This window comes from Panicum virgatum, chromosome 9K (genome assembly GCF_016808335.1).
Source record: "Panicum virgatum strain AP13 chromosome 9K, P.virgatum_v5, whole genome shotgun sequence".
NCBI classification, from domain to species: domain Eukaryota; kingdom Viridiplantae; phylum Streptophyta; class Magnoliopsida; order Poales; family Poaceae; genus Panicum; species Panicum virgatum.
In genome coordinates, this window is record NC_053144.1 from 29,014,014 (window position 1) to 29,155,741 (window position 141,728).

At 45.1% G+C, this 141,728-nt stretch overlaps 8 protein-coding genes, 1 long non-coding RNA gene and 2 pseudogenes across 39 annotated transcripts; 5 read left to right on the forward strand and 6 right to left on the reverse strand.

Moving 5' to 3' along the window:
* Positions 1 to 23,949: 23,949 nt before the first annotated feature.
* On the forward strand, positions 23,950 to 27,992 carry LOC120651138 (serine/threonine-protein kinase RIPK-like). The gene is made up of 5 exons (XM_039928527.1): positions 23,950 to 24,414; positions 25,680 to 25,815; positions 26,843 to 26,979; positions 27,079 to 27,202; positions 27,537 to 27,992. The coding sequence occupies exons 1-5, from the start codon at positions 24,010 to 24,012 to the stop codon at positions 27,881 to 27,883; spliced, it is 1,149 nt and encodes a 382-aa protein (XP_039784461.1). The 5' UTR covers positions 23,950 to 24,009; the 3' UTR covers positions 27,884 to 27,992.
* Positions 27,993 to 30,873: 2,881 nt separating this feature from the next.
* Positions 30,874 to 34,994, reverse strand: LOC120651139 (subtilisin-like protease SBT1.8). The gene is made up of 2 exons (XM_039928528.1): positions 33,091 to 34,994; positions 30,874 to 31,874 (listed from the first exon to the last, which is right to left on the reverse strand). The coding sequence occupies exons 1-2, from the start codon at positions 34,715 to 34,717 to the stop codon at positions 31,213 to 31,215; spliced, it is 2,289 nt and encodes a 762-aa protein (XP_039784462.1). The 5' UTR covers positions 34,718 to 34,994; the 3' UTR covers positions 30,874 to 31,212.
* A 3,978-nt stretch (positions 34,995 to 38,972) lies between these two features.
* On the forward strand, positions 38,973 to 44,836 carry LOC120651140 (shewanella-like protein phosphatase 1). 26 transcript variants are annotated; one of them, XR_005665960.1, is made up of 11 exons: positions 38,973 to 39,380; positions 39,471 to 39,574; positions 40,033 to 40,146; positions 40,241 to 40,444; positions 40,634 to 40,769; positions 40,950 to 41,125; positions 41,262 to 41,353; positions 41,443 to 41,545; positions 41,964 to 42,066; positions 42,239 to 42,357; positions 43,842 to 44,836. XR_005665960.1 is itself a non-coding variant. In XM_039928534.1 (10 exons), the coding sequence occupies exons 1-9, from the start codon at positions 39,032 to 39,034 to the stop codon at positions 42,048 to 42,050; spliced, it is 1,332 nt and encodes a 443-aa protein (XP_039784468.1). In that variant the 5' UTR covers positions 38,974 to 39,031; the 3' UTR covers positions 42,051 to 42,066; positions 43,842 to 44,722. The 26 variants fall into 26 exon arrangements, 5 of the variants coding, with proteins under 5 accessions (XP_039784468.1, XP_039784464.1, XP_039784466.1 ...); XR_005665950.1 differs by having other exon boundaries at positions 38,974 to 39,380; positions 41,476 to 41,545; XR_005665956.1 differs by having other exon boundaries at positions 38,974 to 39,380; positions 41,476 to 41,545; positions 42,250 to 42,357; positions 43,842 to 44,722.
* Positions 44,837 to 49,158: 4,322 nt separating this feature from the next.
* LOC120651142 (GDSL esterase/lipase At2g27360-like) lies at positions 49,159 to 50,845 on the reverse strand. 2 transcript variants are annotated; one of them, XM_039928536.1, is made up of 5 exons: positions 50,716 to 50,845; positions 50,399 to 50,606; positions 50,178 to 50,326; positions 49,827 to 50,091; positions 49,159 to 49,696 (listed from the first exon to the last, which is right to left on the reverse strand). In XM_039928536.1, exons 3-5 carry the CDS (start codon positions 50,280 to 50,282, stop codon positions 49,524 to 49,526), a joined length of 543 nt encoding a protein of 180 aa, XP_039784470.1. In that variant the 5' UTR covers positions 50,283 to 50,326; positions 50,399 to 50,606; positions 50,716 to 50,845; the 3' UTR covers positions 49,159 to 49,523. The 2 variants fall into 2 exon arrangements, with proteins under 2 accessions (XP_039784470.1, XP_039784469.1); XM_039928535.1 differs by lacking the exons at positions 50,399 to 50,606; positions 50,716 to 50,845 and having other exon boundaries at positions 50,178 to 50,388.
* On the reverse strand, positions 50,540 to 51,015 carry LOC120651143 (GDSL esterase/lipase At5g45910-like). The gene has a single exon (XM_039928537.1). The coding sequence runs from the start codon at positions 50,996 to 50,998 to the stop codon at positions 50,663 to 50,665; it is 336 nt and encodes a 111-aa protein (XP_039784471.1). The 5' UTR covers positions 50,999 to 51,015; the 3' UTR covers positions 50,540 to 50,662.
* Positions 51,016 to 68,176: 17,161 nt separating this feature from the next.
* Positions 68,177 to 70,326, reverse strand: LOC120647926 (annotated as a pseudogene).
* Positions 70,327 to 78,364: 8,038 nt separating this feature from the next.
* On the forward strand, positions 78,365 to 80,623 carry LOC120651144. 2 transcript variants are annotated; one of them, XR_005665961.1, is made up of 2 exons: positions 78,365 to 78,810; positions 79,535 to 80,623. It is a non-coding gene; the product is annotated as an uncharacterized LOC120651144 (long non-coding RNA). The 2 variants fall into 2 exon arrangements; XR_005665962.1 differs by having other exon boundaries at positions 78,682 to 78,810; positions 79,314 to 80,623.
* A 3,451-nt stretch (positions 80,624 to 84,074) lies between these two features.
* LOC120647927 lies at positions 84,075 to 94,354 on the reverse strand. The gene is made up of 4 exons (XM_039924730.1): positions 94,219 to 94,354; positions 84,899 to 85,930; positions 84,172 to 84,757; positions 84,075 to 84,079 (listed from the first exon to the last, which is right to left on the reverse strand). The coding sequence occupies exons 1-4, from the start codon at positions 94,249 to 94,251 to the stop codon at positions 84,075 to 84,077; spliced, it is 1,656 nt and encodes a 551-aa protein (XP_039780664.1). The 5' UTR covers positions 94,252 to 94,354.
* A 239-nt stretch (positions 94,355 to 94,593) lies between these two features.
* Positions 94,594 to 96,374, forward strand: LOC120648664. Its single transcript, XM_039925373.1, has 3 exons — positions 94,594 to 95,331; positions 95,473 to 95,871; positions 95,973 to 96,374. Exons 1-3 carry the CDS (start codon positions 95,215 to 95,217, stop codon positions 95,982 to 95,984), a joined length of 528 nt encoding a protein of 175 aa, XP_039781307.1. The 5' UTR covers positions 94,594 to 95,214; the 3' UTR covers positions 95,985 to 96,374.
* Positions 96,375 to 99,057: 2,683 nt separating this feature from the next.
* On the forward strand, positions 99,058 to 106,439 carry LOC120651146 (translation initiation factor eIF-2B subunit beta-like). Of its 4 annotated transcripts, none has more exons than XM_039928538.1 (9): positions 99,058 to 99,258; positions 99,352 to 99,509; positions 102,011 to 102,298; positions 102,515 to 102,644; positions 103,314 to 103,421; positions 103,519 to 103,621; positions 103,698 to 103,823; positions 104,703 to 104,896; positions 105,869 to 106,439. In XM_039928538.1, the coding sequence occupies exons 1-9, from the start codon at positions 99,206 to 99,208 to the stop codon at positions 105,957 to 105,959; spliced, it is 1,251 nt and encodes a 416-aa protein (XP_039784472.1). In that variant the 5' UTR covers positions 99,058 to 99,205; the 3' UTR covers positions 105,960 to 106,439. The 4 variants fall into 4 exon arrangements, with proteins under 4 accessions (XP_039784472.1, XP_039784473.1, XP_039784474.1 ...); XM_039928539.1 differs by having other exon boundaries at positions 102,518 to 102,644; XM_039928540.1 differs by having other exon boundaries at positions 102,011 to 102,292.
* Positions 106,440 to 108,441: 2,002 nt separating this feature from the next.
* Positions 108,442 to 110,128, reverse strand: LOC120651147 (annotated as a pseudogene).
* Between the last annotated feature and the right edge of the window lie 31,600 nt (positions 110,129 to 141,728).

Here is a 141,728-nt window from a genome sequence, read left to right on the forward strand (position 1 = left end):
TCTACCCAAAGCTCTCCTACTTCTCGTTCTCCTGGGTTATTCTAGCTAGAAGATCAGTGCACCTCCATTCCCTGTGAAATTACGATACCTTGAATACTCTCCGGGTGAAGTGCTACAACGGTATCTTCCGTGCGCTTGTGGATCCTATCTGTGAATGTTAAGAAATACCAACAACCACCTCCCAACCTGAATCTTTATGTTAAGAACATAAAAGAGTGTAACAAGATGCTTACAATTAAAATCAGCTTTTTTAATGACGGAATATATATGAAAAAAAACATCGAGTGATGTTTACTACATGGGCTGGTGCCTTGATGAGCTCTAAGCTTGAGCATCTCGGGACCCTTTTGTTCTTGCACACTACTACAGAACCGGCCTTTCATCCAGGTCATTTGTCCTGGCTGCCTTTGGGCCCGGGACCAATGAGTGCTTTAGTCCCGGGTCCAACGGCTAGCTTTGCAGCGTGGGGGGTACAGGGGCCTTTTGTCCCGATTGGAGCCACCAACCGGGACCAAAGCCCCTACATTTGTCCCGGTTGGTGACTCCATCCGGGACCATTGGTCCGAGGGGCCTAGCCTCTACATTTGTCCCGGTTGTTGGCTCCATCCGAGACCATTGGTCCGAGGGGCCTTTGGTCTCGGTTGGAGACACCAACCGGGACCAAAGATTCTCTCTTTTGTCCTGGTTGGTATCTCCAACCGGGACCAAAGGCCCTTCGGACCAATGGTCCCAGATGGAGCCACCAATCGGGACAAATGTAGGGGCTTTGGTCCCGGTTGGTGGCTCCAACCGGGACAAAAGAGCCCCGGCCTATATCCCCATTTCTTCCTCCCCCCGCCCGAGCCATTTAGCTCAGTGTTCTTGCTGTTCTTGGCTCGGGTGGGGGGAGTTCTGTGGCAGAACTGCCTAAATTAATCCGGCTCAAATGCGTTAACCATCACCATTACCGATAAAATGGTTAATACACACTTCAAAAGGAGTAATATGACAGTCTGTTGGGTAAAATCCCGATGCAACCACTATATTTCCGATCGAAACAACATACCTCACGCGAAGATGAGTCCAGAGATTATAACAGCCTTAAATTTTACAATACAAACTTTAATAGTAAATGTTATTACAAACTAGGTTTGAGAATTCAAATAGGTACCTCAGAAATTTGAAGTAGATAAGTTCTTCAGAGTTTATAAACAGCGGAAAAGAAAACGACATCTAGCGACAATATATGACATCATGATGAAGCCCGTACATGACAGTAATCTCACCAAGCATCCCAAAAATTTACCTGAAAACAAAGTCACAAGCAAGACTGAGTATACTAATACTCATTAAGACTGACCCGACTAAGGGTATATATATCCCTTTAACTAGACATGCAAGGCTTGTGAAGGCTCTGGGGTTTCTTTTGCTGAAAAGCAACAAAGAGTAGGTCCTTAATTTCAAGTTTTAGCTTTCAGATTCCAATTGGATTAATCAGTCTAGGTAAGCACCTATCTATACAAACATGGTAAATGAATTAATTTCATCCAAACAAATTGAGTATCATCTTTGTTCCACTTCTTACTCTATGTGGCAAAGGGATCAAGCAGTCTCAATTTCCGTGAGAAACGGACGATTCTAAATTGAATTTCCAACCATGCAAGGGTAAACCTAACACACACGCTTGGAGTACTATCAAGTCACTCGCAAGCAACTGTTGGCTTCTCATTCTGGTTCATGGATCAGGGCCACTCTCCCCGACTACAGGGAACCACCACATCCCTGCACCTGTGGTGTTGCGCAACAAAAATAAAATCCTATCTCTAAGAGAGAGTGGGAGGTATGTCCACTTGCCAGGCCGATCAGTTACTAGGCTTACCGCATACCATATTTACGGCATGTGGCTAGTACTTTCAAACGCTTAACCACCGCTACCACACACTGCGGCCTTATCAATTTCATCAACATTGATAGATTTCAACCATGAATCTCGTAACCAAATCCGTCCATAGTCCTTATAGTGATTGCGAGAAAGTAAACAGTCAACTCCTATAAAGCTCGCGAGTGATAGAAAATCACTCGACTTTTACCGGTCCTATTAGCATAGCATCTAGTCGGACTCAGCTTCTAGTATTCAATCAATAGGTACCTAGAATTATGCATCTAAGGTTTTCATTCAACTCCAATAACTTAAATGCACAAGTAAATAGCAATTTACATAATTTAAAATAATAGGATTATGCACCGAGGCTTGCCTGCAGTGGTGTCTATAGAGTCAGTAGGCTTTGGCTCTTCCGAATCGAAGTTCGGGACTTCAGTTAATTCCGCAACGTTGGCCTGGGCTTCAGAAATATCCCCGTCTGGTTCCTGAATAATTTCGTATGTTCCGTCTGCTAGCTGGGTGACTTCTATATGAGATGCAATAATTTGAGTTAGTGAAGTGCTAGAGTATAGCTTTCCTTCACTATAAAGTTGTAATCTATCAATCAAACAAAGAACCTAAATTGGCCAAAAACCAGCTATGTTCCAGCTCTAAACTAATCTCCAAAACAGCACTACTAGGAAGATGGATAAATTCTACAGGTCAAAGTACTGAAGTAAAGGAGCCGAAAATTTATTTAAACACTCTTAGAATAGATATAAAGCTTCAGTAAAATTTTCAAGATTTAAGACTCAACAGAGCAGTAGTACAAAAATAGACAAAATTAAAACTACCAAAACAATATGTATTTATAACTTGAGTTCCAAAACGGCGGCGAGGGGCGGCGCCCCTGTTTCAGCAGAGAAGGGAGGAAGAAGACTGTGGGAGGACCTAGTTGTAAAATGTGAGAAGTACAGGGGTCGGATGGTAAAGTAAAATTTACCACAGTTCTAGGGCTCAAATGAAAAGGTGTTCAACATGAAAGTTGTGTAACTTTGCAAGATATACAACTTTTACGTTGGGCAAAAACTCACTAGGTCAAAGGATTTGAAACTATTTTTAAATCCATCAATTCTTTTAAATGTAAAAGAACACAACCTAAGTTTCAAATTTCATGGGTAGCCCTAAGCATAAAATATACCTTTTATGATGGTAAAAGTGAAAACAACAAGGTATGCATTTTAACCCCTCACAAAATTTGAAATTTTGCCTTATGCAAGACTATTTTGTAAAAAGGACCCTGCACTTTTTCCAAAATTACAAAAATACCTTTGCTATGGCAATCATGGTTTAAATTTTTAAATAAACATAAATACAAAAGCTATATTTTAATTGGGTGGTTCTAGCCCATAAAACCTGGATTGTCACAAGTTCTTGCCTATTTCGTCCACGATTTATGAAGACTCTTTGATTCCCTGTCCATTCAACAGCTGTAAAGGTTAGGATCTTGTTCCTCTCATCATACATTTCTTGTGTACCTCATTTTTTATGGTTTAGAAATAGAGAAATGGGAGGTGTTTTTAGATTGGGAAAGTTTCTTCATTTTTATACCATTTGAACTCAAATGTGTGTGGTACTTTTAGTTGTGCATATATAGGCCCCGTTTGGTTGCGCGTTGTAAAATTTTTGAAAAGACATATTTCTACATTTGAAGTAGTAAACATAGACTAATCACAAAAATAATTACAGAACTCGTCTGTAAATCGCGAGACGAATCTAATGAGCCTAATTAATCCGTTATTAGAGGTTATTTACTGTATCATTACTGTAGCAATTTAGCATCTAATTACAGCCTAATTAGGTTCATTAGATTCGGCTCGCCATTTACAGACAGCAGTCGCAATGCGTTTTTTATTTCGTGTAGATTTAAGTCTCCATGCAGGTGCCGGAAAAAATTTTTGGAATTTGGAATTTTGCATCCAAACACGGGCATAGATAGATTTACTTGTTTTAGTTTATCTAGATGAGTATAGAGAGTTGATGTGTGATTTTCTTGTATATAGAGTTGATGTGTGATTTTCGATGTATAGAGAGTTCATATTATTATTACAAATTAAAACTAGATTTTTGTTTACAATGAGAGTATATATTTTACAATGTGAGTATGTATATATTACAATGTGACTATTTAGTATTTTATTAATTTTTTATTGTATTATGAACAATTAGTTGTATTTTGTATGTGTTTTCATTATATTGTTGTTAAGATAAGTGTAGGGAGTATGAGTTTGCCACCTGTGAGTACATTGGAGCGTCGTGCGTCCGCTCGGGCAGCGGTACACAATCAACTGGAGGCCACCGGACATTCCCTTGAGTTCCGACCTGAGGAGCGTGTTGGACTTCTGAGATGTCGTATTCGTCGTTGGGTTAAGAGAGCATTTCAATGCTTTGAACTTAGTCGAGAAAATCGCAAATTTCAGCGTGAATTTAATGTCGAACTACATGGTACGGATGACGATCGTGAGTTGATGGCTCGATATAATGAAAGGAGTGAAGCGTCAGGGCTAGCAGAATTTGACCGTAATGAGGAGAGACTTTGCGAGGCGGTTCACGAGGCCTCGGTCAATAGGTCTCGTGAGTAGTTTGTATTAGCATGCATGTATTGTATTTGCTATTATTTTAGCTTGGACCATTTAAATTATTATGTTTGTGTGATGGATTTTGTAGACCTTATAATTAATCGTGGTGTATGAAGAATGGTATTAATTTTGACCTTTATTTTTCTATTCATATTATTCAAACAATGCAGATGTACCGGCAATGGATGTACAAAGCTGACCGACGTACCAAAGAGTTCATTGATGGCTTGCATTATTTTTCGAATGTCGCCGAGGCAAACAAGCAGAATGGTTTCATGTGCTGCCCATGCTTATACTGCCAGAATAATAAAGATTATTCCTCTAGAACAACCTTTCACAGTCACATTTTCCGTCATGGTTTCATGCCCAAATACTTATGTTGGACCAAACATGGAGAAAAGGGTGTTACGATGGAAGACAATGAAGAAGTAGATTGTGATGACGTCAATTTTCCTATCCATGCTGGATTCGGTGCCTTTGACGATGATACTGCCATGAAAGAGCCTGAAGCAGATGCTGCAGAAAATGAGCCCACCGACGAGCTTGGGCAGGCATTGTGTGGTGAACGGGAAGATTGTGAGAGTGAAAAAGAGTGGCTAAAGTTCCAGCAGATGATAGAGGACAATCGCAAGTTGTTGTACCCAAGATGTGAGGATGGATTGAAGAAGCTTGGCACCACACTGGAGTTGCTGCAATGGAAGGAAACGTATGGTGTATCAGACAAGAGATTTAGTGAATTATTAAAACTTTTGAAAAAAAATGCTTCCTAAAGACAATGAATTGCCTAGCACAACGTACGAAGCGAAACAGCTTGTTTGCCCTCTAGGATTGGAGGTGCAGAAGATACATGCATGTTCCAATGACTGCATCCTCTACCGAGGTGACTATGAGAATTTGGATGCTTGCCCCGTATGCAGTGCATTGCGTTACAAGATCCCAAAAGATGATCCTGGGGACGTCGAGGGGGAGCATCCCCGGAAAAGAGTTCCCGCCAAAGTCATGTGGTACTCGCCTATAATACCACGTTTGAAGCGTCTATTTAGAAATAAAGAGAATGCTAAGTTGATGCGATGGCACAAAGAGGAACGCAAGCAAGACACAATGTTGAGACACCCAGCGTATGGGTCATAGTGGAGAAAAATAGATAGAACATACACTGACTTTGCCTTGGATGCGAAAAACATAAGGTTCGGTTTGAGTACGGATGACATGAATCCTTTCGGTGAGATGAGCAGTGGGCACAGCACTTGGCCTGTCACTCTATGCGTATACAATCTTCCACCATGGCTATGCATGAAGCGGAAATTCATCATGATGCATATACTTATCCTGGGCCCAAAGCAACCCGAAAATGACATCGATGTGTACTTAAGACCATTGGTCGAGGAACTGTTATTGCTATGACGTGAAGAAGGTGTACGGATGTGGGACGAATATAAACATGAGGACTTCAACCTACGAGCATTGTTGTTCGTAACCATCAATGACTAGCCTGCTCTTAGTAACATGTCGGGACAATCGAACAAGGGATATAGAGCCTGCACACACTGTTTAGAGGATACCGATAGTATATGGTTGACTCACTGCAGAAAAGTGTGTATACATGGGTCATCGTCGGTTTCTTCCCGTCAAACATCAGGTACGAAGGAAAGGTAGGCATTTCAAAGGGCAGGCGGACCACTGAACAAAACTGATGCACCGTACTAGCAACGACGTCTTTGAAATGGTCAAAGCTCTAGAAGTAGTATTCGGAAAAGGACCAAGTAACCAACCTGTTCTGAGCAACAACGGATTGGCGCCCATGTGGAAGAAGAAGTCTATTTTTTGGGAGCTACCATATTGGGAGGTCTTAGATGTTCGCCATGCAATTGATGTGATGCACCTCACAAAGAATCTTTGCGTCAACCTGATAGAATTCTTGGGAGTGTACGGAAAGAATAAAAATACACTAGAAGCACGTCAAGAATTGCAACGAATGAAAGACAGAGATGCCCTACATTCTGAAAAGCGAGACAATGGATGACACTATTTAAGTCCCGCCAGCTATACTCTTAGCAAAGAAGAAAAGAAAAGCATGTTTGAATGCTTGAGCAGTGTCAAGTTCCCATCTGGATACTCATCGAATATAAAAGGAATCCTAAATTTGCAAGAGAAGAAATTGACAAACCTAAAGTCTCAGGACTGCCACGTGCTTATGACTGAACTTCTTCCCATTGTGCTACGGGGGATTCTGCCTGAGAATGTGCGATTAACCATCGTGAAGCTATGTGCCTTCCTCAACTCAATTTCTCAAAAGATAATTGACCCAGTCAATCTGACAAAGCTAAAGAACGATGTGGTACAATGTCTTATTGGATTTGAGCTAATATTTCCACCATCGTTCTTCAACATTATGACACATCTTCTAGTGCACCTTGTGAAAGAGATTGGTATCCTCGAACCTGTATTTCTACACAACATGTTGCTCTTCGAGAGGTTTATAGGTGTACTAAAGAAATGTGTTCGTAACCGTGCTCGTCCAGAAGGAAGCATCGACAGTGCGTACGGAACATAGGAGGTTATTGACTTTTGTGTTGATTTTATTGATGATCTTAAACCGATTGGGGTCCCTGAATTGCAGTATGAGGGGAGACTAAATGCAAAGGGCACACTAGGGAAAAAATCTTATGTCTGCACAGATGATGACTCGTTCAAGAAAGTGCATTATGCGGTTCTTCAACAATCATCCTTGGTGGATCCGTATATCGAGGAACATAAGAAGATTCTAACCTCAGAATTCCCAGAAAAGTCTAAGACCTGGATTACACATCAACACATCGACACTTTCGGCAGCAGGTTGCGGAGACATCTAATGCATAACATGGATATAGGTGAACAACTATTCTTGTTGTCTAGGGGACCGTCTTGGAATATCTTAACGTACCAAGGGTACGAGATAAATGGGAACACATTTTACACGGCAGCCCAAGATAAAAAAAGCACAAATCAAAATAGTGGTGTCCGTATGGACGCCACAGACAACAATGGAAAAAAGGAGACATTTTACGATTACATTTAAGAGATATGGGAACTGGATTACGGTCCCAATTTCAAGATGCCTCTGTTTCGGTGCCAGTGGGTGAAGCTGACTGGAGTAACAAAAAATCAGTACGGTATGACAACAGTTGATCTTAACAATCTTGGGTATAAAGACGAGCCATTCGTCCTAGCTTAGGATGTTTCTCAGGTTTTCTACGTTAAGGACAAGTCTAGCAAGCCAAAGAAGGGGATCAACAAGCAAACCGATAAGCCAAAGCAACACATAGTCCTTTTAGGTAAAAGAAATATCATTGGAGTCGAGGATAGGACAGACTTGTCAGAGGACTATAATAACTTTGTTGACATTCTACCTTTCACAGTCAATGCTGATCCATGCATCCTGCTGGCCAATGAGGATGCTCCATACTTGCGCCATGATCATAATCAAGGGACATTTGTGAAGAGAAAGTCTATTATCGTACCAATACTTGCTGATCCATGATGTATTAGAATCATTATGTAATATTTCATAAACATGTGATGGAGAATTTGAATATTTTGATTATATATGTGATGCATCAATTTCTCCTCGCAGATTCACACTCACAAACTCCTCGCAAAACAACACATTGACTAATAACATGAATTGATTAAGTTATATGTGAAAATCATTTTTTTAACGTTAATGTGTTGAGGAAACACATTTTATTTCCAAAGCCAATAGTTTGAAATATTTCTATTATCTAATACATATTTGCATGGTCAAAATAAAAATTGTAATACGTATAAAGTTATATAAATTATGGGTCCTATCACTTCAATAAAAATGTAATATTTTTGCTGGACATATAGAATCTAAATAAATTTAGAAACTTTGTTTGATAATTTTTGGACTCATAATTTTTTCCTACACAATTGAAAGCTGATAGCCCATTTTAAAAAGACAAATAAAAAAAGAAACAAAAAAAAAGTTGATAGCCCAAAGTTTTGACGCCAGAATAAAAAACAGGCCTCATTTGTCCCGGTTGGTAGATCCACCCGAGACTAAAGGTGGGCCGCAGGCGCATTTTCGCCGCGGCCCGCCAAAACACCCTTTGGCCCTGAGTCGTGGCTTCACCCGAGACCAAACACCCTTTGGTCCCGGTTTGTGGCTCCACCTGGGACCAAAGGGGGGACCTTTGGTCCCAGTTCCAGGCACCACCCGGGACCAAAGGGTCTTTGGTCCCGGGTGGTGGCTAGAACCGGGACCAAAGGCCCCCTCCTATATATACCGGCGCCCCTCTCCCCCTCCTCCAACACTTGGGTTTTTCTCGATCTCGCGTCGATCTCCACCACAGCCTCCACCACAGCCTCCTTGCCGTCACCGTGCCCACTCACCCCAAGCCATCGTCCCCATTCGCTGGCGTCATCTTCCTTGGGTGCCGTCATCCCCAAGCGCCGGTGCTGCCGCCTCGTCGAGATACCGTCCCCCGCGGCCCCGGAGCACCACCCCGCTGTCCCCCCGCCCCGACAGCACACGCCCCCCTGCCCCCCGAGCCACGCCGTCGTCAAGCATGCTGCCACCCTCGCCCGTGCGCCAGCGCGCCTGCGGCGTACGTCATCCACGACCGCCGCCCGCGTTGTCGTCCCGGCCCCGGCCCTAAGTGCCGCTGCCGCGTCCGTCCCCGCCCCAAGCGCCGCCGCGCGCGGTTCACCATCGTCGTTGTTGGCATTTCTTAAGTCGATACCGAGTTTGCGATGACCTCGGTAACAACCTCAGAATTGCCTGTTGGCGGTGCTTAGCGCAATCACTAGAAATGAGGGTGCCAAACCCATCCTAGCAACTGCACCCAAGGGGTGCCACTTCCATGGTATAATCAATACAATTACAGAAGGATCCTCAAGCGCACGGATATACCATTGTAGTATTTCACCCGGAGAGTAAGGGTATCGTCATTTATTTGTGTTCCAAAGGACGGCAGCGGCAAAGGTATTGTACTTAACATTAACCATGACATTGTGCCTCAAGCAATAGGCAAAACTCTAACAGGGATAAGTCCAGGTAAATAATAAGTAAGGGTAATGCGACACAGCACACAACCACACTCCAAGAGGAAGGAATAAAAGAGAGAAACGACAAAAGAAAGAGACTACTCTATCCTACGTTAAGTCAGCTGGAGCATAGGCTTGGTTAGGTGTCCTAGTGCTTCTATCCAAAGCTGGGGTTATGTTAGGACATGGTTAGGACTACAGGTGCCAGGAAAATGGGATAGCGGGGAGAAGGTCCCGCACTGGAGAACGTCCAGATCCGTTACCTCTTTGCATGAACTCCTACACCGAACCCGAATGTCGGGGAATACACTAAACACAACACAGCTGTTACGCCGGACGGACAGGGCTGTCACCACCCGCCGTCTACCCCAGTCACACCATAGAGCACGGTCGTATCCAAAGGATCCCGCATACCCGAGCACCACGCTCATGTATGAAGTCACTACTCTAGCGTCCTCGGGTCTCCCACCTTTCGGATGGACAAGTAAAACACTAGGGCAAGCCCGAAAGCACAACGAACCTCTATCCGTACCCGGATCATCTGGCCTAACCAAGACCTTTGCATAACTCATGAACGAACTAAGCATGGATCGATAAACTATCAAGATAGTAAAGCAACCATGGCACATCTCTATATTATGAATAGAAGTCTGACAATATGAATACAAAGCCATACCGGGAGCCGAGGATTGCTCAACGACCCCGAGGACGACTTGCTTCGCTAAAGAGAACTAGCCTAGCTCCACTATCTAGCTAAGAGAGCAAGAGAGAGAGCCTTCTAGAGAGAGTGGAATGAGAGGTGTGTGTGTGTGTGTGTGTGTGTGTGTGTGTGTGTGTGTGTGTGTGTGTGTGTGTGTGTGTGTGTGTGTGTGTGTGTGTGTGTGTGTGTGTGTGTGTGTGTGTGTGTGTGTGTGTGTCTGTGTGTGTTGAGGGGGGTGGAGAGAGACCCTATTTATAGCTCTAGAGGTCGGTTCTCGCCAAATGCACATATGGAAGGTGATCAGGTGCCTTGGCCGTGACTCCTCCCTGAGATACATCTGGACGCGTTGCAGGCCAGGTTCGGCCGACCCTAGGGGTCGGCCGACCCCACCGGTCAGCCGTTTGTGCTGATCCTTTGCTGAGTGGTTGATTCGTTGGATCTTATCCTTATCCACTAGTGCATCTTGCGTGGAGGCCCCGTTTCCTCTGACATGTGGGCCCTCTTTGTAAGTGTGTGACGCCAGATGTGATATTCTGCGTAGTTGTACGGCGTCTGCTGTGTGTTTTCATCTTATTCCGCTCTTGCTCATCTGAAATGTACAAAACTCGAAAACAACTGTGGAGCAAGGTTAGTGATACAAATATGTGAGTAAGGCATATAGTTTTCCTTTATTATTGAGTGTAGTTGACGGTCGGATTTGGCTCTTAAGCACCGTCAACAACTCTCCCAAGCTAGCCCTTTGCTCGTCCCGAGCAAAGTTTTAGACTTAGGTTGTTGATCAGGAGTTGCTACAATGTCGCATTCCTGACTTATGCACAAGGCACAACCGAGTGTTCTTACCTTTATTCTAAATAAGTTGGCTTTGTTCGCACCTTTTACCTTACTCATGTGGGGCTTATAGCATCATCCTCATCTTTGGCGGTTGAGGGTCAGAACAGCTTGTAGAGTACCACTTACCACTCCTTTGTTCAACCGTCAATCCGGAGGTTTTATAAAGTTTTTGAAAAGAAAATTTTGTAGTGGATGGATGGATGTACTTACTATCTTCCAAGTGTATAAGTATAGCATGTGAGTGGACGTGTATGTGATCTTGATCATGGGTGTATGAAGTGATTCTCTCAAAGGGTCACAACAATTTGACAAAGCTCAATGAGAAGACAAGTTGCATATGTGGAAAGGCTTTTCAAACTTGTAACTCATTTGCCTCTGGATAGGAATTGCATATCATGGAGGAACTTTATTTTATTTTTGTGTTTTCGAAAAGAATAGCTCAGGATATCAAGAATCACGTGGAGAAGATCATAGCAACTCTTTTCAGCCGTATCATAACCCACAACAACCTAGATTCGGATTTTACTTTTTGCTACCCACAAGTTTCAAGCTTAAGGTTTGAACAACTAGCCACCAAACTCAAAACTTAGGAAGAGCACAAGGTTGTGACTGGGCATATGAAAGGAACTAACAGAACAACTATTCATCATCTCAACAAGGAAAAACTACACACGCTTACTACACATACTGGAAAGCAAGTAAATATTTTTGGGTTTTTATAGGTTTTGCCAATTTTTATTTGATTTTAGTTATGCAAATTTTTATGGGTTTTCAGAATTTTGCAAATTTTTGTTTGGTTTCATGCAAGGTTTTGAAAGCGGTAAAGATAGAGTTTGATACAAGGTACCTCTGGTGGGGGTCCTCCCCTAAGGTAGCTTTAGGCTCACTGCTGTTGGTTGGGGTCAAACCCAGCCCAACGGTAGTAGGCCCTCTACTCCTCCTAGGTTTGCTGATGTTGCTGCTCCAGGTTGCGGATCCTCTAGCCTGTGTATCACTGCCAGTTCTGAGTTGACTCGATGTGCTGGCCCAGCGACTCGTTGATGTTGGTGGTGCGCATGTTCAGCTCGCCCATCTGCCGAGTCAGAGTGGCGAAGCCTCTAGACGAAGCTCCAGCCTCATATTGCTGTGGTTGAGGCTGAGGTTGCTGCTGCATAAATTCCTCCCTTCTGGCCCTACTTCTTGTAACCCTGCCAGGAAGACCAGAAATACTATGCCTGCGGCTCTCCTCTTGTGGAACAAGAGGGGTGGTTAGCGAACAGCAGTTATACAAGTGATATCCCGCGTTTGGCAACGGGATTTCATTTGCATAACCGAGAGAAAAGAAAATCAAGGAGTCATCCGGGCCTTTCTTGAGTACGTGGCCTTGAACCAAATATGCCTCATCGATCATAACACGGGGCTCCTCAATGAAAGGAATAGGGTTCCCGTCTAAGATTCCCATGTTTGATGCGATGCGGGTAACCAAAGAAGTGCATTCAATAGGACCCGTCATCCGAAAATTTGTGAACCATTGCTTTTGTGGGGGAGATTCGGATCTTGTTGACCATGGCGTATAATATGATCAACTCATCATTTCGCACTGGTCATGGATCATCTCTTGGAAAGAGAGTGATAGCCACCCACTTGTGCATCAAACGAAGAGTCGGATTTTGCATGTCATTGCACCTAGGTGCAAACTTTCCATGAACAACTTGACCCAAAATCAAACCCCAAAACTCATGTCGATCAAAACCGCGGCAAGCTTTTGCAAGAGAAACCGGCAAGCACGCGCTAAAACCAAGGAGGTGGCTGAAATTTCTCCAATTAAAATAGCGTTCAACTCCAAAAAGTCGGAAAGAAACACCATCGTCGACCTCCCGAAAAGTGCAAAGAAACTGGATGATGAGGAGACGAGAACCATTCTGCTCAACGGGCACAAAGCCATCCCATCCAACTGCATGTCAAACATGAGCGAAGTCAACATCCATACCTGTTTTCTCGAGAAGGTCCGGATCGAAGGCTCTGGTATGACCAAAGCTTAGATTCTTGATCATGGCATAGGCTTGATGCTCGCGGTCATCTCGCAAGTCGAGGTACGGTGCATCATCTTCATCTATTTCCATGTCCTCAGCTTGTGGTTCTGCAGCTTGCTCCTCAAATTGTTCTTCTTGTTCGTCTTGCTCATAGTCCATCGTGGTTGGTGTTGGTGTAGGTTCGGAGGAATGACGAGAGCTTGACTCACCCCGTGAACGGGACGATCCTAACCCCATCATCTTCTTGAAAGCTCCGGAAATCTTCCGCCCTGCACCCCTCATGCTTGCAACAAGAACGAACAAGAACGCACGAGAACAACTCAATTCGGGTTACGTTAGCGAAATGAAATAAAACTCTTACCCGAAAGTTGTTCCTTCCAGTATGTGGACAATCTTGCAGCAAAGAACTGAGAGAGAGAGTTTTCTTGCAATCAAACTTGAGCCAAAATCCAATGGAAACCCGAGCAAGAATGTGTGAGAGGAAGTGTGAGTGAGTGTGTGAGCATGAGAGAGCTCAACGCCCCTCTCGGCCTCTATTTAAAGAGAACTCGTCGTGTGCACCCGAGGAGAAACCAGGCACAACGGCCATAGAGCAGGTGGGGCCCAGGAGCCGTTGCCCCTAGTTCGGCCGACCTGTGGGGTCGGCCGACCCTAAGGTGGGCCCCCTGGTGGCCTCCTTTGGCCTGTTGCTTCCCCAACGGTGAAGAACTTTGAAAATATGGTGCACGGCCAAACCTTGCTCAAACATGATGTCCAAATTATTTCCCCAAAGGATTTTAAAACTCAAAAAATATTTTTGGTATTTTTGTGAAAAGGAAATTTTGCTAGAAAAATTCCAGCATGCAGAAAACAATTTTGAAAACTTCAAACATGCAGTGGGGGGGGGATGAGGTGCAAAGAAAATTTGAAAAGGCGGAGAAAGCAAATATGAGATAAATACCAATTTACCTTTGGCAAGGGCGCGTCGTTTATAGTCCGACGTGCACGACTTTTCTCCATCGTTCTTACCATTGGTCGGCTCGTCCTGGAGAACTGGACGAGGCCGAACTCTCTACCTTCCGCCACACTTTCTTTGCCTTTTTCTTTCTTTTAGGTGTGGGAGGTCGGTGTTTTGGCTGGGGTTCTGGTGCACCCCAGAGTGCTTGCCCTTTACTGTATTGTTGAATCATGAAGTGTTGCTCCTCCCTTTTCTTGAACCTGAAAAACATATCCTTCCTTCCGACTCGGAAGAGAATTTCTCCATTTCCAACATCGATCCTTGCCTTGGCGGACCTTGGGAAAGGACGCCCAAGCATGAGGTCGACTCCAAGGTCGCCCTCCGTATCCATTACCACATAGTCAGCAAGGACGAAGGAGTCCCATACTCGTACGAAGACGTGTTCGGCTATCCCTTCGGGATACCGAATGGTCGAATCTGCAACCTGTACGAGCATGGTTGTTGGGGAAAGAGCAGGATAGTCAAGTTCTTCATATATTACCTTGGGCATTATGTTTACGCTTGCCCCCAGATCACATAGGCATCGCTCGAAGTGTTTGATGTAGATTGAGCAGCTAATCATGGGGACCCCAGGATCCTCTTGCACTGCTGCCACCATGCCATCCCAAACATCGTTCCTTGAGGGATTGTACCTACCTGCATGGTTATTGCGTGGAGGCCTCCGGGACGAGTTACCCCGTCTAGTAGACACCATGCTAACATTTTCAACGGGAGTCTCGAGTTGCCCCGGGATCTTCCCGCACTCAACAGCAGGTAACGAAGTAGCAATTTGCGCAAGCTGGGTTTCGATCATTTTATCGAAACTTAACTGATTTTTAAGCGTGGAGGACAAAGTTTCAAGCTTTACTTTTAAACTTTCCAGAGATTTGTCATTGGCAAAAAGCTTTTTATTTATATTTTCATTAATTTTAACTTGGCCAAGAACAAGATCCCTCAAGGAAGGTTGGTTCGAATTGAAATTCGAATTGTAAGAAGGATTATAGTTGTTACCTCCCTGAAAAGAAGGACAAAGTTTCAAGCTTTACTTTTAAACTTTCCAGAGATTTGTCATTGGCAAAAAGCTTTTTATTTATATTTTCATTAATTTTAACTTGGCCAAGAACAAGATCCCTCAAGGAAGGTTAGTTCGAATTGAAATTCGAATTGTAAGAAGGATTATAGTTGTTACCTCCCTGAAATAGTGGACGTGGCTGGTTCCACCCCTGGCCTCCTTGTGGTGGACGGTACCCGTTGTTGTTGTTGTTGTTTTGGTAGGCGCAGTGTTTACGGGTTTCGGGGCAGTCGTTCCCCGAATGTCCATCATTGCCACAGACTTCGCATGTGAAGTGCGAACCCATGGCGTAGACGGCAGCATGGATTTGTTGCTTGGTCCCTTCCTCCATCTTCTTGATGAGGAGGTCCGGTTTCGCGGCAATCATATCCGTCTCCTTGACGGTATGCATGCCCTTCATACGGGGTTGGAGTCATTCATCGCTCCACCGCTGATTGGAGACCATCTTCTTGACCAATTCTTTAGCTTTGGTTATGGTCAGCTCGAGGAAGGCTCCTCCAACAGCAACGTCGATATTGGCTCGAGATGTCGTTGTGAGCCCATTGTAGAAGCTTTGAAGATGAGCCACTAGTCCATGCGGTGGTGAGGACAGGCCAGGATGTATTCCTGCAGCCTCTCCAAAGCTTCTGGGGATGGATTCCATCCCTGTCTGCTGGAAACTTGATATTCTCCCACGCAGGGCATTTGTTTTGCCCAGCGGGAAAAATTTTGCGAGGAACGCCATGGAGCATTTGGCCCAGGTGTCGATGTCCTTTTCCTTGTAAAACCACTGTTTCGCCTTCCCCGAGAGGGAAAAGGGAAACAGAAGAAGCTTGATTGCATCGGCAACGACACCCCGTACGACAACGGTGTCGTAGAGCTCCAGAAAATTCTGCAAATGAGCATTTGCGTCCTCGTTTGGCTTGCCACCAAATGGGCTAGCCTGCACCATGTTAATGAGGCTTAATTTCAGTTCGAAGTTCACATCCCTGACGTTGATGTTGGGGCCAGTGGCCACATTGTCGGTGGAGGGGACGGAGAACTCGCGGAGAGTCTTTTCAGCCATAGCCTCAGGAACAAGTGGTGCTTCCTGAATGGGTTCCTGTGCCGGGAGAAGAGCGAGAGGAGGAACGACGTGAGGTCATGCCCTTCTCACGAGCCTCTCTAGATTGTCTATGTAGTTTTCCGACAGGGAGAAACTAGTCATACACTACCCCTGTCTTCTTTCAAATCAAAAATAAAAGAAGACATAAAGTGACATTAGCCTGAAAGAGTAAAGACTATATCCTGAGTACAAAGCCTAGATTAATATCAGCAGAATTACTTTGTTCACATGCCATCCCCGGCAATGGCGCCAGAAATGCTTGTTGACATTTCTTAAGTCGATACCGGGTTTGCGATGACCTCGGTAACAATCTCAGAATTGCCTGTTGGCGTTCCTTAGTGCAATCAGTAGAAATGAGGACGCCGAACCCATCCTAGCAACTGCACCCAAGGGGTTCCACTCTCGTGGTATAATCAATATGATTACAGATGGATCCGCAAGCACACAGATATACCGTTGTAGCATTTCACTCGGAGAGTAAGGGTATCGTCATTTATTTGTGTCCCAAAGGACGGCAGCGGCAAAGGTATTGTACTTAACATTAACCATGACATTGTGCCTCAAGCAATAGGCAAAACTCTAACAGGGGTAAGTTCAGGTAAATAATAAGAAAGGGTAATGTGACACAGTACACAACCACACTCCAAGAGGAAGGAATAAAAGAGAGAAATAACAAAAGAAAGAGACTACTCTATCCCATGTTAAGTCAGCTGGAGCTTAGGCTAGGTTAGGTGTCCTAGTGCTTCTATCCAAAGCTGGGGTTATGTTAGGACATAGTTAGGACTGCAGGTGCCAGGAAAATGGGATAGCAGGGAGAAGGTCCCGCACTGGAGAACATCCAGCTCCGTTACCTCTTTGCATGAACTCCTACACCGAACCTGAATGTCAGGGAATACGCTAAACGCAACACAGCTGTTACGCCAGACGGACAGGGCTGTCACCACCAGCCGTCTACCCCAGTCACACCGTGGAGCACGATCATATCCGAAGGATCCCGCATACCCGAGCACCACGCTCGTGTATGAAGTCCACGCTCGTGTATGAAGTCACTATTGTAGCGTCCCCGGATCTCCCACCCTTCGGATGGACAAGTAAAACATTAGAGCAAGCCCGAAAGCACAATGAACCTCTATTCGTACCCGGATCATCTGGCCTAACCAAGACCTTTGCATAACTCATGAACGAACTAAGCATGGATTGATAAACTATCAAGATAGTAAAGCAACCATGGCACATCTCTATATTATGAATAGAAGGCTGACAATATGAATACAAAGCCATACCGGGAGCCGAGGATTGCTCAACGATCCCGAGGACAACTTGCTTCGCTAAAGAGAACTAGCCTAGCTCCACTATCTAGCTAAGAGAGCAAGAGAGAGAGCCTTCTTGGAGAGAGTGGAATGAGAGGTGTGTGTGTGTTGAGGGGCGTGGAGAGAGACCCTATTTATAGCTCTAGAGGTCTATTCCCGCCAAATGCACATATGGAAGGTGATCAGGTGCCTTGCCCGTGACCCACCTGTCAGCCGTTTGTGCTGATCCTTTGCTGAGTGGTTGATTCATTGGATCTTATCCTTATCCTCTAGTGCATCTTGCATGGAGGCCCCGTTTACTCTGACATGTGGGCCCTCTTTGTAAGGGTGTGACGCCGGATGTGATATTCTGCGTAGTTGTACGGTGTCTGCTGCGTGTTTTTGTCTTATTCCGCTCTTGCTCATCTGAAATGTACAAAACTCGAAAACAACTGTGGAGCAAGGTTAGTGATACAAATATGTGAGTAAAGCGTATAGTTTTCCTTTATTATTGAGTATAGTTGACGGTCGGATTTGTCTCTTAAGCACCGTCAACAGTCGTCCTCTGTCCTTGCTCCACCGCGCCGTCGTCCCTCCCTACTGTGAGCACACCGAGCCCCTGACCCCCCTGCCCTAGGCACGCCGGCAAGCAGGCCGGCGGACGCCGCCGGCCCTGTAGGGTAGGGTTTAATTTATTAGCTGCAAATTCTTGTTTAGTTTACTGAGGTTCAAATTTCGCTGCAAATTTAGCTGAATTTTGTTTAGTTAAGTTTAGTGTGGTTCAAATTTAGCAGCAAATTCTTGTTTAGTTCAGTGCGGTTCAAATTTATATTAAATTGAGGTTGAAAGTTAGTATTTTTTGGATAAATTAGTTTATTTGTTGATGAATTTAGGTTTTGTTTACGTTCAAATTTGTTTCAAATTCATTCAAGTTCATTGTGATTCACGTTAATTTGTTTGTGTGCGATTCAAGTTAATTTCTTTAGTGAATTATAGTTTATTTGTAGATGTTTGTTAGCTATAGATCAATGGAAATTTAGTGAATTAGTTTAGTTTGGAAATTTTGATCCTTGAAAATTTAGTTTGGAAATTTTGATCCTTGGAAATTTAGTTTGGAAATTTAGATGAAAATTTAGTTAGAAATTTTGATCCTTGGAAATTTAGTTTGGAAATTTAGATAGAAATTTAGTTGTAAATTTTGATCCTTGGATATTTAGTTTGGAAATTTAGATGGAAATTTAGTTAGAAATTTAGTTGGAAATTTCGACTCTTGGAAATTTAGCTGGAAATTTTGATCCTTGCAATTTATATATTTTTTGGATAAATTGGTGTATAATTTGATTAGAACAAATCGATTAGAACAATTCGTACAAAATTACATTCTTACTTTAATTTGATCAAAACAATTTGTATATTCAATAGTTAGTCAAGATGGACACGCGACATGAGGAGATGGATGATTACCAATTCTTAATGGATATGATTGCATCCGGTAGCGCCTCGGCGGCTGCTCATGCCGAGGACACCGGTGATGCCGTCAATACCGACATATACCTCAATATGTCCGGTGGCTAGGAAATTGATCAAACTACAGATGCTGCTGATGACCAGGAAGCAAATATATATATCTGAACATCGATGCTTCTATTTTAAGTCGTACTTATAATGAGTAATAACTATGAATATATATTTATTTTTTTTGAAGCCATCTGGATCATCAAGTCAGCAGGCCAAAAAAACGAAGCGAGACCCGACCAAGAAATTGGAAGGGCGATTTATTATAACAGAAGTGGCTCCAGATGGCGAACCAATCGCTCCAGAAGCAACCGCAAAGAAATATGTTAGGCAATGTGGATGTCTTGTCCAGGACCACATCCCTATAAGCTAACAATCCGAGTGAACAAAGGGATGCGGTGCCTGAAAGAGAAAAGGAATGGCTTTGGCGGGAGCTGAAGAAGAACTTCACGGTTCCGGCTGAATCAGAAGAAGCAGCTAAGCATGGACCCTGAGCAAGATGGCCGAACAACTTCAGACATTTAAGAAGAATCTGACGAAGAATTGTATCAAGAAAGGGAAAATGCCAGAGACCTTGCAAAGCAGAAGGACCACTAGAATGCCTTTGTGGCATATAAGTCTTTAGAGCTTCGGATTCGGAACGTGGAAAAGGCCAAGGAAAATGCTTCCAAGAAAGTATATCATCACACTCTATGGCAAGGTGGGTACAAGCTGGCAAAACCAAAATGAGAGAAGATGGAGCAGGATTTGATTGACAAAGGTATCACACCTGCGACCATCAACTGGCATGAACGTTCAAAGAACTAGTACTATGCTCATGCGGAATATTGAACCCAGAGACGGGTAAGTGCATCTTTGGCAAGAAAATTCAGCAAGTGGCCCGGAGACTACAGGAGACCATACAAGCAGTTGGCCAAGGGACATTCCAGCCCGATAGAGAAAAGGACGAGCTGACTTATGCCCTTCAGAACCCAGAACATCCGGGGCGTACAAGGGGCAAGGGAGTGCTTCTGTGGAAATATGGCTTTAGAGATTACATCGATACATATAGAAGCTGGGATAGAAGGAAGAACGAGGAGCGACTGCACTTGCGAAGGCTAGAGGAACAGCTCCTCTCACAAGATGAAAGAATGACAGATGAGGTTAGACGCCAGGTGGCCTTAGCAATGAGCCAGCAGCAGCAACAGCAAGCGGCGCCTGCAGAGTCTAATGTTGACGCGGCCGGCCTATCTCAATGTAAAAGCAGCTGCGCCTCCACGGGCCTCCCTGCCGATACAGGAATCGCCGCTATTGATACGACGGCCGAACAGCACTATCCAGTAGATGAGATCACCCAGCGGACACCTTGTGCGCTTCAAACTTGCAGTAAGAACTTAAGGTTCATGGTAGCGTACGGTTCCGCCATGCCAAGCACACCAGGCGAGGTGTACCATGGGTAGGAGATCCCGGCTAGATACGCTAAAGTTGGGGTCGAGGAGGTGTGCAATGATTGGAAGAATCTTGAGCTCGATATTCCTGGAGGTGACGGGGAGACAACACTAGCAGACGTCATTCATGGTTATATCCTATGGAACAAGCGGTACATCTTCCTCAAGCCTACCAATCAGGGATCAAGGCCGGCATCGCCGCAACCCGCTTGTCGTTCACCTCCTCCGCCACCGTCTCCGGGAACTACCCCAGAACACTCTCATGCATGTTCATCTCCTAGGCATCCGTCGACTACACCTGCCGAGCCGCCATCTCCTGGCTCACCTCCTCCGCCACCGCCAAAGAAGCGAAAAAAGACAGAGCCAGAGAATCAGGATAAACCATTTGACCCTTGAAAATTAAAATTTTTTATTGGAATGAAGGAATCGAATAGGAGAAAGTTCATTGAAAAACCGCCGCTTTCGGACTATGACCGCTCAATTAAGAAATCATACGACAAGAGGAAATTAGGATCATCATCGTCCGGTGTTCCACAGCTCGGGGCCTAACGGAAACATTCAATAGAATCGCTAGTTGTTCTAAACCAGGAGCAACAAGACTTTGTGGGTTTCTTGCAATCATCAAAGCTCACTACTGATCAGATAACATGGGCTTCGAATCAAGATCCGGATCCACTGAAAGATTATCCGATAGCTCTAGTGGTGAGATGGCCATATAAGGAGGCACCAGCCTTGTCCCCCCAGAGATTGTGCAGTTGCTTCCAACGCAAATGCGAAGGCTACATGACTTGTACATGAAGGCGATGAGAGATTGCAACTTCATGCAGGGCGCAAAGATTGGAGATGAAGATTTCTTTCGTGGAGAGGCCATCATATGGATTGATTGGGAAGAAGTGTAACAACTATACCATCAGGACTCCCTCGATATCTCTATCGTCACTTTATGGCTTCTGTAAGTGTGTTCTTTAAATCTTGTTCATTACCATATATAACTAAGGATGGAGATTCCTTACTTCATTTTGTATCCCGTGGGATGGAGATTCAAACATGCCAGAAAAAAGGGTATTTTCATATCGGCTTCGTGGACCCATCGGTTGTGAATTGCAAGACTCTCCAGAGCAATCCTGCAGAAACATTCAAAAACTTGTACAAGTACTTTAGCATTCAGCATTACAAGGGTCTCATTCTATTTTCGTACAACTTTGCGTAAGTCTTTTCTGCCATGTAACTATTTTAGTTCTGCATAACTGAATTTTATTAATCATACATGAAATCTTGCGGAGATCACTGGAAACTAGTTGTCATATTTCCGGACTTGAGCTTAGTAATTGTTATGGACTCTTTGCGGAGAGATCCAGACCAATACAAAGACATGCGCAACATGTTAAACAAGTAATTAATTTTTGTCATACCACCTCAATCACCATTGCTTTTGAAATCAACTATCTTTAATTATTCGTCTGGGTTCATGTTCAGGGTTTGGAAGAAATTCGTTCGAAAGCATAGTGGCAATTTCAGCGCCGAACTAAAATGGAAGACAAACTTTCCGGTATGGATAGAATTCTACTTTATTTGCATGTTCCATATCCTTTAATATATATGTATACATTGATAGCTAATTACTTTATTTATTTCTCTTAAAGTGTCGGAGGCAGGCGCAAGGAACTAATTTATGCGCATACTATGTCATAGAGAATGTCCATGGCCTAATAGGTCCTCTAAAGACCGAAACCGCATGGGAGAAGGAAGTAAGTAAAATATTTTACCATAGTTGCATGCAACTCATTTTGTAATGTTCTAATCAATATTCTCATTTTTCCACAGCTTGATGCAAATGCATGATACACTCATACCAGAGGAAAGGATCCTGGCGATTCAAGAAGCCATGAGCGGATTTATTGTTCACGAGGTCCTGGACACAGCAGGAGAATTCTACTATGATGGCGTGTCAAACATAAATAATAGGAGTAACTATGACAAAATTAAGTAAAACTTTTGTTGCACTTTGTATGTAATTGACTTTTGTGTTGCACTTTATAGGAGTAAATGAATATATATTTATATTTATATTTATATTAGTGCACTTCATACTCCACTTAAATTTCAATATAAAATTGAATCTGAAATGGAATAGAAATAATCCAAAAGAAACTAGAAAAAAAAGAGGGCCCTGTGGTCCCAGTTGGTAACACCAACCGAGACCAAAGGGGGTGCCTGCCACATCGGCGCTGGCAGACCCAACCAGGACCAAAGGTTTTCTTTTGTCCCGGTTGCTTAACCTGGGACAAAAGGGTCCCCTTTTGTCCTGCCTTGGTGGTTTCGGTCGAGAAACTAGGACAAAAGGGATTTCCCAACCGTGACAAGCCTGTTCTGTAGTAGTGGCAGTACATTAAAAAAAAAAGTCGCAACTAGGAAGCGATGGCACACAGAATCGCCCGTCGGAAATCGCTATCGGGACAATAGCAAGACGTAGGGACTCTTGACCAAGTGGATCAGATGCAACTAACATCAGTTATTAGTATAATTAAACAGTTAGTGGAATGCTACTGGCGTAGCTTAAAACTTTTTTATCATATCGGCACCGGGATTAGAATTATGAGGAGATCGTGCCTAAGCTACATCACGCAATTTAATTTGATGACGGGCAAAAATACTGCAACTACAATATAAAATTGTCTGCAAGTTTGTAGGGTTCTTATGTGACCATTTGGGCGCCAGTTAGAATGTGGATGTCATCGTTCCGCAAGGCAGTTGTAGAAGGCGATGGCGTAGGTTCATACAAAACCTCTATTCCGCAAGGAAGGGAAGGAAAAAAACACAATATAAGTACGTTTGAGTTGTAAAAACGGAATTTTTCTTTATAAAAATTTCAGATACCGATAGTCAATGGTTAAAACAGGTTTGACTTTAGATGAATCCATAGGTATAGACTTATATTCACTATCAGAGGGTGCAAATTTGATTAGCCCCAACTATCCCATTACGTAACGTAATATCTATTATTCTGAAGTTTCGCAAAAAAGAAAAAGGTTATTTTTAATACAATCCGGAATTCGGAAAATTGAAAGTACCATACAATTAGGCCATGTTTGTTTCATGGAACCTTTGCATAAAGAACCAAACTGGAGGGGGTTTTGGGGGCTAAAAGAAGGTTAGAGGCAAAAGAATAAAAAGTCTCTTGAGGAGTTTTTTTTTGAGACTTTTAGTCTATTCTTCTCTAATATTCCAGCCTAGCCCCCCGCGGTCTCCTGTCTTTAGTCTCCACCCGTGCCTTCCATGCATGCAGAATAGGGTAGTAGGGTAATTTATTAACTTCATTTAATGACCTTTAGTCCCTCTAGTCTATAGAACAAAATAGGTAGAGACTAAAATTTTTAGTCTAGAGATTTTTTTTAAACCAAACAGGGACTTAGCTCTAATTAACTATATCTCCCAACCAAACCAAACCTTTGATTGGTTGACTGATGATGGCAGCAACTACTCTACAAATCAGCTCACTCGATATAACGACTCCTGTTGCACACAAACGACTCCACAAACAAAATCGCTTCCACTTCTGATCAGCACGCGCGCGCATGGGGAAGCCCAAGTCGTCGTCGACGTCGTGGAGCTCACTGTTCGGCCTCGGCTGCTTCAGCTCCTCCCACGCCGGCCTCTCCGGCGACTCCGGCTCCGGCCCGAGGAACGCCGCGAAGGTGGCCTCCAGCTCCAGGCCGCCCGCGCCGCCGCCGCTGCCGCTGCCGTCGCCGGAGGACCTGTCGCTGTCGCTGGTGGGTTCCGACGTGCTGGCGTTCACGGTGGACGAGCTCCGGGCGGCGACGCGGGACTTCTCGATGAGCAACTTCGTCGGCGAGGGCGGGTTCGGGCCCGTGTACAAGGGCCGCGTCGACGAGAGGATCAGGCCCGGCCTCCGGCAGCCGCAGGCCGTCGCCGTCAAGCTGCTCGACCTCGAGGGCTCGCAGGGACACAAAGAATGGCTGGTAATAAGCTACAGTTCGAGGCTAATTATTTGATTAAGACTGATAACCTAGTAAATTTTTGGAGATGGAGATGCTAGAATATAGTGATTAATGCACTGTTGTTCGTCTGAAGTGAATCGATATTAATCCTTTTTCAGACATAGGTTCTGGTTTAAGTTCATCGCCAATGTGGAATTATGTGGTTGGAAGTCTATTTTTCAGACATACTTCACTTTTCACACATTGAATAGTCTCTTTTACATGTGAATGGTTTGGGCAGATGTGGTTGAATTTAGGGTGTTGGTACAGGGGCTCATTTGTTTATGTGGTGCTATTGCTTTGAGGAATGGGATATCACCATCACTTTCTCGCTCATACTTTTATTTGGTTCGCGAAATGAAATAGGTTGGTCCATCACCATCTCATTCCTCAATATGCACATAATTATATTAGTGTAACCATGATGGCTCGAGTTATCCTAGCAAATTTCTTGGAATCAACTTACCTATCTAGGATTGGTTCATTATTCATCATCAAACAGCACCATGCATGTTAGTGTTTTATTCAATATTTGAGAGGTGATGTATATTTGAACAATTAGCCAGCCAAGACCTGGGACCTATTTACCATGGTTATTTGTTTCATGAATGAGCCGATCGATTTTCCGGGGCGTGATTTTGAATTGTTGACCACCTTGTGATGAGTATTGTCTTAATTTTAAGCATTTTCTTGACTTTGCACTGAAACTGCATGCACTGAAGAATTAAACTGCAAAATTCCAAAGTTGTCAGTCTCATGGTCATTGATACTGTTGTGCGTTTTGCAGTTTGCGGGTAGCATGTTCAGGAAGTAGGATTAACTAAACAAAACTCCAAGCACTATTCTGCACTACCTATGTACAGTGATGAAGGATCGCCGTTCAGACTAATAAACAAACATGAAAGTTATTGTTATGCCCATTTTAATACCTTATTTAGCAATCAAGAACCTAGATATGATTATCCTAACCCTACTCTGAAGAAAAGTGTAGTGTTGCTATCTGGCTTAGCTGTGATCACGTTGGACGAAAGTCGCCAAGTCTTCTCCCCTCTTCAGACGTGATTTCCTTTCAGAACTCTTCAGTCAACTTGTCAACCACCTAACCAGTACTGCATTGTTTGGTCAAATAATTCGACAAAAATAAGTGTTAGCCGTCAGAATATTCCTTAAAATACTTAGAAGATGATGTATACGTTGACCTGTATCAATTTGTGATATGGATTATTTGTTTGTTTCGGCATGGGCAGGCCGAAGTCATTTTCCTTGGGCAAATGCGGCATCCACACCTCGTCAAACTGATCGGCTACTGCTACCAGGATCAGCACAGGCTTCTTGTCTACGAATTCATGGCGAGGGGCAGCTTGGAGAAGCATCTCTTCAAAAGTACGGCAGATTCTATAATTTACTTTATATTTTTTATTAACAACAAAATTTGACAAACTATTTTCTGTATTTATCTTGGAAATCCACCTGGCGCCCTTAAAAAAAGGATCGGCAAGTTTAGGGTGTGTTTAGTTGGCGAAAAAGTTTGGTTTTGGTATTGTAGCACATTTCGTTGTTACTCGACAAATATTGTCAAATCATGAACTAATTAGGCTTAAAAGATTCATCTCGTGCTAATCAGTTAGACTATGTAATTAGATATTTTTTTAACTGCATTTAATGCTCCATGCATGTGTGAAAAGATTCGATTTGACGGATACTGTAGGAAATTTTTTGGGAACTAAACAGGGCCTTATCTTTTAGAACCAGAGGCACTCGATCAGTAGTAGTCACTATCATGATCTCCGTGTAATTTTCCCTTTAGTTTTCATCTTTGAGCATGTCCAAATATAAAATACATAGACTATTCATACTGCTTTTTAGATTTTTTTTAAAAAAACTTGCTGTTGTCACATATACATTGACATGTTTACATCATCCTTTGTCTTCATGCATCTGATGACCTAGTCTTGACAACCTGATGTGATTCATGCGTAGAACATTTTTATTCTTCATGGTTCATACCTCATATTACTCCTTTTGCAACTATATACACAAAGAAATCAGGTCACATTAATAGGTTAGTTAAACGCTGTTGATGGAATCCAAGTGTGATAAAAAAAAAGGCCATTGAACTCCCCAGTTGTTTATGTTAGAGTATAACTGAATTGTCCTCTTTTTCCGACCAGCTTAAGTTTTTAAATTAAATTGACTGGTGCATGCAATTCGATAGTTTCATTTTATTAAACAAACCCACGCAGGACATCATATTGAGATGGGCAAGCATTGTATTGTGCGTCAGCTCATAAGTCAAAAGAGGTCAAAGTTATGTCATACTAAATGCTTTCGTTTAGAAAAAACACTAAAATGATATAATTTGCATTTTGTTGTTGGTTAAGTGGCCTATTTGCTTTCGTGGATACTACAGAATACTCTGCTTCCCTGCCATGGTCAGCACGAATGAAGATCTCCATTGGAGCTGCCAAAGGTTTGGCCTTCCTCCACGAAGCTGCAAAACCTGTCATCTACCGCGATTTCAAGACGTCCAACATCCTACTGGACTCGGTATGTGTACATGCTTATATATCGTTAATCAATTGCATAATTCAGTGTTGTATATCATCACATAACATTAAGTTCATGTGGTTCTTTCCCTTCCTTTAGGACTACACAGCAAAGCTGTCGGATTTTGGACTAGCAAAGGATGGGCCTGGCGAAGACGAAACCCATGTCTCGACCCAAGTCATGGGCACGCAGGGCTACGCCGCACCCGAGTACATTATGACCGGTACATTCTTTCGGTTATCTCTTTGTTGTTCTCATTTGCAAGCAAAAGTTTGAATATATATATATATATATATATATATATATATATATATATATATATATATATATATATATATATATATATATATATATATATATATATGTATATATATATATATATGTATGTATATATATATGTATGTATGTATATATATATATGTATGTATATATATGTATGTATATATATATGTATATGTATATATATATATGTATATGTATATATATATGTATATATATGTATATATATATAACTCATTTGACAAATCTATCATTTCTTCTTTATTCTTTGTTATTAGGACATTTAACAACAAAGAGCGACGTGTATAGCTTCGGCGTTGTACTATTGGAGCTGCTAACAGGACGGAAGGCGGTGGACAAGAACAGACCGCTACGAGAGCAAAACCTTGTGGAGTGGGCGCGGCCCTGCCTGAACGATCCTCGCCGGCTCGCCCGCATGATGGACCGGAGGCTGGATGGGCAGTACCCTACTCGAGCTGCCCAAAAGGCCGCAGCGATCGCTCACAAGTGCTTGAATGTAAGCCCTAAATCCCGGCCCCAGATGTCAGCCGTTGTAGAGGCCCTAGAGTCATTGCTTGCTCTGGATGATGGCAATGTAGAACCATTTGTGTACACGGCGCCGTGAGAGAACAAATGAACGCTCGGTAATGTGTAAGAGAACAGAATGATCCACAAATTGTTTGCATCATTATGGAAATTAACGGGGGAAATGAAAGCAAAGGTTTTCTTGCAAAGTTGTAAGTAGAGTAAATGGAGTCTCCTCCCCTCATACTGATGACTTTTTGAAGTGCATCATGTTTCACTGATTTGAAGAAAGGCACACAAGGTTAAGTTGTTGTTTCATAAATCACTTGGATTTACCATAAAAAGCTTCTTTGACCCCAAAACTATAACATAGTTCGATTTACCATCCTAGGGCTGACATGGCATCATTATATGGAAGTTAAAATCAAGTCAAGCAGTATGAAGTCGTGAGGGCTATATATTACTCGTGCGAAAATGTAACCTCAGTAAATTAGCCCAACAAGCCAGTGCAACAATTAATATTTTTAGTATAGGTGTTTGGTTCAGAGTGCGGCGTGCCTAGCAACATTGTTAGACATGCTTTCTTATTTTGTTTCTTCCTTCCTTTTATGTTAGCTTCTCTTCTTTTATATTTCTTCATTCCTTATTTCCTTCCTTTTGTCTTCTTCTCTCATTGATGTGTTTTTTTTCTTCCTTAGCTTTATCGTAGCTTTTCTTTTTCTTTTTTTCTATTTCTTTTCTTTCCTAGGAGGTTACTTTGTACTTTGACTTCTCAGATTTTATACAGATTGTTCTAGGTACGAATTTATTTTTCTATCTTTTTCAGTTTATTTATATAGATTTCTAATATAAAATTATATATTATGTGACTATAACACTTGATACTTCTATCGCTCGTTCACTATCTTAGGATTCTTTTTCCTTTTTCATTTATTTCTTATTTTATTCCTTTTATGCATAATTATATATATCCTATTACTTTATTTTTTAATTTTGTTTTCATTCTTCTCGTACTTTCTATGCCAAATTTATTTTTTCCCATGTACCATAGTATTAATTTTATGTCCCATTTTTGTTTGTTATAGGTGTACAAATATTTATTTTTGAGTTTGAATAGTTTACTTCAGATGAATAGTATTTGTTGTGTAAGTTCATATAATTCATTCACTTCATAAACTAAAGTGTACTTCATATAAGGCTGCGCTTTCTTATTCAGCTTTCTTATTCTTTATTTTTTCTTTTTCTATTCTCTTCTTTTTATCATTTATTTTAGTTAATTTCCTTTTATTCACTGTATATTATATTTTCTCTTTTCTTCCTTTATTTCTTGTAACATTTATTTAGTTTAGGTGTACAATCTATAAGTTCATATAATTTATTTTCAAACAAACAGATTTTTCCCCTTAAGTTTTAGGTATATAGGTAATATTATATAATTTACTTTCAATGTAAATATTAATACCATGCAAGTTTATATAATTAATTATTTATGTATACAGCTTCATTCCGCGAGTACATATTATTTGTTCAATATGTACATGTATTTGTTCCATGAGTTCATATAATTTGTTCTGACTATATCGTATAATTTGTTCATGGTATGCAATTATTTTTTCATGAATTTATGTAACTTTTTTAAGTGTATATATAGTTAAATGTGATTTTGTTTTCAAGTTCTTATCATATAAAATACACTACTGCAATCCAAAATTAACTTGGATGCTTAGTTCGTGACTTATTGTATTTTAGCTTCAAGCTTCCTTTGCACCTAGGGGCTAGGGGTGATGGTATTATTTTATCTTTTATTGCAAACATGCATCCCATTTTATTTATATAGTACAAACAACAGATACATTCAAAAATAAAAAATAAAATGATGTATCCCCAACCATATTAACAACAAACGCATTGCACAAATTTGTTACTTGTTCTTTTGATCAATCTTTTTGTTTGCGGTGTACTATTATCTGTTCGTTATATTTAATCTTTTATTCGAAGAAACTAATTATTTATTCCTCTTGCTTAAGTATTTGTTCACAGTTGTCAAATATTTTAAATTTATTAAAAAATATTTTTAAATATTATTCGAAAATATTATCAAGTGTGGTCTTATTTTGAAAATCTTGTCACCAGAAGCACAATGATGTAATCAAAATTTAATTAGGATACATATCTAAGACTTGTAGATTTTTTTTTAGTTTTGAAACCCCTTCGTATATGGGTGATGTCATCAATTTTGGTCTTGACCTGTATGCATGCATATCTTATTCTCTTTCCTCTCCTTTGTGCAGTTGGTGAATTAGGTTGACGGTCCATTTAATTGCAGCATCAAAAAACACACTTCGGATAATGATTATTGATTTTATCGCGGTGGGTGATATATAACCGCACCCGTAGCAACTCGCGACTTCGATTTGGGATGAATGAAAGGTAATTTGGGGTTAGCATGGGCCAAGACACAATGGTTTAGTGATGGGGAATTGGTCTGCACAATGTGGCCTACTCCCAGATATGACTGACTTTGCATCCATTGGGCCATTCTTGATACGAAACAATCAGTCAAGCAGGCCAAATCGTTCCGTTAACTGACTTACCTTTCATATATGCTGGAAGGATTCCTTCGGGCGAAAAATAATGCTGGAAGGGAAAAAAAATAACAATAGCAATAGCAATACAGACCATCTCTAACGGAGATACAAGTGGGCAGTGCGGGAGGAGGATGGTAGGAGATCAGAGAGCACGCGTGCTTTGCAGGCGTACACACCCATGCCAGGCAAAAGGCGGCGTGGTATGGGACAAAGCACGCAGCCTTTTCTTTTCCTTGTCCCAGAAAGCAGATCGTAATGTCCATCGAGCCAGTCTAGTACCTGCAAACGGCACAGTATGCTGGGATCTAAATTCTCATGTTTGTGTGCCTACGCTGGGAGGATTTGAAGCAAGACTCCTGTCACCAGCGTCTAGAGCGGCAGCTCATGAGTCATGTCATGTGGAGGGCAAAAGTAGCAGTAACATGTTCAGCATTGTACCAGTTCAAATCTGAAAAATCTGACGAGCATGTCCAAAACAAGGCTTGACAGCCAACAAGGTAGCAGAGAAACCCAATCATTTCATTCTGCACAGCTTCAGGTAACGGAGTCAATGTAGAGCATTAAGCTAGATTGATTTCATGTCTGCAGGCATTAAGCTAGAAAGAAAGGAAACCTCAGATGTTAATTTCACAAGTTACATGCCGGACTTCTGAAAACTAGAGGCGAAACTAAGGCCCGGTGAGTTACCGACCGACCGAGGGAAGAGACAAATATAGGGGTTTGCAGTCGAGGGCTCCACGCCGATTCTCTTTGTGGAGTGATCAGCAAACTACATCAAGCTATCTATCTTTCATCTGCTCCGGAGCATGATTAGGCACCAGGAAGACTGAACTTACCGTCCTCACATCTTCCATGTATAGGCAACCGGGCTGCGAACAACGTGCTCATCGTTCACCCAGGATATCCACCCGAAATCCGGTTTTGCTTGGCCTTGACCAGCCTTCGACGTGAATGTGACATAGTATCTCTGCTTCTGCCCGACCTTCTTGAACGTCAGTTTAGTCGGTGTCACCGTGACACTAACAGATTCAGGGCTGATGATCTTCACATTGTAGACGGACGTTACTGGGCCAACGTTGGTTAGCTCCCTTCTGAACCTCAGGATCCGCTTTGATTTCTGCTTGAACACCACCAAGAATGACGGGTAGTTGAGATCACCAGGGCGGAATTTCTTCGGACAGGAGAAGTTGGACATCTTGGTGATCACTTGGATGTGTGGGGCGCTGTAGTCCATGGAGCAGAGGAAGGCAACATAGTCATTGGTGGAGATATCATACACAAGGCCTGGAGAAAGTGCCTTCCGTGGGTCAACATGGCCAGCGCCATAAGCAAATGCGTTTGCAAGTGACCCGTCTGCTGCATCCCGCAGAGAGGAGTTTGTGTTGTCAACGGTGTATGCAGTGGTCATGAGTGCGGACTTGATGGCAGCAGGGCTCCAGTTAGGGTGGGCGGCCTTCAGTAGCGCAGCAACTCCACTGATGTGAGGGCAGGACATCGATGTTCCTGCAGGAATCAAAGTAATCAATCAATTAATCAGATAAATGTAGTGTTCAGGTTAGCTCATAATAGCATGCAAACTGATACAGTCAAGATTAAATAATATCAACCATGGGAGAAAAGCACTATCTATGCATCAACATATGCGAAAACGATAGCTGAGGATACAAGAGTATGTGCCTGGATGGAACATAAAGCAACTGAAAAAAAATCACTTGACTTCAAGATTTGAATCATGGTACCATCAACTCGGTTATCCCTTCCGTTCCATCTACTTATAATTTTTTTTCGACAAAGGGAAAATCTCCTGTGTATTTCTCTTCAAATCACAAATGGCCCACAACGTGGCTAAAATTGTACTTAAGATTATCAGTTCATCCACCATGGCAACACAGAGCAGCAGTGCACATGATCCAGGGGTACACTAGAAATAGCTTTATCTACTAGTATCAATGAAACTATGCTTCTAAGAACATATTAATATCCCAGCATCAACTCAGTAAGCAAACATTGTTAGAATTTGATCTACACCTGGTCCTGGAGTCATAGCGCAGAATAGAATCAAAGACTATTCTGACATTAATCAAAGACTATTCTGACATTAATCAGACAACTAGTAAGAACTAATGAGATATAGATCTCACAGAATTATTCAATTGTGTAGCAAATTTGGGTACTCACGACAATCGACACCTTTCTTTTCAGTTTGTAGGGAAAACGTCACCACAATATTCAGCCTATAAAGTTGGAGAGTACTCAGACACTAGTGTGACAGTAGTGTTTGCTTGCCTCATGCCTTTTGAATTGGCAATCAAAAGAAACAAAAGTAAAAAAGGTAACTTGTCCTAGCTGCTGTTGCCTTTTATGAGTTCATATCTTGCAATGCATCACATGTGCATCCCTGACAAAAGGCAGTGAATGAAAGCAAATGCCATTTCCTACGACAGAAAATGAACGTTGGGATGAAACGGCCTTTCTGCAACAGCATGAGCATGACTGAATCCTGTTTCCTAGTACATCTCCCCTTTTTTACTGACTGAATTGTATGTGTGTAGGAGCAGTAAATCAGTAACTCCAAACATGCTAGCAACATGACAAGATGTGAAATTTTGAATCTGAGAATTGCAAGAGCGTGATACGGACGATAGCTACATGACAAGACGAGAAATTTTGAATTTTACGAATGCAAACAGCCTGATGATAGTGACAGTGGGAGGCTCACCGGAGATGATATTGAAGTTGGTCCGGCGGCCGTCCTTGGCGAGCCCGGTCGGCCCCGCTACGCCGGACCACGCGGCCAGGATGTTCACCCCGGGGCCAATCATGTCCGGCTTGAGGATCTCCGGCACGACGGTGTTGGGGCCGCGAGAGCTGAACGCCGCCACGACGGGCGACGGCCGGACGCCAAGAACCGTGCCGCCGAAGCTCAGCATTGCCATCGGCCTGCCGCCGCCGCCGCGCGCCGCGTACTCCCGTATCTTGTCGCCGACCGACCGCCCAACCGCCACGGCCGGGAGCAGGTGGCTGTCCGCCACGAGCTCCTCGCCGCTGGCCGCCGTGTTGGCCAGCACCATCCCGGCCCCGCCGGCGGCCTTGACGACGGCACCCTTCTCCACGCGCGCGTTGACGCCACGGTCGCAGAGCACGATCTTGCCGCGCACCGCGGCCGGGTCGAGCGTCCCCGAGAGGCAGAGCTTGCTCGCGTTGTCGCGCCCGCTGCCGTAGACGAGGGGGAGCATGGCGGGGTGGGCAGAGGGGGAGGACCCCGCGTAGAGGGACACGCCGGCGAGGCGTGCGCCGGTGGGGAGCGTGACGTAGGCCGGGAAATCGCGGTCCAGCGTGCCGGCGCCGACGGTGGCGACCCACGGCGCGGAGTTGGAGACGGTGGCGCCAGATGGGCCGGAGTTCCCGGCGGAGCAGGACACGAAAACGCCGGCCGCCGCCGCACCGAAGGCGCCGACCGCCACGGTGTCCCGGAAGTACGGCGCCGCGCCGCCGCCGAGGGACAGCGACAGCACGCCCACCCCGTCGGTAACGGCGGCGTCAATGCCAGCGAGGATGTCGGAGCCGAGGCACCCCTCCGGCCAGCACACCTTGTACGCGGCGACGCGCGCCCCGGGCGCCATCCCACGCGCCGTCCCCGTGGCGTACCCGAGCAGGCTCGCGTTCGCCACCACCGCGCCCGCCGCTGTGCTCGCCGTGTGCGTCCCGTGCCCGTCCCTGTCGCGCGCCGACCTGAACGTCGTCTTCCCCACGCCTATGGCGCCGCCGTTCGCCGCGCGGAGCCCGCGGGAGAAGCTGCGCGCGCCCACCAGCTTCCTCCCGCAGGCGCTCGGCGGGAAATCGACGCCGGCCTCGCACACCCCCTTCCACCGCGCGGGCGGTGGCGGCAGGCTGCCGCCCGCGAAGCTCGACGACTCCGGCCAGACGCCGGTGTCCAGGACGCCTATGACGACGTCGTGCGTGGCCGCCTCCAGATTGCCGATGGCCGGCTGGTACGCCGGCGTTAACAGGCCCAAGAACTCCGGGGAGCGCGTGGTGTGGAGCTGGAACACCTCGTCGGGGACGACCTGGAGCACCTCGGGGGTGCCGCGGAGCATGGTAAGGTGGTCCGGGAGCAGCTCCGCCGCGAATCCGTGGGCCGCGGCGGAGTAGGAGTAGAGCAGGTGGCGCGCCGGGTCGATGGACAGTGACTCGAGGTGCGCCGCGTGCCAGCGCGCCGGGGACGCGTGCACGGCCGGCATCCGCGCCGGGTCCATGAACACGATGTAGGTCGTCGTGTTGCCGCCGCCGGCATTGGCAAGCGAGAGGCTTGCAAGGACGAGGAGGAGGGGGAGAGCGAGCTCCATTGTGAGGGAGCGTGACTGTTGGGGAGAGAGTGATGAGAGTGAGGATGATAATGGCGGCTGCGTGGGAAGCACTTGTGCAGGGCTTTAGAGAGGTTTCTGGGGCTTTTCGGTGGATGCGCATGAGTGCTGTACTGCTGTGGGAGGATGAAGATGGAGAATGTCTCTAGTTTTTTTTGTAAGGAAAAACACAATGGGACATCATGTAGTTTAGCTATTAGTATTTGGCTAAAGATTGGGAGGTCAAGTTTATGTTGTGTTTGTGAGAGAGTCTGATTTTTGTAGTCGTTGTGCAATATTGCGAACCTATAAATTATGGGATGATTCTTCAACTTTTTATCCGTAGGAAGAATATGATGCGTGGCCGATCAAGTTAGAGAAACGTTAGATTCTTTTCTAAAAAGAAGTTGGTGCTATGAGTAGTGTGTAATGCAGTACCGTTTCATGATTAGAGAAACGTTAGATTTTTGTAAGTAGTAATAAATTGGTTGGAGTAAGTGGTTTATGAGTAGTTTACCCCAACTTGTTTGGGAAAAAGACTATGTTGTTGTAAGTGGTTTATGAGGTTTGCAAGAGTTAGTACTTTTTTACGGTAAAAATGAGATTTTGCCAAGAGCTTTAGGAGTAGTAGTGTAGGTAGGGGTGGTAATGGGCCATGGCCCTAGTGGTCTCTTCACAGCCCAATAAGGTCCTTAAAATTTTTAGTTCAAAAATACATATGTTTAGAGCCCGGCCCTTTTAAGGTCCGATCCTTAGATTTTCTAGTTCAAAATGTTGGGCCCTTTACCACCCTTAAGTGTAGGTTCCCAACGGTAACTTTGTGCGGGCCCCGTGCGTGCTCACGGGGGTGAACGCTGATCTGCCTTCACTGACAAGATTGCCTTTTACTACGGCAACATGGGAGGTGCCTGCCGTGGCAGCAATACAGGAAGCGGCTGAGGTAGGAGGAGCGGAGGAAGCGGAGATTTGAATTTGGCCTCGGCGCCCGCGCACGCAGACAGCAGAGTAGCAGAGGGAGGGAGGGTTCCCAACGGCGGATGCGGGACGCGGAAGGGAGTGGGAGTGGAGGCCCGAGGTCGAGGAGGATGCCTGCCCTTGCGTCGCCGCGCGCCTCTCGTCTCCCCACGACGACAGAGTAGGGTAGGCATCTCGACATCGGTCGTGTTTAGCCCGTGTTTAGTTGGGTGTTTTAAAGTTTTTGAAAAATCATTTTTGTATATTTGAAGTACTAAATATAAACTAATCACAAAAATAATTATAGAACTCGTCCGAGACGAATCTAATGAGCCTAAGTAATCCGTCATTAGAGATTATTTACTGTAGCATTACTGTAGTAATTTAGCATCTAATTACAGCCTAATTAGATTCATTAGATTCGTCTCGCCATTTACAGACAGCGGTCGCAATGCGTTTTTTATTTCATCTAGATTTAAGTCTCCATGCAGGTACCGGAAAAAAATTTGGAATTTTGATTTTTTAACTAAACACGGCCTTAGTTCCGTTGAAAATTTTTTTTCAAAGGAATCTTATTAATTTGAAGTACTAAATGAAATTTATTTACAAAATTTTTTACACAAATGGATTGTAAATCGCGAGACGAATCTAATGATGCTAATTAATCCATGATTAATCAATAATTAGTAGATAGTTTCTGCAGCATCACTGTTGCAAATTATGGATTAAGTAGGCTCATTAGATTCGTCTCGTGATTTACAGCTCATCCATGCAAAAAAATTGTAGATAGACTTCATTTAGTACTCCATGCATGTGTCGAAATATTTGATGTGATATTTTTTTGTGTTTACAGGATTTACGGGTCGGATCTAAACAGGGTCATTATTCTAAGCACTGTGATAAAACAAAGAGTATACCCAAGTCAAGTAGCACGCTCGCTCTCCCGTGTCCCGTCCACATCCACCAAAGAGAGAGAGAGGAGGGATCGTATCGGATTCGGGTCCGTCGTGGGCTGGCTCCTGTTATCCTGTTCCTCTTTCGGAACCAGCTCGGTGCGTGTGCGTGGTGGCGAGCAGGAGGTGCTTTCATTAGCTGTTGAGCACCTAGATGCATCGGCAATTCTAAAAAAAAAGGAAAAAAACAAATAATAACCTTGTTGAAACTTGAAAGAGAGAACGAAAGAGACGCTGTGCTTAGTTCCTTTCAACTCCTCCAAACTTTTCAAATTTTCTATTACATCGAAATCACATCGAAACATTAAATATAACAAATGACTCATGCATAGAGTACTAAATATAGGTAAATAAAAAACTAATTGCATAGTTTTGATGTACATTGCGAGACGAATTTTTTGAGCCTAATTAGTCTATGGTAAAACAATATTTACCACATATAAATGAAAAGTGCTACAGTCCTTTTCGCAAACACTTTTCGTATTTTTTTAACTAAACACTAAACACAGCCGAAGAAAGATAGATAGAAAGAAAGAAATGATTCCCGGATATGATTGATTGATTGATTGATTCCCCCGGCCCTGATCCCCGCTTGGGGACGCGCGGTGATCCCGGCCATGGGAACTCTCGATTGATTGCCGGCCGGCGCCACTCACAACCCATCGATTTTTCAAGCAAAAAGAAAACAACCACTAAATATTTAAGCTCCGCGTCTCGTGGGATCGAAGTGGCACAACAGCTAGCTTTTACTAGGTCGTGGCGTACCAAGCTAAGAGATTCATTCACCTTGTGGCCGGCACGTACTCCTACCTGCATCTATCGTGCTTTATGCATGGTGGCACCGCGTTTTCCACGCACGTAGATTATGTGCCACTAGATTTATCACCCTAGCTGATGACAGAGAGGATTAGCAACACGTAAACTAAAGTTACATCTCTAAAGGCTAACGGCCTAGATACGGATTAGTTAAGGGATGAGAACTGGAATATTATACACACACACCCCTCAATTTGTATATAACACTTATATATTACACTGATAATATAAAGTATCCTTGACTCGATATGGATGGTCGCATCTTTCTGAATTCTTCTGTGGATGATTTAACCAGCACTATTCTTTTAGTGGCAGATGCACATCGATAGAAGTGACTTTATCAATCTCGAGATATGCTAGCTTAATGTTTGAAGGTATTTATAAGGATAGGGTTTGTACATATATTTATATGGGTGAGTGTGCGTGCGTGTATGTAAGCCATATTTAGGAAGAAAAGAAAAATCCACATGAATCACCCTAGGACCATTTGGATCCATATAACTGGCTATATATTCCAAATTGTAATTGGTTTCAGTTTTTTAACTTAATTCAAGTTTGAGCACTCTTCTTATTCTAATTTTTTTGCAAACATAATCAAACTTAAATCATTTTTGAATAACTTTTATTAATAAAGCAAGCCACAACAAAATAAGTGATATTTAACTGTTAAGTAGATGGTTGGCATCACTAATAGCTAGCATATTAGCTTGGGATCCAAAGAGAAACGTCTCAGCTAAATTTTGGTAACTAACAATTGCTCCCTACGTTTGCAATTGTAGCTCGTTTTGGCATATGTAGATACATAGTATTTGCTAAAACGACCTAGAATTTAGAATGGAGGGAGTGGCTCTCGGAGATTCAAACAGCCTATTAGCCATTTAGTGAGTTACTGCTCTTCCGGCTAATCCTTTTAAGAGTATATAGTTGCTGCGAATACTACTTTGTAAACAACTACGGCTTCAACGGGATATAATTTGACTAATTATCGGTTGAAGACACAAAGTTTTGCTTTCTAACGGACTAGCGGAGCATAATCAGGTATAGAAAGGACCCCAACACTTAGATTTTGGACATAATGCATGCTATAATATTATTCAGAAACTTTTCAAAGGATCTAATTATGGTCGTGAATAATCGAATTCGAATCCTTTCAAAAAAAGATAATCGAATTAGAGAACTTTATATCGTGCCATATATTCTCCCTGGACTAGTGCTAGCGGGTGACATAGAATCTCCCTTACAAACTTTATCCGTTGCCATGAGGGAGGACTGATTCTCCGGGAGAGATGATGATGATGAGATGGGTGCTGCTGGCGTAACGGTGATCCACGCAATACGCCACGGCAGTAGGGACACGTCTCAGAGCGTTTACGTTGGTAGTTGTATGTGCTGGACTTGCAGTTTTTTTTTTTTAGAAAGGGCTTGCAGTTTTGAGCCTGCTAACCCCCATCGCAACGGCGATATGGGCCGGCCCGACGCACTACACTACGGGCCTCCCTCTTCTACTGCGTGCTTGCAGCGAGCAGGAACTCAATCCGCAAACGATTGGCTCAGAGGTCACCTCGCCTTCCTCACCAAGAACTCGGCCAGTTACATGGACATGGACTCCCTCGCCGCTCAATTTTACAGCGGCAGCTCGCCGCAGCTGCCCGCCTCTAGCCTCGCTTGCTACCCTCCCTCCCTACTCCCCTTCGTAGCTCGTAGCTCCTCTCTACAAACGGCCGGCCTAGTACGACCTTCTTCAGCTAGCTCGGGTGCCATGGCCGCTCTTTCGCTCAGGCTGGGGTTCGTGGCCCCGCCGTATCCTAGGACCAGCAGCGGCAGGTTCGCCCCGTCCTGCCGCGCCGTCGCCAGCGGCGGCGGCGGAGGACCCCCGCGCCCCATCACCGTCGCCGGCGACCCGCCCACGGTCGTGTCGGCGCCCGGCCGCCGCATTGTCGCCAGTACGTACGTCAGCATCTCTGCCGATTCAATCATTCCCAGTATTGGTCATTCGTACCGTGTGAATTAAACGTGACGAAGCTCCCGTGCAGTTGGCGACGCCCACGGCGATCTCTCCCAGACGCGAGCCGCGCTGGTGTTGGCCGGCGTCCTCAGCGCGGAATCAGATGGCCATGTGTGGACAGGCGGGCGCACGGTAAGCGCCCTCGATCTCTCTAGTTCAGACGTTTAGTGCTTTAGCATCGATCGCGCGTTTCAGAGCATAAACAGTGCTCCACATTACTGACATTTGTCGAGTTTACTGCTGCAGCAATAATGTCTCCCCACGGAAATCTCTATCTGTATCTCTATCTCTTCTTTTTGTTACTAAAGCAAGCAATGATTCCTTGGTCTGTCAATCGGAGTTTTAATAGGAATCCAAGTGACAGTATGTTGAGTTAACGATCCGGAACCATTTACAATTAGCGTTTGTTGAGTAAAATAGAAAAAGCTGAAGTCCTCAACTAACGCGTACTATGTTACTATAAAATACATAAGTTATATAATATATGCAATCTTTACATGCTAATCGATATATTTATATAGATTTCCATAGCAATGCACGGGCATATTTGCTAGTAAAACAGATGTACATATGATGTGCTTGTGTGATAGGTACTTGTTCAAGTTGGGGACATCCTTGATCGTGGTGAAGATGAAATTGCCATACTCTCCCTATTGAGCTCACTGAGCGTGCAAGCCAAATCTCAAGGTGGCGCTGTGTTTCAGGTTTGATTGATTGCCACTCTACCTACCGTTCTTTATCTCCACTAGTTAGCCAATAATTATATTCTGATATGCATGGAGTTCGATTTTCCAATAGGTTAATGGGAACCATGAAACCATGAACGTGGAAGGTGATTTCCGATACGTCTATCCCGGAGGCTTTGATGAATGCATACGCTTCCTTGAGTACCTGGATGAGTGTGATGAGAACTGGGATGACGCCTTTCTCAACTGGGTTAACGTCACTGAAAGGAGGAAGAAAGAATACAGAGCTTCGCGGCGTTCTTGGAACTTTGTCAAGGTGAGCATAAACACTTTTGCTACCAATATATATAATTCAATCTAACAAGTTAGCAGAAAGAGAAATCTACCATCTTAATCAGCACTGAAATAAATAATTTACTGCTAGTAACTCATTTGCAGAGCTGTTTAAGTGAATATGCACTGTTGGGCTTATATATTTTGCTTCTGCTTCTGAATGTTGTGACAGAACCAGAAAGGGTTTGCTGCAAGATCATCACTTTTCAAGCGAGGTGGCCCGCTAGCTTGTGAATTGGCACGGCATCCTGTTGTCCTTAAGATCAATGACTGGATATTTTGTCACGGTGGCCTTCTTCCTCATCATGGTGAACCCCCCTGCCTGATAGGAGCACTATATAAACTAAATGCACAAAGAAGCTTTTGTTTCAGACTAGTGAATCCTGCGTTCCAACAAAATTCAGCTAGAATTATAAAAATTCTTTTCAATAACATGGATTGCACCAAGGGAACCATGTTATCTCAATTTGTTATCTTCCTGTCTGCAGTTGAATACGGGATTGAGCGTATGAACATAGAAGTGTCAACGTGGATGAAAAGTTCAGGTGAAGACAGCGATCATGAGACCGACATCCCCTTCATAGCTACTAGAGGTTATGACAGTGTGGTATGGAGCAGAATGTATTCGCAAGACTCTGCCGAAAGGACACGCCGTGCTTTGCTGGTTAGAAAAATAATCCAATCCAGTAACCATTTCTACTTCCGATGCTTCCTCTTGCACTACAGGAAATATGTATCTCAATGGAGAAAAACATTACACATTTCACGAATGATCACACAGATGCCCATGTTGGTTTCAGCTATCTTCCATCATTGCTGAGGAAACACTGAAATCTGTGGGAGCAAAGGGGATGGTGGTTGGGCATACTCCTCAGATCCGTGGGGTGAATTGGTATCTATCATTCTCAAATCTCAACTGGACATCGTTCTATACAAAATATTCTCAATAGGAGATTTATAAGATACCAGATTTCATGACAGATAAATTAATCGATGACTTTCATATGCTGTCAGCAAATGCGACGGCAAAGTTTGGTGCATTGATGTGGGCATGTCGTATGGTGTTCTCTACTCAAGACCAGAGGTAAAGTATTAATTTGAGAGAGAAATATTTTTTTGAAAGTAGACATTTGAATTTTGAAATGTGATGATAGTTTTTACTAAATATTGTTATGATCAAAATTTATGTTTATTTTTGTGTTGCACTTGGACATGTTGCTACATAATTCATGAGCTGTATTTGGTGATCATCTGCATGCCATGTGTACTAGTGACTTCTTTTTTCTGTGTAACTTGTGTATTTTATAGGGAGCATCACACACTTTCTTGAAATATTTAATTAAGGTTTTTTAGCAAATGACTTTCTCTTTTCTCATCTAAAACTCTGTCCTCCTTGACTTGTAGGACACAGTAGTTAAGCCAATATTCTCTTCATTTATCCTTAGTTAATGAAGACCTACATTTGAAATTCAATTTTATGTTTGATGTTCGACTTGTATTAGGTCCTAGAAATAGTCAATGATAGACCAAGGGTTTTGAAGAAGCGGAGGGACTCATATGACGAGATGGAAGTGCTGGACTATTTATAAACCTTGAGAAACATGTGTAAGAACTCTTTCATCTCAACACCTTCGTCATTTCTCTAAATACATCTTCATCATTTCTCTAAATAACTGAAGGATACCACGCTGGTTTTGGATGGCATCAAACATTCATGCAAAGCTATTGCTTGCGATACACAGAAAAGTCTGGGAAGAAAATAATCATGTTGCTGCAGGTATATAATAGCAAACATTCTTTTTCCGGAGAGCTACTGTACCAGACCATTTGGGTGGAAGTACATGAATGAAAGTTACAGAGATATATGTAAATTCAACTGAAGGTTTTCTCAATGTGGTTAGTACGTTTCCTTCAGTCAGAACTCTATTTCTCGTTTCAACAAAATTGCACTTCACTATGAATTTTATAGATCTGGATCTCCTAAACTACGGCTTGGAATTGAAGTATCCTATCATAAGTAAAATTTGTTAGCTTATAATTAGCCAGCACAGTTCTGTTGTTGCCTGCAGGGCAACAGGTCTGGAAGGTGACAACTTCCTCAAGAATCCGTACATTTTCCATCAGGAAACAATATTCTGGCACATGATTGAATTATATAACAAGGAACTAGGATTTTCTTGAGACATTTTAAGTGCTGATTCTCCCAAAATCTGAATATATCCATAAACGAGATCAGCTGTAGACTTGTAGTCACCATTCTGAACCATTTTTTTTAAATGTCATCCATATTAATTATTGTAGAAAACTGCAGCCGAATGCTGCCCCATGTGTAGGTTTGCGGCATATTTTGCCAAGCCGGAGCCAAAAAATTTTGGTAGTGCTCTCACTTTCGTCACCATCCAAGGATCTCTCCCTGGTAGCCTTCTTCAGAGATGTAGGCCATCAGGTATCAATGTATCACGCGACTACGCTAGTAGTAGAACGACCTGGAGGAGACCTGATAATGCCGAGGCTTCTCATGTAAATGCTCCGTCATCTTAAAGAAAACGTAGTCCTCTTTTTTTCATGTGTTGCCACTCAATAGCTAGAATCCGGAAGCATTGTAAACATTATTACACCAAAATACAGAAGAAAGGCCTACGGAACCAGCTGACTCTGTTTCGATTATTGGTAGTAAGCAAAGTACCTCTGATACTTTTCATGCAAATATGGCTTCGATTTTAGTATGTGTTTTCGTGGATTTTTTTAGCAGAGTTATATCTTCGGAAGTAGTAAGTAACAGCTGGAACCATGGAAGAGATTCTAGTCACCAAGTTTCCGGATCAATAAGATCGAGAAATGTTATACCGATGATCAAAATTGGTACGGCTGTGTAAATCAGTTTGACCGATGTGTATAAACCGGGCCGAACGATTTAGATGAATTTTAAAATATAAATTGACTTCACTATTGTGCAGCTTTCATCGAGACAATCGAAACCCATATATAGAACATTAGAATAGTAGTTGAGATGAGAGAGTTATAATTTCAGGAAGATTTGATCTAGGAAAACTATCGAACCGGTTTGCGAAAGCGGTCAGACCGGTTTTAGTTGTACAATCCGAGTTAGAAGTCATAACTTGACATGGAATTTGTATAAGTTGCTATCCTAATGGGGTAAGATCCCCTCGTTGTAAATATAAAGAGCTATGATTGATTGAGAGTATTTAGTCGATCAAACCCATATCAATCTATTACTTTTATGAGTAAAGTCCTTTTTTCAGCCATCAACTACTATCGCCTCGGTTTGGTTTTAGCCATCAAACCGCAAAACTAGGAATATTTTGCCATCCAACTCTCAATACTATTTATATTTGACCATTTGGTTATTTTGGTGGCAGGTTTTGCTGACGTAGATGACACGGTGAGCGCCTCTCTCCTTCGCCATCGCTGCTCCGCCTCTCTCCTTCGCCATCCCTGCTCCGCCCGCTGACCATCACCGCCTACATGACCCCATCCTCCACCGTCGCTTGCCCATGGCCACCACGCACACAGCTACCCCTCCCCCGGCGCACCGCTCCTTCATGTCCATTTTGGAGGAGACCAAGGTCCCCGTGGCCACTCTGGTGCCAAACTTGGCTGGAGGGGGCTAGGGGAGGCGGCAGGTCCTGCAGCCACTCCGGGACCAGGCGCGTGAGGCTGGTGGGAGGCAGCTGCGGAAGCAAGGGCGGCGATGCCCCCACTGCTACTCCAGTGGCCGGGCATCGCAGCTGGCGGGAGGCAGCTATAGAGGTGGAGGCAACGACGTCGAGGCCCCCCGGCCACTCTAGCGGCAGGGCTAGTAGCCCCTCCAGTGCCGGGCGCTGCGACTGGTGATAGGCAGCTGGGGAGGCGGAGGCAAAGGCGGTTGCCCGATGGCCACTCTAGTGGCGGGCGTAGTTGGCGGCTAGAGATGTCTAGGAGAGCGGTGGAGGTTGGGGCGTCAACGGTGAGGCCCCATAACCACTGTAGCGGCGGGCGTGGCATGCCGGTGTCCAATGGAGGGGCAGAGGCAGTGGAATGGAGAGAGAAGAGAGGGAAGAGAGAAGAGGGATAGAGAGAAGTTTGAGGTTCTGATTAGGTGGGCTTCACTGTCACATGTCATCCATGGCAGCGAAACAACTCACTAAAGTTGCCGGATGGACAAATATGAAGAATTTCAGAGAGTTGGATGGTTAAAGATTCCTGATTTTACGGTTCAATGGCCAAAACCAAACCGAGACGATAGTTCGATAGCCAAAAATGGACTTTACTCTTTTTTAATCACTTTTTGTCTTTTTCAAATTCTAGCTGTTTGTAACTCTCTACGAGCTCTAGAACAGTTCTTCATCTCTACTATGTTTGAGGATGTTTTAGATGGACTGCCAGCTCTAGAACAATTCATGGTGTGCTTGCCCTGTCAGATCCTCCCTCCCGAGAGTTTATTGGATCTTGGTTGGTCTCCCTAATAAAACCGGTCTGAGCAACGCTGATCAGTGTGCGCAGCAACGCTGCGAGACATGCCCCTGCATGTTGCACGTTTAGTGCTTGCTTGACACCGTTACATACCTGGGAAATAAGGATGTACCGAAAAATGTTCCCGCGTTTCCAGGAATGGGAATGGGGACCCGACCGGCCAATCCAGTTCCACACGCCTGGGCAATCGGCACGCCCGACCCGCGCATGCGCGCAGCCAGCAACATCAAACGCTGCAGGGGCCGAACCTGACCTTCAACTTTTTTCAGCCGCCGCGCGATAAAGATAGACCAGTCACCCCACACGGACGAATAACCTTTTCGGCCGACTCCACACCAACTAACCCTTTCGGCTTTCGACCCTATCGCATTTTTCGCCTGCAACTTTATCTTTTTTTTTTCAAAACACATTACAGACGCAAACGCTTACAAACACACATACATTCACTCTTATAAATACACGCACATAACTTTAATCCTATAAGCGCCTTCGAAAGACTAAACCGGCAGATTCTCGAAATTGACAAAGTCACCACTGACGCCTCGCTATCGACGGGCACGTCGTCTACTACAGCTGAGCTACGCTCAATTCGTGCAACTTCATGTTTCTTGTTTGTATCTCTCACATGGGTTTTATTTTTTTAATTACACAGTACAATTCAGACACTCAAAGGAATCACTTCTATAAACACATGTACACCATAGGTGCCTCGCTATCGATGAAAACATCGTTCACCATAGAAAACACAATGCCGTTAGATCCTTGTAAAAAAAACGTGGCCGGGGGGGGTGGGGTTTGAACGGACCCCACCATTTTTCATTAAGAGGAAGTAACACGGCTTTACCTAGCCGCGGAACCCCCCCCCCCCCCCCCCGAACCCTGGCCTATGCTCGAGAGGGCCAAGTCTTGCGGCGAGCACAACAAGGGGAATTTTTTTACCCACAAGTGGAAAATTCATCCCAGCTGGGATTCTAACTCGCGACCTTGTGAGGGCGACTATACCTCAGCTCCTGTAAGGGAATCGGGCCCTCAGGCAGCATCTAATTTGAGTTGTGGGGTTATGAGTCGGGCCTATTATTCATTTTAGAATTCTAGAAAGCGGGATGTAGTTTTCCTTTTGGATTATGGGGTAAAGTTACACAAATATTCGAGTTGTGGTTTTCTTCTGAATTTAAGCATAGCCAAAACACACAGATTCATGATGTATCTATTTTGATTCCATGTTCTCATGATTAAATACTATGGAAAGCTGCTAGTCACCTGGATCCCTCTTATGGATATAATTTTGAACTAGTCAATTATATTATTTCAATCAGGTGATTCTACTATTTTTACTGCTAAGGTTGCTGCTGCATAAGTTCCAGACTGAATGGCAAGAGGGTGCTTCGAAGGATCAGGTGAGGGGTGAGGTCCTGCACTCATGCTGCTTTTCAGTTTATTTTGCTTCATCAGGTGATTTTTCGCAACCCTTGCACAAATTCATTGGCAGACTGTGCCTTGATTGTTTTTTTGATGTCTTTGATGCAGTGGTGAGTGAAAATCAGAGGGCTCTAGGGAGGCAGTGCACATAAAGGTTGGGTTTGCTTCGATCCCAAATCTTGAGGTGTTCCTGGAGGCTGTCGCTACACATTTGTCATGGTGGTCGGTTTCTTGGTGAGATGCCTAATGCACATCTGCATTTGTTGACACCAAGCTAATCGTAGCATTTTTATATTTTCCTATTCATCATTTTTTGGATTTTCGTGTAGGCAATTTATGGTAAACAAACAGGCAAATTATTCATTTTAGTTTAGCATTTTTTGTTTTCTGATTTAACAATTTCATGTAGGCAACTTATGGTAAACAAACAGACAAATTATTCATTTTAGTTTAGCATTTTTGTTTTCTGATTTAGCAATAAGTGAAATTAATATCTCACCCTAATTCTTGGACTCATTTTGCAGATTGATATCATTAAGTTGCTTTATTCTTGTCCATCGTATGTTACTATCGGTATGCATGTATTGATCGATTGGGTTCCAGTTAATGTATGGATCGGTATCCTAATTCTTTTTGTGTCATTAAGTTTTTTCATTGGTCAGTAGCAGCTTGTGCAGCGCGATAACTCTCTGGTTATGTGATGTTCGGTTTCTTCAGGGGACACAACGGCTTATCTTGATCTCTTTGATTCGCAGCCCGTGTAGGTAATCAGCAATAGGCCCATGAATTTTCATTTTTTATGATATAGTAGAAATCAAGTGTTTGTGAGATTCGATCTGTGGTTTGGTTTACTTGGTTCCACAGTGAAGTAATTTGGAGTTTAATGACTGAAGTAGATTGTTTTTTACTGAGATAGCTAGGCAAGTTTGCATGCTTCATGTAGCATGACGTAAGTAATTCAATGGCTCTTCTTTTTTCTTCAATAGTTTAATTTAGTTTTTTACTTAATGTCTATATTGCTTGGAAGGATACTGCAATTTCTTCAGTATGCAGTATCATAAGCAGTTCAAGTAAATCAGTTGGATTATCATTCATCTACTGGACGTATGCAATGCACTAAATTGCTAGAATGCAGTTTATGTGTCATGGAGTTTGTTATGTGTATGATTGCTTCTTATTGTTGTGCAACTAAATGAATTTCCTCTAAGCAGATTAGTGTAATACAAGATGCAATTAATTGAATTTCCTCTAGGCAGATTAGTCCAATATAGCAAGCAATTAAATGTTGTTTCATAGGCAAATTGGTGCAATAGAGCAAGCAAAACAATGGATCCGTTGCCTATTGTATATTCTTTATTAATTTATGATACAGAATGTTTACTGTTTCTATTTTTGTCATGATGCAGGAGATAGTAGGGATCAATAAATGTCGTACAGCAAAAAATGACATGCAAGTAAGCACTAAGCAGTAGATAGTATGGGCATTTCTCCAATTAAGTTGTTTTTGGCCCCTGAATTCGTACAGTGCAGTCAGCTTGAAGCTTCATATTTTGTTCTCTTGGCTAGATAATACCGTCCAACCTCCCTCCTAGTACGCAGTTCTAGTAAATCAAAATCAATTTCTACACAGTTGTTTTCAGGCATGTTTGTAAAGTGGATCCTGAACAGAAACAAGGACATTTTATATGGTTTTGTGGTGATTTTATGGAACATGTGAAACTTTTCCCTGCTATGGAAAATCTACTGGAACAATCTGCTGATTTAGAGCTATATTTGCGCAATATAATACTAGATCTGGGCAATTTACATGTAATATTGTCTTTGATGTTGTCAGTTTTTGCCTACTGCTTTTGATTTGCCTTAGTATTTCGCCTAGTCAATATCACCTTGACAGGCTATTTCACTCAGGCTGGGGACCATAGGGTTTGGTGTTGTTTATTTTTGCGTGCGGGGAACCAGAGTTGCTAGAAAAGGAAGCTGTTAAAGTGCCCACATGCAAAGGTTTCTTAAAATAGTAAGGCCGTGATGTTGGAGTATATTACGGCCGGCCGTAATATAGTCAAGTCCTTTATTTATTAGTAAGTTGGAAAATTGAAGGGAAGGGAAAGCATGAGGCACCTAAAGGAGAAATTTTCAAAGAAAAAAAAATAGAATGAAAAAATAGGGAAGAAAATTGGTCGAAAAAAAGGAAATAAATCTGCCAGGGAATTGATATCTCCTACAGCTGCTGGCGCGCCAAATAGCAGCCGCCTCAGCCTCGAAGGTGTCTTGATCTCTTGGGCTAGAGCTGCGAGACCGTGTGTCGTTCTCAGTTCTCACTGCCCACTTAGTATGGCGCTGGCTATGAGCCTGTTGGGGGTATTGATAGTTTACGGTCAACCGTACGGGAGGCTTCCGTACGGTCGATTTTCCGACAGTTGTTTTTTTTTCATTTATAAAATTTTTTTGTTGTTTTCTGAGAAAAATAAATTCAAACATTTTTTATGAGTCAAAATAATTTTTCAAGTGAAAAATTGGTGGTAGAAAAAATTTCAAGAAACAAATTGGTGAGATAAAAAAAAATTACGAGAAAAATTTTGACAGAGACAAATTTATCAAATGGAAAGAAACAAAAAAAAATACATCCAAAAAAATTTTGTATGAAAAAAAACTGGATCTCAGGGGCGGCGCTAGTGGCGAGCGCCGCCGCCCCTGCCGGCGAGCCGCGCCCCGCCGCCGCCGGACCCGCCGCTCGCGCCGCCCGCCCCGCAGCGCACGGCGCATGCTGGATCCGCGCCGGGAGGACAACCGCGCGCACCGCGTCTCTCGTGGTCCACGCCGGGATGCCTTCCCTTGCCGCGAGGTCGTCGAGCGTGACGGAGACCGAGGGGACGGGCGCGGGGGAGGGGGCGCGACCGGCCGGCAGCTCGACGGGGAGAGCGAGGGCGGTGTGACGCCTTCTGGTCCTCCTCGTTCCCGGTGAGCGGGATTGGCGGAAGCATGGAGCAGAAAGAAAAAAGGGGAAGGAAGGGGCGCCATGGAGCAGACGAGATCTAGATGGAGGGACGGGGAAGAACGTGTGCAGTGGAAAGGAGAGGAGAAGCGCGGAGGATAAAGCCCCGTGGGCCCCACGCACATGGATGGAAAAAAAATCGACCGCCGGAGGGGATATGTTACGGTCGACTTTAAACTCAGCATTGCGGCCTGTTGGCCGCCTCGGTGAAGTGGATCCCGTCCCACGAGATGGACTTGGACGGGTCGGCGCACGCCGTCGACCCCGGCGCGCCACAGAACGTCGTGAACTTGAAGTTGTACGGGCCGCCGCCGCCACGGCAGCACGCGGCCAACGGCGCGTCGCCAAAACCTGCGACAGGCGGCCGACATCCATGTGTCTTAAACGTGTTATTGACTTACTGCTGACGTGCAGGTGTGCAAAAAAATGAGACTGGGTCGATCGGATCAACTGAAGAGGGGTTTGTGTAGTCTGTGTGTACCGAATTTGGCAGGCGAGGTGACGGCGGCCCTGATGGTGCAGTAGACGTCGCCGTAGAGGAGGGACCTGCCCGGGTGGGCGCGCCGGAGCTCGTCGAGCGTCCGCTTCAGCTCGCCGTTGTGCAGCTCGGCGAGCGCGTTGAGCCGCGTGTCGCAGCCGGTGACGCGGTCGTAGTCGCCCGGGAACAGAGCGAGCATGTACGGCGCGCAGCCGAGCGGCGGCATCCCCGTGGCCACCACCGTCCTCGCGCCGGCGGCGAGCGTGGCCTGTGCCCGGATTGTTAATTAGCTAGACAAAATTAAATAAGAGGAATGAGAAGGCGTGTGCTAGGCTGCTAGCTAGCTTAGCTTACGAGGAGGGCTGAGCGGATGGCGCCGACGACGTGCGGCACCAAGCTTGCCGTCTCGTCGACGGTGTGGTTGCTGAAGAGGGAGAGGAAGTAGTCGTTGATCCCCATCTCCCCGACGAAGAAGACCGAGCTCGCTGTGATACTGAGTTGCGCTGTAGCTTCGCTTAAACGGGTTAGGATCATCTGGTCAAAAAATTTTGCATGATTATTTCGGTTCGTATTACCATGGTGTGACGCCGAGCCAACCAGCAGCTGCAGTACATTCTCGAACCACCTCGTCTCGTAACTGAGAGCAACCAGCACGAACGACGTCACCCCCCTGGCCTCCAGGAACGCCGGCTCAAGCGCCGTCGCGCCGCCGATGGCCAAGTTTGATCCGTTGATGAAGTCAGCGGCCGTTCTGCCGGCGAGGTACGGCGTCGGCTGTGGCACCTTCAGCCCGTCCACAGCGTGCGTGGTGGATCCACAAGAACGCCACAAGACTCATATCACAACAATTTATTTGTCTGATCAACGCTGAGGTCAGATTGCGGTTGATTACCGAGGAAGTCGGTGATGATCCGGCCGTCGGAGGCCCGGCCGCTGGGACGGCCGAAGTAGGTCTGCCCGTACGGCAGCTCGGTGAAGGTCCCCCCGGCGGTGGGCGGGTAGATGGCGGCGTTGCCGGTGTCCGTCAGGGAGTTGCCGAATGCAAAGATGCGGGAGTAGCGGCCGCGGGTCAGGCCGCGGCAGCCGCTGGCGTCCGGATCACCAGCGGCCTCCGCGACGAGGAGGAGCACGGCGGCGAGGATGAGACCCACGAGGAGGCGTTGAAACTGCGCCATCGAGAAGTCAAGGAGGCCCCTTGGGGTTTGCAAGAGGCCACCACTTGGTAGCGATTTCTTCTCTAGGTGTCGTAGTTTTTCAATTTCCTTCTGTTTACCTTTTGAATTATGAATGACAGAATGAGAGCTTGCGGAGACTGAAAATCTTAATTAAAAAAAAGGAATCTCCCCAGTTCACATGGGGGATACAGTCTTGTAGATTGCTCCTGCTGCATCTTTTCCACAGGGGCCGTTTACTTTTGTTTTATATATGGTGAAAACCCGTGCAAACCACAGCAAAAAATTATCTAAATTCATAAAAAAAATCACATATATAAATGATATGATGATATACAATCTTGTAAAATATCTTATTCAAACTCAACTTCGTTTGTGAGATATAAAAATAACAAATTTCAAGCCAGAAAGATGTCCAGGTGATTTGTTAGAAATTTGTTATTTTTATATCTCACAAACGAAGACGAGTTTGGACAAAATATTTTACAAGGTTGTGTATCATCATATCATATATATGTGTGATTTTTTGGTGAATTTAGACGATTTTTTGTCGTAGTTTGCACGAGTTTTCACGATGGCTGTGGTTTGCACTAGATACATTCCCTTTATATATAGCGTCAGGAATTAAGTTTTTTGTGTTAGCATCCACAGGGGATACGTTCAATAGTTTTAGTTAGTTTCCTAGTTTATTAATATTTTATGTCTGTAACTTTTTTATTATAGGAATTAAGCATCCCACATGTTTTGAGTAGTTTTTAAATTAAATTTGGGATGCATCTTCCTTCTTATAAAAAAAACGACCTAGTTCTTTTAAAACCGAAAAAATCTATGTTCTATATCTAATTATAAAGAGCGGACCGTTTCTTTGACTTTTGGTCCGGCGCTAAACACCGAATGGTGGGTCCTGTACAGTCGCCCTTGCCTAGCTACCACCGTCTTCCATCTGGACTCGGCCACGCACACAGCTCCTCTGCCCATGCCGTCTTCAACCGGGGACTTGCGTCCGTCCGTCGCCTGCTCCCGCTTGGTGTCCAAGTCAGGCATCCTGCGAAGTTTCAGGCTCTGGCATGATCCGTAGAGCGAGAAAGAAAAACGAATCTTCCGCCGGGGTGGACGGTAACACGCACCTGCACAAGCAGCACGACCCATCAACAGGTTCGCGGTGCACGCTGATCTCTTCGCGCGCCCGCAGCGCAGGTGCCGAGAAGAGAACGTTGTGCCCGCTCGCAAGCCGCGGGCTTAGCATGTCTCTCCCGGCGAAGAACACTCCATGGATGCCGACGTCTGTTGGGATTAGTTTCATATTAGTTGTGGGGGAGATTTGAACCAACATAAAAGTGGGGGAGTCTCTCACTTCTTAGACTAGCTTTTGGGGTGTAACAAAACTTCCTCCGAGTGTGCGCCTGTTGGGCCGACTCTCCTGGTTTTTTGGCCGACAATTGGTATCAGAGCTGGATCCGGGTGGTGAGGCCCATATGTGCTCGTGTGTGGAGCTGGTCTCAATGTGTGACGTGGGAGATTATTAGGATTAGTCCCACATTAATTATGGGGGAGAGTTGAACCAACATAAAAATTTCCGGGTGGTGAGGCCCATATGTGCTCGTGTGTGGAGCCGGTCTCAATGTGTGACGTGGGAGATTGTTAGGTATCAGAGCTGGATCCGGGTGGTGAGGCCCATATGTGCTCGTGTGTGGAGCCGGACTCAATGTGTGACGTGGGAGATTGTTAGGATTAGTCCCACATTAATTATGCGGGAGAGTTGAACCAACATAAAAATTTCCGGGTGGTGAGGCCCATATGTGCTCGTGTGTGGAGCCGGTCTCAATGTGTGACGTGGGAGATTGTTAGGATTAGTCCCACATTAATTATGGGGAAGAGTTAAACCAACATAAAAATTGGGAAGAGTTGAACCAACATAAAAATTGAGGAACTAGTCCCGCATTAATTATGGGGGAGAGTTGAACCACCATGAAAATTGGGGGACAACACCGACCGAGAAGTTTTGACGGAGACATGCAGGAGGACGCACACAGAGTGCTCGACCGAATGCCCGAGCGGAATATCCGTAAATGTGAGGCTGACACCAGGGCCCGTGACTCACGGTGGCTGACGGCCATTCATCCTCTCCCGGTCTCCCCTATCTCATGCCTTGCAGCAAACCAAAAATCGCAATCATCCCATGATCTCCTACTAAACAAGAATTATGATTGCCCTATCCTGAAAAAAGGGACATGAGCATCCTATCCTAATAATTATCTCGAAATCAAACACATGCTAAGAGTATGCTGGTGCCAGTAGCATGCGGAGCTAGATATTCTACTTATTAGCTACCTGTAGATATTCAACTTAGCTACCTGCACCTATCGGACCATTAGCTACCACAAGGTGGGCGACAATGTAGAGCTATACTGAATTTTTGTTAATAAATTTCAATTCTCGTGTTTTGAAAACCAATTAAATTCTTACCCCAAAATACAAAATAAAATGGAAACTGATAATTATGGTTATTATTATTCAAAAAGCTTTAGAAAAAAAATAATGACAATGGATTTTCTAAATACTAATTAATGATTACAAATTGGAAGGTTGCCCAAGACTAGAGAACTTGAACGGCAGCTGGATATTTAGAAAAAAGGATACCAGAGATAAAAAGATGTAGATTGAATGATGGACTTCTGTCCGAAGTTAATAAACAGTCAAGGTCTCGACACCGTGAGTGAACCCGATGTAAGAGATGTTGGACTATCACTAATATACAATGGAAAGTTGCAAGACAATACTTTGTATCCTAAGAGAAACTCTAGCAGACTATCTATCAAAACCACATATCTCAAATTTGAATGGTGGAATTAAGAAGAAAAATTCCAGCAGACCCTCTACTTGAATTTACAAACTAGGGATGTCTCCAAATCTCCTCTTCCACCCTCTAAGTATGAGTCTCTAGGGAGCTTTCCATATGTGGGCCTACTCCACAGCCTCTTGCTTCTCACTCCTACACCTGTTGTGCTCCCCTCTTATTGCACCGACCCCTCGTTGCCCTGCCTCGAATGGAGAATCATATGTATAACTCGTTGGATTATGCAATCAACTTACAACATTCTGATTTTGTACTCAAATTCCTAAATATTGAAATATGCATTTTCATTGAAAAATCTCCTAATATAAAGTTCAACTTATTTTCTAATCATAAGTATAAAATTTTCAAAAATATGTCATTGTCCGTAGCAATGCATGGGCATATTTGCTAGTAAAAATTAATGGCGCCTGACTACATGCCAGTTTGGATGGACTAAAATTAAAGTCTAGCCAAATCAAAAGTTTAGACATGTAAACTTTTTTTCTGAATAATAGACACGTAAACTTTAGCTGTTTAAAATTAGTTGTGTGTACTGAGAAAAGTCGCTTATACTGCTGTGCCATCTGGGTGTTGCGAGAGGAAAACGTTTGCGGAGTTGTATTTGTTTTCCGCTGCCAGAAAAATTAAGCTCGCATTAGTAAGGTTTGGAGGGCTAATTGGATAAACTAAAGATGAGACTTTACTAGTCTCTCTACTCTTATGGTTTACATGGATCTTTTTTTCATGGTTCGCACCTCTCCAACTCAGGACTTTCGAGAGCGAACCATTGCAATTGCAGTTTGAATCTATCCGGTCTTTGTTTTTTTTTCTGAAATAACAAATAAAGCCCTTGTTTAAGGCCTTTATGATAAGGTTTGCTATAGCTGGGAAGTTTCTCTCTTATGGTATAGGGGTCATTGATCAATTTCCTTGATGGCTGCTTATGGGCGTGCGCTCCACGGATACAAATAGGTATTCGCAAACAAAAGGAAAATTCGTAGTCACTTTCCCCGTGGCATAAAAGAACGGCTTTACGTGAGAGCAATATAGGCTGCAATAAATCTATCTTTTTTAATTAACCTTTTTGGATTCATACAACCACCTTGCAGTAGGATACCATCTGACATGAGTTCTTTATTATCTCCTTTGCGGGGGGTTTTAGGATCGTTCACCTTATATTTAGGGTGTGTTTGGTTAAGTTGTGGTTGTGAAAAAAGCTGTTGTGAGCTGTGAACTATAGATAAGTTGTTGTGAGCTAGAAGCCAGGAGAAAGTTGAAAATTGTTTAGTTCAAACAACTATGAAACTGTAGGTTCTGCCAGTGGCGGAACCAGCAAAAGTTCTAAGGCTTTCTCCAACCATTCCCCCCATCCAACTCCCCCCAAACGTATTATTTACTATATTTTACTATCTCCCTCCAAAAGATACCTCCCCCTATAACTCCTTCTCTCCAACCATTCCCCTCATATCCATTCCCCCTATACACTATACCTCACTCTTTAACTATTTATTTATCATTTTTAAATTCTGAAAAAATAGTATTGTATTTGTACTACTATAATACATATTGTTATCAAGTTACGAAATTCAAATAAATTTTTTATCATAAACAAATGACGTGATTAGAGTATAGAGGGAATTATAATCTCCCCCTATATGTGGGGGGGAGATTCAACTCCACCCCTACGTAGGGGGAGCTTTAGGGGGTGCCGTTGGAGGCACCCTCCCCTCTAAAGCTCCCCCCACACAGGGGGGAGGGGGGTTTGGGGGGAGGCGTTGGAGAACGCCTAAGGGTGGCGGAAGACCAAGGGAAGGCAAAAAGATAGCCATGGCCGCGACGGCGACGACGCGGGCACGTGGTGGCGTCCTTACCTCCGCACGCAGCTGTTGGCGCAAATCTAGGGCCAACACACGATCGCGCACAGTCGCGCGGCGCGAGGAGGGGCTCGATGCAGCGCCTCCTACGTAGGGCGGTCAGACCGGTCAGAGGGACCGGTCAGACCGATTGCCGGGGTGAAGCGGCGAAGTCCGACGAACGCTCGCCCGGGAGGGACCCTGTCAGGGCAGGCGCATGTAGTGTTGTTCTAGGATCGGCAGGCCACCTAGAACGCCTTCAGATGTCGCGGAGACAAGGGAAGAATAGGAGATAGAAGGTTGGAAAAGCTAGGGTTGTGAGATAAAAGTAAAGACAATGAAATAGTAGATTTGTTTTGTATTTTGATCGATTGGAAGCCTCAAACGGCCGTGGCCCTTTATATTTATTTAGGGAAAATTCAATTCATGCCACCACAACTTCGTGAAATTGGGTTTCACGTTGAAAATCATGCCACTCAATGGCATGGATTTCAACATGAAATCCAACTTCGTGAAATTGTAGTGGCATGGATCCAACTGACCCTTATATTTATAGGGTGGGTGGACTTGCCCAGCAAAAAATCCTATTATGAGATCTAAATCTATGAAAATCTTTAGTTGTACTCGAACTCTGCTTGGACCGGTCAGACCCACCGGTCAGACCGGTCGGCTCCTGCCGTATCGGCTACAGCATCATAGACCGGTCAAACCGCCTGGGGCAACCGGTCAGACCGGTTGGTCTAGTCTGCTGCCAATTTTGATCGTCAACATATGCCCCCCTGTTCTTTGGCAAAGCTTGTGTGCGAAAGAACATTTTTCTAGACCAAAATTTTCTAAAGGTGGTGATCAATAATACATCGGCCATCACTCAAAATTGGCACGATTCAGGTTTTTTGGACGATCTGGACAGACCGATCAGACCTCTCGTACAAACTGGTCAGACCGGTCAGAAAAAAGTTTATCAAATTGTTAATTGGACCGCACCATTGCGTAGATCTCGTCAAGACAATCGAAATGCATATATGGAACGTCCAATTTGGAGTCCGGATGAGTAAGTTATGCCCCCGGAAGACCTGCACCCCGGTCAGACCGGTCCGAAACGCCCAATCCGATTTAGGAGTTGTATTTTGACACGGGATTTGGTAGGGTTTCGACTCCAAGGGTACAGACCTCCGCACCCTATATATATGAAGGGCCATAGCCGATTGAGGGTAATCCAAATCGATTCACACAATTACCTTTACCATTTATCCTTCAAACCCTAACTTTTCCAACCTCATCTTTTGTTCTTCGCTCGTCTCCATGGCATTAGATGACGTTCTGAGTGGCCTGTCGACCTCAGAGCAACCCTAGCTCCATGGTTCTAGGTTTTCGTCGTCTCCCTAGAGCACCGGTCTGACCGGTCCGCATAACCCGTCTGACCGGTCTGCGCAGAGAGGCTGCTGGTGTTGATCGTTTTGATGATCTTGCTGCACGTTCTAGCGCGTTCGAGTGTGTGACCAGATTTTGTGTCAACACACTTTTTGGCGACTCCACTGGGGAACAATTAATCTGGTTATCAAAACCGATCTAATCTACCCTAGAAAAGATGGGCGTCATCACCGACCTCGACGACGGCAACATCTCCGCATCTATCGAGGAACTTAGCGAGGAGGAGCGTCAAGATTACTTGGTGGCCAGGGAGCACCTCATGTCACAATTCTTGAAGGGATTCAAGAAAGATGAAAAAGGCCAAGTCACGAAGGTTAAAGACTTCGTGATACCCTCCTTCGCGCTTAGAAATAAGCAAGTTGAGGTAATAAGCAATGTAAGCACTTCATCTTCCGACTTGTTTAGCCAGTTATTATCTATTATAGATCAAAAAATTGCCGATATGTATAAACCCACGAATGATTTGCTTGGTAATTTAAAGGGTCAAGTCAAAATTATGAAAAAAGGCAAATCTGTAGATGATAATTGTGCTTTCCAAACTCCTTAGTTATCGGCTATACTAGCATATTCCCAACAACCACAATACGGTATGCCGATAGACTATTTTGCAGGGCAAACACCATCTCCTTCATCGGTCCACGCAGGACCGGTCAAACCGGTCCATGTGACTGGTCAGACCGGTCAGATGGGTCAGCTGACCAATCCAACCGATGCTTTGGTGGTTAGCCTGCCGATTGCATCAACTCCTTGTTCGACAGCTCCTAGCCGAATAAATGAGTTGACAAATTTTGTGCCGCCTTTGCTTTCAAAAGAATCTGGTTCTCCACGTGAACCGATTTCTGATAATGTACATGAAAATCCTTTCTGGTGTGCACCAACAAGTTCAGTTCAGACGATGGTACAAGATGATCCCATAGCACATCATCTTAATTCTGCAGCACAAGCATCCACAAGTGGTAGATGCGAAGCTGATCTTGCTGAGTTAAAAGAAGATCTGGTTGGGCACAATGAAGATAAATTGTCAGATTTAACATCGGTTAGACAAGGCCGAGATGAGTCTGTCTTGGATTATTTCCAAAGAGTTAAAGCTATAAAAAACCGATGCTTTAATTTGATAATTTGTGAAAAAGATTTGGCGAACTTGGCTTACAATGGTTTGTGTTCTTACTTGAAAGAAAAACTCGATGGCTCCTTCTCATAGGCCGGGCAAAGCTCCTTTCCCGAGACAAGAGTACCGTGTCAAGGGAAGGAAAGTAGAAGTGCAGCCTACTATTGATCCTGAGAAGATTAAAACCAATGTTGTTGTTCAGATCGGTGATATTAAAGTAGCTGTTGATAATGTGGGTAAAAAACCGATGTTGTTTGGTAAATAGGTTAATTCTTCTGTTCAAAGGCCGATCAGGGCTAATGATCATCAGGCCGGCAGCAGTAGTCCAGCATCGAAGTACTTTCAACCAAGGTGGTGTCCTCCGGTGTTGACTCGTACTCAAAAGAGGAAGCTGCAACGCCTACGCTTTCAAGAGAAGAAGGAGCAGGATATCAAGAAGCTGAGGGACAAACAATTCAATCAGCGCAGACCCATGGTCCCTCAAGGCAAGGTATGGAGGGTCAAAGCAGCTAACTAGCCAGCACGACCGGTCAAGCCGCTTCAGGCGACCGGTCTGACCGCCCTGAACAACCGGTCAGACCGGTTGACCCATCAATTCAGCAGAAAGCCGAATCAGCAATACCTGTTTCGGTTCCTTGCAATGGAGAAACACCACTATCATTCTCGGTACGGTAATGAGGAGGTAGTGGATCATGATGTCATACCAAAAATGCATCAATATGGAGCTCAACGACATTTAAGTGCTCGGGGGTCAAAATATTGGTAGGTGATAATTTACCACATGAAGTTTTTATTCAGTAGATCAGTTTGCAAAGGGCTCTCAAGATCTTGGCTATGCTTTATTTCAAAATCTTGAGCTGTTTGAAAGGTTTAACATCAGTAAATAAAGTCGAATTAGAAGTTTATTCAATTCGAGCTAGAAAATTGGCAAACTGTCAGTAATAAGGCATATTGATGCTCTTACTCCTATTCTTCAGTTAAAGAATGAAGCCCAATTCACTTGGGGGGCAAAACAACAAGAAGTATTTGAAAAGATTAAGCAATATTTGTCTTCACCACCGGTTCTCAAGGCGCCTAGGAGAGGGGTTCCTTTTAGGCTTTTCGTGGCAGCGGAAGACAAAGTTATGGGGCTGTTTTGACTCAAGAAACCGAAGGCAAGGAGTATGTTATCACTTATATAAGCTGACGACTTATTTATGCAGAGACAAGGTATATTTTTATTGAGAAATTATGTTTGTCTCTCTATTATATGCTTGTACCAAATTGAGGCATTATCTATTATCTAATACTTGCATAGTAGTGTGTTAAACCGATGTGAACAAACGTATGCCGCAAAAGCCGATTTTGAGTCGTAGAATCGGCGAATGAGCATATGCTTTAGTTGAATACAATTTGGCTTGTGAATCTTTAAAATCCATGAGAGGCCAAATTGTAGCGGATTTTATTGTTGAGCATCGGATTAATGATGAGCATGATTTGGAAGTCGGCTATATTACTTGCACACCCTAAAAGTTATATTTCAATGAAATAGTTTGTGATAATGGTCAAGGATATAGTGCTGTCTTGATTTCTCCAAGTGGTGTTGTTTTTGTATTCTCAAACTGATTCAAAGATGATTGCACAAATAATCAAAGTTGAGCATGAAGCCCTTTCATTTGGCTTTGAATTTTTGCAATCTATGGGCGTGAAACATGTTGAAGCCTTTGGTGATTTACTTCTGGTGGTGCATTAAGTATTAAGGTATGCTAATGTTACAATGGATCTTTGAATGCATATCTTGACAAGTGCCTCGATATTATTTCTTCCTTTCATGAATTTGTTATAAGACATATACCAAGGAAGGAGAATGGACATACTAAGACTCTGGCTCAACAAGCATCTGTCTAAGAAAGTGTGAAGAAATATTTTCACATTAGAAAGCCGATGCAAGCAAAAGCCGAGTTGATGGTTCTGGACGAACCGGTCTGACTGGTCAATGCAACCGGTCTGACCGCCCAGACTACTAGAGACGCCAATTCGGCTATGAAAATCATTCAATCACTAAAGCCGAAGGTCAGGATTTGAAGGGATCCTATAATCTCTTATCTAAAAGATCCTGGTCATGGTGCAGAGAGGAATATTCGGCATATGGAATGCAAATATGTTTTGATCGATGATAACCTCTATCTTTACCATCGAATATTTATTTCTTAGGTGTTTAGATTCAGGTCAGGCCAGAGTTGTCATGGGCAAAGTTCATGAAGGCATGGGCTCCCAAGATGATTTAGAAGAGCCGGTTTTTACATTACCCTGATGTCTTATTATTTCCAGTGTTAATGAATCCTATTATCAAACCATGGCCTTTCCGAGGTTGAGGGTTGAAGTTCATTGATCAAATTAATCGTCCATCTTCAAAAGGGGTTGCTTTGTGTTTATTAATATAGATTATATTACTAAATGGACCGAAACAATTTCTTAGAAGAACATGACTCACAGCCGAGGTAATGTGTACTCAGGCTTGTCTTATTTATACAAGATGACATGGCTGATATACAATATCGCCCTTGCAAAAGACATGATTGGTGCGTAGGTGCTTTGCATTGTTTCAGTGCAGGTTAGTTCTTGACAATAATCTAATCTTGGCCATTTGCATCGTGATTGTGGCATATTCATTTTTGAGGCCGATTGGAATATTTTGCACTAACAAGCAAGTTGAATATGGTTCTTTTATTTCGGCTAGAGGTTTATGATTCATGGATATAAGGCTGGTGGACGCTATATGTATTCATTATATGCTCTCAGTTGTGATTATAGGAGACAAAAGACCAATTGCTATTTATTGTAATTGGGTCAGTTTGTGCATCCATGGTTATTTGAAGTGTGAGATTGACTTTGAACTGTATTCGAAACAATCATAACCGAAAGTGGTGTGTACTCAGGTTCATATCTCACGGGAGATGCAGGAATATGAGCAGCAAAGTGAAACCATCGTCTTGAGCCATATCAAGATATGTGGTTAATCGGATTCCTTCATCATTAGAGACAAGATGTGATTGGTGCACAAGTGCTTCTAATTCTTTCAGTGCAATTTTGATTTGAAGAAATGTTTCTTGGTACGCAAACTCTACCAAGAAATAGGGGGTCATATGTTGACACCCAAAATTGGCACGATTCAGGTTTTCTGAACGATCTGGACAGACCGATCAGACCTCTCGTACAAACCGGTCTGACCGGTCAAGAATAGTTTGTCAAATAATTAATTGGAATATACTATTGCGTAGATCTCGTCGATACAATCGAAATGCATATATGGAACGTCCAATTTGGAGTCTGGATGAGGAAGTTATGCCCCCGGAAGACCTGCACCCCGGTCTGACCGGTCCAGGGGCGGTCAGACCGGTCCGGAGACCGGTCAGAACGGTCCAGAACGCCAATCCAAGTTAGGAGTTGTATTTTGACATGTGATTTGTTAAGGTTTCGACTCCTAATGGGTATAGACCTCCCCACCGTATATATATGAAGGGCCACGGCAGATTGAGAGTAATCCCAATCGATTCACACAATTACCTTTACCATTTATCCTCCAAACCCTAACTTTTCCAACCCCATCTTTTGTTATTCGCTCGTCTCCACGGCGTTCGATGGCGTTCTGAGTGGCCTGTCGACCTCAGAGCAACCCTAGATCTATTAGCTCTGATGGGGTCCCTCCTGATCTCTTGGTTCTAGGTTTTCGCCGTCTTCCTGGAGCACCGGTCTGACCGGTCTGCATAACCGGTCTGCGCAGAGAGGTTGCTGATGTTGATCGTTTTGACAATCTTGCTGCGCGTTCTAGAGCATTCGAGTGTGTGACCAGATTTTGCGTCAACAGGGCGATAAAAATTATTGGTCATGTCTTGCTTTTCTTCAAGTTGATGATGAAACAATTTGCTTTGGCCTCCAAACCTTCTTCATGGATACTGGCTTTGTTGGCTCCACCTCCACTTGTTGCCCCATCTTTTCTTGATTACGCAAACATTGCAACCTTCTCTTTTGAGTGTAAGATAAGCCTGAGGGACACCGCCTCGGTTGTAAGTACTTTGAATCTTTCTTCACGTTCTTCTCACCCTTCTTGCTACAATTAAGGTCTTTTCCGACCAGATTATTACTAATCAGCCTTTGTGGAATACAATTTGGATACATAGAAGGATATTGAATATAATATGATTGCATATTGTAAGGATCACCGGGGTGTCCGACCCTAGAGGGGGAGGGGGTGAATAGGGTCGCTAATCGCTTTCTATCCTAGGGCTCAATCTATTTGCATGAGATAAACCTAACACGTCCTACACATACTAGTTATGACTAAGGTTTATCTATGCTACTCTCTACTTACCCCTAAAAGACTTGCAACCTATAGCCAATCCTAATCAAACTAACTAGGAAAGTAAAGGCACGCAAGATAGAGTAAATGCGCAAACATAATACGGTAAGTAAAGAGGTAAGGAATAGAATATGCAAACTCCCGTGAAGACACCAAGACACACGATTTAACGTGGTTCGGTTAGGACAAGTCCCTCGCTACGTCCACGGCCACTTGTCCAACACGAACAAGTGTGATGCCGAGTCTCTCCGCTTGATCACCGTCTTGCGTTTGCCACCAAGGCTCCCAGCAAGCAAAGGCTAAGTGACCCCAAGTCACCAAGACAAGGCCACCGCCACCGTCTCTCTCGAAGCATCACCCATGGCACCGTCTTCACTATCGGAGCTTCTCACCAAGAGGGGTCTCCTTCCCTGCACAAAGTGCCGTTGCCTCTCCACACCAAGTCGGAGGGTCACACGATGAGTACACAAGATGCTTGCTACAACAAGACTTTCACTCAAGCTAGTTCTCTCAAGAACTAAGCCTAATCAAGCACTAAGCACTCTCACAAGTGTGCTTAAGCCTATATGATGTACAATGAAGCTCTAAGGTGGTTGGAGGTGTTCTTCAAGTGTAGCAGGCTTCAGCAACTCCAGCACACACAAATGACCCGGCCTTGGGGGTATATATAGGCAGCACAAGCAAATATAGCCGTTGGAGAAAAGCTGCCAGAAAAATACTTAGTGCTGGTTAATCCGACGCACCTCCAATAGCCATCGTCGGTTCAACCGGTGATACTAAACTGCCCGCCTCAAAAACTAGCCGTTACGTGTATGGGCAATCAACCGATGCTGCGTCGGTTTAACCGGTGAGTGTAGTTGTCCTGTGAACTCTGAAAAACCAACTCTCTGGACAACTGCACCGACGTTCACCAAGACCCAATCGTCGGTTCATCCGGTGTATAGACCTTGCCTCAGCTTCTGGGTCCATTGCACCGACGTATTCAACTTCCCTAACAGCGGAACCACCGTAGGGGCGGCCCTTCGGGCCTAGCTACGCCTATCTTCTCTTTGTCATCACTTGAACCTAAAAGCCTGAGAATGGTCATCTTAACAATCATATTAGTCCAAGTGTTGTGTGTGTCATCAATCGCCAAAACATTATATTGAAATATGGCATGAGAGGCCATTTTCGCTACACATATACATCCTACTATAATCCACAGGTGTATAATAATAAGGATATGACCAGAACCATGGAGCAATCAGCTCAGAATTTGGCATAACAACACAATTACCTTGACGTAGGCGATAATCCGATTGCTCACTAGATGTTGACGTTGATTTGGTATCTTTGGCTTCATCTGGATGTTCCTTCTGCTTCTGGACAGTTCCCTCCTTCTCATACTTGGCCAGGAGCTCATTGAAGCTCGGCCTTATTCTATTTCCAACTATGGAGGAATTTCCAGATTTACTGGACACACCAGTCAGACCGGTCTGGGAACCGGTCAGACCGCCCTGAGGACCGGTCAGACCGCCCGATGAACCGGTCTGACTGGTCAGATTGTTGTCGGTCCTTTTTCCTTTGTCTACGAAGAACATTGCAATCATTGGTAGCATGAGAAAAAGTATTATGTAATTTACAATAAGCATGCCTTTTCAACTCATCTACCGGCGGAATTGTGTGAGAGAACTTAATCTTTCCAAGTCTTGCTAACTCATCAAAAATTCTATCACACTTTGACACATCAAAAGTTTATTTAACCTCATCATGCCGATTTTTAGGAATCGGCTTTAAAGAAGACAAGTACTTGGTTTATCATTGGGCGACCACACAAATTCAGCAGCGTAAACATCTTTAGACACATCATCCGAAGAATCTGAATGATACTCAAGAGCATGAGTATTTGGACGATGATGTCTATGACTTTCTTGCAACTCTTTACTTCGGCTTTCTGCAGCCAAAGCTCTTTGATGCACTTGATTAACCGCAAAAAAGTCATTGCCCTCTAGTTTTTCTTTAATGTGAGATCTCAGGCCATTAAAAGCTAAATCCGCTAGATCTTTTTCAGCAAGATTCACATTAAACATCGGTTTTTTTTGTATCGCGGAATCTTCTAATATAATCCCTAACAGATTCATCATGCATTTGCTTAACCGATGTCAAATGGGACAACTTAAGCTCGTAACTTCCAGAAAAGAAGTAATCGTGAAACTTTTGCTCTAATTGTTCCCATGAAGTAATGGAGTTAGGAGCCAAAGAACTAAACCAAGAGAAAGCTGTTCCGGTTAAAGATAAAGAAAACAAACGAACTTTCAATTCGTTTATAGAACTAGCTTCCCCTAATTGTGCAAGATATTAGTTAACATGCTCGAAAGTGCTTTTACTATCATCTCCATTAAACTTCACAAATTCTGGCAATCTAAAACCAGCAGGATATGTAACCGCATCGAAAGACATAGGATATGGCTTTTGGTAGGATAATTTTTGCCTTTAACATCTACCCCCAAGACTTTCTTTGATCATCTTAGCCAAATCATTTTTACATTTAGCAAGAAATTTCTCAAGATTAATTGATGAATTTGGCTGTGTGGAGGTAGACATGTTCTGCTAGTTTGATGTCACATAACCGGGGGAACCGGTCTGACCGGTCGATATGACCAGTCTGACCGGTTGAGGTGAACCGATCTAACCGGTTGATGGGGTCGGTCTGACCGGTTGCTGCCTGTGTTGCCATCACTGTACATATCGGCCAAACATCTCATCCGTGATAGGACTGATATGTGGTATGGTGTTTCTTGGGGGTACCGATAGCATGTTATAAGTATGAGTAGAATATGGTGGCGTAGAATTTTCCAACTCATACGTTCGGCGAAAGTTAGCCGAACCATGGATGCTTGTAAGCAGATCCGAATATGTTTGCTGAGCTGCCAACGTGTTTGTTGGCGTTACCGTTTGACCACTGAAATAATGCATCGGCATTCCATACGGCGGTTGACTCGCCGGTAAAGTTACCGATGGTTGAGAGACAGGGATTTCAGTAGATTCAACAATAGAAATAGGATGTGTCATCAACTACTGGTTGTTTACCGGTTAATATCATAAACTTCTCAGTAAACAGATCAACTAAACGCACATCTCGCTCAGCGAACAAATTTTCAACTTGCTCCATGGTAACACCAGTAGATGTTGATCTTACAGGGGGCGTTACCTCAGATGCATCCATTGAAGTAGAGGTGAAATCGATCTCTTTGATCTTTGTGACCTTGCCATGTCGATCAACTTTGATGCTTGCAAGCGCTGCTTTCAGATCTTCTTCATCGCGTTTCTTCTTGCGCTCCTCCAGCAGCCGGCGAACATCTTCAGGAAGATGTTCCTCAGTTGACGGGATGATGTTGTCTTTGTCGACATCGGCAGTTGATCCCATCTTCTTGAGGTAGATTAGATCGGTTTTTGTTAACCAAGATCTTTCTTCCCCAGCGGAGTCGTCAAAATATGTTGGAGCAAATCTAGAGCCAACACACGATCGCGCACAGTCACGCGGTGCGAGGAGGGGCTCGATGCAGTGCCTCCTGCGTAGGGCAGTCAGACCGGTCAGAGGGACCGGTCAGACCGGTCGTCGGGGTGAAGCGGCGAAGTCCAACGAACGCTCGCCCGAGAGGGACCCCGTCAGGGCAGGCGCACGTAAGGTTGTTCTAGGATCCGCAGACAACCTAGAACGCCTTCAGACGTCACGGAGATGAGGGAAGAATAGCAGATAGAAGGTTGGAAAAGCTAGGGTTGAGAGATAAAAGTAAAGACAATGAAATAGTAGATTTGTTTTGTATTTTGATCGATTGGATGCCTCAATCGGCCGTGGCCCTTTATATTTATAGGGTGGGTGGACTTGCCTCGCAAGAAATCCTATTACGAGATCTAAATCTATGAAAATCTCTAGTTATACTCGGACAATGCTTGGACCGGTCAGACCGGTCAGACGCACCAGCCAGACCGGTCGGCTCCTGCCGGATCGGCTACAGTGTCACAGACCGGTCAGACCGCCTGGGGCAATCGGTCAGACCGATTGGTCTAGTCTGCTGCAAAATTTGGTCGTCAACGGCAGCATGCCTAGAATTGCCCTTCGCGACCCTCAGCTCCCCGTCCCCGAGGCCTCCTTCGATCTATGGCTCCTACTGAAATAGCTCCGCCTAAGTTTTTTGATGAAGTTAAGCTGAAGCTATTAAAAAATATTTGATAAAATAGCTTCAATCGCTTAAGATCACGATAGTCATAGAAGCTACAGTTTTTTTTTTTTGCTTATGTCACGTTCGCAAAGCCATTTTGCGGCTTATTCATGGCCCCCATAATAAAATCATTTTGAAAATGGCACTTTGACAGTGGTGAAGCCGGCGAGCAAGCTGTGTCAAACAAGCTCTTGGAATGTTACTTCTTGCTTGCTTGTAGTTGTTGCCTCTTGAGCAATCTGGTGGACTTTAATTAAAGCATCTCCATCAGTTGGCCCTCCACGCCTCCAAGTCCCTCTCCAAGCATCTCCTTCTGCTCTCCATGGTTCCTAATAACAATATAATTATTAGATAGCATCATATTTACATAATCATACATAGGAGTGCTTAGGAACGAGCTCACCTCTAAATTTAATTGTCGTGTGCGAGCTCTTGTGATTGGATCTTGAATATCCAGTGGAGGATCAATGTGTGTATCTGAAAGGAGTGATGTCATCATCAGCCACAAGGTGAGAGTCGTCGAGTAGTTCAGCGGGCTCAAAGCCCTTCCAATACACAAACCGACCTTGTGGCATGGAGATGATGGTTAAAACCCAGATGACTTCCCATGGCCAAAGCGGAGTCATCATCCGAGTCCGAGTAGCTGTGGAAGATGGGAGCCTCCCGGCAAGCGGCGGCTTCCCCTTCTCCGATCCTCAGTAGGCCATCCAGATCCTTTTCCAATGAGAGGGACATGGAGCGTATGGCTGCCTGGTACCTGGGTCATTGGCGACTTTTCCAATGAGGAGAGGGACATGGAGCATATGGCTGCCTGGTACGTGGCAGCTGAATTGTGAGTCATTGGCGATGCACGCCCAGGAGCCCAAGATGAACGTTGTGCCCTTGTCGGGTACAATGCAGGTGAACGGTAAACGATGCCATCGGATTCGCCGATGGATCGTTGGTGATTTCCCTTAGCTGGCACGCCAGCTGTCGGTGTTTAGCCGTCAAGTCCACCGAGGGATACCTCAAGGTGGTAAGTTTCAAGGTGGTAAGTTTCAGGTAAGGGATTGCCGAGATCTGGAACACAATGGTGAAAGGAACATGAAAGCTTTAGACAGGTTCAGGTCGCCGAGAGCGAATACCCTATGTTCTGTGTATTGGTTTGTATTGCCTTAGAGATTGTATATTTTGAGGGGATCCCTGCCCGCCCTTACATAGTCCAGGGGACAGAGTTACATCGAAATCCTAGCCGAATACCAGCTGAGGAGTCCTACTCAAACACGACCGAGTAGTTTACTTCTATTCCGGCTAGTCCTAATGTTAAAATACGGAGAATGTATGGTCCACGTGCCACCTCTTATTCTGGAACATTCTACGCCTGTGAGCAGTGTAGCTGTCTCGGGTCCCAAAGTCACATGGAGTGCCAGCGTGTCCTGGCCACGTCACTTAACCACGTGAATCCAGGCATCTTGTGATGTTTTAATGACGCATCACAGAACCAAAAACGGTTCCATGATGAAAGTTTGTTGGCCATAGAAAAAACAGTACGATGACATTTGAGGCTGTTTCGTCATGGAAAAACAAACTTGATACTCCATTTTTAACTAAATGTAATTCATCACAAATTCGTCACCAACCATTATTTGTGACGAATTTGGATCTACAGTGACGAATCTCGTTCGTTTCTGAAACTGGTGTATTGACTCCTGCTCCTATTTTCCTTTGTAAATTATCATTGCATGTCGTGACTAGCTAGTGCATATTAGCGTGGTCAATAAAAAAAATAGTTCAGACTCCCAAAATCTTATATACCTACTAATATTATTAGTGTTTGTTCGGCTCTCCCTTCAAATTTCTTTTCAGTTTCGCCGTTGCGTGAGTACGAACGTGCCTTACAAGATGTCGTATATCATTTCTTTAATTTAATTTGTTGCTTGATATTATTTAGCATATTAAATTATTTATCATTTGGTATGTTGTTCGTGACCATAATACGTGGATGATTCCGTGACACAATGGATGCACGCACCAAGCTAGGCGTGCCTCACAGTAGTAACTTCAGCATGGCGCGCGTGAGGAGCTTGTTGGCCGCCTCGGTGAAGTGGACCCCGTCCTACGAGATGGACTTGGACGGGTCGGCGCACGCCATCGACCCCCGGCGTGCCGCAGAACGTCGTGAAGTTGAAGTTGTACGGGCCGCCGCCGCCACCGCAGCACGCGGCCAGTGGCATGCCGCCGAACCCGTACAGGGTGGGGGAGGCGACGGCGCTGGTGACGGCGCGGTAGATGTCGGCGTAGCGGAGGGACCTGCCGGGGTGGGCGAGGCGGAGCTCGCCGAGCATCCGCCTCAGCGCGCGGTTGTGCAGCTCGGCGACCTCGTTGAACCGCGCGAGGCAGCCGATGGCCGGGTCGTAGTCGCCCGGGCCGCCCGGGAACAGGGCGAGCTGCTGCGGCTCGCAGCCGATAGGCACCATCCCCGTGACCACCACCGTCCTCGCTCCGGCAGCGATCATGGCCTGCACAGATCAACAGAAAAAGGGCTAGTCGTAGCAGTGTTGGAAGATACTGAGAGAAGTGGCCTTACGGTCAGGGCAGAACGGATGGCGCCGATGATGTCCGGCACCAGGCTCACGGCGACGTCGATGGAGCTGCTGTTTAGGGCGAAGTTGTAGTCATTAAGACCGATCTCGCCGACATAGAAGAACGAGCTCGCCATGATCTTGCGCTGCTCTGTTACACGTGCGATTCTGAAAATTAGTGTCTGTTTTATTTCGTAATCACAGTTGACAAATCACAAGCTACTAGTAGTGCCGCTGCGTGCAGAAGATCATTATTGTGTCTACGTAAGATGATGTCCGATCCTTTTATTTTAGATCGATCCCCGATCACTGATCGAGCAAGACGGGAGTCGTCTAGTCTGTACAAGAGATAGTGCTATTTACCGTAGACTGATGAATTGAGTAGCCGCAGGACGTTCTGAAACCAGATCGTTTGGTTACTGAGAGTGATGGGCACGAACGACAACATGATCCCCTTGCTCGCTAAGAAGGCCTTGTCTAGCACCGTCGCGCCGCCCACCGCGAAGTTGGTCCCGTTCAGGAAGTCGGCGGCCGTCCTGCCGGCGAGGTACGGCGTCGGCTGCGGCACCGTCAGCTCATCCACTGCGCGCGTCCAGTGTCCGGTGAGCGTCTCAAATCGGCATTGAGAGAGCGAAGAACGAAAGGTGTATACCGAGAAAGTCGACCATAAGCCGCCCGTCGGAGGCCCGTCCACTGGGCCGGCCGAGTGGTCGGCCCGCGGTCGCCAGGAAGATGACGGCGTTCCCGGTGTCGTGCAGCCGCGACGAGGACGCCGACTAGCACTAGGAGGAGCGCCAGGGCCGGAGGAGGGCGAGAAACTTTCGCCATTGATCGAGAACGCGTGACGCCGGCGTGGGTTATTGGCTGCTTGCAATAAGGCTATTTGTAGCGCGTTGTCCTGAGTGTGGTGAGACTGTCACGACGGCATCAACGTTTGACCATGACAAACGTGTGACGGCGATACGGAGCTGACTTGGTGGCCTATACACCATAGCAGCCATTGACATTGAATTTCTTCTCCATCGTCTTTCTTCTTCTGGTAACTTTGGACGACCCCGCGAGAAGCTTAAGAAGATGGGACATCCCCATTTGTTCACGCCCCGCGGATCAAGGATTTCCACGCCCCACATCATCATTTTTCCTTGGCCCCATTTAATCTGATATTGTACATCGTCAAGTGCCCAGGGAAAGAACTCGTGGCATTTAAGCTGAGCACGTGCGTCCGGCGTGTTACAAGTCAAATGAAGCATGATGCTGCATTAACCCTGATTTTCTTTACGTATTCACTGCTCACCGGCTATCTTTTTCAGAGAAAAAGTTATTTTATTACCCTTAACTACAGATTGGGTTTCAAATATTTATTCCCTCAGCTACGAACAAGAAACTGTTTATGTTCAAGCTTTTGAAACGGTCAACTTTTTAGCTTTGGCTCGAAATTAAAGTATACACTACTACAAAAATAATTTTTGCCACCGGCATTTTCACAGCTGGTTCTTGGTTTTCACAGCCGGCCCTAGCCACGGACCGGATGTCAAAATGGTACAGCATATATCTCCCTCCCCTCTTCTTCCTACCCTACTCTATTTCTTCTCAACATTTTTGCAGCCATTTCCCACTATGTTGTTGAGATTTCAGCCCTCTTTTAATTTGAAGTACTAGTGGATATGTACGTGTCATACACACGTATTTAATTTTCCTTCCATCAAGCAACGAGATGTCATTTATTTTCCTTCTAGAAAATAATTCATGTCTTTCTTTTTCTTTCATAAACAATAATGTCAATTATTATCCTTCCAAAACAAATAATGACGCGAATTATGGGTGAATGCATGTGCAAAAGGAAAATAAATTGTGCGCCAAAGTCAAGTAATACGCGGGTACAGAAGGTGGGTATAGGTAGATCAAACGTGGTAGTCTATTCTATAGATAAAGATATGAAAGCTATATTGCAAGCAGGTCAGTTTTTTTTGTCGGCTAGCATGCTTGCATACTTTTTGCTTGCCCTTTGGCGTTTTAGCTCCTTCGGATCATTATTTGCTTCCACGGAATCATATTAAGTTGATTGTACATGGTACAATAACGGCAAACGAAGAAAAATACAATGCTTATTACCATTTTGTGGATCAGACTCATCATGGCTTGCTCGTTTATTACGTTTTCTGCATATATTCATGATATCTTCAAGTGGGGAACGACCACCCATTTTTTTTCCTCCAACGAGCTTGTTGAATTCAATTCAAATTCAAACCCAAAAATAAATTAAATATTAATTCACGCTGCTATTTAAATATTTCACATAGCATCAAACTACATACCTCAGCGTATGTGACGGAGAGATAGACGGCGACCGACGTTCCGAACTTCCACGACACCGAATTTTGCGTATATACTCATCACGACAATTTCAGAAAAGAACACACCATGGAAGAATGTTTCATAGTGGGTGTGACTGCTAAATATTCCTCCCTGCGGAGAAAGAGCGCTCCATATATACCTTTAGCGGTATTGGCACGATGATGGCGACGACGCACTCGGGGACGGAGATGGCCACCAAAATAAATCGCCGCTTGCATACTGCTGACGATCAGAAGATAGTGGCACAAGCATTAGCACGTACTATTACATGAGCACTGTCTCACAGCAAGCTCAATTAACGAGCACAGTAAAAGATCATACTGAACTAATAAAACTACAGAATGAACGTACACACCGTATTCACATTTTGTTGCGACCGAATAGATGAAGAAATTATAGCAAAAGCAATTTGAGGAAGCAACATGGAGTTTTAAGATGATAGGCCTCTAGCTAGCAAGGGCCACGCCCCCCCCCCCCCCCCCCCATCGGCCCAAAAAAAAATTAAACCCCCATCTAATTTACAGTAAATATAATTAGATAAGTAGTTCTACAGCAAGTTTAATGTCTAGTAGCTCACGTTGCACTTTTAATTAAAGTCCAGCAGATAGCTCAAGAGGCAACAACTACAAGCAAGCAAAAAAAATTCTGAGAGCCTGTTTAGCATAGCTTTCTCGCCAGCTTCACCACTATCAAAATGTCATTTTCAAGATGATTTCATTATTGGGATCCTGAATAAGCCATAAAATAGCTTTGCCTACGCGACTCAAGCAAAATATTATAGCTTCTGCGGCTACCGTGATCCTAAACAACATGAGCTGTTTTATCAAATATTTTTTTTTAAAATAGTTTCAGCTTTTTCATCAAAAAACTGCAGCCGAAGCTATTTCAGTAGGAGCCGCAGATTGAAGAAGGTCTCAGGGACGAGAATGCTACTACAGATTGGGCTTTTTGTCCTGGTTGCAAACTGTCTTTTGTTCCAATTTTGGAACCGGGACTAGGCTTGCAAACTGCATTTTTAGTAGAACCGGGACCAAATGTCGCTAAAAAAACTTTTTGCGCCCCGCGGGATTTGATCCCAAGACATCTTGCCTCGCACACAGTTTTCTTGCCAACCCACCTACGCAGCACATGTGACTCAGTATAGAGTGCCTACCTTTTGAACTATCACGTGGAGGAGACTTTAGTCCAGGTTGGTAACGGTCACCCTTTAGTCCGGATTGGTGTTACCAACTAAGACCAAAGAGGCGACTAAAGGGTTGGACTCTTTAGACTCAGTTGGAGCCACCAACCGGGACTAAAGGATGACTTTTAGCCCCGGCACCGCCCCCCTAGCCATTGGACCTGGGACTAAAGTGTTTATTGATTCCGGATCTAATGATGGTCGGAACTAAAGTGCAGGATCAAAAAGTTATTTCTGTAGTAGTGGAAACTGGACGGTCGCGGAGGGCGATTCCATTCCAGATGTGCTGCCTGCGGAAACAAGAATGCCACGCGCGCCCGCGCCATCGCCGTCGCTGTCGCGGCCATGACTATCGGCTCGCTTTTTCTTGTCTTCCTACCCCTTTTGAAATTTTTGGTGGTTCCGCCACGTCTTGCACCATACTCTGCAGGTCGACCTGCCATCGATCAGGCCTGACGCCCGACCCGTGCAGCTCTTCCCGTCGCCGATCAGGCCTGCCTCACACCCAGCCCGTCCTGACACCTTCCCTATTTGGTTTTATAGAACAGGATATTATAGCCAACTTTAATCATTAATTAGATATATTAAATAAATACAGTTTATAAAACAAACTCCACGGCTCCGCTACTTCGCGAGACGAATCTAAAGGTATGTACAATAGTAAAACAACAATTGTCTATATAAGTCAACATAAGCAAAATAAGCTGATGTGATATCATGAGAAAAGAGTGTGTTGCTGTCTACTGCTCTGGCTCGTGCTCTAATACAAAACAACATCAACTAGAGTATTATTAAATAGGAAAAAGTTCAATTTACTCCCCTCAACTATAGCCAAAGTCTGAATAACGCCTTAAAGTATAGTTTGGTTCAATTTACCCCCTAAACTATGTCATTTAGTTTATTTTACCCCATAACACAATTTATCTTTTTTGTTTCTCCTTACACAAATTGAATTTTAATTTCAAATTTTGCAGGGTATTAGTGGACATCACAATGCATATTTAAAAAAAGTTTTATAATTTTTTCCTATTAGTTTTCATATAATTTTGAACTCTAACGACTAATTTTTTATTAAATATCCTAACCTATCAAAATAATGATAAAAAATTATGATTTATTTTTCTAACATGTGTTATGGTGTGTACTATTATGTTGTCAAATGTCAACTTAAAACTCCACCTATGCATTGAGAAATGAAAAGGACAAATTACAGTAGGGGGTAATTTGAACCAAATGGGATAGTTTGAGGGTAAAATGAACCAAAAAATAGTTTAGGGAGTTATCTAGACTTTAACTATAGTTGAGGGGGCTAATTTAGACTTTTTCATATTAAATATCACATAGACAGCTAAACAGATAACAACCGTCTAAACTGTTGTAAAACTATCTATTTAGTTGTCTGTGTATGTCAAATAGACAGCAGCTATCTAAACTGTTGTACATGCTCTAATGAGGCCTTTGACCTCATAATTAGAGAATAATTACCGTAACATTACTATAGCTAATCATGGATTAATTAGGCTCATTAAATTTGGCACAAAGTTGCACCCATCTGTAAAAAAATTTTATAAATAAATTTCGTTTAGTACATTATATACATGAAGATTGTTTTGTAACGCTAGATGTGCTACATGAAACCAAATGGGACCCTTTTCGGCAGCGCTAGGAAATGTCTAAACGGTGGCACGGGCAAAGGTGCGCGTGGGCTCAGGACGGAGGCCAGGCTAGGGAAATGGTGCACGCGCGCGGTTGCGCAGAAGCGAACGTGCTGCCGGCCACCAGGCCAATCGCATCAGCGCAGAAGGAAAGTAAATAGAGACAAATTAGAAATTAATCAACCCTACATGAATAATAAAGAAAGTAAACAGAGAAATGATAGGATAAATAATATAAAATACTAAGATTATACAAAGAAAATAATAAGTGGGTACAAAGATGGGTAAACAAAAATGTTTGGTGTAAAAGATATTACGATTTTGGTGAAAATATTTTTCATTTATCAAAAATGGCACTCCACCTCTTTTCGTCAAACCTTTTGGCCTTACAAGTGGGGACTCCATAAGAGATATGGTGAGCTAATCTTGATGAAAAAAGTTTTTATTTATTTCAACTTTATAATATATATGTATGGAAAATTTTATTCTACACTTGCTTGTAGCTACTCCCACATATGTATCTCATGATGTATGACGTATCTGACCCAACGAAGAGTATGTACATGGAGTATATGATTATACTTGAACATCTGTGATGGTATATACATTAGGTATGTAATCATACATAAAGTATGTGGACATACTTATTTTATATGCTAATAATAAGGTATAATCATATATATTTAAAAAATAGGACTGGTTTTAAATTTTTTTATGTATATATCTTTGATGTATGTTAGAATAAGTATACGAACATACTCAAAGTGGTAAATAAGTATGGAAACATACACACGGTGGTATACTGATGATGAGAGTAGCTATACGCGAGTGTAGAAAAAACTCGTCCATATATATAATATATAATATAAATAATAATAATAATAATCATCTGCTCGGTTTGATGTTATTTCCGTGCTCACGTGGTTCCATCGGGCCACCGTGCCTCTCCAAAACGTGGTGCCTGTGTGCTTGTTGTTTACAATATATATACAAAATTTATATATACATAAATTTATGAACAAAAAGTTATGCACAAACAGTCTAGAAAAAAGTATTTATACAACAAAGTTATGTAAATAATAACGCTAAACCATATTTATATAGCAAGCTTATATACATAACTTGTCCAAAAAAAGATATAACAAATAAAATTCAAGAAAAAGTTTAGTTAATGTAATACAAAAACCAAAATGTTGATATAACGTATGCAAAAAATGAAAAACTTGTTAGAAAAAAGATTATATACAAAAATTTTCCAATAAAATAAAGCCATATGTTTATAATTTTTATATCTATATAGAATTTTTTCGGGACAACAACTTTATTAGATTAATAGTAAATAGAAAAGGGGGGAAACCATAAAAAAATATACTATAAAGATCGAAAACAATTGAAAATTTTTCTCATCCATATTGGGTCCGCCGTACCCCTCACGCTGGACCCACCTGTCGGTGCCGAGAAAGGTAGGAGGAGGTGCAGACCCATCAAAATCGCGAGTTAGGTGATGTTTCTGCCAAAAACGGATTGTTGTTGTCACCTGCGATTTCGTACACCCGCCCGCCGTACCCTCTACCCGTTCCTTGCGGCACGGCTCTGTGGTCTTCAGCTCGGCGCGGCGCCCCAACCCATGGCGCTCGCCTCCGCCACTACCACCGCCTCCACGGCCTCCTCCCCCTCCCCACCTCCTCCCTCCCTCCTCCGTCTCCGCCACCCCCGCCGAGAGCAGCGCCGTCGCCATTGACCACCTCACCTCCCTCGTCTCCCGCCTCCATGGCCTCAAGAGAAAGGTACTGCCCCCCAATCTCACTCCCGCATCCCTTATATCTTTTTTCGCGATCATGCCTGAGCACGTTTTTCGTTAAGAGAAAAAGAAGGTTTAGTACAAACGAGCTAGTTTCGGAAGGTGAAACTAACTCTTAACATCAAAACTGGGACCAAAGCACAAACCACATGTTCAAGCCGGCTAAACCCAAAGCACAAACCACATGTTCAAGCCGGCTAAACCCAGCCCGTGACCAAGCTACAATCTCATCGATCACCCCTACGAGAACATCAGCTACCGTTCTAAAACGTTGGTCGAAGATTCTACCGTTTCTCTCCTTCCAGAGCATCCAACACATCAGGGTCACCATTGAGTCGAAGCACTGGTGCTCATCCTTATGTATGCTTTTCCTAGCCAAAGTCCACCAATCTACAACCCATGAATTTTGATTAGTAGGAGATACAGAATGCCACCCAATCCTGCAAAACAAATTGAACCAGACTTCTCTCGAGAAGGGGCATTGGATTAGTAAATGATCAATTGATTCAGGGGCTTGGGCACAGAAGGCGCAGAGGTTATCATCCTGCAAGCCATGCTTTTTCCTCCGTGTAGCGGTCCAGCATCTGTCATGTATCACTAGCCAAAAGAAAAACTTGCATTTGGCCGGTGCTCATGTCTTGCGTAGCAATCCCTCACCTTGAACAGGATGTTGCCCAATGAAAAAAGACTGATAGGCGGAGGAGGTGGAAAATTTCTTGTCGGCAGTCCATTTCCAACAAAGTCTGTCAGCACGGCCCGAAACAAGCTGCATTCCAAATGAGAAGGTAATCCATAATGACCTGCACCATGAGCGCCCCGGATATATCATTGATCCAACTATCCCCCTGTAGTGCTTGAGCTACCGTTCTCGATTTTCTGATTCGAGGACCAACAGCAGCACAAAGGCTGGAAGCCACATCTGGCAGAGATTTACCATGGAGCCAACGATCATCCCAGAATAATGCATTGTGCCCATCACCTAGCTCAAAGAAGGTTGAGGCCCGGAACATGGCTTCCACCAAAGGCTCATGTGCGTCGGGTAGGTGATGCCAGGGCCGGTTGTCCTCAGTACATTTCATCCAAAGCCACCTCATGCGTAGAGCATAGCCAAAGCGCTGCAAGTCAATGATCCCAAGACCGCCTAGCTCGGGAGGACGGCAAACTCGCGGCCAAGCAAGAAGATAATGTCCACCCCTTGCTGACTTGGCGCCCCTCCAAAGGAAACCACGCCTGACACTATCAATGCATTTGATTACCCAAGGAGAAAGGCGGACTGCCAAAGCAGTGTGTGTCGGAATCCATCCTATAAGGCACCAATCAAACTTCTCTAAGGCCACCCAGTCCTGCGCCCCCGCTGAGATGCCCAGCAAGCAGTTCACCAAACAATTTGTACACGGATTCTCTACTCCGTAAAAATCGATGGCCCCAAAAACTCCAAACGGAGCTTCAACGCGATCCAACGGCCGAGGTTGGATCCGCGCTTCAACGCGCGGACGACCTCCACCCCGTGGCCACCTCCTCCACAGCACACCCAGCGCCGCGCGCACTCATTTTCCTCCAAAAAAACGGGCTTCCCCGTTTCCAGTTCTTCTCCCGCGCGCCTCCCTTGAATCGGCAAACCCCGCCCTAAGCCCGCGCCGTTCGAGCGGCCGTAACCCATGGGCGTCTTCGGGCTCCGAAAGCCGCTTGGGAACCACGCCGGGTGCGGCCTCCGGCCACCACCGTGCGCAGGGCTGAGTGCGTCCTCCGGCCGCCGCCGTAACGCGCGCCGGCTGCGGCCTCCGGGCGCCGCCGTGAGCAGGGCGGGGTGCGTCCTCCGGCCGCCGCCGTAAGGAGAGGAGGACGCATCCTCCGGGCGCCGCTGTGACGCGCGCCAGCTTAGGGCTGCGGCCGCCGCCCCCGTAGATCCCTCCAGTCAGGACGATGAGGCGACGACCACCAACAAGGCACGTGCAGTATTTCTCTTTCTTGGCTTGATTTCTTAAATCAGAGCGTTTGGGGAGCTTTTGGTTGCTTTGATTCGTGTAAAGACATGTGTTGATGCTGTGAATTTGATTGAATCAACACGAGCACGAAGAATCGAACCAATTTCGTTTTGGGGAGAAAAACTACATTCCTGCTCGTGATCTGAAATCCCCGGTGTTTGAGTTCGAATTGAGACATGACTCTTTCGGGATAGCTTACCAACTCCATGGAGATCACGTGTGCAAAGTTTGGGAGCGATTCCTTTTGATTTGGTCAAGTTTCGGGTGTTTTCCTCTTTATTTATCCTGTCATCCTTCTCTTCCAGGCTGCGGCAGCGGGTTTCAGGAGGAGGTTCGAAGGGGAGGCGGTGGGGATCAAGGAGCAGGTGCTCACCAGGCAGCGATGGAGGAGGCCGCCGCCACCACGAAGACCCTGAACGCGAACGGCGCGTGCCGGCGAGGGAAGCTGCTATGGTTTCCTGAGCAGCCTGTGGCGGCTAAGATGGTGGTTGCTGTTGATGTTGATGAAGGTATTGTGAAACGTTAAGTGCAGTATGCTCATCTCTGAAATCTCAGTTTTGGGTAGCTGACTATTCTTGCTATTTCCTGTTTGAGTTGTTATGGTGCATAGCTACTGAAAATTTGTGTATGCTCATATGACCATAAATTTGTGTATGCATATATTACCTAAACATTTCACTGCTACTGAAAAGCTAAACAGCTTGATATATTTCTATGATTTATGCTCAGAGTTCTACAACTCTTGTGTGTGTCTATACTCAATATTCAGATGCTTCCATTTTCATAATGTATGCTTTTTTTAAGAACTTCATAATGCATAATTGAGAACTACATTTATTTACAGTCGAGGTAGAAGGCCCAAGAGGATCTGCAGAAAGTGGAAAAGAAACTTGCCTTTTATTTCAAGTTTATTTGTGTGCCATTGTTGTTTTTTTTCTTGGGTGGCTCTTAATTCTCAAGGTCGTCCTATCTCAACCATCGAAACTTTTTTTGTGTTCTGTTCTTCTTGCAGGTGTTTTGAGTTGTAGGTCCTGTGTTGAGCAGAGGCCCAAATTAAATCCACAAATCTGGTGTCCTAATTTTGGCATCAGATTTCAAGAGTTATTTGTTCTAATTTCAAAAGTTCCAAAAGAAGTTGTCAGAATTTAACCCACCTGCTTTTGAATTATGAGAATTTTTTCCTTTTTCAAACAAGAGTAGCCTCTATTTATTAATTGTGCTAATTTGTTACAGATCTTGTAAATGTTGTGCTTGAGAAGCACAAGAGATATCCGGCGCTACGAGGTAGAGCAAAATCCATCCATAGATGAAAAGAAAGAGGGGATCAGATCCTTGCCAAGGTGCGACTTCCTGTCCTGCATTGCCTTTTTCTTCCTTTATTAGATGGTGCTTGGGATTTCCTTGATGTTCTGTTATACTTATGCTCATCTGGTTGATGCTAAAACAATTTTGAACATCTTGTGAGTTACCAACCTGTTTTGATGTTTTGGTGAGTTACCAACCTGCTAAAACTATGGCTGGTTTGCCATAGTTTCCAATTCCCAGGGGTTATGGATTCAAATTTCACCCAACACATGGTTATAATCTACTTTCACTAAATTGATGTTTCGCTTCTCATTTGTGTACCCTGATCTGACATAATATGTATAGTTCTCTGTTCATCCTGCATTTGAGTTGATGTTGCAGAACCTCTGAACAGCTACAGTTTTTTTTTTTTTTTTTGCATTTGGATGCTTCGGACAAGCAGGTTTCACAACTGAAGTTGAACTTCTTGTCATTTGAGCATTCGAAGCCACTGGAATTTTTTTGACAATGCAAACAACCAATATTTGTGGTGGTTCTCCAGACTTATTGATCATTAAGCATTGCTTGTGCCACTGACTTATTTATCATGGTCCATTCTGTCGGCCTCCTACCATTCCTTATATGAATAAATATATCTATTGTTCCAGATTAATTGGAAATTTACTTGTAAATGAAGTATTCCTCTTGGTTTAGCAATATGTTAGCATGAGCTTTTTTGGGAGGTGGTGGGGGCCATATGAGCTCTAACCAGTGATGTATCATTAGCATTTTTTTTCTAAAATTCTGAACATTTGCCAGATGATCTTTTGAGTTTATATTGTGTGACAATCTCTGGTGCACTGTAGGAAAATGGATTGCTTCATGTTAGGAAGATGCTCAGCAGCCATGTTTTCAGATTCGAACATGGCTATGGCCATGATGAAGAAGAACCTGTCCATGATAGTTCCCCTGGTTCAGGGCTCTGCAAATTGAGTTATATGCATCATATTAATAGTGCTATCTATTTATATTAACATTCTTTGTTTTTTTCCTGCACACACTTACATTTGCATGTATGTGTATGTATGTGTGTCTATGTGTATATTAGGTCAAAAACTTTAAATAACTTTTAACTGATATAAGTTTGCATATGAAGTTGAATAGGCATCTCACTGACGTCATGACAAACCAAAGTCTAGTTGAAGTCAAAGGGAGAAAATGAAATTTTTGCACATGAAATGACGAGTCTTTCAAACCACAGTTTTCAAACATTTAATTTATCTTTCAAATTTAAACAAATATGCTTTGAAAATAATTTCTAAAACATAGCTCAAATAAACTTTTCCTAGAACTAAAGTTGTAGAGTTTTAAATGTTGAACAACTTTGTGTTCAAGGAATTTCAAGTTGCTACACAGAAATTGAAGAAAAAATTGAATTTGTAGTTGAATAGGGCAATAATTCATATTCATCGAACATTCAAATTTAACTCTTCATATAAACTTCAAATGAGTTTTTGTGCCTGAAATGAAAGTTGTGAAGTTCGAAATTTTCTACAACTTTCGTGTTGAAAGTTTTTCAAATTTCCATTAGAAATTTTGAGAAAAATTCAGTCAAACTCGTTGACTCTTTCTCCCTCTTCTCTCTGTTCCCTTCCCTGGTTCCTGAACAGAGCCGAGCAGGGCATCATTGTCCCTGCCGCACGCGTGCCTGCTCGCCACCTGCCGCAGCTCGCTGCGCCGTCGCTGCGGCCACTGCCTGGCCATGAGTACCCGCCATGCTCGAGCATCCCCGGCGCACCGCGCGCAGCTCGGTCGGCCACCGAGGCCGGCGCCGCGCCCTCACCCTGCGCCCTCGCCCTGCAGCGCCTCCCCTCCACCATTTACTCACGCAGCAGCTACGCACTCCTCCCCTGTCCACTCTCCTTCCCTCCCAAACCCAGCTAGCCCTGCACGCGCGCGCCCAGAGCTGCCGCCGCCAGCAATTGCCGCCGCCGCCCCTACCTCACCGTGGAGCACCCCTCTCCGCCCCTCCGCCGCCGCAACCAAGAACCCAGAGAGTTTCCCCGACCTCCACTGGTGGTCTCCGGTCGGTCCTCGCCGCTCCTCCCACACCGGAGCGCCGCCGCCGCTGCACAGACCGCCGTCGCCCCCCTGTCCTCGCCGGCAACCTCGAATCCGGCCGCCCCAACCCCGTCCAAGCCCACCAACTGGTAGAGCTCGGTGTCCTCTAGCTTTTCCCCCACTTTCCCCTCGCCTCCGGCGACCAGAGCTGCCGGATTTCGGCCGGGAATGGCCGCCCAGATCCTCCCCTTCTTCAACCTCCGTCCAGGGGCCTTTCTGCGATTAGTTTTAGATTTTCAAGGGGTTTTCCTAAAGATCTAGGGGCCTGTCCGCGTTTCTATTTTTTCCTTTTTGTTTTCCAAAAACAGCGAATTTGTAAAATAGATATAAATTCGTAGAAAAATAGGAAAAATGCAAACTCAACTGTTCTGGAATCCTTGTGACTATATCTACAACTTTTGTTACATACACTTTTTAATTTTCTCAATAGTTTTTGCTCTATTTAAAATACAATAATAAGTAGCTTTTATTTTTATCTCAAGTTTCATGCATGATCTAAGGACCATTTTTGGTCAGTGTATTGCATGCTATAAGTTTAGTATTGTGTCAAATTTCCATGGCCAGTGCACGTCTCTAGCTATAGGTTTTGATAGATTTTGATTTATGTCTAGGTTAAATATTTTTATTTCTTCAAGTTGTTCTGATATGTTTCTTAGGCTCAAACTTTTAATATATCTATATTTTTGTTCCTAGTTGCATTAGAAAAAGTATGACAATTTTAGTCATGTCTAACTGGTCTGTGTAAATTAATATTGACCTATGCCACTATATATTGCTTTATTTTTCATGCCTTGTATGTTTCTCTTTTAAAGCTGAAAAATTTATAGTAGGTTCATCATCAGATCCTCAACACTTAGTTAAAGTTTCGTTACTAGTACTCGCATGGTTTCACCTGTACAATTTAATCTTGATTCTAGTAGTAGCAGCTTAGGCTATTTTTAGTGATTAATCTGCTCGAGGAAAATGTCTGGAATTTTTGACAGTAGGTTTGTGTTTCAGCAAAGTACTCTGTATAAAAATCTCAGCACTGGAAACTATCTTTAACAACAGTTAGGAATAATTCGTGTTTGTTCATGAAAATAGCTTTTATAAAAAGTCAAAACCCTCACTTACTTAATGTGAAATAGTTAATCTAGATAATACTCTATAAACGATTGCCCAAGTAGATGTAAATGAAATATTTTACAACTTTATAGTGAAGTAAATAATAAATTGTTACGGTCACACAACTCATGCATGTGCATTTCATATAGATACGCCTACTCTCGCCGACGGTACGTACGAGCTGGTGCTGGAGTCCGAGAGTGAGCAGCGTGAAGCCCAAGCTAATCTAACTGAAGCCGCCGAAGACCCGAACCAAAGTTTGGAAGAGCCCAAGGCTAACTTTGCTTAGCAAGGCAAGCCCCGGAGCATGACCTATTACTTTCAACTCTATGCAACTTATTGTTTCTATATACTTGTGCATTTAAGTTTACAGGAGTTGATTAAAACCTTAGTTGAATGATCCTATGTACATATGCTTGAACACTAGTTAGTTTAGGTCGTTAGTTATCTATGCTAATGATTCGACAGAAGTCGAGTGATTTCCTGTCACTCGCGAGCTCATAGGAGTTGAATGTCTACTACATGTAACAATCATAAGGTCCATGGGCGGGGCTATGGTACTTGTTGATGCCCCGTCTGTTTAGTGAAAAATATTAAGGACGCAGTGTGTGGTAGTGGTGGTTAAGCGTTTGAACGTACTAACTACATGCCGAGAAATATGGTAATCGGTAAGCTTAAGTACCTGATCGGCCCGGGGAGTGGATTTTTCTCTCACCCTCTTTGAACGTTGTTTCTCATGCGGCCACATACGGGTGCAAGCGTGGTCACGACCCGGCATCGACCGTGGCGTGGGGCTCTTGTAGTCGAAGGGGGTGACCCTGATCCATATGCCAGAAAGAAAGGGGAAAAGTCGCGTGGGTGACTGGATCCCCATGCGTGTGTGTGGTAGGGCTCCGGCTCTTCCAAAAACAGCTCCGGCTCCGGCTCCTCAGATGGAGCGGCTTCTCTGGTGGAGTTGGAGCCGTTTTAGAAAATGTTTGGCAAAACAACTTCACTTGTTAGATTGATGTGTAAGCCGCGTGAAGCCACGATTTCATGGCTTCACCTTGCCTGTGTAAGCCGCCGATGGCTTTAGGACCGGCTTCACACGTGAAGCCAGTTACAAAACAAACGTTTGGGAGGACTTCACCTGGAGCCGCTCGTGAAGCCACTCCAGAAGCCCTCCCAAACAGGGCCTAGATCGCACCTCTCTGAGTTCGTCCAAGAAAGCATTTTTTCCTGATCAGTTTGTGGCCCATAAACGGAAGTAACCCACCATGTCTCATCATTCTGCAACATGGTAACTTTAGCCGTTAAGCTATGCGACCTCATTATTGGGTTTGTGACAGCCCAAGTATTGCTTCTCCAGGCAAGCAGGATACCTCCGCATGTGTTAGTTGCAGGCAAGAAAAAATAATTGAACCCCGTCCCACACATTTCCAGAATTAAGCCATGCGGGCACACCTCAAGTTTAGTCTCTTGCAGGGATAACAAGGAGATGTTCTCCTGAGCGACCAACTCACGAACGACATTGCGATGTGCCTTGGAATTAAGGCCCCTAACATTCCAAACTAGACAATTTTCACGTAACATGGGAAACTGATTTTGCGACCAAAAGAGAACGACCAGTAAAGACCTCAAGACACCGGAATAGGTGTCGACCCTCCAGTTTGCCAAGGCACCCATCCAAGTCTGCAGCAGGGCATCTAGAGCTTCACATTGCGACGGGGTGAGGTTGGAAGAAAATGTTTCCGTAAACTGTTGAAATGAGGAAGCATCCGGAGGTTGGGTGTCGAAGTGATACCCAGTTTCTTCATCATCACGTTCTGTGCCTACACCGCCGGGTTTGTAGCACGGCGGTGCGATTTCTTTGCCAATCGCTCGCTGCGCCGAATTGTGAAGTCCTGCGGCTGATGCCGAGTGCGCCGTCTTGGCGACGATGCGACCAGCACCGGCGGGGGAGCCTCCCTACAAACATCATGTGCGAAGTTAGCGATCAATTCCTTCACCTGCGTGCTAGCATCGGAGAACAGGTGTAATGGAAGAGTCTCCCGTGTCCCGCGCGTAACCGTAATATTGCGCAGGGAAGGGGAAAATGCAGGGAGTCACCTCAACATCTTGTGCGACTCCAGAATTGGGGGATAAACTGAATCGTACAGATTCAAGAGCGACCGTGTTCTCCAAGTGTGCCAACGAGTCAACAACCTGGGTATCTAAGGAGCAGGCCAGCAATGGCACAGGAGGCTCCAAAGCCGCCTCCAGACACAAAGGATCCCAGGTATCCTCGCCCAACATAGGGTGGGCGCGAATTGTGTACCCAACCTGATCCACCAGGTTAATGCAGTTAGCAGGAATACCTCTGCATCCCCTTGATTCAAATTCCATGGGATCAAAAGATTTCAGATTGGGGCACAAAGGGGAAAAGTTAAGATGCAGAGCAGCAAGGTCAGACACAGAGGGATCAGGGTTCCCCGAAACACAACGATCCCGGCGTCCCGCAGGAACAGGGCGGCGCACCGGCAAGCACCGACCAAAACGAAGCAGCAACTCCAGTGGCTGAAGCAATGGACATTCCATTAGACCTACACAGGGAGCATCGCCAGAATAGACCTGGAAGCGTCCGTCCAGGAACAGCACACCTGACGGACGACCACCTCGCTCCGCAATCCGCCCCCGGACGCGACTGGAGCGTTTGATCCTTGAACTTGAAAGGCGGCCCCCAACCTGGCCCCAGCTACGGATCGCTGCTAGATCCAGCGCCATCATCAAACCTTGTTCTTTTCGGCCATGGTTTTGATCGACATCTCTGCTCAAAACCAGGGTATTCATCTTCGTCACTATCGAAATTATCGAGGGGTGTTCCATCATCAGAAGAATCACTAGGCCAATTCCAGTCCTGTACTTCCACAATGCGGATATCAACTCGGTACCATAGGCCATCATGCTTCGAGTGAATGATCTCATGGGGGCGTAATTACAGCCCTGATTCCACATACTGCTCTGGTGGTTCCTGGATGAAGATAACTTTCTCCTGTGCCACAAGGTCAGGGTGGATGCACCAGGCGCAGACAAAGAATGTCTTCTTATCGTCCCCGACCAAATCAGGTGGTGCCTCCACCAGATCAGAGAAAGAGGTGTCAACGAGGAATGTTGAGTACTCTATTCTGCTTGTGATGAGTGAATTGTCAACTGTGCGGTGTGATCATGTGTTTGGTCTTTGGATTGCAGGTACACGGACGTCGAGTGTCGACGGGGAGCTGCCGTGGAGGTGCTGTGGCCGATGGACCATGCGGTGGACGGCGGTGAAGGGCAACCGGGACCGGAGCTCGGACCGGGCGGCAGCTGTGGCGTCCACTCCTGGATCGAGGGCGCAAGCGGCGACGGAAGGCGTGTTTCTTGGTTTGCGCCACAAAACCAAGGAGGCGGACGGCGGTTGAAGACGCCAAGTCGTGGAGGCACGGGCGTCGGTCTCGGGACTGACGGAGGCGACGGGCATCGACGGCGTCTAGGGCCTCGCTACGGGTGAGGAGGTGACGGACGTCGGGCGGCGTCTATGGCCGTCAGAAGGCCGAGGCGGGAACGGTGTCTAGGGCCACGGCGTGGAGGCGGGAATCTTCCCGCGCGTGAGGTTTTGGCGGTTTTCTTAAAACCGGCCACCTACCCGGGTTTCGCGGACCCTCCAAAACCGCGGACCGGATCTTCGTCGACGTGGCGGCATCGCAGCAAAGACTTCGAGTCGAAGAAAGAAGCTCCGCCGTCGATCGAGGCTGTACAGCGGGGTGCTGCTGACCGGTCTGGCCGCAGCAGCCGGGTATAAATACCCCCACCAGCCCGTGGCTGGTTGAGTCTCTTGAGCCTTTTGTTTTCTCTTCGTTTTTCCTTCTCCCTGCCCCCGTTCTAGGTTAGGGCCAAGGTCTCCAACGCAAAGGGAGGTTAGATTATAGCTAATCTCTTCGATTTAGAGGGTGGATGATGGTGTGGTCGGCTCTAGCCTTTGTATAGGTGAATTATGAATGAAATTGTGTTGAGATTCACCCATGTGTGCTGAGCTTTTCGTCCTCCCCTTTCCTTTGTGTTTTTGGACTTGATTTTTCCTCCTTTGAGGTGTTTTGTGTTTGGAGGAGTCAGGTTCTTCGATTCATGGTTTGATGGACTCGTTGTGACGATTCTAATCTATCTAGCCTAGTGCCAAACCTGCAGGAATCGCGAGTTCTCACGGATTGAGATTTTTGGGTTCTTGAGAAAACCCCAATTTTCTTTGATCTTCCCTTAATTTCTCACGATCTGTTAATCTTTTGGAAAAGATCTTTTGGGAATACGTTCATGGGGTAATTGTGAAGCTTTCCTCCAAGTTTCGTTGGATTTGGACATCGTTTGCTCGAGATTTGACATTTGGAGCTTTGTTGGCGGGCTGTCTGGGAGCGACCGATCTGACCGGTCTGTGCAACCGGTCTGACCGGTCTCTGCAGTCCAGTTCTGCGTTTCGACTCGCTGTGCTTCCGCGCTGCGACCTGGATCTTCTGCTTCGAGATAGCTTGTCCATAGCTATTCTCGCTGACCTAAGTTGGAGGGCTTGCGGTGATTTTGGGACATAGGCCGACGTTTCAGATTTCGGAAGAAATTTTGATTGGCTCCCATTCACCCCCCCTCTGGTCGCCAGTTTCGGTCCCTCAATTGTTATCAGAGCTTGGTTGAGGTTTTCAGTACCTTAACCGGTTCGAAAACCACTTGGCGACCATGGCGAGTTCTGGTAAGATCCCGATGTTTTCCGGCGAGGACTATGCCTACTGGAAGGTTCGCATGAGTGCTTTCTTGCAGAGCATGGGAGCCGAGATCTGGGAAATTACCACGAACCAGCTTTACGAGGTGCTGGCTGTTCGGACCACACCTCTTCAGGTGACCCAGCATGAGGCTAACGCCAAGGCCGTCAATGCCTTGTTCGCTGGTGTTTCTCGTGCGGAGTTCTCACGCGTCCAGGGTTTTCAGGAAGCCCACAAAATTTGGATGTGCCTTGAGAACTACCACGAGGGTACACCTCAGGTGAAGGCCAGACTGTTCGAGACTCACCGGCGTGAGTACGAGAACTTCACACAGGAGCCGGGTGAGAGCATTGACTTGATGTTCAGTCGTTTTCAGTCGATTGTGAACAAAGTCAATGCGAACAGATCTGCTGGTGCCCTTGAGTACACAGAGCATGAGAAGGCTCTCAAGTTGCTCTACGCACTTGACCGCTCTGTGTGGGATCTCAAGGTGAACACGATCATTGAGTCTGCAGGCTATGAGACTCTGACCGTGAATGAGCTTTTCAGCAAGCTCAAGGCCACGGGGGTGGATAACCAGACACGAGCCAATCTCAATGGTGCCCCTCCTTCCAAGAGCGTCGCTCTTGTGACTGGCCCAGGTGGATCGAGCTCTAATGCTAACTCTGCTCTTGGCTTTTCTCTTACCTCTTTGCCTTCTGTTTCAGATGAGCAGCTGGAGACGCTGGGCGACGACGATTTGTGCCTCCTCATCAGCAAGTTTCAGCGCGCCTACCACAACAGGCAGAGGAAGAAGAACCCCGGGTGCTACAACTGCGGCGATCTGAACCACTTCATCGCCGATTGCCCTAAGAAGTCCGGCGGTGGCCAGAACAACTCCTTCGACTACTACCGCCACCGCGACCGCGGTGAGGGAGGCTCCAACAAGGAGCGTCGGCGCCACAAGCACCGCAGTCGTGACTGGGAAGGACTCTTCGACAAGGAGTCGCTCAAGAAGCGCTTCTAGTACAAGGTCAAGAAGCGGGAGAAGGCCTTCCTAGCGCAGCTCAGCGACCTCGACAAGAGCTCCGACACCGACCGCTCTTCTTCACCGACCTCCGACGACGACAAGAAGAAGAAGAAGCGGGACAAGGAAGCCACCGGCTTCATCGGCCTTTGCTTGGCGGCCGGTCGACGCAAGAGCTTCTGCACCATGGCGGGCGAAGCCGATGGTGCTCGTGCGTCTTCGGGTGGACATGCTACACCGACGCACTCCGGCTCTTCTCCTGGATCCGAGAGCGATTCAGAGGTAAACTCCACGATCAACCTGCTTGATACAGAGGTTAGGGAGTTGTACGCCGCTCTCGACAACCAGAAGAGGCTGCTTAAGAAAGCAGCTAGAGAGCGTAGAAAGCTTAGGGCTGAGCTGGCTTGTGATAGGGAGAAATCTAGTGAGGATGAGTGCACTGGCTGCATATCTCACATGAATGATCTAATTGCTCTCCGTGCCAAGCATGATGAGAACGTCGCGAACTTAGATGTTGCTAAGACTTCGCTTTCTAACGTGTCTCACGAGCTAGCCAAGGCCAAGCATGAGCTTGAACTTGTCAAGGACGCTCCCATTGTTAGTAATGTGCTTGAATGCGATGAGTGTCCTATCTTCAAGTCTGATCTAGCTTCTTTGCAGTCCAAGTTTGCTACTGTTGTTTGTGAACTAGAGGAGCTTAGATCTAGGCCTGCTTTGCTTGGCGCTTGTAAGCTTTGTCCCACGCTTAGGTCGGAGCTAGAGGAGAAGAACGCTTTGATCAAGTCTTTGGGAAAGACTAAGGTCGTAGAGTCTAGCCCACCTATTGACTGCTCTGTTTGCCCTGGTTTGATCTCTGATTTGGATAATCTTGTGGTAGAGAAAGCCAACCTGGAGAATGAGAATACCTATCTTAGGGCGATTCTGAGTTGTGTTTCTAGCAGTGAACCGCAGTTGGACATGATGATTAAGCAGTTCAAGCGTGGTGATGGGTTTGGGGTCGGTTACACATACACAAAGTCAGACTTTGACAGGTTGTATGGTAAGATTGACAAGGCTGCTGGAAACACTGCTAGCACGAGCACGCAGCCTTCGCTTGTTGACCCCGCGGATGGTGTGCTTAAAGAACCACCGAAGGCACCTCCGCAGAAGCAGGTTTGGGTTCCAAAGCCCAATGAGCTGAGGAATTCCCTCAACACGCTCCCTGCTGCCGCAGCCCAGGTTGCCCAGAAGAAGGGGGCTGCTCCTCCCCGTTCGCAGGCCAGGCCTCCACCTCCCAAGCGTGAGGTGAGGTACCACTGCGAGTTCTGTGATAAGGAAGGTCACCTGGAGGAGTTTTGCTTCAGGAGGAAGCGGGCTGTGAGGCGAGAGCAGGAGAGACGGAACGCGGACATGTACTATGCTCGGGTGCATGGTCCTTCTCGGCGTGGTGGTAGGCAAGATGCTAGAGCGCGCCGTGTAGGTGGAGGTCAGGGAGACGGTGGCGGTTACCGTACTCCAGCGGGTGGTCGGTTTGCCGGCCGTGCTCCTGGTCGTTTATAGTACGGCTATGGACCACGGGACCGAGGCTTTGGAGGAGGTTTCGATGATCCACACTTTCCTCGCGGTGGTGATCGTCAGCCTCGTAGTAGACGGGACAGGGGATACGCTTTACCTGACTTTAGTTACCCTTCTATAGAGCGAATGGCTCGTCACTGGTTTGCTTCTCACTTTGCTAACCCCAGTGTCGAGACGTTTGCTCCTCCTATGTCTCGTTGGTGATGCAGGTTGGAGGCCTTGAGAACAAGTGCTACATGGATCTTGGTCTTATGCAGGTTTGATCAAGACTTGATGGTTCTCCAAGGCTGATGGATAACCCGTGGTGGTTTGTGTATTATATGTATATTTGAGTTTGCCCTTTGAATTTTTTGTACATTTTCTGCTTGTGACTTGTTGTAGATTCTACATCTCTACTTGTTTTGCTTGCTAGGTCTGTGCTTGCGCTTTGGAGGTCTAGTCACTCTGTATGCTAGTTTTTGTGATTTTCATTTTGTCTTGACTCTTGCTAGCTCAGGGTGTGTGCTTTGTCCAGTCCCCTCATGTTTGTGTTGCTTTTGCTCCTTAGGTCTGATTAATAGCTCAAGTATCTTATTCATATAGTCTTGCTGCCTTGGTTCATGTTGTTGAGTGCCTTTAGACTTTTCTAGAAATATCTTATGTCTTGATATGTTCTAGGGTGTCTTTTGGTATACTTTTGCATGTAGCTTGACTAACACCTAACCGTTTGCTTGAGTCTTGCTCTGGATCTTTGGTGTTTGCTATTTCTTTGTGTTCTAGCTTCTCTTGTGTTAGGTATCACTTGTTGAGGGGGAGCTCTACCTCAGGTGCCGATGATGATCCGGAGTTACTGCGCCGGCTGTAGGCTCCGGCCCCTTCTATTTCGACTACCTCAGCTCAGGAGGACGATCCAGTACCACTACTTCCACTTCGATCGTTCACCTCTACAAGAACCTGTTCGAGCAGAAGGTGGACCCGCTGAGGACGCAGGGGAGGTGACCTCGAGCTTGCTATGCTCTAAGTCCAGCGGGATCTTCATCAAGGTATGTGAGCGTTCGGCTTGTACGTTTTCCTCTCAGGATGGACTTGTGGTTTTCTGATTGTTGCCTTTTCATGGTACTCAGTTGGATCCATTTGGTCTAGTCCTGTGTGTCTTTGAGCCGTTGTATTTGCTGAATTCTTCAGTTGCTTAGCTTTTGGCTTTTCTTTGTCTCTCTCTTAAGTTTTAGCTTGGTTAGTTACATTGTGCCTATGCATTGTACATGTTTGCATTTTGCATTGTCTCACTTGCATTAGCATTCTTGTATACATTGCTATGATCTTCTAGTGCCTGCCAGTGTGAGTTGATAAATTTGATCATGTATAGCTTGCTCCACTGTGTATATGACATCATCTGAGTTAAGCTATTTTGATTTGAAAATCTGAAAACATAATCACCCTGTCTTGGCTACTAGCATGTTAGGGCGTGTTGATATGCTTTGCTATCTTATTCATGCTAGTATAGCCTTTTGTTCAGCAATTTATTTTTGAAATGATCTAAATCTGATAAAATTGCCTGAACTGGTCTTGAAATGGATTGAAAAGATCCAGGTGGGATTGCTTGTTGCACTGATCGAGCTTTCGGGACGGCTCACTTTGCACTTGTGAGAACCCGGGCAAGGCTGTGCATGACTGAAACGAGTGCTTTAAGCTTCTGATTGTCTTTTGGCATAGGCTTGGCCTCGTTGCTAAGTAAAGCATGACAAGCTTTCAACCCCTGGCATTAAGAATTGATTGCTATAAATTTGATTGAAAAATGGATGTTGGCAACTTGTTTTTGGCTGGTTTGGCTCACCTGTATGAGTTTGATTAGCACTGTTTTCCATTCCCTACTTGTTAGTGCTAGATCATGGGTGATGATTTTATTTCTCCTAAACTGATCTTGCCTAGCTCTAGACTGATTTGATATACCCTGTTGAGCTAGATACATGTCTTGTTTATGGATGCACACGTGCTTGAGACTAGATGTTGCTCATATCTTTTGTATCCCTGAATGCTTTCACTTACACCTCCTGCATCGCATTCATTGTATAGCATCTGTTCAGGGGGAGTCTCAGCTTCAGGGGGAGCTTTAGGTCTTTTTAGGCTTGATGTGTGCATGTGCCAACAAGGGGGAGAATTTTGGGAGAAGTGATCGAACAAGGGGGAGACTTATTTGATTTTTGAAAAACTTGTTGTGCACACTTGTGAGAGGGAAAAGCTTTGCTTGGGGAGTTTCTGCTTTGGTTTTGGCTCCTGGTTTCCTCGTTTTCCCTCTGCTTCTTGCATGACTGCGTCGAGCGTTACCTCTGTCTTTGAGGAGTCATGTTTTGGCTTTTGATCGATTGGGTCGAGCCGTTGCCCTTGTCTTAGGGGATCGATCTGTACTTGAGTAAGTGACTGGTTTTGCCTTTCTGAGCTTTGTGTCACTTGCTTGAGTTCTTCACTTTCTGTTTCTCTTTATCACTTCTCTGTTTTCAGGTGGTGTGTTGACAATGCACTCATCAAGGGGGAGATTGAGGAATGTTGAGTACTCTATCCTGCTTGTGATGAGTGAATTGTCAACCGTGCGGTGTGATCGTGCGCTTGGTCTTTGGATTGCAGGTACACGGGCGTCGAGTGTCGACGGGGAGCTGCCGTGGAGGTGCTGTGGCCGATGGACCGTGCGGTGGACGGCGGTGAAGGGCAGCCGGGACCGGAGCTCGGACCGGGCGGCAGCTGTGGCGTCCACTCCTGGATCGAGGGCGCAAGCGGCGACGGAAGGCGTGTTTCTTGGTTTGCGCCACAAAACCAAGGAGGCGGACGGCGGTTGAAGACGCCAAGTCGTGGAGGCACGGGCGTCGGTCTTGGGACTGACGGAGGCGACGGGCATCGACGGCGTCTAGGGCCTCGCTGCGGGTGAGGAGGTGACGGACGTCGGGCGGCGTCTATGGCCGTTAGAAGGCCGAGGCGGGAACGGTGTCTAGGGCCACGGCGTGGAGGCGGGAATCTTCCCGCGCGTGAGGTTTTGGCGGTTTTCTTAAAACCGGCCACCTACCCGGGTTTCGCGGACCCTCCAAAACCGCGGACCGGATCTTCGTCGACGTGGCGTCATCGCAGCAAAGACTTCGAGTCGAAGAAAGAAGCTCCGCCGTCGATCGAGGCTGTACAGCGGGGTGCTGCTGACCGGTCTGGCCGCAGCAGCCGGGTATAAATACCCCCACCAGCCCGTGGCTGGTTGAGTCTCTTGAGTCTTTTGTTTTCTCTTCGTTTTTCCTTCTCCCTGCCCCTGTTCTAGGTTAGGGCCAAGGTCTCCAACGCAAAGGGAGGTTAGATTATAGCTAATCTCTTCGATTTAGAGGGTGGATGATGGTGTGGTCGGCTCTAGCCTTTGTATAGGTGAATTATGAATGAAATTGTGTTGAGATTCACCCATGTGTGCTGAGCTTTTCGTCCTCCCCTTCCTTTTGTGTTTTTGGACTTGATTTTTCCTCCTTTGAGGTGTTTTGTGTTTGGAGGAGTCAGGTTCTTCGATTCGTGGTTTGATGGACTCGTTGTGACGATTCTAATCTATCTAGCCTAGTGCCAAACCTGCAGGAATCGCGAGTTCTCACGGATTGAGATTTTTGGGTTCTTGAGAAAATCCAATTCTCTTTGATCTTCCCGTAATTTCTCACGATCTGTTAATCTTTTGGAAAAGATCTTTTGGGAATACGTTCATGGGGTAATTGCGAAGCTTTCCTCCAAGTTTCGTTGGATTTGGACTTCGTTTGCTCGAGATTTGACATTTGGAGCTTTGTTGGTGGGCTGTCTGGGAGCGACCGATCTGACCGGTCTGTGCAACCGGTCTGACCGGTCTGCAGTTTGAATTCCCAGCCCGACCGGTCTGACCGGTCTGTGCAACCGGTCTGACCGGGCTCTGCAGTCCATTTCTGCGTTTCGACTCGCTGTGCTTCCGCGCTGCGACCTGGGTCTTCTGCTTCGAGATAGCTTGTCCATAGCTATTCTCGCTGACCTAGGTTGGAGGACTTGCGGTGATTTTGGGACATATGCCGACGTTTCAGATTTCGGAAGAAATTTTGATCGGCTCTCATTCACCCCCCTCTGGTCGCCAGTTTCGGTCCCTCAGTCAAGAATGATTCTGGCAGTTGAAATGTTCCTAGCATGAGCAGGGATACCCCGGAACTCAATCAACTGAGCATCCGGGGGATGAGGAGCGTGCAGAACCCTGTCAGCATCGGCCGCCGAAGAAAACTCGACCAAAAAATCCTCAGGACCAAAAAAAACTATGTTCGCTGGGCTGGAACTGGAGCTGGTGGCTGGAGTGGTGTGAGAGAAAAATACTGTTGGCTGGCTGATGGCTAGAAGCTGGTGCTGGAGCGGTGTGAGAGAAAAACACTGTTGGATTAGAGGGTGCTGGAGCTGCCGAACAGAGTGATACTCTCCATGCTGAATCGAAAGGAATTCCTCCAGTAGCATACCCACCTGCCAAGGGGAGACAGCAGGGCGGGAGCCACCCACGACCGCGACCAGAGCGCTCGAAGAGAGCCTCGCCTCAACGGCATCAATCTCCTGCGACCGAGGAACCACACAAATCTCCGAGTGAGGGCGCCGGGAAGGATCACCAGCCGGCATGGGGGAAATAAGTGGCGACGAAGACGGCGGAGGAGGGCCCTCCTCCCGCTGTGGGGATGGGAAGCACGCCTCCGGGATCGTGGGTGCACGACCGGTGGATTGCGACCTTGCCGACCGAGTGGCATTCGAGGGCGGCGAGTGGCTTCTCCTAGACGGACCAACTCCGTGCGAGGTAGCAGCGACCGATGTCCACACAGGACGAGAAACAGGAGCCGCACGCGCAGGCAATGGTCGCCCCGCCGAACCCCTGAAGGCACAACCTCGCCACCTGCAGGAACGGGACACCGGCGGTGTGGAGCTGTGGCCGCCGGGACCGGAGTGGTCAGAGAAGCTAGAGAGAGAGTTTCAACTCACCTTAGCCTTTTTCCATCCCTTATATCTCATCGAATCGAATCTTACATGGCCTGGATAAGGTCTTATGGTTTTGATTCACCGACTCTTTTTCCAAGGCCAGAGGAAGATTTTTTTTTTTGAGGGCAAAAGGCCAGAGGAAGATGTGCGAGGCACCACGGCTCTGCTGCGGCGCCGGCGACGCGGCTGCCGCAGACGTTGACATCGACGTCGTCAACACCGGTGGGTGTAGGAGGATCCCGGCGCGTTCCTCTGTTCTGGTAAGCATCAAAACGTCTGGCCGGCTAGCGACGGCCGTCTCTCGTGGTGCATTTGCTCTGCTCGTTCACCAACGACTAAACACCTGTTGCTTCGTTCGCCCATCCGTCCATCCGGCGCGCTGGTCTGACCAAAGATTTTAGTTTCTGTTTCCGCACACACAGGCCTCAACGTCACCGGTGCTGGCGACCATCCTCAAGCGTTGCCTGCACAATGACAGGGAGAGCGGCAAGGCCGGCCGTTCCGTGGTCCGGGTCCGCGGCATCACTAACAATGCCGCTGCCGCGTTCGTCAGCCTCCTCGACCCTGGCAACTACCACGTCCTCCTCCGTCCCTGCAATCTAATTCATTGTTCCAGACGGAGGAGCTGCAGGTGCAGAGGTGCCGAGCTCGTCTGGACCGGCTGGCGACCACCAGCGCACCAGCGACGATGCCGAGTGGGACGACCTGCGGATGAAGCGGATCCTGGTCTGGTCGATTACATGCTTCGGATGTCCTACTATGATTCCGCCACCAAGCTAGCTGAGACTTCTGGTATTGAGGTAATAAGAATGGCCGCACTTAGTTGAAAGAAATATTTAACTTGTTAATATATGTTTTTGTGAATGTTATTATGTTGATGTATAATGTTGGCCGGCGGCAGCGAGAGCGATGATGATGAAGTGTACGCCCTGCAAGGGGAGCAGCAGGACGGCGAGGGCGAGGATGCCGTCGAGCCAACTTCTCTCTGACTATGTAGTTTTGGTTGATGGAATTTGTTTCGACACTTCTTTAATTCTCTGGATTCGAGATGGGGACACATCTCGTGAATTATTCAGATTGTGAATTTCAAGCCAGAAGTAGAATTCGTGGGTTACCAAAATGATGACAATCTTTAAGATCATGCATTTGAAGATGGACTTATGGTTGTTACAGTTCCTGTCCCCTTTGAGAATGACAAACCAAAAACCTATACTTGTATGATGGCTTGGCATTTGTTGATTGCCATTTGGATGTAATGCTTAAGTTTTTTAAAGATACATAATAGAATATAAGTTTGGCTCAATTTTTACATGTTTGACTTGAGAATTGTAAGTTTATATGTGATTCCCGTATCTCTTATCATTTATATATACTATGATGTATAGATGAAAATAATCATAGTCATAGTATTTTCTTTTTAATGCAAGAATTACAATTGGTGGATCCTTAAATCTTTTAATTTTCTTTTAACACGTGCATGTCGCACGTGCGTCTCGTCTCTGCTAGTAGAAAAAAAAAGAAAACTAAGTTTAGCCGCCATTCGCCCGTGCCAGCCGACCGCTAGCCGCACCACCGCTGATGGTGGTAGCTCGTGGCCGCCCCCGTTCCCGTGGTCTCTGCCACCAGGCGGCAGTCAATCCACGTCTCTCCACCCGTCCACCGCCATGGTTTGGCTCGTCGAACACCGGCACCACAACTCCACAAGCCAAGCATGCAGGCTCCGTGGATAGGCCCTCCTCGTGGCGGCGAAGACGAAGAGGAACCCGCGTTGCTACAACCAACACTGCGCGCACCCTTCAAAGTTGTCACCTCAGCTCGGCTCTTCGGAGCCATGCAACGGGCGGAGGCCCAACCATCTCCCATAGTCCCATCTCCCAGTGGTGAAAGGAAAAGGGCAGGAGAGACATGCACCGCGGGCACCCTCAAGAGAGCTAACGCCACATGCCTTGCTGGACCGTCTCTCTCGATGAGATCTATCATGGTCCTGAATAGTGGGCTAAGAGATTTAGTTGTTGGACTCTAATACAGCTAATAGCGGACTAAATGAGGCTATGGCTATAATAGCTAAATTACACATGAGTTCAAATAGCGGTATCATGCCTCAAATAACTATATCGGCTATAGAGGAAGCTATAGCGAAAGATTTAAAATTTTGAATATGATGTTGGAGGAGAGAGAAGAATGGAATGGAGAAAGGAAAAGAGAGAGGACAAGGCTAAAGAGGAGAGAGATGCAACGTTGGCCGTACCCCACCCACATGAAACTAGACCCGATCATTTATCGGATCGGGTCGGGTTTGGATCGGATAAAAATCCAATACTATTTTGTTCGGTTCATACGTAGCCCGACCCGACCATCGTGCTGGATTTTTTTGGCCCAAGCCCGACTCAACACATGGTTAGGTCTGGTCAAATCCAATTCTTTATGTATAAAATTCAAGTCGGGTCATGTTGGGTCGGGTTTTAGGTCAAAAATTTGGCCTGATCCTGGCCGTTTTTTATCGGGTCGAAAATTTTGGCCCGAGCCTGACACACGGATTAATCGGGTTGGGGTGGGACCGGTTTTTTTGTAGGTCGGGTTAGGTCGGGTAGATCAGGTGTACTGTCGGGAAATTTGCTAATGCTCGTGTGTGGAATTGGATTATGATTTACACTAGTAGATCTTAGACAATACGTGAGGATTTAGGGATGAACCTTAAAAAAAGAAGTAAAATGCTTCCATCATACAACAATTTGGCAGGTGGGTGCAAATTGGTCTAATAACTTCTAAATTGCTCAATTTAGTATAATAACTTGACAAGTGGGTGTAGATTGATAAAAAACTTAGAAAATGCTTAATTTAGTGCAATAACTTTGTAAATTAGTGCATTCACAGTCCAAACGGTACACGATAATGTTTTTGCTAATGTCAGGTCACAATAAAAAAGTATATTCACATCAGAATATATTACTAGACCATAGATTTTCTTATCGCAATGGACGCCAATAATTTTATTCTCAAAATAAATTACTTAATTATGATTTTATTAAAAATAATATATTATTTAACTACCATTACAACAGAAACATATTAAGCAAAGTAGATGAACGTTAATAATTTTTAAATTTTATAAATGGTGATCCAGTTGTTGTTTTCAACTATGTACAATTTTTTATTAGTTCAAATTCAATCAAATTTTAGAATTACACCATTAGCATCACTCAAACACTGAAGTCGATAAGAGAGACACTGAAACCTTAGGTTCCTTCTGCGCTTCGGCTCATGTATTCAACAATGTTGATGTTTATTTATGTTTATTTAGCTCATTTTTCTTTTCTAACGAATATAGGAGGCTTTAAAAATATACGTACCAAGCTTCTAAAAGATATCAACACTTTATATCAATATATTGGCTTTTTTAGCTTAGCAACACATATAATCAAACATATCGGAGACAGTGAGGGTGAATTTTTTTATTATTGAATATGAAATTAAATAGTTTTAATCAAAACTAAATCACTATACAAAAATAATTAATGTAAAGTCATAACATTAATTTCTAAACATTGAGGGTTCTTATCTTAGCCAAATACATTGCCACGCAGGTGCAGCATGAAAATCAATTGTCAAATAATACTTAATAATTTATTCTAACGTGAATATACTCTTTATTGAGACCTTACATTAGTTATATTGCTGTGTAATGTTTGGACTGTGAATGCACCTATTTGCCTAGTTATCGCATTAAATTGAGTATTTTATAAGTTGTTGGACCGATCTGCACTCACCTATCAAGTTATTATACTAATTGAGCATTTTACAAGTTGTTGGACCAATTTGCATCCACCGAACAAGTTGTTTTAGGGTGAGTGCAATTTACTCTAAAAGAAAATATTTTGTTTTCCTAAAATTTGGTAATGTTATGCCCGGCACCAGGATACAATCTTTTTTTTCTTTTCATCTTTACATTTACAGGATTCAAAAACAAGAACCGAATTGTAAAATTTGTAAAGCCTTGGTGCCGTCATTGTTAGTTCCCCTTCCCCTTCCTCCGCGGAAAACCCTAACCCCGCCCAGCTTGCTCCTCGCCGCCGATCCCCAACCCAAATCCGAACCCCTCCTCATCTCCTTGGGTTCCCCTTTGCGCGCGCCGCCATGCCGGACGTGCAGCCGCTCGTCAGAGACTTCGTCCTCAAGCTCAAGCGACGGTAAGCCGCCGCCTCACCCCGGCCTCCCCATCTGATTCCGTCGCCGTTGCTCTGGTGCGCTGATTCCAGTGCATATCTGTGGTGACTGGTCAGAAAGGTGGAGGGCTCGCATGCCGTGGCGCGCCAGACAGCGGAGCTTCTGCGGTCGGTGGTATCGCAGCACCGGATGGGCAGCAGCGCCAACCAGGCGGCCGCGCTCGCTGATGCCGTACGCGCCGTCGGGGAGCAGCTCATCGCCGCCAATCCCATCGGTAAAAGCTCCAACTCATACTTTACCGAATTGTGATTCTATCGTGCTCCAGTTACATTGAGAGTTAGTGGTTTTGCTCATCGTGCATTTCTCCTGTGTGTATCACTAAATCCTCAAGTACTGATAAGAAGGATAATTTGCTGAATAGGGGGCGATGTTTACTGCTTTTGTAGAATGTTAATGTCCGTGTATTGGATTTGATTTGTAAAATTTACCTGATTCTTTTTTTTTTGTGAGAATTGGTCCTCTATATGTTCCCAATTCACAATTGTACCACCATATTAAAGAATGGGGATGGCCTAGTGCATATGAATTTGATTGTAATTTGCCAGCACCAGTGCTGTTGGAGCTAGTTTGCTTAGTACCTTAGAAAACTACATTTTGTTTCATGAATTACATTCCATAAACTTAAGGATAGCTATGCAACATTTACTGTAATTGAATTTTGTTGGCTCCCATGTCACAGTTGCAGCCTGCCACTCATCAGAAGCCTGCGTGCGGGCTCTTTCTTAATTTCATGTCCGTCCCTCACTCGGGCTACTCAAAACTCTGATTCAGGAAAGAAATGCTAAACAAAGAAATGAGCAGTCCCCAGAATTTAAAGTAATGAACTGTCATATCCAATCCGTAATTAACTGGACCAGCAAATGCGCCTGTTCTGGCAAATGCGCCTGCCTGCTCTGTTAGTTAGGTAAGTAGCAAATGCGCCGCCTGGCCTGTTAGGTAAGTAAGATTTCGCCAACAATGCTTTAGCCAACAATGGTAAATCCTGGTACGAGTTCTTATCTTTACTCGGTGAGGTCAATCCCTGGTGGCTCATCTGAGTTAAAATTGTGCAGATAAGTATTGGTATTTGGGACCATTGATTATTATTAGTATGCCTCACTATTTACACCTAATTGTTTGGCTTAAACGGCACTGATTGTGGCTTGATGTGTGTTCTGAGTTGATCTCAGAGACATCGGATTCAGTTCAATGGGATGTATTTCCTTGCTATTGAACTTTATGTTTTCTCAGCAAACGTTAACTTGGTGCATAACATAACTTAAGAAAAATCATTTGATGTTCATTCCCCAATGTAGTTTAATTTTTAAAATGTACATATGTAAGTTCTCATATTATATTTACTTTTTATTTTCAAGCTTATTCTCAAACTTATATGTTTTTCTTTCTTGTTGGTGGTTCATGTTGGGTTTCGTCTCTAGCCTACCTTAACATGCTTCAGACTAAAAAGGCTTTCTTGTTGTTGCCTCAAGCTCTGATGTTGTACTATTTTCCCTTAATTTGATGTATAGTTGTATTGAGTTTGAGTCATATCTAGTATGTCTAGGCTTCTGAGGGCATCTTGTACTTGAAAATCCGAACTTCATAGTTGCTTGAATTTGAGAGCTGCTGTTGGAGCCTATTTTATTTTAGTACCATATTTAAAGGAACTACCTTGAACATTTTGTTTGTTACTAACATAGCTCTCTAATTGTTGTAGCATCCAATCTGTCAATGAAGCATAATGTAAAAGTAAATTTATGTTCTTGAGTGTAATAAATGCAATATCCGGAGCAAACATGGAGTCTTGAGTCATAGTTGGGCCCAAGCGACGAAGTTTATTTTGTAATTTAATCATTCTTTACCATACTGTAAGGACTCCTTTGGTTTGGGTTGTTTCGGAGTAAGGAAATTAATTCTAGAACTTTGGATAGAGTTGGGCAGTATATATGCTCAGGTGTCTGCTTGAACGAGATACTCATACTCTTCTTGAATAAAATTGAGTGAGCAACAGTACTAGATGGATGAACATCCGCGTAAACACTGTGCACTGTTAAATAGTTAGATACAATTACTCTGTAGGCACTGAACTTCCAAGGTTGTACCATTTGTGTCACTAAAATTGCACTTCAGTTCCTTAGCCCCCTCCCCTCACCTTGTAGTTTATCTGCACCTTAGATTGTCTCAATTATCAAATAATAGATGATGTGCTGTGCCAAGCAATCCTAAGATGTAATTGACATTAAAGATGGTTGCCACCTAATCCCCTACCACTGGGTGTGCTGTACTGCTGCTACCATCCTTGCCTCTTGCCTGAGGAGCTGGTGACTGGTGAGCCACTGAACTGTAGCCTCTTCAAACTGCCACCTCAAATCCCCCAGATTCGTCTTCTTCACCTTCCCTTCTTCAATCATGTTCGAGGCCATCTGCATTCCCTTGTGATTCGAACAAACTGCTGCCTTGCTTTATTTCCATGAGCTCGGTGCCATCAAAGCTATGCTCTGGCCCAGATGCATGGGACATTTTGCTGGTTCGCTTTGAACTCCTGCATCATCAAAGGATGAGAAGTGAGCTAAATCTGCTGCAAATGGGGGACAGAAAAGTAAAATGCAAGTTCACGGAACAGTGCTACAACCTTACAAGTTGGCATCGATTGGTGGACGATAGACAAATGATACCTGACATATCCTTTTTTATTGTAATACTAACTTTTATATTAATGCGACTTTGTTTTTGCAGAGCTTGCTGTTGGAAACATTGTGAGACGTGTTTTGCATATAATAAAAGAGGAGGATATATCTGCTACAGCAGTTGGTATTGAAGGCCTTTCTGTTACCGTTGACAGCGATGACGAATATGACAGTGAACATGATGATCGCCCTTCATTGTCTGCTGCTGTTCTTGCTGCACATGCTAGAAATGCTCTTCGGGCACCTTCTTTGCAGACTCTCCTAGAAGATATTCCTGTGAGTCCTGCAATTTCACGCACTGCGTCATCAGCTGGGGACTCAGACGGAAAAAGTAAATGTATATTCTTGAGTTATCTTTCAATGCATATTCTCACAGTTCTTTCACTACTCAATATCCCACCTGGTCTGCTATTTTTGATAGTTCCTACATGATTTAGAAAATATATCATTTTAAGGAATGGTTATACTAAAACCATATTTTGAATATGTTACACTTGTAAAGACTGCTTGTTTACACCATCATTGGCACTGAATCATGTTTTTTCTGCTATAGCAGCTGGAGATAAGAGCTCAACTAGGAAACTGAAGCATGATGTGATTGCAGCCATTGGTGATCTTATTGATGAGATTGACTCATGCTATGAGCCGATTTCTGAGCAAGCTGTGGAACTTATTCACCAAAAGTATGATTGTGCTTTGGCTAACAATTAGAAATATTATTTTTTAATATAGTAGAACTCCCCTTTTTTATTTGAGTTACTTTAGTGATGAAGTACATTTTTGAGCTATTTCATATGATATGTATTCTTGATACGTTTAACACGTGCTAAAGCATACCTCAAACGGGCAAGTACTTCTTGTGTGGTTTTCAGTTGAGCGAATATTAATTTCTAATTAATGAGAAAAATATTTTTCAAATGGACAACTTTTCATGGAAATATCCATCCAAATGATTTGTGATATTGCTTACTGTCACATCTAGATTTCTAGAAAAGGCATTGGTAGAAACATTCTCTCTGTCATTTCTTGCAATCATAGATGAATATTGTTGATGATTTATTTGTCTTTTGAATTGATATGATGAAAGTTTATTTTGTGTAAACAACCCATTGCATTATACTTGCATGTTGCTCGAGAGTATTTTACCTCAAACATTGTCCTTAGCATATAAGCAATATAGGTTCGACAGGCCAATATCCGAAGAATCTGATATTGCTCTAGCGGTCTAGCCCATGATGTTATTATGTTAGTTATATTCTGGATTTCCCCTATAAATACTTGTGTGCTAGCTGATATATATTGCTGGCTTACTTAAATACTAACCGTAGCTAATTGTTTATTATTTGCTTCAGTGAGGTAATCCTCACTTTAGGTCGTTCTAGAACTGTCAAGGAGTTTCTGTATGCTGCAAAGGAGAAGAAGAGATCTTTTCGTGTATTTGTTGCAGAAGGTGCTCCAAGGTTTGTTTGTTATTTGACCTTTATTGTAACCTGATTGTCTTTTATGCACATGATCCTATTGCTTGACTCATTATGTTAACATTGATGTTTGAATCAGATATCAGGGCCATATTCTTGCAAAAGAACTGGTTGAGAAAGGTGTACAAACTACTGTTATAACAGATTCAGCAGTTTTTGCTATGATCTCTCGAGTTAACATGGTACACATGTGTGGTTATTGTTCGTTTGCAAATTCTTTATTTTTATTACAAATATAACTCTTGATTTTATCTTAAGGTCATAGTTGGAGCTCATGCTGTAATGGCAAATGGTGGAGTCATTGCACCAGTAGGGATGAACATGGTTGCACTTGCTGCCCAAAGGCATGCTGTGCCCTTTGTTGTAGTTGCTGGTAGTCACAAGGTTTGTTTATGTACCTAATGCATTTATTTTATGATATCTGTTCCCATGTTTTGCAACCTAATTAGCCAAAAGAGAATCAGTATCTCTATTTTCCTGTTGTTTACAAGTTGCATGCCTCCATAGTTTATTGTTTGATACTCCGATCAACATTCATTGCATGGTGCATTCTCCTATTATCGCCCACTTGCTACTATGTCGTTATTAAATGAACAGAAGTGGACTTAAAGCACTTAGATGCTGCTGCCAATGATTTAGGGTGACACCATGATACATATTAGCCAAATGTTTCCTCAACATCAATTCAGATACTACTAGTTTCTTCCTTATATTTATATAAATTATTTTCATCTCAGGAGATCTCTATGATACTTATTTTCTTTTCATATTAGGTGACATGCTTAGTTAGACTCTTGATGTTTGTTGTACCATGCACATCTTCAATTGCATTCAATTATTATTCATTCAATTTTAGCATCATCACAAGAAAAAAATACCACTGGATTCACCATCAAATGTATTTTTACAATGTGTAATTTGTTTTGTTGGTAATAGTGTGCCCATAGAAATAACTAGTCAAACTAACTGTGACAGTGTCCTAAAGAACTAATATTTGCTACCAGATGGAGTGATAACCCTTCATTGAAATCTGCAATATTTTGTGTATATTAGTGGTTAAAGTTTAAAAAGTTTTATTGCAAATATTCCAGAATGATGATTGAGAATGGCCTCTCATGTTGCTTAAAGAGCAATTGGTTCTATTTGCACTTGAATGTCCGTTCACCTAGAATAATTTGAATTGGAATCTACTTCTGAAGTTCTGTTGTACCAATCTTTTTATATCTTGTTAAACATTTAACAATCTTGTTTCTTGTGCCCCAGTTGTGTCCTTTGTATCCACACAACCCAGAGGTTTCGCTGAATGAGCTTAAATCACCGTCTGATTTGCTCGACTTCGGCGAGTTTTCAGATTGTATGAATTTCAGTACTCAGGATGGTAGTCTCCTACTGAACGTTGTCAACCCGACATTTGACTATGTGCCGCCGAAGCTTGTGAGCCTATTCATCACTGATACGTAAGTTTTCTCTGGATCTGTTTTCTGGGATATAGTAACTTAGTAAAGGACAGATATGTGCCTGGTGAAACCAGAGAGACTTCAGTGCCTGGTGTGTTGATGCCATGCAAATTCCCATGTGATCAAACTATTTTGGCCTACGTTACTTTTTCTCAAACACGCACTAGAGTTGCGTGTCATTTCATGAAAGAGGAGTTATAATTACAACACATACACACCACTACACCTGGTAAACTAGACATTCTCGTCTGCAAGAAAAATGGAAAAGGACTACCACAGAAGGAGCAGGCTAGCCTATCCACAACTAGATCCTCAAGGTCTAGCTCTTACAGCACACCACAGGGTACCTTGCTCCTTCACTGCCTTTTAGCACCGATGAACAACATCAGGAACAACCCCATTGAGGACGGTCGCCCCTGTGTTTACAAGTTTTTGACGGGTGAATTAAACCTTTTTGTGAAAAGCTTGTAGATCCTTTTCAGTGCTCCACACCACCAACTTGAAAAGGACACCACGCCTGGCTGTGGAGTCGAAGCTTGCAGTCCCACCTGCTGAAGAAGGATGAACCAGATTTGTCTAGCCCTCACATGTGAAAGGAGTAGATATTGAGTAGTTTCTTGTTCCTGATCGCAATGTGGGCATGAGGAAGGATGTGGTACATCTTGTTTGGCCAGCCTATCAGCTGTCCAACACCGTTTAAGAATTACTAGCCACAAAAAGAACATGCCACATAGTGGTGCCCAACCTTCTTTCAAGGAGCACATTGATTCAACAAAAAACACATTATAGATTTGGCTTGTGTTTTGTTTCTTAGAGTTCAGACACCTTCCTGAACTGATTAAGGATTGAAATTACATTTACTTTTATGGCATGTTTTGTTTGCTACCACACCTTGACAAACACTTGTCGTATTGTGCACTTCTGTTTAAACTATTCAATTAGTTTCCTGATATACTTACCTTTGCCTGACAGTGGAGGGCATAGTCCATCTTATATGTACCGGCTTATTGCTGAGTATTACTCAGCTGATGATCTAGTAGTGCGACGCAAGTCAACATCTTGAAGGAGCAGAAAAGCATTCTAAAAAGGCAACTTCACTACAGGTGTTTCAGTGCTCATTATCACAATCTTTGTCTGCGCCCTACAGATGTTGCTCTCTTTGGTGAAATCGCCAATTGTGCGTTCAGTTACTGTCGAACTGTAGGAAATTGATGCAAGCATTCTCCTTTCGGTAGCTGTATCGATTGCGGCATTTTGGGTGTAAACTGTCGAGCAAATGGGGGTGTGACCTATCATGGGTGGTTATTTAGCTATAGAAGATATAGGGTGTAGAGAGTAGCTGTTTCATATCCGTGCAGCCTGGCCTGGGTTGGGCCAAATTTTGTCTGTTCTAAATTCAAGCTGTTTCATGTGTATCAATTACTATTGAGCACTCAGATGGAATTTTCTGAGCAACTAACATCCTTGCATTAGATTTTTTTCGCATTTTCAGTCATTTCGACTGAAGTGCGAAGAAAGGAACTCGAAAGACAATTCTGATGGAGGTAGTACTTCATTTGATATAATATACTCCCTCCATTTCAAAATGTAGGTCGTTTTAGCAGATCTAGATGCATAATTTTTGCTATGTATCTAACATAATGTTTAGCAAGATGCATAGCGAAAGCTATGTATTTAAATTTGCTAAATCAACCTATAATTTGGAACGGAGGGAGCATCAATTAGGCCCTGTTTAGTTTGTAAAAAGTTGGCGAAAAGTTACTGTAGCATGTTTGGTTGTTACTTAACAAATAATATCCAATTATGAACTAATTAGGCTTAAAAGATTCATCTCGGGCTAATCAGTTAGACTATGTAATTAGTTATTTTTTAACTACATTTAATGCTTCATGCATGTGTCGAAAGATTCGATGTGACGGGTACCGTCGGAAAAATTTTGGGAACTAAAAGGGGTCTTATCTAACAGCTTTAGAAATTGATCTAAAACCTGTCCTTTTTTTGGGGGGAAAATTCTTAGGAGATTAGTTGTGTACTGCAAGTTTATGTTTTCCCATGTTCGATTGATAAACATTAAACCCATTAGTTCGTCATTTTGGTTTTGTTCAAAATTAAAATTATTTATTAATAGGAAATTATATTATAACATGTACAAGGCCCCTTTAGTAGGGCTCCCTCACCGGCTCCAGGTGAAGCCGACCTGGTTCTCTTCAAAACAGCTTCAAAACGGCCTACTGCGAGAATGAAGCTGAATTTTTTTGCTTCTCCAGTTCCTCCTGACGTCACCATGTTAAATGGCGTTGGTGTCCTCGGCATCGCGTGGAGCGGCGAGGACGTGCTGACCCGGCATCACGTGGAACGGTGGAAGCGAGGGGGCGGGGGCGGGGGCGGGGGCGGGGGCGGCTATGAGATGCAGTGGCTGCGCCGCAGAGGTGGAGTGGCACGCGCAGGGCGGCGGCGGGGTGCGCACCGCTGGCCGGCGGCGTCGCCAGAGGCGGGGTCGCCGCCGCCTGCAATCCGGTGCTGCCCTCCACCATTTTCTTTTCCACCACAAACAAGCTTCTCATATCTCAGGCGATCGGTTCTGCCACTTGCTTCTGCTCCGCCGGCTTGACCAGGGGCGGAGCTACGCTGTCTCCGAGGGGTGCTTGGGCACCCACCTCGAAACGAAAATTCAATATTAATTATAAAATTTCCATTTTATAAATTAGAGAACTAGAAGCAGAATCATAAACAGTGCACCCACTCAATTCAGCTCTAGCTTCATCGTGACCTTGAACCAGGGTTCACCAAACTGTCGGTAACCGGTCCGGTTTGGTTCGATTTGACCGGTTACCGGTCAAACCGGTCTGGCCCGGTTCCGGTATGAAACCGGTCCAAATTCAAAATTTAAATTTGAATTCAAAAAAATGAAAAATTCCTAAAAATTCCTAAAAATACTTCAAGGTGCGACGAATCTATGGTGTCAAATTTTCTCAAAAAAGCGTTCATTTAGTATAGTTTGCGGGGATTTAAAATTAAACAAAAAAACGTACATACAAAAATATACAAATATAATGTAAAAGTAGTACAAAAGAGGGTTGGAGGGTTCATTTAGACTAAAATATGTTATACAAATATTTATTTAGTATACTTTGCGTGCATTTGAATTTAAACCAAAAAAAAAATTTGAATTTGACCGGTTACCAGTCAAACCGGCCGGTAAACCGGTCAAACCGGCCGGTATACCTGTACGAACCGGTTGAACTGCGCCATTTAAATTCAAATTTGAATTTGACCGGTTCCGACCGGTAACCGATCAAACCGGTTCGGTAAACCGGAACCGGAGGCCGACGGTTACCGCTAACCGGTCGGGAAATAAAACCCTGCCTTGAACTCGGGATGTCAGCCATGGCCGGCCGAAAGAGCAGAGCCCTCTTTTATCTCCGTCTCTCTTTTTTTTATCTCGATCTCTCTGTTCCCTTTTGGGCCTAATAGCCCATATTCCCTTTAGAAAGCCCACTAAACAATCTGAATTGTTTGCTTTCAGCTATATAAGCAGCATCAAGTGAACCGAGGGAAACGTAACATCAAATACATTGGACATTTGACATTTTTCTACTCATTCATGAGAAATAGGAGTCATTGCGTCATATTTTTTAAAATAACTTTAGCTCCGTCCGAGAAGCTGCTTCATTAGAGGAGCCGCAGCCGGAGTAAAAACAAAAACAAAATCTTGGGTGTTATTGCGAACGGGGCTTCATGTCTGAACGCTCAAACTACTCATCATCACTAAAATTCCTCTGCATGGCCTGACTTGTAGAACAATCGAAGACCAGAGCTGAAACTCCCCGCGCGTCTACCTCTCAGATGGGCACGGGATCGGCAACCAGGACGCACCGCAGGAGGTCGAACTCCGGCGAGGCCATCGGCGGCAGCGAGAAGCGCCCGTACGTGGAGCTCCCGCTGCGGAGCTCGCCCATGGTGACCAACGCGGCCACGGTGTTCCGGAAGATGCCCTGCTTGGTGGACGTCGCCGCCGCAGCCGCCGCCACGGGGTCGCACCGGCGCTGGAACGCCCTCCGCCAGCCTCGAACACGGCCTCCATGGTGGCCTCGCACTCGCGGACGAGCCTGGAGATGAGCTCCGTCGCGAAGAAGGGCTGCCCGAGCACCTTCTCGATGAAGGGCAGCCGGAGGAGCCGCCCTGTGCCTGTGCGCATGTCGTACTTCTCGAGGATCTTGGCCAGCCCTGCAAAGTTCACCCGTCAATTCGCCATCCTTTGATTTTAAAGAAAAAAGAATGGTCAAGCGACATGTCCAAATTGTTGCATAATGAAAACATCTGCAGACAGACGAAGCAGCTGGTATGGGTGACTGATGGGCTGAATATGGCTAGTCTACTAGTTGAAGGGTTCAATCCAGGAGAAAGTTCCAGTCAAAAGTCAGTTTTGGGGGGGGGGGGGGGGGGGGGGGGGGGGGGAGGAATGGGACACAGCTCCTGATGCTAGGAAATCAACGACAAGTTTGTTTGTTGGGCTATATGGCATGTGCTCCTACCATGATTTTTGCTAGGTACGGTAGTCAATCCTTTTTTAATACAAAGACCACAATTTGAAATGTACAACCTGGAATCTGGTCTGTTGTAGCAGAACAGAGGTGCAGGAGCAAGAGAGGGAAAGCAGAGTTCAGAGGCACAGCACCGACACGGCGAGACCGAAGAACCAACCCCAACCTGTGTAGTTGATGGCGCTGCAGTTGAGCAGCAGCACCATCTCCCCGTGCAGGTCGACGACCTCCCTGCGCACCCGCCGTACCTCCGCAGCGGCCTCTCCCTCACGGCCGCCCGCCGCCACCTTCTTCGCCGCCTCCTGCAGCTCCTGCACGCCACTGGCGGATGGAAACCCACGGGAGCACACGTCACACAACTACACGAACCGTCGTTTCGTATGGTAGGCAGAGGGGGACCGACCCTGTGGCGGATGACGAAGTCCTCCTCCTGCTCGAGGAAGAAGGCGTTGAACCTGTCGACCTCGGCGTCGAGCAGCCGCAGGAAGGCGACCTCGGCGGCCCTCCGGCGCGGCGACGGCGACGACGGCACGAGCCGGACCAGCCTCTTGAGGCGCTTGTACGCCAGGAACTTGTCCCTCCACTCCGGGAGGCTCGCCTCCACCTGCTTCTTCAGCCTCTTCCCAAACTTCTTCTCCTCCTGATCTCCTGCCTCGCTCACAATGCTCAGCTGGTCGGGTTGCTCAGCTCAACCCCAACAGCCCGTAGCTAGTAAGCAAGTAAGATCTACACCTAAAATTATCAGAACACCTACTCACTAACTTATATATATGCATATATATAAATAAGTATAAATAAGTATTTGTGATGGCGTCGTGGGTTGGCAAATGCAACGCGCGAGGGAGACGAATCATCGTTGGGGAGGAGTGCAAGCCGGGTTAGCTAGCTCGTGCGAGTCAGTACGCTTACGCTGGGAATATCTCGCGGCATATGCCATGGTTAGCATCGAGGACAGACAGGAAGCAGGGAGCGAAGGGGAACGAAGGCGAGCCTATTGATGGTGCACAACGTGAGTGCTTCACAGGGGTTTTCACCATCACAACAGCCAAGAGGTCGTCGTGATTTGGTCAGTCAGTCTTACCGGCCGGTTCAGTCGTCAGAGTCGGTCGCCGACTGTGGCATCCATGCATGTCCAAGCAGCGGCAACCGGGTCATCGGGAGGATTTAATTCTTCTTCGTCACTCGTCAGGCAGAAGAGTAAAGCGTCAGAGCTAGGGAAGACTAGAGACTTTATTTTTTTTTTAGAATGGGAAGACTAGAGACTTGACGCGTGCAGGAATAAGATAGAATCTGTGCAAGGCATATTCCGATCCTTTACATGTGCGGACTCGGTGTGTATCTAGATGGTTTCGTTGGATTGATCTCCTTCCTATTTGGCCCTTAATCCGCGCCTTGATCGGGGGTGCCCAACCCAACACATAGTTGGTGGGCTCCCGTTGCGCTGCGCTATAAAGAGAGGTGGAGGCCGGCGGCACACAGCACGAGGTTCGCCGTGCGCCGCCAAACCCACCGAAAAACCCTAGCCCGATCTGAGGGTGCGCAGAAGCAACGGGAAGCCGCCGCCACTGCGCCACACCAGCCGTCGTCCTCGACTCCACTGGCGTCTCCACCGCCGCCACCGCCATCGTCCTCTACTCGTCGCCGGTGGCACCGTCGTCCACGACAACGCCGCCGCGACCGTGAAGCTGCTGCGTCACTCGCCGCTGCCCTAGAGCATATCTAAATCAGCGAACCAGAGATGGCCGCCGGATCGAGTTCAAGCACTGGCGGTGATGGTCTCTCCCTCTCTCTCTGTGTACTCTATGTTCTAGATCTAGGACCCCTTTGTACTCATGAAAATGAAAGAGAAAGGAAATACCCGCTCGATCCGTGCACTAGTCGATCCTAGAAGTATACCATTGGTATCAGAGCCTACACTAGGTGTAGATCGAGATGGGAAATGTAGATTCGGTCACGAATTAAAGAATCAAGAGACAGAAAAGGCAAATCGATGCAAATTGAAAAAGAAAAGAAAATTTGAAACCCTAATCCTAACCCTCAGGGAAAAAGGGTGGCGAGGCCTTACCTGGGTCCAACCGCCGGCTCCCCCGTCGGCCACCGGCCGCGCGGGAGCCCAATAGAGGGCCGGCTCGCCGGCACACAGATCGGAGCCGCCGCTCGTGGATTCGGGACGCCTTCTCTATGCGCGGGCTCGGAAAGGGCACCACCGCCAAGCCGCTGGACGGCGGCGTGCTCGCACACGGGGGAGAACGCGCGCCGGCGAGAGGGCCGGCGGCGGCGTCGCCGCTACCTTCCCCGACGTCCACTCATGGCTGCCGCCGTTTCGTGGAGAGAGAAGACGGGGAGGGAGAGAATGAAACTAGGGTTGGGGGGCAGCCGGCGCTCGCCGGTTTTGATCCGCCGAGAAGGGCGGAGAGCCGTCGGATTCGATCCGACGGCTCACAGCGCTCGCGAGCGAGCAGGCCGGTTTAGGCCCAGGTGGGTGCCGCGCGCCGGCCGATTTGGCGGCCCAGGCCCACGCTGCGGCCTGGGCGCGGGGGCGCCGCGCGCGTGCGGGCAGGCCGGGTGCCTGCTGGGCCGCCGTGGCGTGCTGCCGCCGGCCCAAAAGGGAAATGCGCGCATAGCGCGCGAGAGTGTGGGCCTCGGGCCGATTTCTCGTCCGGGCCGTTTAAACAGTGATAGATTCAATTGTTTTTTTTTCTATTTTTCAGAAGTCTTTTTATAGTATTTTGAATATAGTTTTGATCTATATTCAATTTTGCACCAACGTGTACATTGTTTAGAAATAAAAGTCCATAATATTGCTTCTGAAAATAGAATTTTTACATGTTTCCGCTGCAAAGTTTAAAGTTTTTGCTCTCTAATTTAATTCGAACCAACGAGACAATTAAATTTCAGAGCATGTTTAAAGCATTTTTGGGGATTATGGTATTGATAATTTTCTGACCAACGTTGTTAATTACAATACTGTAATTTTATAGTTCTTGTGCATTTATTTCTATTTCTGCCCAACGGTGATATAGATTTAATTGCATAAACAGTTGTATGTTCTATTTTTGACCAATGTTGAAATTATTACATGCAATTATTGTTATTATGTTCTCACTATTTTTTGAAATTTTCAGCCGGGATGAACTTGATGGGATTCATCAATCACATCCCAACTCTAAAAGGAGACAACTATGGCGAATGGATCAAGAAGGTTGATCTTGCTTTCGTCTGTGGAGAGGTGGATGAGATGATCATCACTCCAAAGCCCACTGAGCCACCGGCTCCAGTGAGAGGGGAATCTGACACTGATGCTGAGTTGCAGGAAAAGGAAAGGGACTATGCTCCTTTAAAGATGGCCTATGATCTCCAATAGATAAAGTGGAATAATGCCAACAAAAAATGTGTGGCAGTGATAAAGAACATAATTGATCCTAACATTTTGGGTTCAATTGGAGAGTATGAATCAGCTGCAGAGTACCTTGAAAAGATAAAGAACCAGTTTACTGGTTCTTCAAAGACTTATGCCACACAGATCATAGAGCAGTTGGTCACAAAGAGGTACTATGGCAATGCTGGTACTATAAGAGATCATATCATGGGGATGTGCGCCTTGAACTCCAAGCTCAAACCAATGAACTTGGATCTCAAGGAAGAGTTTATGGTGCACCTGGTGTTCGCCTCTCTGCCAAAAGAGTTTGCAACATTCGTTGTAAACTATAACTCACAGCCAGAGAAGTGGAATATGGAAAAGGCAATTGGCATGTGTGCGCAAGAGGAAGATAGACTCAAAAAACAGAATGGTGGGTCTATCAATTTTGTGCATAATAACAAGAAAAGGCCCTTCCATGCTGCTTCTTCCTCTAAAACCAAAGACAAAGCCCCTATGCCACAGAAGTATCAGCAACAGCGCCCTCCAGCTCAAGATGAGTGCTTCCACTGCCATGACAAGGGGCATCGTAAAGCAGATTGTCCCGGCTACTTAAAGATGATAATGACAAAGAATGGTGAGAATGTAATTTCATTTGTTAATGAATCCCTGTATATACAGTTTTCTAAATCTACTTGGTGGATTGATTCTGGTGCAACTGTGCATGTTACAAATTCTTTATAGGGATTTCGTTCGACAAGGACTACGCTAAGAAGCGAAAGACACATTAAAGTCGCGAACGGAGTACAAGCAGATGTGGAAGCTGTTGGCGATGTCTCCCTCGAGCTAGTTAATGGTTTCATGCTTGTATTAAAAGATGTTTTATTTGTTCCTTCGCTTCAAAGAAACTTGATCAGTGTATCACGCTTAGACACAGATGGTTTTGGTTGTCATTTTGCGAATGGCAAATGTGAACTATGGTTTAATAATAATTGTATTGGTGATGCTTTCCTTTACAATGATCTTTATTTATTATCTATGCATAATAAAGTGCATTCTGTATGTGATGTGAATGTAAATGAATCCTTGTCAGAGAAAGAAACAAAGGAAAGAAAGAGAACTCAAGATACTTCATCGAAATTATGGCACTGTCGTTTAGGCCATATTTCGAGGGGGAGAATTGAAATATTAGTGAAGAGTGAAATTCTTCCTCATCTAGAGTTCTCTGATCTTGAACAATGCGTTGAATGCATTAAAGGAAAATTTGTAAAGCAAATTAAAAAGGGTGCCAAACGAAGTGCAGGAACATTAGAAATAATCCACACTGATATATGTGGCCCGTTTCCTGTGAAAAGTGTGGATGGCTATGATTCGTTCATAACATTCACAGATGATTACTCCCGCTATGGTTACATTTATCTAATTAAAGAAAGATCTGAGGCATTGGATAAATTTAAAATATTCAAAGCTGAGGTTGAAAATCAGCTTGACAAAAGAATTAAAATAGTAAGGTCAGACCGTGGAGGGGAGTACTACGGTCGACATACTGTTGTCGGTCGAAACCCACCGGCGAGCAGCGACAGGCAACACGAAGAGCCGGGAAGTCGCCGGGGCGCTGGCAGGCACTGCTCTCTCGTCGACAGCCCGCAATTCCGTCACGCGCCCGGAGAATGTATGGAAAGCCGGGCGTGCCACCTGACCTATACCCGATCAGGAGGGTGCGAACGTGCTCCAAACAGTTTCCTGCATAAAAAGACACGTGTAAACATAAGTCCGAACCGTGGTCGGCTCCCCGGGACGACTCTTGCATCGGCTTTAAAGAGCCGATCGAGTCCTGGTGTCAGATGATCTGTTTGCATCCAGATATTGTTGAATAAAACAAATAACTATAAGGCTGCTTCAATTAAATCTAATTAATCTAATCCACGATGATAAAAGCCTCACTGCTAGATCGGGTCATCCTACACGTGACTAGGCCTAATGAACATAACAGAGAACTAAACCATAACCCAAAACAGAGGCATAAGAACTAGCAAGAGCCGATTCCCAGAACAATCCCTATCAAGGCTAAGATAAAGCATCTACTACACCACCGGATCGTCCAACCTGTTTGCAAGGCATAACCTAGCAGATATTACGCAAACTCTTAAGATAAGAGCAAATCATAACAGATCAGATGTATTAAACTTAAAAGAAGCAGGGTGTTGCCTCTGTGCAACTAATTCTATGCGACAAGAACTAGCATGAGATTGAAACGTGACTGCACAGAGACAACATGATATTCATAGATGATAAGCAACGAAGCACAACGGATCTACTAAAAGCCTTGCTACGAACATCAAGATAACTAGTATTACTCGCCATAAAAAACGCTTCAGTACGAGTAATACCAAGGTAAAAGCAAGAACAACGCTGCCCTGATCGCGAGAAGCGATCAGGGCAGCATGACGCTTACTTGGACGAAACCCTAGGATTAGGGGTGGCGATGCGCCGAGATTGTTGTTTGCGAGACGTGATGACGCTCTTCTTTACGAATAACAAAGGGTACATATTTATAGTCTGGAGACTTGGGAAACAATCTAAACTAATCTTGTCCCGATTGGACTCTATTTCTAATCTTAAACTAAATCTAAGATACATGGCCCATGTGGCCCAGATGCTCACGCAGGAGCCGATTCACAAGCCTTCTTCAATCTTCTGCTTTAATCCCATCTTGATTTCAGCCCATAAATTAATCCTGTTAATTTACGGCGATAACACATGCCCCCTGGTTTTGGCAATGATAGTTCCAAAACAAATCCGTCGCTTCATCTTCCCGTTAATGCTCATTAAACACACTGCAACCACCAAGGAAGATGCAACGTCTCTGGCTTCTCGTAGAACATGAAGCTGCCGATCTATCTTCCATCTTTCACTATTTAATCTCACCCCGAATCGGCTCTTCTTCACGGCAAAACTCCTTCTTCCTCCCAAAGCCAGTAGCACAGAAAACCCCAATCTTCCAGCACCAGTAATGGTGATCTCTTCCTCCTCCGACTCCAACTCCTTCGGAGACTCTTCCTCCTCCTCTTCCCCTTCTTCTTCCCCCCTCCCTGCTTCTTCCATCGACTCCATTCCGGAGAGTCCGGAGCTGACGCCGGAGTGGGACCCGACTGCAGCGTACGAAGCGCTGGCTCCTCTGCATTGGGATGCAGAGGAGTTCGATTTCGGGGTCGTCTCCGAGGAGGACGAGCCCAAAACTGAAGGAGAAGACCTCCGGCTCCTGTTCCGGGAGGAGTCAGAGAGCGGCGTGGAGGAAGACCCCTCTTCGGACGATGTCGACCCCTCCTCGGAAGAGGAGATTGACTCCCCGTCCGATGACGACGAGCCGATGGTCGGAAAGCCCTTTCGGTTCCTCAGGTCCTCTGAGGAGGACAGTGAAGAAGAGGACAGCGGCGGCGGCGACGGCTGGAGCGACTGCGGGTCTGAAGGCGACAGCAGCGCCTTCAGCGGCGTAGACGACGACGATGATGACAACGACGACGACAGTAGCGGGGATGCGCCGGCCCGAAGCCCCAAGCGCCGTAGGTACTAGGCACCTACGAACAGTTGAAGTAGTGCTGTAGCGTTGTAGGAGTAGGATCACAAAGCCGAAGGATTAATTCCTTTGTAAAATCGGCTTTCCTTGTAATGATCTTTCCTTTTTAATGAAATCGAATTTCCTTCAATTCCGCGTATACTCACTTACTTTCCAAAAAAGCCGATGGCAACGCATCAGGCATCTATAAATATCCAAAAGCCGACGAGATTCAAACTAGAAGTAACCCGCACAAGAGTAGAGTAACACTTCCACCTTGAACCGAACTCTTGAATCCGAGCATAATTCGAAAACCAAGCTCTACAAATCCGAGCAAGAACTCTCCAAGCAGCCGGAATTCGAATCAAAGCCTACAACAATCAAACCCTAAGTCAACAGATCTGAATCATGGCAGATTCTGCAGCTCAGTCGACAAGGTCTGCAATCGATGATGCGGCAATCTGCGGCCTGAATGTAATATTCAGCCTAATCCTTTAGTTTTCTTCAGTTTACTAAGCTTCCAAAACTAAAACTCTAAAACATGACAAGCTTCCGAAACTAAAACTCTAAAACATGACACCATACGCATACTTCTGAATTTCTGAACTTCAGGTGTCAGACATCCTCCTGCCGCATCCTTCCAACTCAAAATCTTTCTGTCTTGGCCCACGAACCCATGAAAACCCCATAGATTTGATCTCTTGTGAAGCAAATAGGATTCCTTATGTGAGTCAAAACATCGATCTGAACCTCTGGGCCGACTGCTTAAGAGCCTGGCCTAATCCCCCTGAGAGTTGGATTACATGGTACAACAGAGTAGCAAAAGGTCACATGCCCTTATGGCAGGATTTGAACATAGCCGATACACTTAGTTTATCATTATCTCCACTTGACAAAGATGAAAATATTCTGAAAATCATCGGCTATTTCTGGTCTGATACTCCGAATTGTTTCCTCTTTGGTCATGGACCCATGACCCCTACTCTGCTGGATGTCACCATGATCACTGGCCTAGACATTAGTTCTCCTAATCCTGCTGCTCACAAAATGACAGAAGTCCCCTTCAAACTTTCCTCCAAAGTTAACTGCACAAACTGGGACACTTACATGAGTCAGCACATGAAAACAAAAGGTCCAGTGACTGAGAAGGAACACACAGCCTTTTTAAATCTTTGGCTAGAGCACTTCATCTTCTGTGGTCCTTCTTTAGCCCCAACTAAGAACTATCTTCCCTTAGCCTATCACCTGGTCCATGGTAATCACACCGGCCTAGGCAAACTCTTTCTTGGAGAAACCTACAGATATCTCCATTTAATGACATCTAACTTGCTTAACCACAAGAAACTGAGAACTGGAGGCCCTTGGTGGTTTATTCAGTTGTGGGCACAACTGTACTTTCAGCACAATATCCCCAACTTCCAAGGTCTAACCACGAACTCCTTCCCTGATGAGAGTGACAAACCAATTAGATGTACTAGCTATGGCCAAGCTTTATTTAGTCTTCCTGGCAGTATTGAACTCAACAGATGCAGCAAACTGGTTCAGAGTTTTCTACAAAGGACTAAATAATCCCCTTTATTTCCCATTCACTGAATCTGAATCTTTTGAGAACCCAACCGCCTTCAGATTAGATAGTTTTGCCGATGACGACAGCACTCGGCACCTGGCTTCCTCCCCGTTGGCATCAGCACCTCTAATAGAATTATCAAGCCAGGTTATGAATCTTACCAGCCAGTCATAGCAGCTCGGCAATTTGGCCTAGGACAGGTCCCTCCCCACTTCCATATTCACCACTTGGTGGAGAGCAGAGCCGATCTGCCCGATGGTCTCACCAGCTCGAGATGCTACAACATGTTTGATAATCTCCACATTCCAATACCAGCCGATATGTCCTTCACCTCTTCATCAATCGGCTTTGATACTTGGTGGAACATATGGAAAACTCATGTCTTCAGAAAAGCTCTAGGTCCTCGACTGCAGCAAATCGATCTTGAATATGTAATCCCCGAGGAAGAGGTACTGAATTTATGCACTTTATTCCCTCCAAACTCTCTATTCCTTTCTTTTGGCTAATCCTGCTTTCTTTGTTAGCAGCAACAAGATGGTCCAGAACCTACGACCAGCACTGGGGAGTCATTCCACTTTCTTCCAACTGCTCCTGATGTACTCTTCTGCAAAGGATCACCACCAATGAAGAAAGTGATAATGTCTGTTCAGCCAAACTTACTTCAGTCGGCTTCCAAGCGAAGACAAACTTCTGCAAGCGTTGCCCCTCGAGTCTTGACCAAGAAAAGGAAAATGATCACGAGGCGAGTGATCAAGAAACCAGCACCAGTTTCCCCAAATCCATTAGAGTCCGACACCAACCAGGTAACTCATCATTCAAAACTTTTCCTTTATTTCATACATATATACCATGGTTGACTGTAATTTTATTTTCAGGACGCAGCTGAAGACATCCCCAATGCAGAAAGCCTGGAACAACATGAGATGGCTGCAACTCCTGATGCACTTATGGATGCAAACGAAGAACAAACCGATACGGTCAATGTTCTCGATGTCAACACAAGCTTTAACAGGACGATTGCTCCTGAACCGCCCAAGACTTCTCCAGAACAGGTAACATTACAAAACCAATTCTGAATCAGCCGATAGCTCCATAAATGCATCTTGCTCTAACTCCAGATATGTCCATAGGATTTTGACATTTCAGGTTTACTTTCCTTTGACCCGGCATCAATGGGTCTGACTATCCCTGGAGCAGAAACACCATCTTCGCAGCAATCGGCTAATTTGGCACATCGGCTTCAACTCATCAAGAATCTTCTATCTGCTCCGATCACTACTCTAGTTGATGATTCCAGCAAGATAAAGAACATCTTCAAGCAAATAGAATCCCAACTCCCGGAGCCATTGCAAATCAAGTTTTGGCCAGCCAGCAACCTTCTATTCATTCGGATAGAAGTGAATAAAGCACAACAAAGGATGAAAGCATGTCGCTCTCAAGCTTCTCTGAAAGCTGACATTACCCAAAAGTGCAAGGCCCTCAACCAGAAGAAAGAAACTGTAGATATCAAAGCTGACGTGTCTGCCAACATGAACCGACTGAACCTCCTGAAGAAAGAACTGGTAGAACTCGAAGAGAAGGTTCATACCACCAAGAAACTCATCCAGGCCGAGGAAGCTTCCATTGCAAACTCCAAACAAGAAACCCAGGAAATAGCCGAGCAGATACAAGCAGAGTTTGCAGAGCTAAGCACCTTGAGTCGGCAGATAGTAACAGGCGATGACAAAGATGACGAAGCAATCATAGCACGAGCAGACACCGTCCGCACAGAAGCCATCCACGCCATAGAAGAATTTCTGAACCAGTAGATAGGCTCAAGAGACAATTAGTACTGCCTGTTAACCTAAAACTTGTACTTGTTTAAAAACATCTTAAGTCGATGGTTACACATCGGCTGTTTCGTTTCTCATATGTATTTTACTATTTTTTTTACCGGCCAACTCAACATGTTGGCCTATCTCTTTTCTTTTTTCTTCTTACTGGCCAACTCAACGTGCTGGCCTGTCATGATTTTTTTTGCGGCCAACTCAACGTGTTGGCCTATTACACTGCAGCCAGATGGATCTCATCGGCTTTTTGTTACTCGCCTTCCCACATGCTCGGGAAATATTTCTTGAGATGTTGGCCATTGACAGCAACAGGAAACTTGACACCGTCCAATTCCTCGAGCATGTATGCATTCCCAGGCAAGACTTGATCAACCTTGTACGGCCCATGCCAAGTTGGAGACCATTTACTAAACTTTTTATCTTTAGTTCCCAATGGAAATACTGCCTCCCAAACCAAGTCTCCAACCTGGAAATCCTTAGGCCTGACCTTCTTGTTGTACGCACGAGCAACTTTAGCCTTATTTTCTTTGATCTTCTCCAGCGACCAAAGCCTTAGCTCTGTCAGGTCCTCCACATTATCGTTCATCAAGGCTGCATACTGTTCAGCGGATAGATCATTCTGAAACTCAACACGCCTTGATCCCGCCGTGATTTCCCATGGTAACACAGCGTCTTGGCCGTAGACTAAATGGTACGGCAATGTTTTGGTGGACCCATGACATGAAATACGATATGCCCACAAAGCTTCTGATAACACCTCATGCCAGCGCCTAGGATATTCATCGATATTTCTCTTTATGAGCTTAATGAGGCTCTGGTTGGATGCTTCAGCCTGTCCATTAGCTTGGGCATAATATGGAGATGATCTGATCAGCTTAATCCCCATGTCATAGGCAAACTTTCTGAACTCCTCCGATATGAAGACCGATCCTCCATCGGTCGTAATAGTTTGAGGAATTCCAAATTTGTGGATGATGTGCTCTTTGACAAAGCTGATCACATCTCTTGACGCTATTGATCTCATGGGCACTGCCTCTACCCACTTTGTGAAATAATATGTAGCAGCTAAGACCCATTGGTGACCCTTGCTAGACGACGGGTTGATCTGTCCAATCATATCCATGCCCCAACCTCTGAATGGCCACGGTTTGATGATAGGATTCATTACTGATGCTGGCACTATCTGAATTTTGCCAAACCTCTGACATGCCTGACATCCTTTATAATATTTGAAACAATCTTCAAGCATGGTAGGCCAGTAATATCCCGATCGCCTAATCAGCCACTTCATCTTATGAGCCGATTGGTGAGTACCGCAAGCTCCTTCATGAACCTCATGCAAGAGCCGATTTGACTCTGAAGGTCCTAGACATCTAAGTAGTAGTCCTTCCAAGGTCATGTAGAACATGTCATCCCCTATTAGAACATACTTCATGGCCTTGAGTCTTATCCTTCTGGGTGCCCCCCGAGCCGAATCCTTCAAGTAATTGAAGATATCGGCTCTCCAGTCTCCGGGTTCTAGAAACTGAACCTCCACGTCAACTCCATCGGCTGTTTCCCTGTACCCGGAAGCCATCTGTGCCAAATCATTGGCTTCATTGTTCAGAGTCCTGCGTATCCAGTGGAAATTGATGTACCTGAATTGTGACATCAACTCACGACACTGCATCCATATCGGAAATAGAGCCTCGCTCTCACATCTATATTCTTCTGTGAGCTGAGAAATCACCAATTTTGAATCTCCAAAAATTTCCACCGCTTCTACACCAGCTTCGAGGAGTAGTTCCATCCCTTTGCGAACGGCTTCATATTCCACCAAATTATTGGTGCATGAGGCAGTCATTCTGATGGAAAAGGAGTAAGTCACTCCACGAGGCGAGACCAACAGAATTCCCACACCGCACCCATCATCACAAGCCGATCCGTCAAAAAACATAGCCCAAGCACGAATAAATAATGCAGCAATATCAGTGCTGATCCTGTCTGCAACAAGATCCGCCAGTGCTTGTCCTTTGACTGCTTTCGCAGGCTGATACCGAATATCGAACTCTGACAATGCAAACATCAATTTTCCCAGCCGGCCTTTCAGGACAGGAGCCGACAGCATGTGCTTTATGACATCCGATTTGCATATGAAAATTGTTTCCGCCGAGAGCAAAATATGGTGAAGCTTTGTACATGTAAAGTATAAGCAAAGACAAAGCTTCTCGATTTTAGGATACCTGGTCTCAGCGTCTAACATGCGCTTGCTGAGGTAGAAAGCCACCCTCTCCTGGCCGTCGTGCTTCTGGACTAACACCGAAGCAATAGAAGTGTCACCCACGGACAGGTACACGTAGAACGGCCTATCTTGCTGATGAGGAACCAACACTGGAGGCTTTGACAAATATTCTTTGATTTCATCGAAAGCTTGCTGCTGTTCTGCACTCCAGCGAAACTCATCATCGGATTTGATCTTCACTAAACCCATGAACGGCTCAATGCGTCCAGACAGATTAGAAATAAATTGTCTGACAAAGTTAATTTTACCGATGAGCTTCTGTAACTCTTTCTTTGTAGTAGGTGGCTTCATCGCCTTCACAGCTTCTTGACTTTTTAGGCCGATCTTGATTCCCCGTTCATGCACCAGGAATCCCAGAAATTGACCGGCCGACACACCGAAATCGCACTTCTTTGGGTTCATTTTGAGCCCAAACCTCCGAGTCCGCTCCAAAACTTGACGCAGATCTTCTAGATGCCCCCCCAGCCGATTTGGACTTGACCACAACATCATCAATATAGATCTCTACTAGTTTGCCGATGAGATCATGAAAAATATAATTCATGGCATGTTGGTACGTTGCACCGGTATTTTTCAGTCCAAAGGTCATCACCAAGTACTCGAACAAGCCGACCGCGCCTGGTACTTTGAACGCGGTCTTGTTCACGTCTTTCGGGGCCATGAAGATCTGGTTGTAACTGGCATTGCCGTCCATGAAACTCATCATTTTGTGGCCGGCAGCTGCGTTGATCAATGTTTCTGCAACAGGCATCGGGTATTCATCTTTTGGCGTCGCTCTGTTGAGATCTCTAAAATCGACGCAGACACGCCATCGGCCATCCTTCATTTGTACCGGTACCACGCTAGAGATCCATTCTGCATACCGGCACGGCCTGATGAACCCATCATCCAGCATCTTCTCCACCTCTTTCTTGACTTCTTCTAGGACTTCGGCCTTCATCTGACGTGCTCGTTGCTGAAACGGCCGAAACCCTTTCTTGAGCGGGAGCCGATGCTCGACGATGCTTCTATCCAGACCGGGCATCTCGGTGTAGTCCCATGCAAAATAGTACCGGCACTCTTTCAGCAGTGCAATCATCTCCTCTCGCAAGGCCGGATCCAACTTCTTGCTGATAAATGTCAACCGTGGCTTATCCCCAGGACCGATGTCAACCTCTTCCAAATCATCAGCTGACGTGAACCCGTATCCGAGTTTGCCGTCGTATGAAAAATCAGCTGCGAACGCAAGCGAGTCTTCGTTGTCCACAAGATCAGCGGCAAACACAGGGAGATGACAAGAAAAATTATTTGGCCAACCGCGTGGGCTGGCTGCTTCTACACTTCCGTTATCATTCGAAACCAAATAGTCGATGAGTGGCCAACTGCCAGAGCAGGCCATCGTGTGTACATGATGTAACAATTTCGAACCCAAACAGGATTTTTCTATTTTTTGGGGCCGGTCACTGGGACCGGCCTCTCTATCTCTATTACATCCCGTGGCATTCCAGGATGCGTCTACTCTGTGAGGCCAGTGGATAAGACCAGCCTCAGTCCGTTTTTTGTCGCCTCAATCCAATCACAGTCTTCCAGGGCGATCCCTGAGATCGGCTCTTATCCATCTGCATCCCAAGCGTTCATATCTACGAGTGAGACTTCGCTGGAATCATCTGCAGGGACCACTTCTACTTCATCGCCATCCCATTGGACGAGGTACTGATGCATTGTGGAAGGGATACAACAGTTGGCATGAATCCAGTCCCTCCCAAGCAGCACTGTGTATGTACTCTTGCTGTTAACAATGAAGAACGATGTTGGTACAGTCTTGCAGCCCACTGTCAGTTCCACATTAAGAACCCCCACCGCCTCTGATGGCTGTCCATTGAAGTCATTAAGCATCACATTGGTCTTGATCAGATCGGCAGAAGAACGACCCAATCGGCGCAGCACAGAGTATGGCATCAGGTTGACTGCGGCACCAATGTCGACCAACATCCTATTCACAGGCTTGCCATTGATGAAGCCCTTGAGATACAATCCCTTCAGGTGCTTGTAGCTCTTCTCCTTGGGCTTCTCGAAGATGATCGGCCGTGGGCCCAGATCCAATTGTGCGATGGCCGATTCTTCCAGTTGGGGTGCCCAAAACTCCGATGGGAGCACGAACACCATGTTCACATCAGCCGATGGCTTCTCATCGGCTTTCGTCTGCTTGGGGCGCCACTCTTTTCTCGGAGGGCGCCTTTCCTCCCTTCGCGGTCGCTTGACCTGTTCCGCGAGATCCAGACGTGCCTTCCTCAAGACGTCAAGGTATTTTGCTTCTGCCTCTTCCAGATTGCGCAAGCGCTGCACTCTGCGCTTTTGCGAGCGATTAAGCCCGTCAAGACACCACCTTGGACGATGGTACCTATCTTCTTCTTCTTCTTGCTCGGAATCACCCCTGGTTGGCCTCCTCATACGGTCATCATGACGTGTTCAGGGCCCTAAGCGCCGGAACACCGATGTCTCGTCCTGCTGGCGTCCTCGAGGCCTGCACTCCAAGCAATCATCTATAGTAGGCAATCGGCTCATGCCGGAATTCCAGCAGTACCTGAAGAACGGGCAATGCTAGTGGTCGCGTATAGCCTGGCGTCTCCCCAATGTCCTTCCTGAGCGGTGCTCGTACTCGTCCTCTTCCGATTCGTATCGGCGGCGCAACTTGTACTAGTACTGGTATTTTTCTAGAAGCCGATTAGAAGCTGGAAGCTGATTGCGGATGTGACGCACCTGCTCTTCGGTCACATGCTGCTGTTCCAGTTCGCATCTATCCTGCGGCCGTTTGCCAGAAGCAGCCTCTCTCCGGTGCTTGTCATGGCGGCGCACGGGTCCCACCATGTTGATATGGAATGCCAAATCCTGGCCCTTAGATCCAAAATCTGACAGCTCCACCATGTTAGCTTGTGGGAAAGGCTTTGTGTCAACCTTCATCGTGTGTTGAGCCAGGATTAATCGGCCTTGCTCGATAGCCGATTGTATCTGACGACGTGACTCCTTGCATTCACCCGTGGAATGAGTGAACGAGTGGTGCCATTTGCAGTACAGTCTTCCCTGCAACTCTTGTGCCGTCGGTAACTTGTGATTCTCTGGGAGCTTCAACTATTTTTCTTTGAGGAGCAGATCAAATATCTGCTTTGCCTTGGTTACGTCGAAGTCGAAGCCCTTCACAAGCCCCTACTGTTTGACCCACTTGCACGGGACAGGGTTTACCCCCCGAGTCCACTCTGCCACGGCCACTTCTTGCTCCTCGCCAGAGTCATCAGATTCATCCGCCTGGGCCATGTTTACATGGCGCTTGAACTTGTCCTGGTACAGCTCAGGATGGTAATGTTCGTATGTTGTAAGCTTCTGTACCAGGTGCGCCAGAGATGTGAACTCCAACTGAAAAGCCGCATCCTTGATCGGCTTAGCGAGTCCCAGGATAGCCAGATCGACTGCCTCCTTCTCTGTGATGCGCAACGAGTAGCATCGGTTCTTGACCTCCCTGAAGCGCTGTATGTATTCTGACACAGTCTCTCCTCGCTTCTGCCTGACTTGGGCGAGGTCGGCAATTCCAGCTTCAACAGCCTCCGAGGGGTACTGGGTATGGAATTGATCTTCAAGCTGCCTCCAAGTCCGAATCGAATCCGGAGCCAATGATGCATACCATCCAAAAGCTGGGCCTGTAAGGGATTGGCCGAAGAACCGGACCCTCAGCGGATCCGATACTGAGATCATCCCAAGCTGCGTTAAGTATCGGCTCACATGCTCGATGGAGCTGGCTCCTTCTGACCCGTTGAACTTGGTGAACTCAGGAAGCCGATACTTGGGTGGCAGTGGGATCAAGTCGTAATCACTTGGATACGGCTTAGAATAGCCGATCGCTTTCCTCTTGGGCAGGATGACAAACTGGTCTCTCAGTATTGCACTGACCTGCTCCACACCAAGGACTCCTGGGCCGATGGCTCAGCACTCGGTCCAGTAGCGTACTTTGCCAGCCACGCTTGTTTCTCCGCGTCTGCTCCAGAAGCTCCTGGGTTTACCATCTGCACCGAGCGTGTTGGACTGACGCTGTCAGGGATGTAGGCGCACGTGTAGCCATGCGGAATCTCCTTGGGTGGCTCGGTGAGGAATTGGCCTTCTCCAGGATCACCGCCGATCTTGTGGACGACGTAGATCGGCGAATTTTGTGGTTTTGGAGCCACGAATGAGAATGGCAATACCGGTCTAGAATGCAGTGCAGCTTCCTCTGTGTGACTCCCCAGGGTTGGTCCCGATGGAGAGCACTGGTTCTTGATTGTCTCCTGGATGACGCGGTGTGCCATGCACTCGAGCTCGTTCATCAGGCTTTGAGAGTGACGATGAAGCGAATGGGCCACCATGTAGTTCATCTCCTGACGCAGGGCTCTGGTGCATTCTTCTGATGGCACAGACAGATCTACGTTGTCGAGAGCGGCTTCTGGTGAGAATCCTTTCCACATGATGCCATGGTTGCGGGTCCTCTCGAAAGAGCCGATGAGATCGGCTTCCAGCAGAGCTTTGATCTCATCATACTTCTTCTTGTGTTCAGGAGAGAGCTCTTCATACGTGACGGGCTTGGGAGCGGGTTCTTGATCTTGAGCTCCAGTCATTGTTGCAGTGGACGTTGTTGCCGAGAAGCGTCCCACTGGGCGTGCCAGAATGTGTTGTCGGTCGAAACCCACCGGCGAGCAGCGACAGGCAACACGAAGAGCCGGGAGGTCGCCGGGGCGCTGGCAGGCACTGCTCCCTCGTCGACGGCCCGCAATTCCGTCACGCGCCCGGAGAATGTATGGAAAGCCGGGCATGCCACCTGACCTATACCCGATCAGGAGGGTGCGGACGTGCTCCAAACAGTTTCCTGCATAAAAAGACACATGTAAACATAAGTCCGAGCCGTGGTCGGCTCCCCGGGACGACTCTTGCATCGGCTTTAAAGAGCCGATCGAGTCCCGGTGTCAGATGGGATCTGTTTGCATCCAGATATTGTTGAATAAAGCAAATAACTATAAGGCTGCTTCAATTAAATCTAATTAATCTAATTCATGATGATAAAAGCCTCACTGCTAGATCGGATCATCCTACACAAGACTAGGCCTAATGAACATAACAGACAACTAAACCATAACCCAAAACAGAGACCTAAGAACTAGCAAGAGCCGTTTAAGATAAAGCATCTACTACACCACCGGATCGTCCAACCCGTTTACAAGGCCTAACCTAGCAGATATTAAGCAAACTCTTAAGATAAGAGCAAATCATAACAGATCAGATCTATTAAACTTAAAAGAAGCAGGGTGTTGCCTCTGTGCAACTAATTCTATGCGACAAGAACTAGCATGAGATTGAAACGTGACTGCACAGAGACAACATGATATTCGTAGATGATAAGCAACGAAGCACAATAGATCTACTAAAAGCCATGCTACGAACATCAAGATAACTAGTATTACTCGCCATAAAAAACGCTTCAGTACGAGTAATACCAAGGTAAAAGAAAGAACAACGCTGCCCTGATCACGAGAAGCGATTAGGGCAGCATGACGCTTACTTGGACGAAACCCTAGGATTAGGGGTGGCGATGCGCCGAGATTGTTGTTTGCGAGACGTGATGACACTCTTCTTTACGAATAACAAAGGGTACATATTTATAGTCCGGAGACTTGGGAAACAATCTAAACTAATCTTGTCCCGATTGGACTCTATTTCTAATCTTAAACTAAATCTAAGATACATGGCCCATGTGGCCCAGATGCTCACGCAGGAGCCGATTTACAAGTCTTCTTCAATCTTCTGCTTTAAGCCCATCTTGCTTTCGTCCCATAAATTAATCCTGTTAATTTACGGCGATAACACATACCCCTTATGGACAAGTTCCTGGACCGTTTGCAAGATTTTTACAGGAAAATGGTATAGTTGCCCAATATTCCACACCGAGGGAGCCTCAGCAAAATGGAGTAGCTGAAAGGCGCAACCGTACACTGATGGATATGGTGCGCAGTATGATGAGTTATTCCACACTACCATTGAGTCTGTGGATGGAGGCATTAAAAATTGCCATCTATATTCTCAACAGAGTGCCAAGCAAATCGGTGCCCAATACACCGTATGAGCTATGGACAGGAAGAGAACCCTCACTGACTCACCTTCGGGTCTGGGGGAGCCCAGCTGAGGCTAAAGTGTTTAATCCAAGTATTGGAAATTTGGATCCAAAACTAAAAGCTGTCATTTTATCGGCTATCCTGAAAAGTCGAAATGTTTTTGTTTCTACTGTCCAGACAGACATACAAAGTTTGTAGAAATGAGACATGCTGTCTTTCTAGAAAATGAAATGATCAGGGGGAGCATGGTACCTAGAGAAATTGACCTTGAGGAGAAGCGGGTGTATGTGCCTACTCCTATGATTCAAGAGCCATTTTTCTCACTACCTGTTGATGTTGCACCAAAAGTTCCTGAAATAGTGATGCCAGTACCTTCTTCGGTTGTTGCTGCGCCAACTATTCCAGATATTACGGTGTCAACACCTGTCGCAATTCCACCCATACCAACAGTGAGCGAAGGTTCTGTCATCCAGGAACCGCCTGAACCCGCGGTTGGACATGAGGAGGAGGAGCTACAATCCCCTATGGAAAATGTGCCAGAAGTTGAGGCACAAAATGTGCCACAAGCAGTGGCCCTTAGAAGGTCACAAAGAGAAAGAAGGTCGGTCATTTCTTGCGACTATGAAGTTTATAATACAGAAGAGGTTTATATGGAGGGTGATCCCACTTCATATGAAGAAGCCATGAGAAGTGTTCACTCATCTAAATGGCTGGAAGCTATGAAGGATGATATGAAATCAATGAGTTCCAATGATGTTTGGGACTTAGAGGAAATTCCTAAAGGAGCCAAAACAGTAGGCTGTAAATGGGTCTACAAGATAAAACATGACTACAAAGAGAATGTAGAAAGGTTCAAAGCATGACTCGTGGGAAAAGGCTTTACGCAAAGAGAAGGGATAGACTATAACGAAACCTTTTCTACGGTTTCGTGTAAAGATTCCTTTAGGATTATAATGGCATTGGTAGCACATTATGACTTAGAGTTACATCAGATGGATGTAAAGATGACATTTCTTAATGGGGATCTGTATGAAAATATTTACATGGCACAACCGAAAGGTTTTGTCGTGAAAGGAAAACAACATATAGGGTGTCACTTAAAGAAATTCATTTATGGATTAAAGCAAGCCTCCAGGCAGTGGTATTTAAAGTTTGATGAAACCATAAGGAAATTTGGGTTTCAAGAAAATGAGGACAATTGCATTTATGCAAAGTTCAGAAGTGGAAAATTTATTTTCCTAATCCTGTATGTGAATGACATTCTACTTGCTAGTAGCGATGTTGGTCTGCTATTGGAGACAAAGAAATTCTTGTCCTCAAACTTTGATATGAAAGATCTTGGTGAAGCTTCATTTGTTTTGGGAATTAAAATTCACCGAGATAGAGCAAAGGGGATATTAGGACTATCACAAAAGGCATATTTAGAAAAGGTTCTAAAGAAGTACAGTATGCATATGTGCAAGCCTTCACCTGCTCCAATAGTCAAGGGCGATAGATTTGGGAAATTTCAATGTCCCAGGAACCTCGATCAAATGAAAGCGGTTCCATATGCTTCAGCTGTCGGAAGCCTACAGTATGCTCAAGTTTGTACACGCCCTGACTTAGCATTTGTTACCAGGATACTTGGCAGATATCAAAGTAATCCAGGACAGCCACACTGGATCATGGTAAAGAAAGCTTTACGTTATGTGCAAGGCACAAAAGGCCTCATGCTAACATACAGAAAATCCGATTCCCTAGAGATAGAAGGGTACTCAGATGCGGATTTTGCGGGGGACATCGATGACCGAAAGTACACGTCCGGTTATGTGTTCACACTCGCAGGGGGGCTATATCGTGGAAAAGCTCCAAACAAAGCGTCACTGCATCATCGACGATGTACGCTGAATTTGTGGCATGTTATGAGGCCTCGGGGCAGGTTGAATGGTAGACAGCATTCAAAGACCACTCAGAATGTACTGCGACAGTGAACCAGCAGTGTTTTATGCTCACAACAATAAATTAAGTGGTGCTGCCAAACATATTGACATAAAGTTTTATGTTGTGAAGGAAAAAATCCAGAATCACTATATTACACTCGAGCATATAAGCACAAAGAAAATGCTTACGGATCTGCTCACTAAAGGCTTACCACCCAATGTGTTCATGGAACACATAGCCGGCATGAGTTTAAGGGAAAACCTGTGATTTCTGGAGAATAAAAGGGCCAAAAAAAAGAAAGAATTTGTTTCAAAACAGTGATATGTGTGGTAGCTGTTGAGTCTATCGGTCTTGGACCGTGACGATAAAGCATGCTCTATTCATTAATCTGTGATGGAACAACTAAAGGAAAAAATTTCAAGTTAAAGTATAAAGTTAAAGTAAAAAGTGAGATCAAGAGGGAGAATGTTGGATTGATCTCCTTCCTAATAGGCCCAACGGCCTATTAGGCCCTTAATCCGCGACCTGATCGGGGGCGCCCAACTCAACACATGGTTGGTGGGCCCCCGTTGCGCTGCGCTATAAAGAGAGGTGGAGGCCGGCGGCACACAGCACGAGGTTCGCCGTGCGCCGCCAAACCCACCGAAGAACCCTAACCCGATCTGAGGGTGCGCAGAAGCAACGGGAAGCCGCCGCCTCTGCGCCACACCAGCCGTCGTCCTCGACTCCATTGGCGTCTCCACCGCCGCCGCCGCCACCGCCATCGTCCTCGACTCGTCGCCGGTGGCACCGTCGTCCACGACAACGCCGCCGCGACCGTGAAGCTGCTGCATCACTCGCCGCTGCCCTAGAGCAGATCTTCATAGCGAACCAGAGATGGCCGCCGGATCGAGTTCAAGCGCTGGCGGTGATGGTCTCTCCCTCTCTCTCTCTGTGTACTCTATGTTCTAGATCTAGGACCCCTTTGTACTCATGAAAAGGAAAGAGAAAGGTAATACCCGCTCGATCCGTGCACTAGTTGATCCTAGAAGTATAACAGGTTTTTGCTTCTCCATGGATCCGCACGGGTCTTGTTCGGCCCGTGAAGGGTATGATTCCATGGGATCTTCGAAAGTCCACTGTTGACATTCCAGCAGAACCTTCCTATTGTCACTCAGTCCCTATCTGGCTCTGCAATGCTGCTCACGGGTCCTTCCTTCTGCCGATACTCCCTCCCTCTGTACTATAAAAAATACAATTTTGAATTTTTTCAGACAGATTAGTGGGGCTCCCTAAGTTACCATCGCCCGTAAGGATCGGACTGCACGTCGATTCTCGGACAGCCTCCGCTTTCTCCATTTTTTGTTACGTGCGCCATTTCATATTCTCTTTCTGGCATGTTGGGCGGCACCAGCTCCGATTCTCTTTTCGGATACGGTCGACCGTAGGGAGCCCTGTCTTTTCTCATTTTTCCCCCTTTTTTAGAAATATTTTTGTCCTTTTCTGATAATTTTTCAGAGAATTTTCTTAAGAAAAAAATTGGAGAGTCTGAAAAAATTTTCAAGGAACTTTTCAGAAAAAAATGAAGAGTCTGAAAAAATTTTATGAGAAAAAAATTGTAAAAGAAAATTTTGAGAAAAAATTGAAGAGTAAAATTTTTCATCCAAAATCAAAAAAGATTCAGGTGAATTTTTTTATAAAAAAGACTTTTCCATCAAATGTCAGAAAAAAGTTTGGGGGAAAAAGTTTTATTGAAAAACTTTTGCAGCACAAAAAAAAAAGAAAAGCACCTTGGGGAGCTCGCTGCAGACGGGGCGCGAGTGTCCGGGGGAGCTCGCCGTCGCCACCGCCGGGGACGGGGAGCGCGCTACGCCGCACGCGGAGCTCGCCCCGTGGAGGCCCGCCGGGCCGCGCCGCCTCCACCTTGCTGCGCCGCCCCGCCCCGGAGCCACTGCTGTGCCTAGGCATGCCGCCCCGCTCCGCCTAGCCGCGCAGTCCTGATGCCGCCGCTCACCCAGGCGCAGCAGTGAAAAGGGAAGTGGAAGAGGAAGATGAAAGAGAAGAAGGAAAGGAGAGAGCCTGCCGCTCTGGAGGTGGGGGCCCTCCACGTGAATCACGGCGGACGGGAGATTTGACCGTGAGATTGATTTGGAGCGGGCGACTGTAGAATCAATTCTGGGTAGATTAGTGGTGGCGTGAAAAGACTTATGCCCTCAATTATTTGGCACACATGGTTAGCTTTGATATGCAATTCAAATCTGACTACTTAATTAGACAGATAATTGAGATCCAATCTCTAAAATTGCACTCTTTATGAGTTTTTTTTTCAAACTCACAATTACACTTTTTATGGGACAGAACGACAGCGTCGACCATTCGGATCCGGACATCCGGTCCGGTTTATTTGTAGTATGCCAAAGAGATGCAGTCTCCAACGCATATCTTTGTGGGTTGGAGTTTTTTTTTTTGCTTGGGACAGATAGAGGAAGTAGAATTTATATGTCAATAATATTAAATCTTTTCGGACACAGCGTAAATGCAAATGTTCAAATAGCAAGCGCATTCACCTGATGAACTTGGCCCACATGTTCTACCTCATAATATAAACACATTTAAGAGTGTGAGTTTGAATATCTTGAGATTAACAAAGTCAATAACGATGTCAATACTGGAGAGCACATTGTATTGCCTATCATTAAAATAACTATTAGATAAAAATAAGAGCACTGGGCAGGTGCCACCATAAGAACTTAACCTATAGTTTGCAAATGAAGTTAATGATTTGCAATGACATGGATGAGTTTGGATGATGAAAACCCATTCTCTATTGCAATAAATCTCATTACATTCATTTTTAAAGTCCAAATAATACAATCATTCTAGCTACAGTCTTGGAAGATGTAGAAAACTTGTTATAACTTGAGATTTAGTGCCGTACCACCGCTTGCTGTAATAATGGGGGCAACACACTAATCATATTTATGTAGAGCGGTATACATACATGGATGCTTTCGGCTTTAGCTACAAGTCCAGTTCTGTACTGTCATTTATGCTTGTATCTTGTTGCTTGCAAGAATAATCTTTATGTGTGTCCGGTTCACATCCCCTGATGATTGTACGCAGTATGGGTATATGCCTGCACATGAGCACATCTTTGTCTAGTCTAGAGAAATAACCAAAGTGGAGGTTGGTTACCCCCTCGCTGTGCTCAAGGGTTCGAGAGTTTTTCCGTAGCCGGGAGAAATTGGATTGATTTTTTTAATAAAAAACGGTGGGGTCCATTCACCCCGGTTGTTTTTTTTTGTCAAGGCGGTGCCACAAGGAAAGGTGGTCCGGGCCAAATCCGGTATCTTGCAAGATTTGCCCCCCTGTCAACACGGGACGTGGAAAGTTGAGGTGGAACGTTGCGGCCGATGCCGAGAGGCAGAGGCATATCCGATCTGACTTCACTCGTCCCTTTAGTTGCTTGCTGTGCGCGGTCAAAGGTTTGGCTTTAAAATATCCTTTTGTATTTTCCTTTTTCCCTGGAGTTGTCTGAAAAAAAAGATGGTTTGAATCGAGCCGAGTCTTGTGGACCATTAGCTTCTCTAGACACTTTTAGCACACAAAAAGTGCTCTTTAGGATAAAAAGTGCTGTTAATATAAAAAAATTTATAGCGTTGATGTTTTGTTCTGTCTTTGCATTTTTGTCCTTCCTCTTTTAAAATAATTTTGTTTAGCTCAATTGGCTTAGGCCAAACGGGATTAAAACGTGTCTTGCTAGGCAGAAAAGGTGAAGCTTAATCATGAAGTTGGCCTGACGCCAACCACTCTAGCTTCCCGTCGTTTAATCCCAACCGGATATTCGACGGATTAAGCCTTCTTCTACGCGGAAGTACCGGATATTCTTGCAGGAAAACTGCGGGATAAGAATTCGCATGGTTTGTCTCTTTGTCGAGGCTGAAGGTAGTTTATTAGCAGTGCCGTCTCACTACACAGATAAGACTAGCTACATCTCTAGTCACAGCAGAGTTGTACTCTTTTTTAACACGGTACACAAGCATATCCTCACTACATGCATAAAGTGACCACACAGCGTCGCCGCATAAATAATAATTACTTGAAAATGTGAAAATATTCATGCTTATTATTAGTTAGGGACTCGAACCTAGGTGAGTATAAATTTCAACACAACGAATAACCTAACAAACTGAACTTTGTTTTTCTTGCCGTCTTTTTATATGTGAGTGTACATTCTTGAGTAACTTATGTGACAATTAGTTGAAATGATATTCCATTTAAGAAACAATTACACATGCAAATGCTCACGCACATGCACGTCATACTACAACTAATTAAAGTTCACACATTTCAGTACTTACCACAAGTATAATTATAATTGCATGATCATGGGATTTATCCTACTCAACTGGACACAGTCCGTCGATATACTGATCAGGTAAAGCCTACAATATGTCTAAGAAAGATATGAAGGGATGCATATGTCTTTTTTTCTGCAGTCCGGCCAAAGTTTTCAGAGATTTCATAATCCTAGTGGTATGTGACTGCCGAGGTTTTGCGCAACCTGTAAATTACTTGGTTTCATTTATGTCAGGAACTCAGGATGCTTTCATGGCATTCTGCTTTCATTACACAGTTGGGCATTGTGTTGACACAGAATCACGCCAACACACTCGAATGCGCTAGAACGCACGGACGATCGTCAAAACGATCAACATAGAGAAAACCCTGGGCGGACCAGTCTGGCAGGTTTTGCCGACCGGTGCAAGCAGGGAACTCGCGAAGACCTAGAACAGCGAGCTCGGGAGGGACCCCGTCGGAGCTCGTGAACGTAGGGTTGCTCTGAGGTCGGCAGGCCACTCAGAATGTCTTCAAACACCGTCGAGACGAAGGAAGAAAGCAATCTAGGGTTGGAAAAGGCTAGGGTTTGAGAGATAAAAAGTAATGCGATATTTTGATTTGATTCGATTGGGAATAATCTCAATCGGCCTTAGCCTTTATATTTATAGGCCGGGGAATACGTACCCCTTCATGAGTAGGATTACATGATGACTCTTTACAAAAACCCTAATTCTACTCGAACTGTACAGACCAGACCGGTCTGACCGGTCGGCCCGACCGGTCAGACTGGTCGACCTCAGCAGGTGCCAAATTTGGCTGTCAACATATGCCCCCTGCTTTTTGGTGAGTTTCACAAGCTAAAAAGCAAGAACTATCCTAATGTACACGTTTCACACAGAGCATACAAGTCCAAAAATAAAACTAAGGGCGATATCCAATACCGGTCATCTTCGTCTTCATGCACTTTGCCATACGATAGGATAGAATTTCTTCAAGTATCTCCCATTGATAGCCCTAGGTAGACGTTCACCTTGCACCGTCTCCATCACATATGAAATACCGAAGATAACCTTGACAATCTTGTATGGACCCTCCCAACTTGGCGACCATTTGCCAAACTTGTTGCTTTTCATCCCAAGAGGCAAAATTGTCTTCCAAACCAGATCCCCAACCTGAAAAGACTTAAGTTTTACCTTTTTGTTGTAAGCTCTGGCCACCCGAAGCTTGTCTTTCTCAATCTCCTTCAAAGACTTCAAACGCTTGTCGGTCACCTCATCAATATTATCCATCATCAAATCATGGTAATCAACAGCGGAGAGATCATTTTGCTTTGCCAATCTATATGCGTCCAGATTTACCTCAACGGGTAAAACGGCCTCTTGACCATACACAAGCTCAAAAGGAGTAACCTTAGTAGCACCATGTCTAGATATATGATGAGCCCACAATGCTTCGGATAACATTTCATGCCACCTCTTAGGATTTTCTTCTATCTTCTTCTTGATAAGTTTGATCAAAATCTTATTACTAGACTCGGCCTGCCCATTGGCCTGAGCATAGTATGGAGATGAATTGAGCAACTTAATCTTATAAGATTCGGCAAAGGCACGCACCTCTTTTGATATAAATGAAGAACCTTGATCTGTTGTCAAAGTTTGTGGAATGCCGAATCTATGAATAATATGCTCAGTAATAAACTCAATTACCTCCCTATGTGTCATATTCTTCAAAGGAACTGCTTCGGTCCACTTAGTAAAGTAATATGTAGCAACTAACACGAAGCAATGCCCCTTTGAAGATGGAGGATTAATTTGTACAATAAAATCTAACCCCCAACCTCGGAACGACCATGGTTTAATATTAGGATGCATTAATGCAGTAGGCACCAATTGCAAATCACCAAATCGCTAACATTCTTCACACCCTTTATAGTATTTAAAACAATCGGATAGCATGGTGGGCCAATAGAAACCGGCTCTTCTGAGCAACCACTTCATTTTGGGAGCCGATTGATGAGTACCACAAATACCTTCATGAACCTCACCCATAGCAACCCGAGCCTGATCCGAGTCTAAAAACTTGAGAAGCTAATCTTCGGAAGTTCGACGATAAAGCTCATCGTCAATTAAAATTTACTTGAAAGCCAAACACCGAATATTTCTCTCCGCACCACGATCAAGATCTCTCAAATACGATATAAGAGGGACCCTACAATCCTGGGCTTCGGCCGAGACAATTGAATCATCTTTTTTGGCCGAATCAGAACCAACAGCAGCATCACCGGTCAGACCGGTCTCTGGATCGGTCAGACCGGTCTGGGCGGTCAGACCGGTCTTGCTGACCGGTCGGACCGGTGCGTCCAGAACCAGAAACTCAGCTTTCGTTTGCATCGGCTTGCGAATGTTGAAATATTTTTTCGTAACATTATAGCCAGATGCTTCCTGAGCCAGAGTATTTGCTATGTTTAATAATAAATTCATCGAAGGTGGAAATAATATCAAGGCATTTATCAAGATATGCATTTAGAGAACCGCTATAGCATTGGCATACCTTGGAGACTTGCTGCACCACCAGAAGGGAATCCCCAAAGGCTTCAACATGCTTCACGCCCATGGATTGCAAGAATTCCAAGCCAAATAGAAGCGCCTCATATTCAACTTGGTTATTTGTGCATTCTTCTTCTAATCGGTTTGAAAATTCAAAAACGGCACCATTCGGAGAAATAAGAACAGCACCAATTCCTTGACCATCACCGCAAACCGATCCTATCAAAGTACAACTTCCATGGTGTGCAAGTAATATAGCCGACTTCTAGATCATGCTTGTCATTAATCCAATGTTCAACAATAAAATCCGCTACAATTTGGCCTCTCATAGATTTTAAAGGTTCACAAGCCAAATCATACTCAACCAAAGCATAAGCCCACTTGCTGATTCTACCACTCAAAATCGGTTTTTGTAACATATGTTTGATCACATCGGTTTGACATATTACTATGCAAGTACTAGATAGTAGATAATACCTTAATTTAGTACAAGCATAATAAAGAGACAAACACAACTTCTCAATAAATGTATACCTCGTCTCCGCATCAATAAGTCGTCGGCTTAAATATGTAATGATATACTCCTTCCCTTCGGTTTTCTGAGTCAAAACAGCCCCAATAACCTTATCTTCAGCAGTCACATAAAGTCTGAAAGGTACTCCTCTCCTAGGTGCTTTGAGTACGGGTTGCGAAGACAAATAAATCTTGATCTTCTCAAACGCTTCTTGCTGTTTTGCCCCCCAAATAAATTCGGTTTCATCTTTTAACCGAAGAATAGGAGTAAAAGCATCGATCTTCCCGGACAAATTAGATATAAACCTTCTAAAGAAATTTACCTTGCCCAAGAACTTCTGTAAATCCTTCTTGCATGCAGGGGCTTCAACCTTCCTCATGGCTTCAATTCTTTTAGGATCAATCTCTATTCCCTTCTCATGAATAATGAAGCCAAGAAACTTTCCAGCCGATACACCAAAAGCACATTTGAGTGGATTCATCTTCAAACCATATCAGCGCATCCTCTCAAGAGCAAGTCTCAAATCAGCTAAATGGTGATCTAAACCGGCCGATTTAATGACAATATCATCAATGTACACCTCCAAGATGACTCCAATCAAATCATGGAAGATTAAATTCATAGCTCTTTGATAAGTAGCACCCGTATTTTTCAAACCAAAAGTCATAACCCCCCACTCAAACAAGCCGACAAATCCCGGACATCTAAAGGCCGTTTTAGATATATCTTCTTCGGCCATAAATATTTGATTGTAACTGGCGTTACCATCAAGAAAACTAATGACACGATGTCTAGAAGCCTCATTGATCAACATATCGGCTATAGGCATAGGATATTCATCCTTGGGAGTAGCTTTATTAAGATCTCTAAAATCAATGCACACTCTAATTTTTCCCGAATCTTTTTTCTCAATGGGCACAATATTAGAGATCCAATCAGCATAACGACAAGACCGAATAAATCCAGCATCAAGTAAACGATTAATTTCAGTTTTAATTCGGTCATAAATAATGGGATTGAAACGTCTAACCGGTTGTTTATAAGGTCTAAAACCGGCTTTAATTGGTAAACGATGCTCAATAAGTTCACGACTCAAACCAGGCATTTCATGATACTCCCAAGCAAAGCAATCAATATATTCCATCAATAAATTAACCAAATCAGCTTTATATTCAGCCGATAAATTTTTGTTTACAAAGGTCGGCCTAGGAACAGTTCCATCACCAATGTCTACCTTTTCTAAAGGATCGGCCGATGTAAACCCTTGGCCCAGCTTATCTAGATCATCAGAATCCTCAGTGGCTTCACACATATCGTTCATACATGCCCGATATTGACCTAGCCTCTGCTGCAGCCATTCTATGTTGGACTGGTCTGACCGATCGGGGTGTCCGGTCTGACCGGTCGGCCCTGTGCGCTGAACGGGACAGGACCGGTCTGACCGGTCAGCACGAGCGGTCTGACCGGTCGCTTCTAGAGCTTCTGTTGTACTCATCTGATTTACATTAAATGATTTAGCCAATTATCCATCGGCTTTAGTACAGCAGAAACAAAACTATCCTTAGTGCAACTGATCAAATCATAATCGGACAGATCCACGCCCGATAAACACTTGACGTTGTCGTGTGCACTAATAGAATTCGAATCGGCCAAAGCAACAAAGGACGAAGTGTCCCCATGGACAATCTCGACCTCATCGCTGATCCACTGAACAAGAAACTGATGCAAGGTAGAAGGAACACACTGATTTGCATGAATCCAATCCCTCCCAAGAATCAAATTGTAGTTACCTTGCACTTCCGAGACGAAGAAAGCTGTAGCAAGCGTCTTACTCCCAATGGTGAGCTCCATGGAAGCAACTCCTTAGGCGCTAAGGGGCTCGCTCCCTCCAATGCCACTGACCGTCATGTTCGTCTTGGCCACCGAGCTTCTTGTGCAATGAGTAGGGCATAAGATTTATAATGGCCCCACCATCCACTAGCATGCGAGTTACCGGCTTCCCGTTGATGTGTCCCCTCATGTAAAGAGCCTTCAGATGGTTGTCCTTCTCGCTTGGCTTCTAGAACACAGCTTCACGAGGCCCAAACTGAAGATGAGCCATGTCCTCCTCCGGAACCACAAAGTAATCCGAAGACAAGTGCACCACATTGATCTCCAAATTGGTGTGCTCCAGAGATGCCTCATAATCCACCAATTCCTCGTCTTCTGCTGTCAGAGGAACTGCTGGGGCTCCATCAACAGAAGAAACCGAAACGGGCGGCGCCGATTCGGCTGCTGGCTCTGCAGAAGGATCGACCGGTCTGACCGGTCGGCTGTGGCGGTCCGACCGGTCTGGCTGGCTGATCAGCTGTCTTGGCCTTCCAAACCTTGCTTTGAGGGAACATGGGCATGTATCTGTTGAAGTCCTCATCCCTCATCTTCTCTTTCTCTTGCTCCTTCTTTTCTTTGTTGCGAAGGCGCTGCAATTTCCTCTTCTGTGTATGAGTTAAACCCGAAGGGCACCACCTAGGCTAATGGTACTTGTCCGCTGCGCTCTTGCTGCTACCGGCCTCATGATCATTGGCCATGACCGGCTTTTGCGAAGGAACATCAACCGATGTATCTAAATCCATCGATTTTTTGCCCGTATCCTTTATGGGCACCTTGATTTCACCGATTTGAACCAGAACATCGGCTTTAAGCTTCTCTGAGTCAACCACAGGCTTCTGCTCCTCCTTCTTCTCTTTGATGCGATACTCAAACCTCGGAACAGGAGCTTGTCCTGGCATCTGATGAGACCGGTCTGACCGGTCGGAGGCGACCGGTCTGACCGGTGCAGCCTGCTGCACGGGACCAGATTGGCGTGGTCCCAATCGGTCATGTACTGGTACTCTGGAACTTTCCCCCTGATAATGTAGAGGATAAGGCATTGGGAAACACTGCATCCATATCCCTTCATGCTCCCACGCCGGATTTGTTGCATTTGACGCCGGTGGCATCCATGGCATGGTAGCATACATCTTCTTAGGAGGATACAATGTGACAACATCACTTCTGCACCTGTTGGATTCCCTCCTTGGGGACGCTGGACGATCTTGGCGCGGTGGTGAACGCGGTCTCTTTTTTAGCTGCCGATCGTTTTGAACGGCCTTTGTGTACTTGTTCAACAACTGGTTGAAGGTGGGCTTCTGGTTAGCAGCTCTTCCCTGCACCTTCACCTCGTTGGTCTTCCAAGTACCCACTTCCGGACGTTTTGGCTTGAAAGTCCAGGGACGGTCATCAGGGCAGTCTGACCGGCTGGAGGAACCAGTCTAACCGGTCGGACCGGTCTGACCGATCGGAGACACCGGTCTGACCGGTCGGAGACACCGGTCTGACCGGTCGGAGAAACCGGTCTGACCAGTCGTGCTTGATCAGTAGACCGATTTTCTGGTGGAGAGCTTCCTTGCCCCCCGAGTCTGGGATTTTTGACTATGATCTTCAGAGTATCCTTGCCATCATCAGTCTTCTCTTTGATGACTTCCCGGGCAAGGATCTTGTCACTTGTATCCATCGGTCTTGGATCACCGATGATAACATTCTTCCCCTTAGCTCCTTCGGCATGTTCCGGCCGAATGAGCACCTTTGGATTGTTCAATTCCAGCGTATGAATAGGGAAAGGAGCCTTGTCAATTTGCATCTCAGAAAGTATCAATTGTCCTTCATTAATGGCCGATTGTACCTGTCGACGAAATACATTACAATCATTAGTAGCATGAGATGTAGAGTTATGCCACTTACAATATGCATGTCGTTTAAGTTCGTCAGGAGATGGAATAGCATGTGACAATCGGATGTTACCATTCTTAAGCAATTCATCAAAAATCCGATCACACTTAGAAACATCAAAATTAAATTTCAGCTCCTCTTGCCGATTCTTTTGAATTGGCTTGAGAGACGGAACTAAACCGGGTTTGGCCTTTGATGGCCAAACAAACTCAGCAGCATATACTTTCTTGCTATCATTGTCTGAACTATCCGAATCATGATCAAGAATATGTGTGTTGGACCGATGAGGCTTGAAAGTATCTTTGGCATTTTTAAGTTTAAACTCTAAACCCATAGCTTTGACTTGCAAAAAATTCACAATATGATATTCAAAGCCCTCGAGTTTCTCTTTCAAATAAGAATGTAAACCATTAAACGCCAAATCCACCAAATTCTTTTCGGAAATTGTCAAACTAAAACACCGATTTTTAATTTCTTTAAATCTTTTGAAATAATCCGAAGAAGATTCATCACGTCCTTGCTTAATCGATGTTAAGTCCAACA

Excerpts from the sequence above, each read along its gene's own strand:
- LOC120647927 (XM_039924730.1), bottom strand. The coding sequence starts at position 94,251 with ATGCTAGGAACATTTCAACTGCCAGAATCATTC. Across the intron at positions 85,931-94,218 it reads TTCAACTGCCAGAATCATTC|TTGACACCTCTTTCTCTGAT; the intron begins TTGACTGAGGGA and ends CAACATTCCTCG. Across the intron at positions 84,758-84,898 it reads GAGTCGCACAAGATGTTGAG|GGAGGCTCCCCCGCCGGTGC; the intron begins GTGACTCCCTGC and ends TGATGTTTGTAG.
- LOC120651140 (XM_039928534.1), top strand. The coding sequence starts at position 39,032 with ATGGACATGGACTCCCTCGCCGCTCAATTTTACAGCGGCAGCTCGCCG. Across the intron at positions 39,575-40,032 it reads TGTGGACAGGCGGGCGCACG|GTACTTGTTCAAGTTGGGGA; the intron begins GTAAGCGCCCTC and ends CTTGTGTGATAG. Across the intron at positions 40,770-40,949 it reads TGGCCTTCTTCCTCATCATG|TTGAATACGGGATTGAGCGT; the intron begins GTGAACCCCCCT and ends TCCTGTCTGCAG.
- LOC120651138 (XM_039928527.1), top strand. The coding sequence starts at position 24,010 with ATGGGGAAGCCCAAGTCGTCGTCGACGTCGTGGAGCTCACTGTTCGGC. Across the intron at positions 25,816-26,842 it reads GGAGAAGCATCTCTTCAAAA|AATACTCTGCTTCCCTGCCA; the intron begins GTACGGCAGATT and ends TGGATACTACAG. Across the intron at positions 26,980-27,078 it reads CCAACATCCTACTGGACTCG|GACTACACAGCAAAGCTGTC; the intron begins GTATGTGTACAT and ends CCCTTCCTTTAG.
- LOC120651142 (XM_039928535.1), bottom strand. The coding sequence starts at position 50,357 with ATGATCCTAACCCGTTTAAGCGAAGCTACAGCGCAACTCAGTATCACA. Across the intron at positions 50,092-50,177 it reads CCATCCGCTCAGCCCTCCTC|GCCACGCTCGCCGCCGGCGC; the intron begins GTAAGCTAAGCT and ends ATCCGGGCACAG. Across the intron at positions 49,697-49,826 it reads CACCTCGCCTGCCAAATTCG|GTTTTGGCGACGCGCCGTTG; the intron begins GTACACACAGAC and ends CGCCTGTCGCAG.
- LOC120651139 (XM_039928528.1), bottom strand. The coding sequence starts at position 34,717 with ATGGAGCTCGCTCTCCCCCTCCTCCTCGTCCTTGCAAGCCTCTCGCTT. Across the intron at positions 31,875-33,090 it reads CAACTTCAATATCATCTCCG|GAACATCGATGTCCTGCCCT; the intron begins GTGAGCCTCCCA and ends TGATTCCTGCAG.
- LOC120648664 (XM_039925373.1), top strand. The coding sequence starts at position 95,215 with ATGTGCGAGGCACCACGGCTCTGCTGCGGCGCCGGCGACGCGGCTGCC. Across the intron at positions 95,332-95,472 it reads CGGCGCGTTCCTCTGTTCTG|TTTCTGTTTCCGCACACACA; the intron begins GTAAGCATCAAA and ends CAAAGATTTTAG.
- LOC120651146 (XM_039928538.1), top strand. The coding sequence starts at position 99,206 with ATGCCGGACGTGCAGCCGCTCGTCAGAGACTTCGTCCTCAAGCTCAAG. Across the intron at positions 99,510-102,010 it reads CATCGCCGCCAATCCCATCG|AGCTTGCTGTTGGAAACATT; the intron begins GTAAAAGCTCCA and ends TTGTTTTTGCAG. Across the intron at positions 102,299-102,514 it reads CTCAGACGGAAAAAGTAAAT|CAGCTGGAGATAAGAGCTCA; the intron begins GTATATTCTTGA and ends TTTCTGCTATAG.
- LOC120651143 (XM_039928537.1), bottom strand. The coding sequence starts at position 50,998 with ATGGCGCAGTTTCAACGCCTCCTCGTGGGTCTCATCCTCGCCGCCGTG.